We start from the raw sequence: 144,179 nt of genomic DNA, 5'->3' as shown, positions 1-144,179 counted from the left end.
CCTTTGGGACCTGTTCATACTGGTAGTCTGTCAGGACTATAGTTAGGGTTCTCTCTAGGAAGTGTCCATCTTCCTTCCCTAGTTTCCAGGCCTTATTCCCGTATCCCCTTTCCCTCCTATGCTTGGTGTGGTGTTTTTCTCCCACACATGAGGGTGACAATATCATTGTGTCTGCTGAGCTGTGGAGAAGAGCACACAGGCCGATTCCCTGACTGGGGTACAATCCTCTGCTCTCTTGCTCAGCTCAGCTGCGTGATGGCGATACCGCATCTCGCCTGCTGCAGGGGAGAGCAGGATGTGCTCCGTTCAATTAGGGGAATGGGGATAGGTGAGTATTACTTTTAGAGGTGGGACCTGCACCTATCAGACAATAGGGGCATATCTTAGCGATATGCCCCAATTGTATGTGATGGGAATACCCCTTTAAGCGGACAAGACTCCCTAAACTAGGTAACTCACAATTACCCACTCCAACCCCCTACTCTCCCTAGCATTCACAGGGTTACTACACCACTATACATAATGCTTCTTTTGAGGTTGTGAAATCATTTAGAACACAAGAAGGCTCTTATTAAAGTGACGTTTTAATACCTAAAGGGCAGTGCGTACAAAAAAAAACTGTTATCAAGGTAAAAATACAAGGACATACAAATACAATGCAAAAAATAACAGTGTGAAAATAAAAGGGACAAAAGAAACTGAACTTAATATGTTATGTGACAGTAGAAATCCAGTTGCCTGGGGGTAGCAGGAGAGTGGGCCAGTTCATGAAACAAGTTGTCACCCAAAGTAATGACAACTTGTTACAGGGACACATAAACCTTAAGTAGGTCACAGATTCCCCCTCCCAAACACACACTATCCCCCCTGCTTCTGATGACAGGGACAGGCTAATGTATATGCTAATGTCCTTTTACGACCAAGCTTTATGAGGTCAGTTCTTGGCTCAGAATCTGTCCACTAAGATAAATTTTCTTGTGGCCATCATAGCGACTTCATACCACTTTCATCCAACCCGTCATAATGTTCCACACATAGGCATATCAAACATGGAGCGGTTACAGACAGTACAGGGTGCGTTCTTTAATTACTACATCTTGAGTCCTGATTGAGGTGACATTAACACAGGTGATGCCGGTGGATAGCCAAATTCCAATCATAAGCAGCATAAGGCCAAGTTATGGATTAGGTCCAGTATTTATTTGATGAATTTTCATCTGTATGGTTTTTTGATACCTGACCCCTTCTGCAGGTCATGGTATCCTCTACTTGACCTTTCAAGTGGCTCCACCAGGTCTAGGGGCTCTGGGGACATCTCAAATGCTAGGATAGGGTTTATGATGTGCAATCTTCTGTCTATGTGAAATAGTTCTGATTCTTTGGTTTTGTTTAGACAGACCTTGTGTTCTGGTTTTGGGAATAAGTAAAACAAAAAAAGAGGGAAGTAGCGCCACATGTGTGGTGTCACTTTGTAGAGAGTGGTTTGATAAAGGTTAGGATACGCTTACCATCTGTGGTTGTGAGGAGTCACAACCACTGTAGAGAGCCTTGCTGGTAATTATAGTTCGCTGACCAGCACACCGGCTTGTTCCAGGCTGCAGCCGCGGTCACTCTGTGGTGCCCCAGTAGATGAGGTGTACACTGTGGAAGTGTCAAAAGGAAAACTGTTAAAAACTGTATTTTGACTGCTTTTTCCGGCGCTTGCTTGGAAAGATTCAGACCCAAGTCATCGGACAGATAAGAGATTAACTTTTATTTGCAGGGTAGTCAACGCGTTTCGAGGGCTGGGCTGCCCTCTTCTTCAGGACTGTATACACTTATGATACCTTGATGTCTCCTGTCCTTTTTCACTGTCTGTTAAGGAGCAGTGAAAAAGGACAGGAGACATCAAGGTATCATAAGTGTATACAGTCCTGAAGAAGAGGGCAATCCAGCCCTCGAAACGCGTTGACTACCCTGCAAATAAAAGTTGACCTCTTATCTGTCCGATGACTTGGCTCTGAATCTTTCCAAGCAAGCACCGGAAAAAGCGGTCAAAATACGGTTTTTACCAGTTTTCCTTTCGGTTTTTGGAATAAGGCAACAATGATTTTATAGCCAGCCACAAGAATGTCAGGGGGGGGGAAGGTTTCTCCTACTCTGATATTTACACATTAATTTGCTATCTATACCACCCCCCCTCCCCCCTTTAGATATGGCATGGGATTATTAATATATCTAGGAGTATCCCAAGCCAGTCTCCGCCGTTCCTCCATAGCGGGATATGCCATCGGCATTACCATGGTTGGAACCTTTCTTGTACTGGATATTGAAATCATATTGCTGCAAGGCCAAATTCCATTGCGGCAGCTTCCCATTATCACCTGCTACTAGGGGTGTAGCTAAAGGCTCATGGGCCCTGGTGCAAGATTTCAGCTTGGGTCCCTCTTCCCTCAAAACGTTGTGGCAACGGGCAACATTGCCTTAGTGCTGCCTGAGGCAAAAATTTAAACAGCACCCCCATGCCAAATTCTTGACCTAACCACTTCCTTCCAGCCAGAGAAGTAACTTGACCAGCATGCACTTTCTCTAATACCAGTGTCTTTTTAGCACAAGGGTCTTTGGGCCCCTCAGGCTCCTGGGGCCGGTAGCGACTGCTTCCTCTGCATCTCCTATAGCTACGCCCCAGCCTGCTACCCTGTGCAACCAACTAAGGGGGATGTGATCAGTCACTAATGTAAATCTGAGTCCATATAGGTAGGGCTGCAACTTTTGTAAGGTACACACGATAGCCAAAAATTCCTTCTCCTTCTCTACCATGGCATAAGCCACCTCCCTCGGTAGACGTTTCCTGCTCTAATATATTTTTGAATGTTCTTTACCTTCCAGATTTACCTGGCTGAGCACCACACCTAATCCAGAGGAACTGGTGTCGATCTGCACCACAAGTTTGCGGATAAAATCCTAACTTTGCAAGACTAGAGAGTTGGCAAGGGCAGATATCAGAGCTGACATAGAACACTCACAATCTGCAGTCCAATTGACTATTTGAGGCAGTTTCTTCTTAGGTCAGTGAACGGTTTAGCAAGGGTACTATAGTTAGGAATGAACTTCCTATAGTACTCGGCAATCCCTAAAAAGGACATAATCTGCTTTTTTGTTTTGGGAGTGGGCCAGGCAGCGATAGCATCTAACTTCCCTGGTTATGGTTTCCCTCCACCCACTCTGTGTACAAGGTACTTAAAGGAAATGTGTCACCAAAAAGTTTTCTGCCAGTTAAAACCAGATAGTAACACATATCCTTTTTTCTAATCTGTTTTTATTTTCTGACTGCAGATTTTTTCATTCTACTTCCTGAACATGATTGTGGAGGCTGCCATCTTGCCTGAGCAGTTTTTAACAGCATTTATAAAACATTACAAAATTGCTTTACAGCAGCCCTATGGTCCATAGACACAATGGTTAGGAGGGGACCTCATTGACTTCTATAGGAGAGTTTTCTAGGCATGCTCTGTGACCTGGGCAGAGGTCATTGTACAAGGAAAGAATAGATAAGCTTTGCAATCACCTATTATGAATAGTGGATCCTTAAAATTATTAAAAAATATGTTAAACATAAAAACATGATTTAAACAATAGGTCATTTTCTGATGACACATTTTCATTAACCTCTGTCATGGCTATCTGACCATTCCCAGGCTTGATTGTCAGACCTCAGGTTTAGATCCATCTGAGACAGGTGATCCTCCCAGGTGTGACTGAACACAGCGATGTCTTCCAGGTAAGCCACTGCAAACCCTTCAAAGTCTCGAGCAGCCGGTTAAACAAGGGCTGGAAAGTGGCAGGTGCATTTCTCATGCCAAAGGGCATTACTAGGTACTCACAGAGCCCAACAGGAGTGATGAGGGCAAACTTCTCCTGGGCCTCTTTGGGACTTTAGGATTTGCCAGTATCCCTAACTCAAGTCCATAATCGTTATGTACTTGGCACTGGCAAGCTGATCCAGTAACTCATCTATGCAGGGAATCGGGTATTCATCAAACACGGTGATAGCATTCAATTTCTTGTAAACCCCACAAAAATGTGTCGTCCAATCCTTCTTGGGTATAAGGACTACAGGTGAGGCTCACGCACTATGTGACTTCTGGATCATGTCCAGTGGTAGCATCTCATCTATCTCTGTCTTCATATCAGCCCGCACCTCCAAGGAGACCCGATAGGCTGATTGCCTTAGAGCGAGATGATCTCTAGCGTCCACGTGGTGGACTGCGAGCTGGGTTCTCCCAGGTTTCCCTGTAAAGGTGGATAGGAACGGAGTAAATACCTCCAATAGCTGGGACTTATGGGCCTCTGATGGCTGGGAATTGAATTGGGCATCCTCAATGGATCCTTCCTCCTGCGCTTTAGCTACTAGGTCTAATAGGCTTTCACTCTCTCCCATCTGGTAAACTACAGACTGGTGGGATGCACGTATCCAGGTCCACGTGGACCTTTATCATATTAACATGATCTTGAGATCATGATAGACCTTGACTACACAGTCCACATCGTCTAGGCATTGATGAATGGGATACGGGCCTTCCCATGCCGCCTGAAGTTTGTTTTGAGCCATAGGACTTAGTACCTACACTACTTCATAAACTCTCTCTGGCATTTCGGTCATACCACTTTTTCTGACTAGCCTGTGCCTTGACCATGTTTTCATGTACTAGACCCATCAGGGTTTCCTCTCCCGGAATCTAAGGACATGATCAATAACTGAAACTTCGGGTGTGATGAGTTCTCCCTCCCAGGATTCTTTTATGAGATCTACGGGGCTCTGTACTCGTCTTCTATACAGGAGCTTAAAGGGTGAAAAACTAGTTGAGGCATGGGGTACTTCTCTGTAAGCAAATAGCAGGTGTGGGAAATAACGCTCCCAGTCTCATCACTGGGACTCCACAAACATCTTGAGCATCTGTTTGAGGGTCCCATTGAACCGTTCGCACAGACCATTAGTCTGTGGGTGGCAAGGACTGGCTACTAGATGTTGCACCTATATTTTCTTACAGAGGCATTGCATTAAGTTCTACATGAATTGGGTCCCCTGATCCATCATCTCCCTGGGGATTTCTACCATGAAAATATGGTTAACAGGGCATCTTCCACCTTATCAGCTCTGATTAAAGATAGGAGGACAGACAGGGTCATCTGTCGCCAAGACCATGAATGCCGAACAGTGTGTTGTCTTCCGGGTGCCCGAGTTCGGCATATTGCGGATAGGATTAACAGATTGCTGGGTGTGGCGGTCATGGTACACATTGGCACCAATGACAAAGTCAGGGGGAGATGGAAGCTCCTTAATTATGATTTTAAGGAACTAAGATGAAGCTCAAGTCCAGGACCTCCAAGGAAGTGTTTTCAGAAATATTACCAGTGCCATGAGCGTCACCAGAGAGACAACGGAAGCTTAGTAAGTTAAATAAGTTGCTCAGAAGCTGGTGGAAGGGTTTGGGTTCATGGAGAACTGGGCCGACTTCTCTGTCGGTTACAGGCTCTACAGTAGGGACGGGCTGCACCTTAATGGGGAGGGTGCAACTGCTCTGGGGGAAAAAAATGGCTAGATGGCTGGAGGAGCTTTTAAACTAGGATCTGGGGGGAGGGAGGGGGGTCATACTAATAAGGGGGTAGATAGTGTACAGTCGTGGCCAAAAGTTTTGAGAATGACACAAATATTAGTTTTCACAAAGTTTGCTGCTAAATTGCTTTTAGATCTTTGTTTCAGTTGTTTCTGTGATGTAGTGAAATATAATTACACGCACTTCATATGTTTCAAAGCCTTTTATCGACAATTACATGACATTTATGCAAAGAGTCAGTATTTGCAGTGTTGGCCCTTCTTTTTCAGGACCTCTGCAATTCGACTGGGCATGCTCTCAATCAACTTCTGGGCCAATTCCTGACTGATAGCAACCCATTCTTTCATAATGACTTCTTGGAGTTTGTCAGAATTAGTGGGTTTTTGTTTGTCCACCCGCCTCTTGAGGATTGACCACAAGTTCTCAATGGGATTAAGATCTGGGGAGTTTCCAGGCCATGGACCCAAAATGTCAACGTTTTGGTCCCCGAGCCACTTAGTTATCACTTTTGCCTTATGGCACGGTGCTCCATCGTGCTGGAAAATGCATTGTTCTTTACCAAACTGGTGTTGGATTGTTGGAAGAAGTTGCTGTTGGAAGATGTTTTGGTACCATTTTTTATTCATGGCTGTGTTTTTGGGCAAAATTGTGAGTGAGCCCACTCCCTTGGATGAGAAGCAACCCCACACATGAATGGTCTCAGGATGCTTTACTGTTGGCATGACACAGGACTGATGGTAGCGCTCACCTTTTCTTCTCCGGACAAGCCTTTTTCCAGATGCCCCAAACAATCGGAAAGAGGCTTCATCTGAGAATATGACTTTGCCCCAGTCCTCAGCAGTCCATTCACCAAACTTTCTGCAGAAGATCAATCTGTCCCTGATGTTTTTTTTGGAGAGAAGTGGCTTCTTTGCTGCCCTTCTTGACACCAGGCCATCTTCCAAAAGTCTTCGCCTTACTGTGTGTGCAGATGCGCTCACACCTGCCTGCTGCCATTCCTGAGCAAGCTCTGCACTGGTGGCACTCCGATCCTGCAGCTGAATCCTCTTTAGGAGATGATCCTGGCGCTTGCTGGACTTTCTTGGACGCCCTGAAGCCTTCTTAACAAGAATTAAACCTCTTTCCTTGAAGTTCTTGATGATCCTATAAATTGTTGATTAAGGTGCAATCTTAGTAGCCACAATATCCTTGCCTGTGAAGCCATTTTTATGAAACGCAATGATGGCTGCACGCGTTTCTTTGCAGGTCACCATGGTTAACAATGGAAGAACAATGATTTCAAGCATCACCCTCCTTTTAACATGTCAAGTCTGCCATTTTAACCCAAACAGCCTGACATAATGATCTCCAGCCTTGTGCTCGTCAACATTCTCACCTGAGTTAACAAGACGATTACTGAAATGATCTCAGCAGGTCCGTTAATGACAGCAATGAAATGCAGTGGAAAGTTTTTTTTGGGATTAAGTTAATTTTCATGGCAAAGAAGGACTATGCAATTCATCTGATCACTCTTCATAACATTCTGGAGTATATGCAAATTGCTATTATAAAAACTTAAGCAGCAACTTTTCCAATTTCAAATATTTATGTAATTCTCAAAACTTTGGCCACGACTGTAGATACAGAGTGGGATATAGGAGGGGACAGTGGGGATTTAGTGTGGGGTTGGGGTTACTGAGGAAAGTAGAGAGAAGACTGGGCAGAACTGTACATCGATGAAAAATAGAGCTGCTGGTAACAAGAACCTGTTACATACAAACATCAACCAAGGTAACCAAAAATCCTGGATATTCACTTTACAGGCAATAGTAATTTAAAATGTATTTTCACAAATGCCAGAAGTCTAGCTAGCAAAATGGGGGAGCTGGAGGCTATGGTACTAGAAGAACACATAGATTTAGTTGGTGTGGCTGAGACATGGTTGGATTCTACGCATGACTGGGCTGTTAATATTGAGGGTTTTACACTATTTAGGAAAGACAGGGTCAATAGAAAATACGGTGGCGTGTGCCTATATGTGAGGAATGATGTGAAGACAAGTGTGAAAGAGGCAATTGTGCGTGAGGATGGTGAGGATGTTGAAACCTTATGGGTGGAAGTTCAAAGGGATATAAACACTGAAAAAAATAATACTTGGTGTAATCCATAGACCCCCTAACATCACAGAGGAGATAGACGCTCAACTGTATAACCAAATAGAGCGGGCTGCACAGGCAGGTATAGTGGTCAAATGAGAAAAGAAGGATTGCGCTGCAGGAGAGTATTCTTATTATATTCAAGTCCAAAAAATATTGGTGTTCTATAGTCTGTGGAAATCTTCAGTCAAACAGGTTCATCTATACACATCAAACTCAGCTATGGTGTGGAAATCTGAAAAAAAATAGAAACCGCACTATGATGTAGTAACTTCTCAAAGGAGGTGTCGCCTGTGAACAGGTTATACTCACAAGACTCAGATGATATTAAGCATAACAAGCAGGTTCAGCGATGTCATCCACCAAAAAACATTGAAGTGAAGGTGAAACTGAAGTAGTCAGAAGGTCCGGAAGACGGATACAGGTATGCGTTGTGGCTGGTAGATGTTCAATCAGCCTAAGATGTCGCCTTCTGAGCCGCACGGACGGGGTGCTTGACCGCTTGTATAGAATCTTGCAAAGCTCCACAATCCCAGAGAAGGAAAGACCACTTTCACAGGATATCACCAGACTCTCCACTCTTCAGGTTCTCAAAGAAAGGAGGTCAACCAATAGTGAAGTACGTACCACAGTGTTAAATGAAAAGATTTATTATACTCACAAAAAACACAAGTATAGGAGCAAGTTAAAATAAGTACACAGTGCCCGACCCGGGTTTCGCCATGATGCTTCGTCTGGGGCGCCCCAGACGAAGCATCATGGCGAAACCCGGGTCGGGCACTGTGTACTTATTTTAACTTACTCCTATACTTGTGTTTTTTGTGAGTATAATAAATCTTTTCATTTAACACTGTGGTACGTACTTCACTATTGGTTGACCTCCTTTCTTTGAGAACCTGAAGAGTGGAGAGTCTGGTGATATCCTGTGAAAGTGGTCTTTCCTTCTCTGGGATTGTGGAGCTTTGCAAGATTCTATACAAGCGGTCAAGCACCCCGTCCGTGCGGCTCAGAAGGCGACATCTTAGGCTGATTGAACATCTACCAGCCACAACGCATACCTGTATCCGTCTTCCGGACCTTCTGACTACTTCAGTTTCACCTTCACTTCAATGTTTTTTGGTGGATGACATCGCTGAACCTGCTTGTTATGCTTAATATCATCTGAGTCTTGTGAGTATAACCTGTTCACAGGCGACACCTCCTTTGAGAAGTTACTACATCATAGTGCGGTTTCTATTTTTTTTCAGATTTCCACACCATAGCTGAGTTTGATGTGTATAGATGAACCTGTTTGACTGAAGATTTCCACAGACTATAGAACACCAATATTTTTTGGACTTGAATATAATAAGAATACTCTCCTGCAGCGCAATCCTTCTTTTCTCATTTTATTGTGCAGACTATTTTAACTCGCTTTGTCCTGGAATTTGCAGCGCTAGAGGGAATAATATCTGAACAGGGATTGTACTTTATTTTTTGGTATAGTGGTCAAAATGGGAGATTTTAACTTCCCAGACATTGACTGGGGTCGTGGTTCTGCCTCAACCGCAAAGGGGAGAAAATTCCTCAACTTGCTGCAGGACAACTTTATGGGCCAGTTTATAGAAGCTCCCACTAGGGGCGATGCTCTGTTTGATCTGGTAATTTCTAATGATGCAGCGCTTGTTGGAAATGTTAATGTTCGAGAAACACTAAGTAATAGTGACCACAATATAATTATATTCCCCCTACACTATAAGAAGCAAACTCTGTCAGGCAGAGCAAAAACACAGAATTTTAAAAAGGCTAATTTCCCTGGGTTGAGGGGAGCATTTCAAGGTATAAACTGGGAGTAGCTACTGTCACATAATAATACTGAGGATAAATGGGAGACCTTTAAATCCACATTGAGTAATTGCACTAGAAAATTTATTCCTTCAGGTTACAAGTATAAACGGCTAAAATTAAACCCCCCATGGCTTACAGCTATTGTAAAAAGGGCAATAAATGACAAAAAAGGACATTTAAAAAATACAAATCTGTGGGGTCAGATGTAGCCTTTGAAGTTTACAAAGGGCTTAACAAAACCTGTAAAAAGGAGATAAAATTTGCAAAAATACAAAACGAACAGCAGGTGGCAAAAGAGAGCAAAACAAATCCCCCAAAAATCATTTAAATATATAAATGCTAAAAAACCAAGGTCTGAGCAGGTAGGTCCCAAAATAATGGTAAAGGGGGGTTAGTCACTGAAGCGAAGGAAAAGGCAGAGTTACTAAATGTTTTTTAGCTGTGTATATACAAAAGAAGATAAAGGAGTTGATATCTGTGGTGCCGGTGCTGTTAGTACATCCAGTAATATACGCAATTGGGTAACTATAGATATGGTCCAAGCTAATTCATATAAGAAAAATGTGAACAAGGCTCGGGGTCCAGATGGATTACACCCAAGAGTTCTTAAAGAGCTCAGTTCAATCATTGATGTGCCCCTATTTATAATTTTGAAAGATTCTCTAGGAACTGGTACAGTGCCAAGTGATTGGGGCAAGGCAAATGTGGTGCCCATATTCAAAAAAGGATCTAGGTCCTCCACAGTTAATTATAGACCAGTTAGTTTAACTTCTGTCGTGGGAAAAATGTTTGAAGGACTCTTAAGGGACTATATACAGGAGTACAGTCGTGGCCAAAAGTTTTGAGAATTACATAAATATTTGAAATTGGAAAAGTTGCTGCTTAAGTTTTTATAATAGCAATTTGCATATACTCCAGAATGTTATGAAGAGTGATCAGATGAATTGCATAGTCCTTCTTTGCCATGAAAATTAACTTAATCCCCAAAAAAACTTTCCACTGCATTTCATTGCTGTCATTAACGGACCTGCTGAGATCATTTCAGTAATCGTCTTGTTAACTCAGGTGAGAATGTTGACGAGCACAAGGCTGGAGATCATTATGTCAGGCTGTTTGGGTTAAAATGGCAGACTTGACATGTTAAAAGGAGGGTGATGCTTGAAATCATTGTTCTTCCATTGTTAACCATGGTGACCTGCAAAGAAACGCGTGCAGCCATTATTGCGTTTCATAAAAATGGCTTCACAGGCAAGGATATTGTGGCTACTAAGATTGCACCTCAATCAACAATTTATAGGATCATCAAGAACTTCAAGGAAAGAGGTTTAATTCTTGTTAAGAAGGCTTCAGGGCATCCAAGAAAGTCCAGCAAGCGCCAGGATCATCTCCTAAAGAGGATTCAGCTGCGGGATCGGAGTGCCACCAGTGCAGAGCTTGCTCAGGAATGCAAGCAGGCAGGTGTGAGCGCATCTGCACATACAGTGAGGCGAAGACTTTTGGAAGATGGCCTGGTGTCAAGAAGAGCAGCAAAGAAGCCACTTCTCTCCAAAAAAAACATCAGGGACAGATTGATCTTCTGCAGAAAGTTTGGTGAATGGACTGCTGAGGACTGGGGCAAAGTCATATTCTCCGATGAAGCCTCTTTCCGATTGTTTGGGGCATCTGGAAAAAGGCTTGTCCGGAGAAGAAAAGGTGAGCGCTACCATCAGTCCTGTGTCATGCCAACAGTAAAGCATCCTGAGACCATTCATGTGTGTGGTTGCTTCTCATCCAAGGGAGTGGGCTCACTCACAATTTTGCCCAAAAACACAGCCATGAATAAAAAATGGTACCAAAACACCCTCCAACAGCAACTTCTTCCAACAATCCAACACCAGTTTGGTAAAGAACAATGCATTTTCCAGCACGATGGAGCACCGTGCCATAAGGCAAAAGTGATAACTAAGCGGCTCGGGGACCAAAACGTTGACATTTTGGGTCCATGGCCTGGAAACTCCCCAGATCTTAATCCCATTGAGAACTTGTGGTCAATCCTCAAGAGGCGGGTGGACAAACAAAAACCCACTAATTCTGACAAACTCCAAGAAGTGATTATGAAAGAATGGGTTGCTATCAGTCAGGAATTGGCCCAGAAGTTGATTGAGAGCATGCCCAGTCGAATTGCAGAGGTCCTGAAAAAGAAGGGCCAACACTGCAAATACTGACTCTTTGCATAAATGTCATGTAATTGTCGATAAAAGCCTTTGAAACGTATGAAGTGCGTGTAATTATATTTCACTACATCACAGAAACAACTGAAACAAAGATCTAAAAGCAATTTAGCAGCAAACTTTGTGAAAACTAATATTTGTGTCATTCTCAAAACTTTTGGCCACGACTGTAGAAGATATTATCACCTACACAGCTCAAAGAGCAACCACACAAAGAGCAATTTTAATTAATTATTTCCTTTATTGGATATCCAAAAACTTTAAATGGTATATCAGTTAAAACATATACAAAAACAGCACATAATGGGAACACTAAGGTGTTACAAATAATTGTATAAAAACAGAGTAAGCTCCAAACCAATAAGGGACTAGTATCCCCCCATACACAAATAAAGTAGTGTCAGCTTAGTGGGGCACATATAGTAGTAGTAGCACCCAGGGCATGCATACAAAAGCACTCTAAACATTTAAGGGAGTGTAATCCTGGGTGCAGCCCACACCAAGCAGGGACTGCAGAAGGAGCGGGGGAGAAAAACACAGTTTAAAGTGCAAGTGCAATTAGTACCTACTGACCCTGGTCTGAAGCAGCCGCCCGACGATCGTTTCGCTAATGCTTCCTCTTGGGGAAGCATTAGGAAGCATTAGCGAAACGATCGTCGGGCGGCTGCTTCAGACCAGGGTCAGTAGGTACTAATTGCACTTGCACTTTAAACTGTGTTTTTCTCCCCCGCTCCTTCTGCAGTCCCTGCTTGGTGTGGGCTGCACCCAGGATTACACTCCCTTAAATGTTTGGAGTGCTTTTGTATGCATGCCCTGGGTGCTACTACTACTATATGTGCCCCACTAAGCTGACACTGCTTTATTTGTGTATGGGGGGATACTAGTCCCTTATTGGTTTGGAGCTTACTCTGTTTTTATACAATTATTTGTAACACCGTAGTGTTCCCATTATGTGCTGTTTTTGTATATGTTTTAACTGATATACCATTTAAAGTTTTTGGATATCCAATAAAGGAAATAATTAATTAAAATTGCTCTTTGTGTGGTTGCTCTTTGAGCTGTGTAGGTGATAATACGAATAACTCCATGCGAGATATTTATGATATAGTTGTTTTTTGGTGTTTGACTGTAGAAGATAGTAGATTAAATAACAGCATACAATGTCAATCAGCTGCTTCTAAGGCTACCAGGATATTGTTATGCATTAAATGAGGCATGGACTCGCGGTGCAGGGATGTAATGCTACCACTTAACAAAGCGTTGGTGCGGCCTCATCTGGAATATGCAGTTCAGTTCTGGGCACCAGTCCATAGAAAGGACGCTCTGCAGCTGGAAAAAGTACAGAGGAGAGCGACTAAACTGATAGGGGGCATGGAGGGTCTTAGTTATGAAGAAAGATTAAAATAATTAAATTTATTTAGTCTTGAGAAGAGATGTCTAAGGGGGACATGATTAACCTGTACAAATATATAAATAGGCCATACAAAAAGATTGGATTACACTTAGCAGTAATCGGTTTTCTTTGAGCCTATGACAGCACCCCTGGAGAGACCGTCTCCATCTCGTCAGGACAGGAAACAGGAACCAGAACCACCTTTTAAAGGAGGGATCATCCCCTCCATCTCCAGTCCTTTTCTCAAGAACTAAGAAACATAACATCTTAACCTAACAATATATCATTTTTTTCCTTTTTTTTTTAAATACATATTTATATACCTCTATACAAATCTTATATAGGGTTGAGAATTAACCGGGCGCGGTCATAGGCTCAAAGAAAACCGATTACTGGTAAGTGTAATCCAATCTTTCATTATCGCCTATGACAGCACCGCTGGAGAATAGGCAAGAATTTGTCTAGGGTGGGACCACAGCCTGAAGTACTTTACGACCAAAGGTAAGACCTTCATTAGAAGGTAACTGTAGTCTATAATGTCTAAAAAACTTATGTGGACAGCTCCAGGTAGCTGCCTTACAAATCTGCTCTATAGAGGCAGAGGCTCTCTCTGCCCATGACGTGGAGACTGATCTCGTAGAGTGAGCCCCAAACACAGAGGGCGGAACAATTCCTTTAGAAGAGTAAGCTAAGGAAATGGCCTGTCTAATCCACCTAGCAATAGTGTGAGAAGAGGCTGCAGAACCCTTTCTTGCTCCCTGAAACAAAATCAGCAGACGTGAGGAGGATTTCCAAGGCTAAATGTGACCTGTAGATATTGCAAAATACATCTCCTAACATCTAGACAGTGGTACTCTGATTCCTTTTTATTTTTAGGGGATGCACAGAAGGAAGGTAACACTATCTCCTGAGAACGTGAAGAGACTTTTGGTAAAAAAGAAGGATCAGGAGAAATCACAACCCGATCTTCCAGGATCACCAAATAGGGAGGGTCAATCGAGAGAGCAGAAATCTCACTAACCCTTCCAGCTGAAGTAATGGCCAGATGGAAAGCAAACTTAAGTGAGAGCAACTTTGGGGAGATATTATCAATAGGCTCGAAAGGGTCTGAAGTGTGAGAGGAGAGGACCAAATTTAAATCCCAGGGGAAAATTTTATTTTTACAGACCGGGCATAATTTAGACACTGCTGTTATAAACCTCCAAATTCAAGGATGTTCCGCTAACTTAAACTCAAATAAGGCGCTTAAGGTGTAAATCTGGACCTTCAAAGTGCTGGGCCTAAGTTTTTTTGTTAAATCCCTCCTGTAGGAATTCTAATACTAGCGGGATGCCAGGAGCTTCTAGCACATCTACAGGTTTTTTGGCGAATCTGAAAAAGGTCCTCCAAACTCTAAGGTAGATCTCAGAAGTGACCTTTTTCCGACTGGCCAACAGAGTGTTTACTACATCCTCGGAGAGACCTCTTTTCTTTAAAATCTCCCTGTCAGGTGCAGATTTTTTACCTCTGGGTGAAAAACTGGACCCTGGGACAGATGCTCCTGAGATTCCAGAAGCATTCATGGTGTTGCTACCGACATCTTGCGGAGCCAGGAAAACCACACCCTTCTCGGCCAAAAGGGAGCCAAAAGGGAGCTATGACAATTACTGTGGCCTACTCCTCTCACATTTTTTTGAGGTCTATTGGTAGCATTTTTAGCGGGGAAAAGCATACAGAAGGCCCTGCTTCCAAGACTGAGCCAGTGCATCCACAGCTGTCGGAAGCTCCTCCAGAGAAAGCGAAAAGAAGACAGAGCTTTGTTGTCCCAAACTCCCTGCAATAGCAGGGACCCCACATTGGCTCCCCAACCGGATAGACTTGCATCTGTGGTTAAGGGGAGAACCGCCTCCCTGGTCCAAGGAACTCCTCTTTCTAGGTTCTTTAGATCCATCCACCACCCCAAGGAATCCAAGGTCTGGGAGAACAGAGATATCTCTGTGCCCAGAGAGGGGAGACTTCCGGCCCAATCCCTCAGGATCTGAAGCTAAAGAAGCCTTAAATTATACTGGGCCCATTCCACTCCTGGAATAGTGGCTCTCATGAGACCCAGTACCGACATGGCCTCTCTTATGGTGACTGACGGAGACTAGTGAAGAAGCTGAACTCTTGATCTGACTAATAAAGCTTTTTGCAGGGGTAACAGGTACTTCTGGGAACTGGAGTCCAAAATCATTCCTAGGAACTTGCATCTCTGGCCTGGGCATGAGCTGGATTTTTCTAAGTTTAACTCCCATCCCAGCTTATCTAGAATCTCCCTCAACCAGGCAATCTGACCCTGAAGAATCTGACCTGACCGGGCCACCAGCAGAAAATCGTCTAGGTATGGTATAATGATGATCTCCTTCTCCATGACGTAGGCCATCATTTCCGAAACAATCTTTGTGAAAATCCTCGGAGCTTGAGCAGGGCCAAAGGGTAACACCCAAAATTGAAGATGTAGAATCTCTCTTTCTAACTGAACTGCTACCCTCAAAAACGTCTGGTGACTGGGATGAATGCGGACATGATAGTACGCATCCCTCAGGTCTACTGTGGCCATAAAGCAATCCAGGTAGAGATCGTTCACTGCTTACTTGATGGACTCCATATGAAATTTCTCGGACAGCAGAAATTGATTCAAACACTTCAAGTTTATTATAGTCCGAAACAAGCCATTTGGCTTCTTTACCAGAAAATGAGCTGAATAAAACCCCTTTCGCACTTCCTGCTCTGGGACTCTTACCAGCACCCTTTTTTCTATCAGGGAAAAAACCTCCAAGATGAGGGCAGACTGTTTTGCGGGATCTGAACAGTAATCTGTCATTACAAATCTCCCTACTGGCAAACTCTGAAATTTTAGTTTTAGGCCCTCCCCTATCACAGAATGTATCCAAGGGCCGTTCGAGATCTTCTGCCACTGAGGTGCAAAAAGAGACAGACGCTCCCCGACAGGTGCTCTGGCATCATTGGAGGCATCTGTCCCGGAAAAAAGAAATCCCTTACTCTGCTTACCCGGACCTGCAAATTGTCTTGCTCTTTCCTTTCCCTTAAAGCCCGCCTTATTAAATCTGGGATGGAAAGACTTTTTGGGTGCTTGACTAACAGAGGGAAAGCCCTTCTTCTTGTCTGAGGCCTTTTCTAGTAAATCGTCAAGGACAGGCCCGAACAAAAACTCCCCTTGACAAGGGATAGCACAAAGTTTTGCCTTGGAACTAGCATCCCCATTCCAGCTCTTCAACCAAATAGCCCGCCAGGCAGAGTTAGATAAGGCTACTTTCACACTGGTGTTTTGAATTCCGTTTGTGAGATCTGTTTCAGGGCTCTCACAAACGGTTCAAAACGGATCAGTTCAGCCCTAATGCATTCTAAATAGATAAGGATCCACTCAGAATGCATCAGTTGGGCTGCGTTTGGTCACCGTTCTGCTTTGGATGCAGACACCAAAACGCTGCTTACTGCGTTTTGGTGCCCGTCTGACTATGTGGAGCCAAACGGATCCGTCCGGACTCACAATTTAGGTCAATGGGGACAGATCCGTTTGTACTGGCTCCGCTTTGAGACGGATCCGTTTCAAAACATTCACGTCTCTGCGCATGCCCAGTAATTTTCTTTCCCTCCCATCATTGTTAGCCATCTAGGATCTTCGACTTGCTGAACACTGGTAAGTATTGGAAGTTTTGTCTGTTGTCTTTCTTTATTAATTTTTTTATCTATCTAACTATCACTAGGGGGGGCTGCTGGCACTGGGGGGGTGGTGGTGGCTGGAACTGGGGGGCTGCTGGCTTTATGGGGGCTGCTGATGGCACTGGGGTGGGGGGGCTGCTGGCACTGTGGGGGTGGGGGGGTGGTGGCTGGAACTGGGGGGGCTGCGGGCACTGTGGGGGGCTGATGGCACTAGGGGGGCTGCTGCCACTGTGGTAGGCTGATGGCACTAGGGTGGCTGCTGGCTTTGTGGGGGCTGCTGGCTCTGGGGGGCTGATGGCACTGTAGGGGGCTGTTGGCTCTGTGGGGGGCTGATGGCTCTGGCGGTGGCTGCTGGCACTGTGGGGTGCTGTTGGCTCTGTGGGGACTGCTGTCTCTGGGGGGTGAATAATGGCACTTGGGGGGGTTATGGCATTTGGGGGGATTTTTTATTTTTTAAAAGGTTCGTCAAAAAACAAAGTTTTAATAGAAAGTTCTGTGGTGGGCAAGCATCGATTTATCTTGTATAAAGTAAGTTTTTTTTATTTTTTATTTGTTGATATATCTGGAAACCGTGCTCTAAACAAGTTCCTTTAATGTTATCTGCAGTTTGTCTGGTATTATGTTGCGTACAGATGTCTTCACAGAAGCAAACTATTGATTGGAGACACCCTCCCAGAAGGCACCGTCGTATTCAGAGGCCGGTAAGTATAAAATCAACGCTTGGAGTTTGTACTGTTTGATTCGTTGCATTAATCAGTATGTGCTGTTATTATAGGCTTCTTCATCATCATCATACGGCTCTCCAGCTGTGGCCGGCTCACCTGCCAGGGCCCGCTCACCAGTGGTGGCCTCGCCATCGTACAGGGGAGGTGGACCAAGTCCGGACCGGGGCTGTCAAGAAGTATATATATATATATATATATATATATATATATATATATATATTGTGAGACAGTGACAGGTCTCACACAGGGTAGAGGCAAGGAAGGGGTGGATAGTGCGGTCCACACCCCTATTCCACCATAGGTGAGACAAGCTGGAAGTAATCAGGCTGGCATAAAGCACCTCCCAGGGTGTCAGCAAGGGGGGAGTGTGTTACCTGTGGACAGAGGCCTGGAGGTTCTGTCTGTGTGGTCTCAGCTGGGCAAGGCTGGGAGATAACCTGGAGTTGGGTGACAAAGCGACGCCTGGGAGGGTCGCAGGGCCATAGTCAGGCGGACTATTGAGCCCCAATCCCCCACAAGAGACACTGGACTGGAGGCAGTTTTTTAGGAAAGGGTGGCCCGTATCAGCTGCGGGATCGTCCGTAAATCGGACGCACCCGGGGACCCACGACCAATTACAGATTGTAAATCTTTCCCCTCGAGTCTTTAGTGCAGTAGAAGAATCGTTACTTCGGCAGGGGCTTTCCTTTGTTCCTACCACGAGGTTTGACCCCTTTGTTTGGACCAAGGATCTTCATCTATTCGCCAGGAAACTTAAGTGGCATAAGTTTATGAAAAACAACGACCGCAGGACTTGTGAACAGCTGGGCTTGCAGGAGAGTGACTTTGCAGATTTGAGAACACTCTGTGATCTCCAGGAAGAGGGCTCACGCACACCGGGTCTTGGTCCATTTACAGATCTCCGTCCTAAAAGTAAGAGACTGCCCCCTCCCATGAACTACGATCATATTGAATTTTTTTTACAGATGACCACTGATGAAATCAATAGACTACCCCCTAAGAAACCCCATTTTCATAATCTGTCTGGGGAGGAGATGGAAGCATTGCGTAATCTTGAAAAGGACACCTCAATTATAGTCAAACCGGCGGATAAAGGGGGTAATATGGTAGTGATGGGACACATGCAATATAAACTAATGTGTAAACAACTGCTGAATGATAAGAGCTGTTACCGGGTATTACCCTCTGATCCTACCGAATCCTTCTTGAGAGATCTGTCACTCATTCTTCAGGACAGTTTAACAAATCGGGTGATTAGTGATGCCGAATATCGTTTTTTACTCCCTACGAAACCCCAGACTGCTACATTTTATGGGTTGCCAAAAATTCATAAAGGAACGTCTCCCCTCAAAGGCCGCCCCATTGTGTCGGGGGTTGACTCTATTATTCAGAACAGTGGCATATACATAGATAGTGTACTCAAAAGCTTTGTGTCTTCCCTTCCATCCTACACAAGAGACACAATGGATTTCCTGCGTAAAATAGAGGCATTGAGCATCGATCCATCGTGGTCTCTTGGTAGTGTGGATGTGGAGTCACTTTATAGTTCGATTCCCCATGAGAAGGGCCTTATGGCTACATCTGCGTACCTTAAAACAAGGGCAGTTAGCCATGGGGTACACAATTCCTTCGTGATAACCCTTCTTGAGTTTGTGCTTACACACAATTTTTTCCTTTTTGATGGGCAGTTCTTCCACCAGCTCAGGGGGACTGCGATGGGCAGCCCTTGTGCCCCTACTTACGCGAATCTCCTCCTGGGCTGGTGGGAGGACCAAGTGGTCTTTCCTGATACACCATCTTGGTGGGGTGACAAGATCGTCTTCTGGACCAGGTACATCGACGATGTTTTTATCATCTGGAACGGCAGCTCGGGCGAATTCGACCTATTCATCAAGGCTCTTAATGTCAACGATGTGGGATTATCTTTTACATCTGAGTTTAGCCCAGAATCGTTGACATTCCTTGATGTGAGGGTCACCAAAACCGGGGACGGTCTTGTCACCTCCACGTTCAGGAAATCTACGGCCACCCATAGCCTTTTACATTGGGACAGTCACCATCCAGTGAGTCTCAAGAAGGGTATCCCCCGCGGACAGTATCTGCGGATGAGAAGGAATTGTTCTGATCGTGAGAGCTTTTACCATGAGTCTAAAAAATTACAAAAGAGATTTTCCACTAGGGGCTACCCCCAACACATTCTTGGGACGGCCTTCCAAAACGCATCTCTTTGTGAGCGTAATACCCTCTTGATACCAAGACAGTCAAGGGGGAGTGACGAGATCATTAGAATTATCTCGACGTTCGATACTATGAGTCAGGAGGTGAGGGATATCATCACTAAGTACTGGCCCATTCTATTAATGGACCCTGACGTATCGGATAAACTTCCTTCCCGTCCCAGCATTACGTTCAGGAGAGGCAGATGCCTCCGCGATAGACTGGTGCATAGTCACTATTTGGGGCCTGCCCCTAAGGGAACCTGGCTGGATCGGAAACCACTTGGTACCTTCCGCTGTGGATCCTGTCTGGCATGCAAAAACATTAACAATACCAAAATGAACGTATGCTCAGTTACGGGTAAAACATATGACATTCGTGACTTTATTAACTGTCGTAGCGAGGGGGTGGTCTACCTAGCTCAATGTGCATGCCCTAAGGACTATGTGGGCAAAACTTTCAGAGAATTTCGAAAGCGCATACTGGAACATCTGAATGATATAAAAAACAAAAAAGACACCCCACTTGCGAATCATATGTGGGAAGCACATCACGGAGATTCGAGATTACTTCGTTTCTCCGGATTGGAATTGGTCAGACCCTCACCCAGGAGGGGCGACTGGGACCGCAGGATCCTCCAGAAGGAGTCTGGGTGGATCTTCCGGTTCCAGTCGCAATCTCCAGCGGGTTTGAATGAACAGCTTACCTTCACTTGTTTTTTTGTGAGTTTGGGCTCCTGGTTTTCCTGTCTCTGATTGACCCGCCACTTCATCCTCATCTGATAAATGACCAAAAGCTTATCGACACGTGAAGTGTCATTCCGAGTGGAGGTCCTTTTTACATCAGTAAGGCCCCTCTATCATCTATAAGTATTGTACTTATTTATTAAATATACATTTTATAAACTATATTTAATTTGCAAATTATATGTGGTTTCACACCTGACCTATCTAGTTGAACATTGGCTCCGTAAAATTCATCAGTGTCTATACACCTGTCAATCATATCCCAATGTCTTCCCTATTGTTCCCATTTGGGTCCCCCCCCCATAGTGGGCTGTCTCTGTCCCCCTGTACCCACTTCCTTATCCACCTAAAAGGAATTAATACAATACCGCCGATTTGGGGCAGCGGTGGAGATGATCGGACGGTGGAACGCATAACCACGCCCCTTTCTTGCCGCTGTGGAACGCATGAACTTGAGCCTGCTGGTTGTCGATGACGCAGGCGGCGTGTGATTGGATATTGATGGTGGAACGCATAACCACGCCCCCTTTTGAATCGGTGTGGAACGCATGAGCCGGAGCCTGCTGCATACTGATGATGCAGGCGGCCCCTGATTGGGTGCCGGAGGTGGAACGCACGGCCATATTGGTAATCCTGGCGTGCGTTCCAGCACGGAACAGAAACATACAAACATGAAAGAAGCAATTTGGTGAGAATGATCCAGATATCGGTATTGGGTTAATTTTAAGGATTGGGGTTAACATCAGTACACTACCACCGAGAGAGTGTCACTCCCTGATCCTGCCTATATTACCTGGATGTCTGTGTCACATGGGGTAATGGGGATGAGGTGATTGGTGTTGGACCTTGGGGAGACCGCCCTCACCTGCAGGGTATAAATAGTCAGTGTGTGAATCTGCAAATTGGAGCATCATTTTTCAGCCCCCTGGAGTACCCCTGACTGCGGACCACTATATGGAGAGATCTCAGGATGGGATAAGTACAACATATTTATGAGTTCTATCGTCATTACTCTGTCCCCTCCTGTACTATTGTTTTGGTCTACTAAAGTGGAACACCGCCTCGGGGTGCTCCAGCTATTTTGGTTCCCTTTTTTTTCATTTTCTTTTGAAAAGGGCCATATAGCCGCTTTATTATAGCAGCAACTTATTTTCTCCATATCTCTTGAAATAGTCTCCTGATGAACCTTTGGATGAAGGGGAAACGCGTTGAGACTTTGTACTGAGTGTAATACTCCATGTTGTGAGATCTTGGACTGAGTGTAGCAAATTATTTTGTTGGTAGAGAGCTACCCAATGGGATAAACTGCTTTATCATTCTATTGCACATTCAGCATGTTCTGACATGGTTGATAATCGAATTACACCACTGTGACTATCATCTTTGAGATTTTGAATTGACTGCTGTGGAATAACCGTTGTTCCTACATGTCTTTCTCTACTAATGTTAATGTATGATCCGGACATTCATAGGAAATTCACACTCCATATTGTTGTTAAAGTGCCATCCATCTTGATAAATTGTCTGTACCTTGTTTCTCGGCATGGCCCAACAGGGTTAGCAATTGACCAATCTGCCGCTACATCAGCCCTGGTGTGATTCTCATATCCACTGATTGCTGTATAGCCGTTGCTCCTGCCTTGGAATAACCGTTATCCTCAATTTGTCTTAATTTTGATGCATGATCTGGACATCTACATGCTGTGAGAAATATCTTTATCTTGACCGCTGTGGAATAACCGTTACTTCTGCTCATTTATTCTTAAATAATCGTTGATGCATGACCCGGACATCCATATGGGTCTTTTTGCTACAAGGGCCTTTTAAGGACAGACAGACTAGGCACGGGGACGGAGTGTTCCCACCATCAGGGTGCATCTCCGGGCTGAGTCAAGTCCAGGGACACCTTAGGGATACACTAGAGACCCGGATGGTTTGTCCTGTGGGTGTACCATCAATACGAGCCACCCTGTCTGTCACTTTCATCTGGCCTCCAGTGTCTGTTTGTGAGTGTTGTATGTTTATTAGTCCCCAGGTGAGGGATTGTGTAATATTTTAAACGTGAAATATAAAGTTATATTTTAGGTAGTTGGCCTCTGTGACTCGCTTCTCTATGTACAACTACCCATTACGTATATAATCTGCCTTCGATTAAGTGGGCGTACTGTGCCCTGTACAGCCAGGAGGCTGTGGGACATTGGATGAAAAAGCCGCATGTGATCACAGGGTATGAACGGTGACTTAGGTGAGTCAGGAATTTTGTGTTTAGTTAGAGCCTGGACGGGCGAGTGTTTGTTTTGTTTTTGCTGGTGTGGCACAATAAATACACTGTTTGGACCTGAAACCTGGTGTCCTGAAGCCGTATCTGTGAGAATGACCCCCGGAGAAGAGCAATTCGTGGAGGATGCGGGCACACGTCCCTGCTGACAAGTAAAAGTGCTGCTAGTTTGCAGGAGCAGGGGCTGCTAGAAAACTGCTGGTGTTAATCTGGACTTTATTTTTCCCTTCTGTGGTGCAAACTGTGCAGGATTTAAAGGGCCAGAAGCCAGTGAGAGAGACTGACCTGTGGAAGTTTTTTATGGTCAAAATGGTGACCTGGGTGAAAGATGGTCCGGTGTGGTGGAAAGTTCTCATACCGGAGGTGATGTCCTCTGGGGGAAGTGGCCCGGTTTGGCGGAAAACCGAGGCCACAGAGAAAGTAATGAAGCAGCTGGTGCAGGAAACAAATTCCTTGTTGATGAAGCCGAGTGCTGCGCTTGGAGAGGCTTCTCTGAACTTGCCTGAGAGTGGAGTGCTAGAGAAAAAAATGTATGCCGTTGCCAAGGGCAACCGATGGGAAGAAAGCTAGATGGAGAGCAGTGCGACTTTCAGGAGTTCTGGTATTCCCTGCCAGTGGGTACAGAGTCCTAAAGTGTGCGGCTGGAGTGACCGTCCGGAAGGAGACTGGAGTCAAGGTGTTTCCGATGGCAACGACTGCACTGAGAAGCCTGTGTGTGTTCAGGTGACCAGGAACCAAGGGCTGGAGGTTCCAACATCCCGGAGAAGGAAGATGACTGCTGTGGAGACGTGCGTACAACACTGGGGAGCACCAAACCCGTGACGGCTGTGGGTAAGAGCGTTCCAGTTTTTTCTTATACAGCAGTTAAAGTGACAGGGAGCAGGGCTCTGGAGGTTGGGCATGTTGCTGACCAGTGCCCTAATGCCTCAGAAGCCCTGTGCTGTGGTATGAGCCGGCAGCAGTTGCTATCTGCCAAGCCAGTCGGTGTAAAAACACCCAGACTAGACACTGCTACGCCAACGTGTGACCTTGTGGGGAAAGGCAGTCCCGTCCATGCGTTGTTGGATGCAGAGAGCCAGGTGATCCTGGTACCTGCCAGCCAGGTGGCTGAGAACTACAGTCAGGTCCATAAATATTGGGACATTGACACATATCTAACATTTTTGGCTCTATACGCCACCACAATGGATTTGAAATGAAACAAACTAGATGTGCTTTAACTGCAGACTGTCAGCTTTAATTTGAGGGTATTTAAATCCAAATCAGGTGAATGGTGTAGGAATTACAACAGTTTGCATATGTGCCTCCCACTTGTTAAGGGACCAAAAATAATGGGACAGAATAATAATCATAAATCAAACTTTCACTTTTTAATACTTGGTTGCAAATTCTTTGCAGTCAATTAGAGCCTGAAGTCTGGAACGAATAGACATCACCAGACGCTGGGTTTCATCCCTGGTGATGCTCTGCCAGGCCTCTACTGCAACTGTCTTCAGTTCCTGCTTGTTCTTGGGGCATTTTCCCTTCAGTTTTGTCTTCAGCAAGTGAAATGCATGCTCAATCGGATTCAGGTCAGGTGATTGACTTGGCCATTGCATAACATTCCACGTCTTTCCTTTAAAAAACTCTTTGGTTGCTTTTGCAGTATGCTTTGGGTCATTGTCCATCTGCACTGTGAAGCGCCGTCCAATAAGTTCTGAAGCATTTGGCTGAATATGAGCATATAATATTGCCCGAAACATTTCAGAATTCATCCTGCTGCTTTTGTCAGCAGTCACATCATCAATAAATACAAAAGAACCAGTTCCATTGGCAGCCATACATGCCCACGCCATGACACTACCACCACCATGCTTCACTGATGAGGTGGTATACTTAGGATCATTAGCAGTTCCTTTCCTTCTCCATACTCTTCTCTTCCCATCACTCTGGTACAAGTTGATCATGGTCTCATCTGTCCATGGGATGTTGTTCCAGAACTGTGAAGGTTTTTTTAGATGTAGTTTGGCAAACTCTAATCAAGCTTTCCTGTTTTTGAGGCTCACCAACGGTTTATATCTTGTGGTGAACCCTCTGTATTCACTCTGGTGAAGTCTTCTCTTGATTGTTGACTTTGACACACATACACCTACCTCCTGGAGAGTATTCTTAATCTGGCCAACTGTTGTGAAGGGTGTTTTCTTCACCAGGGAAAGAATTTTTCAGTCATCCACCACAGTTGTTTTCCATGGTCTTCCGGGTCTTTTGGTGTTGCTGAGCTCACTGATGCGTTCCTTCTTTTTAAGAATGTTCCAAATAGTTGTTTTGGCCACGCCTAATGTTTTTGCTATCTCTCTGATGGGTTTGTTTTGTTTTTTTCAGCCTAATGATGGCTTGCTTCACTGATAGTGACAGGTCTTTGGATCTCATCTTGAGAGTTGACAGCAACAGATTCCAAATGCAAATAACACACTTGAAATGAACTCTGGACCTATCATCTGATCATTGTAATTGGGATAATGAGGGAATAACACACATCTGGCCATTAAACAGGTGGGAAGCCAATTGTCCCATTACTTTTGATCCCTTAACAAGTGGGAGGCACATATGCAAACTGTTGTAATTCCTACACCGTTTACCTGATTTGGATGTAAATACCCTCAAATTAAAGCTGACAGTCTGCAGTTCAAGCACATCTATTTAGTTTCATTTCAAATCCATTGTGGTGGTGTATAGAGCCAAAAATCTTAGAATTGTGTTGATGTCCCAATATTTATGGACCTGACTGTATGTGCGGGACTTTCATGGAGTTAGCATGAACTGTCCGGTGGCTCTCCCTGAGTGTGAGACTCCAGTGCAATCTGGGACTTGTGAACTTCGTGATGCAGTTTCACGTATACCTAATGTTTTATTGGGCCGTGATATCGTTTTGTTGCTGTGGGGTAAGGCAGACACTTCTGCAGATAGTGACAAAACTCCTGCAGAACCTGTACCTGTCCCTTTAAGTGAAGATCTAAGGGAGCTGCACTTTGACCTCCATGGGGAAAGAATATTGACCATTGAAAACAATGGTGCTGGTAAAGTGCAAAGTGATGGTGACAAGAGTGCGGAAATGCATACTGAAAATATGATGTCATATGAAATATGTGGTGACAGTGATATACCTTTTCCGTTGCAGCTTGTGGTCAGGGGAGAAGCGCCCCCTGGTGGTAAAAATGTAAATTATAATGAAGCTTTATTTTCTGCATCTGCTATTTTTCATATGACTTGATCAAAATATTTGAAGAAATGCATATAAGTAGTGTGGAGCAAAGCACAGCTCCAGCTCAGTGTTTGAAGGTGCAGGAAAATATGATAGGGCTAGAGGGTGTACCGCACGTACCAGAGGTGGTTATGCAGTCTCCACAATGTTTGTTGGTTACTAAGGAAGTGTCCCAGGTGGGAATTAGCTCATCGGTGCCCCTAGAGGTTAGAATTAATAATGACATGAGCGGTAGGGGTGACGTATGTGCTGTGCCCTATAGCAACTCAGAGAGTAAAGCTACCATGTCAAGATCCTGCGAAACAAAGGTGGTTACTAGTAGCGACCAGACAGTTATATCTGACGAGATGAGAATTAAGTCGGGTGACGTCAGCCTAGTGTCTGAGGCCCATGTCCAGGCAGTTGTAGATGACCTGACACGACAGTACAGCTGCAAACAGGAGGATGATCTCTCTCTCTCCTCACGCTCCCTAGAAACGTTAGAGACGGGACTAGCTGTCTTCACAGAGCATCTGAAGAAGGTTTCAGAAAGGACAAAGGAGGAGAGACAGAAAGAGAATGATGATACTCCTACATCTGCTGCAGCAGAGCCGAGCAAGGAGCAGCTGGAACCAGAGGCCCAAAAGCAGGGTACTTCCAACAAGCTTGTGCAAAAAGCTGAAAAGAAACTGCTGAAAAACATGGAGTTGGTGGTTCAGCGCCTGGAGAAAAAGGGTGTGATATACGAAAAGTTGGAGAAAACCAAGACCATATTTCAGCGAGAATTGGATGATCTAATGGTGGACCTGGACCACCAGAAGCAAATTATGTCTAACCTAGCGAAGAAACAGAAGAAGTATGACTGACTCCTGGCGGAAGAGAAATACATCTCGGCTCGATATGCTTGGGAAAAGGAGACCAAGGCCCTCTCCTTGGCTAGAGCCCTTGAAGAGGCGCCTGAGGAGCATGCTGAATTTGAGAGGCGGAACAAGCAACTCAGAGCAGAGAGTTAGATGGTCTCGTGAGCTCAAAGGATGACGTCGGAAAAAACGTCGGAGTTGGAGAAGTCTAAGTTAGAGCCTATTAAGAATGGGTCTGGAGATGGTGGCACTACGGTGCTGACTGTGGCAGAGAAGATGGAAGATGCTTCTGCTAAACCAGTTGATGGGGCTGATGTGGATGCCGAAAACCACAGACCTGTGGTAGAGTGTAGCCCAGGCCTGGAAGAAGTCCCCTCTGCCTACAAGGCCTTCCAAATAGCCAGCAGCCTGCTGGGGAAGAAGTACGAGGAGGTGAACAATCAGTTTTTGGATCCTGGCTTTTACGATGGGCTGTCTCTCCTGACTCCTCCCCAAAAGGAGAACAATGTCCTGGGTGAGCCTCTGGAGAAAATGCCAGAAGATGAGGAGTCTGCTGAAGACCCTGGTGCCTCCTGCCTCGGTGAGAAAGAGGGGGAGGAGTTAACAGGACAAGTGTATGGTGCCATGTCTGAGAAGGATGAGAAGGCGGTCAAAAGAGACTCCAAGAAGACAAAGGCTGAAGAAGTTAAAGGGATTCTGTCACCTGCTTTTACCATTTTAAGCTGGCACCATCGCTAAGTTGACTAAAGTACCTTATTTCCAGCAGTCTTCTGTTTACTTATTTTCGTTTTGTAGTTTTGATATAAAAGTGATTTTTATGTTATGCTAATTAGGGTCCAAGGTGCCCAGAGGGGCATTTTTTTTTACTCTCCGGAGCCCAGTGACGCCCCCCTGCAGTGCCCAAGAACGCCTCCTGATCATCAAATAACCTCCCACAGCCCCGGCAAACGGTTCCGCCCCCTCCCCACGTCATAGTCTACCTTATAGAAATGCCCCGTCCTTCTTCCTGTCTGCGGCCAGAAAACTCGCGCAGGCGCAGTACTGCCAGCGGCCTGCGCGATCATCAACCTCCTGAGGGCAACAGCTTCAAAAGTCTCACTGGGCATGCGCCGAGCCCAGTGATGTGACCTGAGCGCTGTTGCCCTCAGGACGTTGATGATCGTGCAGGCCGCAGGCGGTACTGCGCCTGCGCGAGTTTTCTGGCCGCAGACAGGAAGAAGGACGGGGCATTTCTATAAGGTAGACTATGATGTGGGGAGGGGGCGGAACCGTTTGCCGGTGCTGTGGGAGGTTATTTGATGATCAGGAGGCGTTCTTGGGCACTGCAGGGGGGCGTCACTGGGCTCCGGAGAGTGAAAAAAACGCCCCTCTGGGCACCTTGGACCCTAATTAGCATAACATAAAAATCGCTTTTATATCAAAACTACAAAACGATAATAAGTAAAAAGAAGACTGCTGGAAATAAGGTACTTTAGTCAACATAGCGATGGTGCCAGCTTAAAATGGTAAAAGCAGGTGACAGAATCCCTTTAAGACCGATGTGTTGGCTGATGTGAAGTCCCCAGGTGCTGCAGAGACCAAAGTTAAGACAAAGGGAGCGGCAGCTGAAGTAGAAAAAGCCACTAAAGAAGCAGAGGTCTCTGAAACTGCCACTGTAGCTGGGGAAACTACTGCTGGAAAGGAGGAAGAAGTGACCCAAATGCACATAAAAGAAGCGAACAGGGACATGCATGCTCTGTTGAAGGAGCCCCACAAAGCAAAGGAGGAAGTGTCTGGACAGTTCAGTCAAGAGCTGCAGCAGTCCAAGAAAGGACATGAGGCGCATGTGTGGGAGCCAGAGGATCCCAAAAGAGAGAGAGATCAAAATGTACGAGAGCGCATCATTATCACCCGGGAAAGAATAGAAAAAGAGTATCTGGCCATGAGATGGGCACATGAGGCCTTTAGGCAGTTTATATTGGGCAAGATGTTAGTTTTGGTGATAAAACAAGCTCTGCTGGCGTGGATCTTGCAGAACAAAGGGAAGGTACATGTCACCGAGGTTCCTGGCCTCGGTGAGATAAGAACCGGTAATTTTGTGTGTCAGCGGCAGCTAGTGCTCGCTGACCCTGTTTTACTTAGTGTGGCTGTAAAGCCAATCCGGGCCGGTTCTTATTGGGAACAGCCAAAGAGCAGGGTGGGTGGCTGTTCCCCACGTCCAGGCCAGGTGGATGCCCTCTCACCAGCCTCCCGTGGTTATGCAGGTGTTCACCCTCATGGGCTTGAACAAAGGGGGGGGGGGGGGGGGGGTATGTGAGACAGTGACAGGTCTCACACAGGGTAGAGGCAAGGAAGGGGTGGATAGTGAGGTCCACACCCCTATTCCACCACAGGTGAGACAAGCTGGAAGTAATCAGGCTGGTATAAAGCACCTCCCAGGGTGTCAGCAAGGGCCGAGTGTGTTACCTGTGGACAGAGGCCTGGAGGTTCTGTTTGTGTGGTCTCAGCTGGGCAAGACTGAGGGACCACAAGGCTGGGAGATAGCCTGGAGTTGGGTGACAAAGCAACGCCTGGGAGGGTCGCAGGGCCATTGTCAGGCGGACTATTGAGCCCCAATCCCCCACAAGAGACACTGGACTGGAGACAGTTTGCGTACTGTGCCCAGGAGGCTGTGGGACATTGGCTGAAAAAGCCGCATGTGATCACAGGGTGTGAACGGTGACTTAGGTGAGTCAGGAATTTTGTGTTTAATTAGAGCCTGGACGGGCGAGTGTTTATTGTTTTGTGTTTGCTGGTGTGGCACAATAAATACACTGTTGTGACCTGAAACATGATGTCCTGAAGCCGTATCTGTGAGAATGACCCCCGGAGAAGAGCTAATCCCTATATATATATTAAAATTATTGCTGGGCTCATTAAAAATGTTTTAACTGATGCTTTGGGCGCGGGTGTCATCGATGAGGGACTTGTGGATTACCTTACTGTAACGCATCCAGTCACTCCTGTGATTTATGTGTTGCCTAAGTTCCACAAGTCCCTCATCGACCCACCCGGTCTTCCCATCGCATCGGGTTCTGACTCAATTTTAAGCCATATTGCTATCTTCCTCGATAAAGTATTACGCAGTTTTTCATGTGGAGGCAGTTCCTATATACAAGATACTACAGATTTTTTGCTTAAACTGCAGATGGTCGATTTGGTGGATGTACAGGGGGTGATATTGGCATCTTTTGAAGTCACCTCCCTCTACACCTCAATAGATCATTTGAAGCGGCTATCTGCGGTTTCATACATGCTCGAGAGATCATCACCCACTTGTCAATCTCAACAATTCATAATATCTCTTTTGGAAATAGTTTTGAGATTTAATTACTTCCTGTTCCAGGATTCTTATTATATGCAAGAACAGGGCGTGGCGATGGGGTCCAATGTGGCCCCAACCTACGCCAATATATTTATGCGTCGATTTGAGGAGGATGTCGTCTATGGAAGCCACCACTTCCAATATGTCAGGGCGTGGTGGCGGTACATAGACGACATCTTCCTCATCTGGACTGGCAGTGTTGAGCAACTTTGTGAATTCCGTAGATTCCTTAATGGAATCGACAGTGCACTTCAATTTACTTTAGTGCACTTCCATACTGAGATGCAGTTTTTGGACACCCGCGTGATCCTGGCAGATGGCAGGTTACAGACATTACTGTTTACCAAGCCGACTGACAGGAACACGCTATTGACGTACAGTAGCAATCACCCCAGATCCATGGTTCGATCCCTACCGTATTCACAGTTTCTAAGGGCTAGACGTATAGTCTCAGACCCGGAGATGTTTGATAGTACTTTGGATACATTGATGAATAAGTTTAAGAGTCGAGGTTATCCAACCAAACTACTTTATGAGAAAAAAGAAATAGCTAGGGGACTAAATAGGGATGATACTCTCAAAAGGAAAGTACAACAAACTAAAATGGTTAGTTAGGATCCCCTTTATTTCGACGCACTCTGAACAGAGCATAGAGATATGGAACATCATTCAACGCCATTGGAGTATACTGGGGGGTTGCCACAATACAATTGAGGAATTTCATTCTCCGCCCCTAATGTCCTACCGTAGGTCCAGGAGCATCAAAGACCAGCTGGTCAAGGCTGACGTAGGCACACTGAAAACGGCTAGGCAGATGACACTGACCACCAGCAGTGTTGGATGCTTCCCATGTCTATCATGCGTTAACTGTAAATACATCCTAAAAGGTAGAAACTTTGTGCACCCTCAAACTGGGATCGCATCAGATACGACATTATCTGACCTGCGATTCCAGCCATGTCATTTATGCACTTGTGTGTCCGTGTAATCTGTGTCGGTGAGACAACTACTGACTTTAAGTCACGTCTTAACAACCACCGGCTAAGCATAAGGAAAAAACGGCTTGACCTGCCAGTGTCAAAACACTTTGTCGATTTCAAACATACAGAAAAAGATTTGAAATGTTGTATAATTGATTTTATACCAATGCCTAGGAGAGGTGGTATACCAACTTGTTAAAAAAAAGGGAGTTGAAGTGGATCCATACATTGAATTCCCTTAAACCATATGGTCTGAATGCAGACTACAAAATTGGGGTGGGCTAGGTCTGTGACTTGCCCTTTTTCTGCATATTGTGATGTCGACTGTACCTGTGTATATTTTGTGATTGTTTGTACTGGACAAAAATTATTTCTAATTATTTTCTATTTTTCTAATTTTTCATCACAGATGGTATGCCACGGAGTATGGAGTGAGGAAGTCTGAGGCTGCATTTGTGAACGGTGTGCTGTTGTAATGTGCAGAAGACATTTTATTCATTTAATTCGCTTTTACACTTATTGTTTTTGCAGTTATAGTCTGGTGTTCACATGGCAGGTGGTTGTGAGGAGAACCCTCTTAAAGGGGTGGTGATAGGTGGGTTTTGATCACGGACACAATGCGACCCTGCACTAACGTGCAGATGCGCGGTTGGACGGAGGTCACGGATGGAGGCTCCACTTCTATTATGTTGTGGTAGCCCTCATCCGACCCCACTTAGCCACTCAAGTTGTTATATGGCACGAATATGTGCAAGTACTACCTTGATCCTGAGTGCACCGGACTATACTGTTATTTATGCGCATGCGCTTGTTAGTAAATGTACTATTCCCGCATCCAAAATGGCAGACCTGATATCAGGGTCCTAGTACGCAGTCGCAACATCACGATCGCGTCGAAACCCGGAAGTATGAAGTACACGTCATTCGGACATGCGCAGTTGCGCTTCAGGCACGCCGGACTGCACGAGTTATCATGGATGGCAGCCATTCATCCTCCTTCACCCTCCGTCTGCAATACCATCTAGTAAGCACCTGGCACTTTATTATTGATCACAGCTGGCACCGTTAATGATATTAACATCAATTACAGGTTTATGTAGGAATTTCTATACACTATAGAATTATGAATGCACTTTGTCATTTGGATACTTATAATATGATCATGAATTATTGATTGTCTGTGTTACACTTTATTATAATGTAAATCTATTGTATTTTTTTTCTGATTGCTTTTTAATTGCAATGAATTGAACACATATGTTTTGTAAATTGATATGATTCAGCACAACGCTATATATACTTAACACTTTGTCTGTACACACTGCTTGAGGAAGGCTCCTGTATAGAGCCGAAACGTCGCATGTCCTTTTTGGGTAAATAAAGTATTTTTGCATTTTTTACTTTCTGGAGTGCTGCCCGTTTTTAAATTTTATATATATATATATATATATATATATATATATTAAATACATTATGGTTAAAACATTTTTTGTTTCAGCAACCTGCACCTAGAGCAACCAGCGAGGATCCCCCAGTTGCCTTCAGAGTCCGCGGGAATATGCGTGGCGGTTGTAGACATGTAAGTCTTGATTAAATAGTTGTAATTTGCATTTTGTATTCGGATTTTCAGTTAATTTTGTATTTCTTTTTCTTTCAGGGTTCCAGAGGCTCCACCAGAGAAGATGAGGAGCTCGGGGTCCCTACCATTGATAACGAGCTCCTCATCCAACTCGTGGAGGCACGTCCATCTTTATGGGACCACTCCGACCGCCACCACGCTGATCATCATTGGACCCAGCGGCTCTGGAGGGACATATGTTTGGAACTTTTTGAGACCTGAGGGGATCTAAATGCAGTGGCTCAGAAGAAATGTGGTAAATACAACAATATGTATTTTACCACATTCATATTGTTCTTTACCTTACATCATGCTAATTTTTATGTTTTTTTCAAGTCAAACAGGTTACCACGCGTTCGCGATCTCTCCGGGACCGCTTCAGGAGGGATTATAACAAGGAGGTTCAGGCCCCGAGTGGCTCCAGTGCAACCTCAGGGCCCACATACAGTCGTGGCCAAAAGTTTTGAGAATTACATAAATATTGGAAATTGGAAAAGTTGCTGCTTAAGTTTTTATAATAGCAATTTGCATATACTTCAGAATGTTATGAAGAGTGATCAGATGAATTGCATAGTCCTTCTTTGCCATGAAAATTAACTTAATCCCAAAAAAACCTTTCCATTGCATTTCATTGCTGTCATTAAAGGACCTGCTGAGATCATTTCAGTAATCGTCTTGTTAACTCAGGTGAGGATGTTGACTAGCACAAGGCTGGAGATCATTATGTCAGGCTGATTGGGTTAAAATGGCAGACTTGACATGTTAACCACCTCCGGACCGCCTAACGCAGGATCGCGTTCCGGAGGTGGCAGCCCTGCGCAGAGTCACGCATATATGCGTCATCTCGCGATGGGCGAGATTTCCTGTGAACGCGCGCACACAGGCGCGCGCGCTCACAGGAACGGAAGGTAAGAGAGTTGATCTCCAGCCTGCCAGCGGCGATCGTTCGCTGGCAGGCTGGAGATGTGTTTTTTTTAACCCCTAACAGGTATATTAGACGCTGTTTTGATAACAGCGTCTAATATACCTGCTACCTGGTCCTCTGGTGGTCCCATTTGTTTGGATCGACCACCAGAGGACACAGGTAGCTCAGTAAAGTCCCACCAAGCACCACTACACTACACTACACCCCCCCCCCCGTCACTTATTAACCCCTTATTAGCCCCTGATCACCCCTGATCACCCCATATAGACTCCCTGATCACCCCCCTGTCATTGATCACCCCCCTGTCATTGATTACCCCCCTGTAAAGCTCCATTCAGATGTCCGCATGATTTTTACGGATCCACTGATAGATGGATCAGATCCGCAAAACGCATCCGGACGTCTGAATGAAGCCTTACAGGGGCGTGATCAATGACTGTGGTTATCACCCCATATAGACTCCCTGATCACCCCCCCTGTCATTGATTACACCCCTGTCATTGATCAACCCCCTGTAAAGCTCCATTCAGACGTCCGCATGATTTTTACGGATGCACTGATAGATGGATCCGATCCTCAAAACGCATCCGGACGTCTGAATGAAGCCTTACAGGGGCATGATCAATGACTGTGGTGATCACCCCATATAGACTCCCTGATCACCCCCCTGTAAAGCTCCATTCAGATGTCCGCATGATTTTTACGGATGCACTGATAGATGGATCCGATCCTCAAAACGCATCCGGACGTCTGAATGAAGCCTTACAGGGGCATGATCAATGACTGTGGTGATCACCCCATATAGACTCCCTGATCACCCCCCTGTAAAGCTCCATTCAGATGTCCGCATGATTTTTACGGATGCACTGATAGATGGATCCGATCCGCAAAACGCATCCGGACGTCTGAATGAAGCCTTACAGGGGCATGATCAATGACTGTGGTGATCACCCCATATAGACTCCCTGATCACCCCCCTGTAAAGCTCCATTCAGATGTCCGCATGATTTTTACGGATGCACTGATAGATGGATCCGATCCTCAAAACGCATCCGGACGTCTGAATGAAGCCTTACAGGGGCATGATCAATGACTGTGGTGATCACCCCATATAGACTCCCTGATCACCCCCCTGTAAAGCTCCATTCAGATGTCCGCATGATTTTTACGGATGCACTGATAGATGGATCCGATCCGCAAAACGCATCCGGACGTCTGAATGAAGCCTTACAGGGGCATGATCAATGACTGTGGTGATCACCCCATATAGACTCCCTGATCACCCCCCTGTCATTGATCACCCCCCTGTAAAGCTCCATTCAGATGTCCGCATGATTTTTACGGATGCACTGATAGATGGATCCGATCCGCAAAACGCATCCGGACGTCTGAATGAAGCCTTACAGGGGCATGATCAATGACTGTGGTGATCACCCCATATAGACTCCCTGATCACCCCCCTGTCATTGATCACCCCCCTGTAAAGCTCCATTCAGATGTCCGCATGATTTTTACGGATGCACTGATAGATGGATCCGATCCGCAAAACGCATCCGGACGTCTGAATGAAGCCTTACAGGGGCATGATCAATGACTGTGGTGATCACCCCATATAGACTCCCTGATCACCCCCCTGTCATTGATTACCCCCCTGTAAAGCTCCATTCAGATGTCCGCATGATTTTTACGGATGCACTGATAGATGGATCGGATCCGCAAAACGCATCCGGACGTCTGAATGAAGCCTTACAGGGGCGTGATCAATGACTGTGGTGATCACCCCATATAGACTCCCTGATCACCCCCCTGTCATTGATCAACCCCCCTGTCATTGATCAACCCCCCTGTCATTGATCACCCCCCCTGTCATTGATCACCCCCCTGTCATTGATCCCCCCCCCCCCCTCTGTAAGGCTCCATTCAGATATTTTTTTGGCCCAAGTTAGCAGAATTTTTTTTTTTTTTTCTTACAAAGTCTCATATTCCACTAACTTGTGTCAAAAAATAAAATCTCACATGAACTCACCATACCCCTCACGGAATCCAAATGCGTAAAATTTTTTAGACATTTATATTCCAGACTTCTTCTCACGCTTTAGGGCCCCTAGAATGCCAGGGCAGTATAAATACCCCACATGTGACCCCATTTCGGAAAGAAGACACCCCCAGGTATTCCGTGAGGGGCATATTGAGTCCATGAAAGATTGAATTTTTTGTCCCAAGTTAGCGGAACGGGAGACTTTGTGAGAAAAAAATTAAAAATATCAATTTCCGCTAACTTGTGCCAAAAAAAAAAAATTTCTATGAACTCGCCATGCCCCTCATTGAATACCTTGGGGTGTCTTCTTTCCAAAATGGGGTCACATGTGGGGTATTTATACTGCTCTGGCATTCTAGGGGCCCCAAAGCGTGAGAAGAAGTCTGGTATCCAAATGTCTAAAAATGCCCTCCTAAAAGGAATTTGGGCACCTTTGCGCATCTAGGCTGCAAAAAAGTGTCACACATCTGGTATCGCCGTACTCAGGAGAAGTTGGGGAATGTGTTTTGGGGTGTCATTTTACATATACCCATGCTGGGTGAGAGAAATATCTTGGTCAAATGCCAACTTTGTATAAAAAAATGGGAAAAGTTGTCTTTTGCCAAGATATTTCTCTCACCCAGCATGGGTATATGTAAAATGACACCCCAAAACACATTCCCCAACTTCTCCTGAATACGGCGATACCACATGTGTGACACTTTTTTGCAGCCTAGGTGGGCAAAGGGGCCCATATTCCAAAGAGCACCTTTAGGATTTCACAGGTCATTTACCTACTTACCACACATTAGGGCCCCTGGAAAATGCCAGGGCAGTATAACTACCCCACAAGTGACCCCATTTTGGAAAGAAGACACCCCAAGGTATTCCGTGAGGGGCATGGCGAGTTCCTAGAATTTTTTATTTTTTGTCACAAGTTAGTGGAAAATGCTTATTTTTTTTTTTATTTTTTTTTTCATACAAAGTCTCATATTCCACTAACTTGTGACAAAAAATAAAAAGTTCCATGAACTCACTATGCCCATCAGCGAATACCTTGGGGTCTCTTCTTTCCAAAATGGGGTCACTTGTGGGGTAGTTATACTGCCCTGGCATTCTAGGGGCCCAAATGTGTGGTAAGGAGTTTGAAATCAAATTCTGTAAAAAATGACCTGTGAAATCCGAAAGGTGCTCTTTTGAATATGGGCCCCTTTGCCCACCTAGGCTGCAAAAAAGTGTCACACATCTGGTATCTCCGTAATCGGGAGAAGTTGGGGAATGTGTTTTGGGGTGTCATTTTACATATACCCATGCTGGGTGAGAGAAATATCTTGGCAAAAGACAACTTTTCCCATTTTTTTATACAAAGTTGGCATTTGACCAAGATATTTATCTCACCCAGCATGGGTATATGTAAAAAGACACCCCAAAACACATTCCTCAACTTCTCCTGAATACAGAGATACCAGATGTGTGACACTTTTTTGCAGCCTAGGTGGGCAAAGGGGCCCACATTCCAAAGAGCACCTTTCGGATTTCACAGGTCATTTACCTACTTACCACACATTTGGGCCCCTAGAATGCCAGGGCAGTATAACTACCCCACAAGTGACCCCATTTTGGAAAGAAGAGACCCCAAGGTATTCGCTGATGGGCATAGTGAGTTCATGGAAGTTTTTATTTTTTGTCACAAGTTTGTGGAATATGAGACTTTGTATGAAAAAAAAAAAAAAAAAAAAAATCATCATTTTCCACTAACTTGTGACAAAAAATAAAAAATTCTAGGAACTCGCCATGCCCCTCACGGAATACCTTGGGGTGTCTTCTTTCCAAAATGGGGTCACTTGTGGGGTAGTTATACTGCCCTGGTATTCTAGGGGCCCAAATGTGTGGTAAGGAGTTTGAAATCAAATTCAGGAAAAAATGAGGAGTGAAATCCGAAAGGTGCTCTTTGGAATATGGGCCCCTTTGCCCACCTAGGCTGCAAAAAAGTGTCACACATCTGGTATCCCCGTACTCAGGAGAAGTTGAGGAATGTGTTTTGGGGTGTCTTTTTACATATACCCATGCTGGGTGAGATAAATATCTTGGTCAAATGACAACTTTGTATAAAAAAATGGGAAAAGTTGTCTTTTGCCAAGATATTTCTCTCACCCAGCATGGGTATATATAAAATGACACCCCAAAACACATTCCCCACCTTCTCCTGAGTACGGAGATACCAGATGTGTGACACTTTTTTGCAGCCTAGGTGGGCAAAGGGGCCCATATTCCAAAGAGCACCTTTCGGATTTCACAGGTCATTTTTTACAGAATTTGATTTCAAACTCCTTACCACACATTTGGGCCCCTAGAATGCCAGGGCAGTATAACTACCCCACAAGTGACCCCATTTTGGAAAGAAGAGACCCCAAGGTATTCGCTGATGGGCATAGTGAGTTCATAGAACTTTTTATTTTTTGTCACAAGTTAGTGGAATATGAGACTTTGTAAGAAAAAAAAAAAAAAAAAAAAAATCATAATTTTCCGCTAACTTGTGACAAAAAATAAAAAGTTCTATGAACTCACTATGCCCATCAGCGAATACCTTAGGGTGTGTACTTTCAGAAATGGGGTCATTTGTGGGGTGTTTGTACTGTCTGGGCATTGTAGAACCTCAGGAAACATGACAGGTGCTCAGAAAGTCAGAGCTGCTTCAAAAAGCGGAAATTCACATTTTTGTACCATAGTTTGTAAACGCTATAACTTTTACCCAAACCATTTTTTTTTTTACCCAAACATTTTTTTTTTTTATCAAAGACATGTAGAACTATAAATTTAGAGCAAAATTTCTATATGGATGTCGTTTTTTTTGCAAACTTTTACTACTGAAAGTGAAAAATGTCATTTTTTTGCAAAAAAATCGTTAAATTTCGATTAATAACAAAAAAAGTAAAAATGTCAGCAGCAATGAAATACCACCAAATGAAAGCTCTATTAGTGAGAAGAAAAGGAGGTAAAATTCATTTGGGTGGTAAGTTGCATGACCGAGCAATAAACGGTGAAAGTAGTGTAGGTCAGAAGTGTAAAAAGTGGCCTGGTCTTTCAGGGTGTTTAAGCACTGGGGGCTGAGGTGGTTAAAAGGAGGGTGATGCTTGAAATCATTGTTCTTCCATTGTTAACCATGGTGACCTGCAAAGAAACGCGTGCAGCAATCATTGCGTTGCATAAAAATGGCTTCACAGGCAAGGATATTGTGGCTACTAAGATTGCACCTCAATCAACAATTTATAGGATCATCAAGAACTTCAAGGAAAGAGGTTCAATTCTTGTTAAGAAGGCTTCAGGGCATCCAAGAAAGTCCAGCAAGCGCCAGGATCGTCTCCTAAAGAGGATTCAGCTGCGGGATCGGAGTGCCACCAGTGCAGAGCTTGCTCAGGAATGGCAGCAGGCAGGTGTGAGCGCATCTGCACGCACAGTAAGGCGAAGACTTTTGGAAGATGGCCTGGTGTCAAGAAGGGCAGCAAAGAAGCCACTTCTCTAAAAAAAAAACATCAGGGACAGATTGATCTTCTGCAGAAAGTATGGTGAATGGACTGCTGAGGACTGGGGCAAAGTCATATTCTCCGATGAAGCCTCTTTCCGATTGTTTGGGGCATCTGGAAAAAGGCTTGTCCGGAGAAGAAAAGGTGAGCGCTACCATCAGTCCTGTGTCATGCCAACAGTAAAGCATCCTGAGACCATTCATGTGTGGGGTTGCTTCTCATCCAAGGGAGTGGGCTCACTCACAATTTTGCCCAAAAACAAAGCCATGAATAAAGAATGGTACCAAAACACCCTCCAACAGCAACTTCTTCCAACAATCCAACAACAGTTTGGTGAAGAACAATGCATTTTCCAGCACGATGGAGCACCGTGCCATAAGGCAAAAGTGATAACTAAGTGGCTCGGGGACCAAAACGTTGACATTTTGGGTCCATGGCCTGGAAACTCCCCAGATCTTAATCCCATTGAGAACTTGTGGTCAATCCTCACAAGGCGGGTGGACAAACAAAAACCCACTAATTCTGACAAACTCCAAGAAGTGATTATGAAAGAATGGGTTGCTATCAGTCAGGAATTGGCACAGAAGTTGATTGAGAGCATGCCCGAATTGCAGAGGTCCTGAAAAAGAAGGGCCAACACTGCAAATACTGACTCTTTGCATAAATGTCATGTAATTGTCGATTGTCGATAAAAGCCTTTCAAACGTATGAAGTGCGTGTAATTATATTTCACTACATCACAGAAACAACTGAAACAAAGATCTAAAAGCAGTTTAGCAGTAAACTTTGTGAAAACTAATATTTGTGTCATTCTCAAAACTTTTGGCCACTACTGTACATCTATAGGGAGGCCCTGGGGTTCCTGCGACGCACAATGGCACCAAGAAGGTAAATATTTTTAAGGACTGTAAAAATAATTTATTTAAAGGGGATGTCTGAGACAGTGGAGCGTTTGGCTCCCCTGTTTTGGCCAGCTTCCTACAGTCAGAGGGACAACTGTTCTCTCCATCTGAGTGTAAGGGGCTGTCTGAGACAGCGGAGCGTTTGGCTCCCCTGTTTTGGCCAGCCCCTTACAGTCAGAGGACAACTGTTCTCTCTATCTGAGTGTAAGGGGTTGTCTGAGACAGCGGAGCGTTTGGCTCGCCTGTTTTGGCCAGCCCCCTACAGTCAGAGGGACATCTGTTCTCTCCATCTGAGTGTATGGGGCTGTCTGAGACAGCAGAGCGTTTGGCTCCCCTGTTTTGCCCAGCCCCCTATGGTATAAGGTAGACATAGCATAGAACATGGATGTTGTATTTAAAGGACAATTCTTTACTTTCCTTCTTTTTTTTTTCCCTACAGAACTGCCAGTAGCACTCGGGAGCCTGAACAACCTCCTGAGGCGGAACCGGAACGGATCGCCACTGTCAGTCCTCCTGTCCCTCATGCATTGGCTCAGGAAAATTCGGTTCCCCTACCGGATCTCTCCGCTCAACAGAGGCTCTTTGGTTTCCGCCCAAATTTGAGAGCCCTGGTGAACAGGCAGAGATCCGGTAGGCCAAATCAAACTGATTATGTGGACCTTGTAGAGGTAGTTTCCGACGCTCTGGAAGGTTTTGCCGAACATCAGAAGGAGTTTAGTGCTGACTTGATTCGCCACTGGGAGGGGGCGGAGTCGGCGATTCAACGCAGCCCTAACTACCATTATGGGCTAAGCATAATCAGTTTGATGGACTCAATGACGCCCGAGCAGTTGCATGAGTTTAAGATCATGCTAGAGAACGGGTCATGGCAAATTATGCACCGCCCCCAATCCTCATCCCACACCTATCCCCCATCCCACACCAGTGGTCATTACCGCCAACCTTCCCATTCCCCCCCCCCCCCCGAGCCTGTGTTCCCTTCTGTCTCTTATTCTACTTCTCCTCCCCACTATTTTCCTCCCACTTCTTTCCAAACTCCCTCCACCTCTACACATGCTCTAGTCCCCTCCTCCTCAGACCCTTCCTTTCTCCACACCCCACAATTTCACCCTGCATCCTTTCCTGTGGCCCGTAGTTTAATCTCAGAGAATCGACAGGACAGGGGGGCTAACATTGCCAGCCCCAGACCACCAACCCCACGACAGTCCACCTCCCCTCCAAATTTTGCACAATTATAAAAAAAATGATATGTATATATTTATTTGTTTTTTGTATTCTAAAAAAATAAAAAAATTATAGTTTACTTCACTGTGTCTGTGTTTTTATTGTCCAGTACAGGGTAACAGTAACCTTGGGCACTTTAGCTGCGGTGAAATTAAAACTACCCTAGTCTCACTACTGTGCATTTATTATAACGCCCTTGGTAGTTTTTTTTCCAAACAGCATTAGTGCCAAAGGTGGCTGACCCATGAACATGACCATCAATAATGAGCTTTCTTTTGGCTCTTTATTGATCGTGTACCCTATGATTGGCACATGAACAAGCAAATGCTTGTTCATTGTTCAATCTTGTGCCCTTTTTATATGAGCCCTTGTGGGAGTCACGGTCCATCAGCATCTTCATGAATTCATTAAAAAAATTGTAATTTTACAGTTTGATTAATGATTTCCTGATGAAGCTCTGATATAACTAGTGTGATTACCACAAGGGACATACAGCTGTTAAAGGGGTATTCCCATCTTAGACAATGGGGGCATATCGCTAGGATATGCCCCCATTGTCTGATAGGTGTGGGTCCCACCGCTGGGACCCGCACCTATATCGAGAACGGAGCAGGGAGCGCTGTGGCTGGAGGACCCCAGATTTCCCGGGGTCCGTCCACCACCAATCGCTAATCCCCGCCTCTCCCATAGAAATAAATGGAAGGCGGCTGCGCATGCGCAGTGCGCCCTCCTCCATTTTTGGGGCTCCATTCTCGACATAGGTGCGGGTCCGACCCCATAAGACAATGGGGGCATATCCTAGCCCTTTAAGGCCTCTTGCACACGACTGTATGCCCTCATAGCCATACGGTCCGTGAGCGGGCCATATGTCCCGTAGTGGCATTGATCGTGCGCATGGCAGTACACAGCATCATAGTGTACAATGATTCTGTGCAAGTCGAGCTTCCCACGGGCTATTGTCTAGCACTAATAGATCATATGAGTGCGGACCAATAGCCCAGTGTGCGGCACAACATGGTCAGCATCATGATGCTATGTACTCCCGTCAGTGGCGTTGCTAGGGCTGGTGTCACCCGGTGCGGTAGAAAATGGTGTCACCCCCCCTCCCTGAAGAAATAATGTTTTAGCCATATATGGGGGCTATGGTGGTGCTACTGCCATAGGGGGCATCCGTTAGCTCAGCAGACCCCCCCTAGCAGTCAGAGCCTGGTCTTGGGAGTGCCTCTCTCCTTCCCCCCATGTGCCAGTATCATAGTGCCATGCCATCTTCCCCCCCAAAAGTGCCAGTATCAAGTGCCTCTCTCCCCCCCATGTGCCAGTATCAAGTGCCTCTCTCCTTCCCCCCATGTGCCAGTATCATAGTGCCATCTCTACCCCCCAATGTGCCAGTATCAAGTGCCTCTCTCCTTCCCACCCCCCATGTGCCAGTATCATAGTGCCAAACCCCCCATGTGCCAGTATCAAGTGCCTCTCTCTTCCCGTCCATGTCCCAGTATCATAGTGCCATCTCCCGCCCCCCCCCCCCCCCCCATGTGCCCGTATCAGGTGCCAACCCCCCTCACTGGTGGGGGGAGTCTTTAGCAGCAGCAGAAGTAGTAGTACTGGGGCGGTGCTTTATCAAACCGACTCTCTGACCTCTTCACGTGTCATCTGTTTAATGCTGCCCATAAAAGATGGAGCTTCCTCCTCCATTAACTTGCTGATACACACCTGACATAGGGGTTTTGCCCAGGCTGAAGGAAGTTTCTTCTTACACACACCACATCCCCTTTCCTTTACTCTGGAGGTCCTCCTGGAAAACTCCTTAGAAAACTAAGCAACAAGAAATTACCCCATAATCATAAAAAACAAAAACAATCCCTGCTGGGGTATAACCCCTCTTACCACACCATGGTACTGATGTATCGTTGGCGGTCTCAGTGGTTTGAACGCGCTGAGCCTGCTCCATGTCTAACACAGTCTGAATGGAGGAACTGCCACGCTCTTCCACCCAGCATGGCAGCAAGCCGGCTGGCTTTTTCTCCTCAGCGCGCGCTAGACGGCATCCCTCCCCTTCCGGTCCGCAGCATCCGCTTCCTCCCACCACTGCAACCCGGAAGTAAAAGGTTAACCAACTGGCAGATCATCCCGCGGGCAGGCGGCCGAACATGCGAACATGGCTTCAGAGGTTCGCAGGAGCCCAGGAAGGCCAAGACCCTCTCAGGAACCGGGAAGGGGTATGGATAGAGAAGGGAGCCCAGACTACCGCAGCGGCTCCCAGCGGAGGCTTACGCCGCGCGGGGTAAACCTCCACACACTATAACAATAGCCTGGGCCCCCCCAGCTCTTTTTTCAATTCTTCCAACGGATCCGATTCCCTCCTGCCCCTTAGGACAGGAAACAGAACTGGAGATAGAGGGGATGATCCCTCCTTTAAAAGGCGGTTCTGGTTTCTGTTTCCTGTCCTGAGGAGGTGGAGGCGGTCTCTCCAGGGGTGCTTTCATAGGTGAAAAAGAAAATACGGTGAAAAACTGTTCCATGTCAAATGCCCTCAAAATACAAGGGGGCGCTACCTCCGACTGGAGAAGAAAAAGTTCAGTCTCCAGAAGCGTCAAAACTTCTTTACTGTAAGAACTGTGAAACTGTGGAATAGACGTCCTCAGGACGTGGTCACAGCAGGAACAGTGGACGGTTTTAAAAAGGGTTTAGATGAATTCTTAAAAGTAAATTACATTAATGCTGATGAAAACGTGCAGAAATCTGAGTCTCACTTCCTTCTGGGATTTGCGTCCCCACCTATCCCTTGGTTAAACTTGATGGACATGTCTTTTTTCAACCGTATTAACTATGTAACTATAGTGCTACGGCTTCTGGGTACCCTGTAGCGTAATCCAATACCGTTAGGATGAAACACTTTTCAGAGCCGCTGGGTATGGCCAAGGGCACTATAATATCCACAGCAGTCCTCTGGAAAGGTTCATAAATTTTCGGCAAAGGTACTAGTAGATCCTTGGGAACAGGTCCAGACTCAACCACCCTTTGGCAGGTAATACAGGAACGGCAGTAGTTAGTTACATCAATCCCCACAGCAAGCCAGTAAAAATGTTGCTTTAAGTGGTCTCTTGTCTTGCGTATTCCCAGATGACTGGCTAGTGGTATTTAATGAGCTACTTGCAGTGGCTGTTCCCTAAACTGGTGAGGCACTACCATCTGCCTGCCTTGTGACCATTTTGGCTGGTGGGTACGTGTGGGAACGTCTCCCTGTACAGTTGGACCTGGTCCCATGTTACCCTCTCGGTGTCAGACTCCTCTGGAGTCTTATCAGCCAGCTCTCTTCGCTTTCGAACAGTTACATCGGTCTGCAGAGCCTCCTGGAACATTGGCCAGTGTGTATCAGGGTTGGCTGGTAAGACATCCTCCCGTCTGATCTCCTGTGTGTGCTGAAGGCTGCCAGCGGTAACCCCCCTTCATCTGTAGTGGGAATAACAGGGGTTCCAGCGCTCAAAAGCTCTGGAACCCCTGTACATTCTGTCCTATCCTCATCAGACATTTCTAGAACATCACCGAGTACAAAATTGTGACATAATGCTATCACATCACTAGGTACGGAATGAGGGATCATTTATTATACTGAAATACGCCTATATTAGGCGTTTTTTTTCTGGCGCAGATGGCGGTGGAACGCTTAGTTGCATCGCTATCTGCGGCTTCACCCCGGTCACGCCAGGTCTAAATAAGTGGGTGTGGTGGGGAAGGGTATGGGCTGGCTCATTTACCATATGGTCTAAAGGTAAGACAGCTCGGAAGCTGTCTTACATTTAGAACTGGTGCTGGATGCGCTGAAGTTATGGAGAGGCCTGCGCCTCTTCATAACTTCGGCGGATCGACCGAAAGCTTAGGGCTTTATTAATACCGACATCTGAAACGCTGGGTTGCCGCCATAGTACATAACTCTTTTTTTTTTTTTTTTTTAAATCAGATAATTTTTATTGAATATTTTCAAAACAAAAGATACAACATCTAAAAATCCCCCCCCTCCCACAAAACCCACCAGGGCAAGAGCAATCCATCAAAGTCCCACCATAACATTAGGTTCCACCGTGTCAGCAAGGCAATATTTCAAAGCACAATACAGGGTTACATTCCAGTATAAATCCACATTTCGAGCTACAATCTGCGTTATTCATTTACCCACATGTCTAATATTATGTTACATCGCGTACATATTTCAAAAGCCCCCCGAAGCGATTATGTCAAATACACAAATAAACAAAACCCCACAGATATCCCTAAAGTACTCCTTGTACCCCTTTTATTAAACTCTTCCATACCCTCATTCATACACATTCCCATTCCCTTACACTTGAATATTGTAATGTTGGATCCATCGTGACCAAATTTTTTCAAATTTTTTTAAACCGTTTCTTTTATGATATACATATTTTTCAAGGCGTACCAGCAAATGCACTTTATTTTCCAGCTCACTCGTCCCTGGCGGCTGTCTATCCAACCAGTGAAACGCTATCACCTTTCTCGCCTGATACAACACTCGGAGGATAGCTAATCTTTTCTCAGGCACCCCTTCAGACAGTTCCACACATCCCAATATACAGGTCACAATCGACATATCAATTCTAACTTCGAATACATTCCTTACTATCCCCTCCACTCCCTTCCAGTATCTCCTTAGTCTGGGGCAGTTCCACATTAAGTGAATAAGATCCGCATTCGCCACATCACATCTCGGACAACAATCATCCATTCTGTACCCAATTTTCTTCAAAAGGACTGGTGTTTTATATACACGATGTAGCAACAGGAGTTGAGACACTCTATGAGCCTCACTCACCGCCACCTGAGTAAATTCTTCTAGGACAGTGTCCCATTGCTCCTCCGTTAAATCCGGAGCATCCTTCTTCCACTTCTCATATAGCTTAAACTCCTGCTTTTTGAACTGTTTTTCCGTTAGACAGGCATAATTCAACGAGATAACTCCTGCTGAACCTCCACTAGACTTTACCAAATCTATTACTGAGTTTTTCTGCGCTGGACGTACTTCCCCCACCTTTCCTTGGGCTCGTAATGCGTGTCTAAGTTGCAGGTATAGATAGAATTGTGACTTCTGCAACTCAAATTCCTGTTGCAACTGAGTATATTCTTTGAGGACATTATTATCATATAATTGTTTCATATATTTAAGCCCTTTTTCTTTCCACACCTGAACTCCGTTAACTTTATGTATTTCTTTATACATGAAATTCGGCCAAATATGGGTGAGATCAGAGTACCCCTGTATGTCCATAATTTCCCTAGCCTTCCACCACGTATTATGAATGGAGCGCAATATCCCATATGTACTGCCCATTTTGTGAAACGTGCCATCCTCCAGAGATGCCCTTAGATTATCACTCCCCACCATAGCCTGAATAATTTTGCTGGCTGTGCCCAAGCCCTCCATCGACTCCCATCCTCTCATATGCTGCAGTTGTGCCGCCAGATAATATATCCATGGATCCGGAAGTCCCAGACCTCCATTAGTCTTGGGTCTACATAAAGTCGCTAATTTAATGCGGGGTGTGCCTTTCTTCCATATAAGGTCCCTAAATATTGCATTTACCAAATAAAAGAGTCTCAAAGGAAGCCATACTGGCGAGTTATGCAACAGGTATAAAAGCTGAGGCATCATTATCATTTTGATTAGGTTATTCCTTCCTATCAAGGATAATGGTAGTTTTATCCAGGCATTCACCTTCTGCTTAAATTTTTGTAACAAGGGGGTGATGTTCAGTTTTTCAAAATCTGAATTGTCACATGAAATCTGGATACCCAGGTATTTAAAAGACTGAACAACCTGTAATCCGTCGACACACGAGCTGACCTGAGCATTATCCCCCTTCAGAGGCATTAGCACTGATTTCATCCAATTGATGCATAGACCTGACAGTTTCCCAAATCTGTCAATCACCTCCATAGCTGCTGGAAGAGATGTCTTCCAATCATCGAGAAATAGTAACAGGTCGTCTGCATATAAAGCTACTTTCTCTGTTAGGGTGCCATACGTGAAGCCCTTAATCCTCTCAGATGCTCGAATAGCCTCTGCTAATGGCTCCACTGCAATCGCGAACAACAGAGGCGACAGAGGGCAACCTTGCCGCGTCCCCCTGTGTAATACAAAACTATCAGAAAGATTACCGTTAACTCTGATTCTAGCTGATGGATTATTATAGAGAGGTTGCACCCATCCTATAAATGCACCACCAAACCCCATTTTCTGCAGCACTTTCCACAAGTACCTCCATTCCACACTATCAAATGCTTTGGCCGCATCAAGAGATGCGACCGCTGCATCCGGAGTATTGACCTGCCCTTGAATATTTAGGAAAAGGCGCCCGATGTTGACCGCTGTAGACATATTTGGCATAAAGCCGGCCTGATCTGGGTGAATAAGATTAGAGATAATTGTGTTCAACCGATTGGCCAACACTTTAGCAAGAATCTTAACATCCACCTGGAGTAAAGAAATGGGCCTATAAGACTCCGCCTCCAATGTATCCTTACCCGGTTTTGGTAGGACCACAATTGTCGCCTCAGTCATGCTGGGGGGCAATTTTTTCTGTGTCTTTGCCTCCCTAAAAACCTCTAAAAGCTGAGGCAGCATCACCGAGGCAAACCGCTTATAGATCTCTACTGGTAACCCGTCCCCTCCTGGAGCCTTATTGTTAGACATACTGGATAGCGCTGTCTCCATTTCAGTGACCGTTATAGGAGAGTCCAATGTATCCCGCTGTTCAACTGTGAGTATCGGCAATTGCAGACCCCTAAGAAATGACTCTATCTCTACATCTGAAGCTGTTAATCTGGAAGTGTATAGACTTAGATAGAACTCCTTCATAATCCCCAGTATCTGTTCCGGAGCCTCGCACTGAACTCCCGATACATTCTTAAGTGCCGCTATATAACCTGTAGAACGTTGTGCTCTAGACACCATTGCCAACATTCTTCCTGTCTTTTCTCCCTCTTCATAATATACTTGCTTCTGGAAGAATTGTTTATTCCTAGCGTTAAGCAATAGCCTATCATTAAGCTCCTTTTGTGCCTCCTCCCATAACACCCTATGCACTACGGTAGGCTGCTCAACATATTTAGCTTCTGCCACCTCCATTGCTCTCGTTAATGCCTGTACCCTAGCTCTAGTTTCACTTTTTTTCCTGTTCACCTGTGCTATAAGCAATCCTCTCATATAAGCTTTCATAGTGTCCCATACCATCAGCCGTGAGGTTGTATGCAAATTAGTTCTAAAAAACTCCTCCAGTTGCTCCTTAATACTACTCACGTCTGCTAATATAGGTAACCAGAAAGGGTTAAACGCCCATGACTTACCACTCCCTATTCTAGGCGGTACAAAGGTAGCGGACAACAATAAAGGAGAATGATCCGTCAGTCTCCTGGCAAGGTATTTAATATCTTGTACTAAACTCCCCATTTCCTTGTTCACCAGTGCCAAGTCTATTCTAGACAATGAACTAAAGGAGCTAGAACAGCATGAGTATTGCTTTACCTGCGGATTTCTTTCTCTCCAAATGTCTATCAGAGACACCTCCTGCAATAGTCTACCAAACGGAGTGTAATTTCCTATTGAATCTCTCCCTGCCATCCCCATTCTATCCAAACTAGAGCATATCACATTATTAAAGTCCCCCATTATGAGTACTGGAACCCCAGGGAAATCTGCTATAAAAGATAAGATCTTCCTGACTACAAGTGGGGAGTACGGTGGTGGGACATACACCCCACATACAACACACAACCGGCTGTACAAAGTGCCATATAGGCATACAAAGCATCCATCATCATCCACCTTGCTAGAGAGGCAGCAAAACTGGATGTTCTTATGAATTAAGATACTGACCCCCCTAGCATATGTGGAATACGTGGAGTGAAATCCCACCCCCGCCCAGGAAGGCCTGAGTAACTGTACCTGCTCCGGCAATAAATGAGTCTCCTGAAGGCAGCATATGAGAGGATGTAGCGGTCGAATGCTCTCAAGTATCGCTCTCCTTTTGGCTGTATCTTTAATCCCTCGCACATTCCAGCTAAGAAATTTAACGCAATTAGCCATTAGTATTATGTACTGTTCTTTTCGCTCTGGAGGATGGCACACCACATTCCACTGCACACACAGCCACCCACAGCCTTGCATCCATACATTCCTGGAAACACTCTGCCCCATAACATTCCCCCCCCCCCCCTTTATAAACCTTGCCATTTGGTGGCAAAAACTAAAGAACTCTTTAATACACTGGCCTTTCCGACAGGCCCCACAACACGCCCAATTACTAGGCCTGTGAGACTATACTACACCTGTCAGCTAGGCCAGTTGTGATCCTCTGCTGAAAGCAATACCAGCAATAAGGAACACAGCTAGATATAGCTTAGAGATTTTGACTGTGCAAACGATAGGTCGTCCACACACACCGTAGTTATAGCTGGTCGCCATTCCTCACCCCACACTTTACCCGGATATATAACATACGTTGCTTATAACACGCATCATCTAAACCCTCATCATATTTCCAAGACATATTAGCTGAGCTATCCTTAGAATGTTTCCCACCGAACTCATTCCTGTCTCGTATTATACCTCATAATACTCCAATTCCTATTCAGCAGTGAACATATGAACCTTTACCCCAACTCTCATTTCCGTTCCACTCTACTTTGCTTTCAACAGGAAATCAATGTAGAAAATACCCCAAAATAGAGAAGTATGCATATGAGAAGTAGCTGTATTCAAGCAGTCATCTGCATCAAAGATGGCATCAAAGTTGGCAAGGCCCCTCAAGCAGGAGGCTGCTGTTCCACTCGTATCTGCCGTTCATTTCTGTCCAGCCACTTTGCCGCCTCCCTGGGATCCTCAAAGAAGCTTGTTGTATTCAGGGCCACCACTCGCAGTTTGGCCGGGTAAAGCATGGAGTAAGGCACTCCCATACTTCTCAGCCGCTTTTTAATGTCCAGGAACCGGGCTCTTCTTTTCTGGACCTCCATAGAGTAATCCGGATATAGTGATATTTTATGTCCTTCCACGGAAATATCCGGCATTTCTCTGGCCTTACGGAGCAAGATATCCCTATCTCTGTAATGCAATAGCTTAGCCAGCACTGTCCTCGGAGGGGCCCCAGGTGGCAGAGGCCTAGTAGGCACCCTATGGGCGTGTTCCACAGCAAACAGCGGGGTTAGAGACTCGGCTCCAAACTGCTCTTTCAGCCACTTTTCAAAAAATTCTGTAGGATTCCTTCCTTCCACCCTTTCTGGCATTCCTACTATGCGCACGTTGTTTCTACGCAAACGATTCTCCATATCATCCTGCTTTGCAGCTATCACACTCAGCATTCGGGTATGTTCTGCTAGCTCTCCCTTTATAGGTTGCATTTCGTCTTCAACCTCCCCCATTCTATCTTCCAGGGCAGTCGTGCGCTCCGCTAATTTTTTAAAATCATGCCTTATGATAGAAATGTCCTCCTTTATTGCACCAACCTGAACTGTCAGGGCATTGAGGGATTTGCCACACTTGGAAATGGCATGCATCACATCCTTGAGGGTAGGTTCCCCGGAGTCTGAATCACATACTGCACGATCTGGCTCCTCACTATTCAGCTGTAAGGCCGCAAATCTGTTAGCGCTTTTACTCACAGTATTAGAGGTTCCCATCTCCTCAGGCTCTGAATCATCTCCCTGGTTCTAGGGGTCCCGGATCCTGTGACTCTGGATTCCTTTTGGTGCTTGAAGCTTGTGAGGAACGGGCATATTGGCTCAGTTTCGCTGCCGCCTCCTTCTGCATTTCATTATTGCGTTCCCACCGTTTCGGCGTGCCTGCTCCGGCGCCATCTTGGGAATCTTTGTCTGCTCCTCTGCCCTCCCGTTTTCGTGACATAGTTGCGGCAAGCGGTTCGGTTCACCCTCCGGTAGGTGTAAGCTGATAATCCTCTATCGCCCAGGCTGTATACCTTTACAAATAAGCGTGTTTTCCAGGATAAATGGCCGGGTCAAAGCGGGAGCTCACTCAGCGTGCGACCGCTCACATGCCTTGCTAGCCACGCCCCCCCGCCATAGTACATAACTCTAGCACATCACTAGGTACTGAATTAGTACATAACTCTAGCGCATCCCTGGATACAGAAGTAGTACTCCAGTTTTCCTACTCCACCCTCCTACTGGAGTGAACTTGCGCCTTCTTTTTCAACTTTTTTTTTAAAGTCGGAGCCGCAATTCCATAGTGAAGGCATGATAAATCAGGGCCATAGTATTTTGGTGAAAAATACTGCAGCAAATTTATTGAGGTCACATACTATACCTAACAGATTTCATCAAATGTATTAAAACGGCACATGACAAAACACTTTGCTTTGTTACGGTATGTCCATATGTATTAATATGTTTACTGCCCAATGTTAAATTATGTCCTGAAAAACCCTTTTAGTCAGGTTCACTGCAACTCACACTCACCTTTTATTGAGTGGCGTTTGGGAGGTGTGAGAGTGTGGTGCATGAATGTCACAAAAATATTTTTTGTTCATTAGCATGCCCCTTTCCTCAGCCCAACATCACCTTATTGTGACTCAACACAAAGTTTGGATGGGTTCACACGTGGGGTTTTAATGGTGTTTTAGTGCTCTTTTGTGCACTTTAGCGTATTTAGTGTCTTTTTTTTTAATACCTGTTTTTTGGTGATTTTTTTTTAGCTGTAACAATGTCAGCTCTAGAGGTCAGCAGAAGGCCTATGGGAAATATAAAATTGGACACAAAGGTTTTTTTTGCTACTAGTGTTTTCGTTAATTAGATTTTTGCGTTAATATAACTTTTTGAAAGACTGCAGCATTTTGAAACTTTTACGTTTTTACATCTTCTCTGCAGGGAATAAGATTTAAAAAAAAAAAATGGTTCAAATAGTCATGTAGAAAAAAACAGTCACTAAAAAATGCCATAAAAACCACGGTAGTGCTGTATGTAGGGCTGCAGTAAACGATTATTTTAGCAATCGAGTATTCTATCGATAATTTTTAAGATTAATCGAGTACTCTAATAAGAAAAACCTTCTTAAAATAACGTATTGCTTTATAAAAACAATATTACAGTGTTATAGCACATAATTGCACACACACATAAGGCTTCTTTCACAGCTTCAATATACATTCTGTCAGAAGAACAGCCAGCCAGAATTTACCATATCGGTTATAGCTGGATACTGCCGGCTGCTGCAGCGATTGACTAAAGGGGTCCGGCCTTGTTACAGCATTCAAGTTGGGTTTTGGCCGGACAAAAAAAAACAAAAAAACGCTTTGGACAATACCCTGCATGTATGCCGGAACATGGCCAGATGGCCTTGGACCACATTATAGTCAATGAGAGCATATACAGTCGGGTCCATAAATATTGGGACATCGACACAATTCTAACATTTTTGGCTCTATACACCACCACAATGGATTTGAAATGAAACTAACAAGATGTGCTTTAACTGCAGACTGTCAGCTTTAATTTGAGGGTATTTACATCCAAATCAGGTGAACGGTGTAGAAATTACAACACTTTGCATATGTGCCTCCCACTTGTTAGGGGACCAAATGTTATGGGACAGAATAATAATCATAAATCAAACTTTCACTTTTTAATACTTGGTTTCAAATCCTTTGCAGTCAATTACAGCCTGAAATCTGGAACGCATAGACATCACCAGACGCTGGGTTTCATCCCTGGTGATGCTCTGCCAGGCCTCTACTGCAACTGTCTTCAGTTCCTGCTTGTTCTAGGGGCATTTTCCCTTCAGTTTTGTCTTCAGCAAGTGAAATGCATGCTCAATCCCTTAAAAAGCTCTTTGGTTGCTTTTGCAGTATGCTTTGGGTCATTGTCCATCTGCACTGTGAAGCGCCGTCCAATGAGTTCTGAAGCATTTGGCTGAATATGAGCAGATAATATTTCCCGAAACACTTCAGAATTCATCCTGCTGCTTTTGTCAACAGTCACATCATCAATAAATACAAGAGAACCAGTTCCATTGGCAGCCATACATGCCCACGTCATCACACTACCACCACCATGCTTCACTGATGAGGTGGTATGCTTAGTATAATGAGCAGTTCTTTTCCTTCTCCATACTCTTCCCATCACTCTGGTACAATTTGATCTTGGTCTCATCTGTCCGTGGGATGTTGTTCCAGAACTGTGAAGGCTTTTTTAGATGTTTGGCAAACTCTAATCTGGCCTTCCTGTTTTTGAGGCTCACCAATGGTTTACATCTTGTGGTGAACCCTCTGTATTCACTCTGGTGAAGTCTTCTCTTGATTGTTGACTTTGACACACATACACCTACCTCTTGGAGAGTGTTCTTGATCTGGCCAACTGTTGTGAAGGGTGTTTTTCTTCACCAGGGAAAGAATTCTTCGGTCATCCACCACAGTTTTTTTCCGTGGTCTTCCGGGTCTTTTGGTGTTGCTGAGCTCACTGATGCATTTCTTCTTTTTAAGAATGTTCCAAACAGTTGTTTTGGCCACGCCTAATGTTTTTGCTATCTCTCTGATGGGTTTGTTTTGTTTTTTCAGCCTAATGATGGCTTGCTTCACTGATAGTGACAGCTCTTTGGATCTCATCTTGAGACTTGACAGCAACAGATTCCAAATGCAAATAGCAGACTTGAAATGAACTCTGGACCTTTAATCTGCTCATTGTAATTGGGATAATGAGGGAATAACACACACCTGGCCATGGAAGAGCTGAGAAGCCAATTGTCCCATTACTTTTGGTCCCTTAACAAGTGGGAGGCACATATGGAAACTGTTGTAATTCCTACACCGAGCTGACAGTCTGCAGTTCAAGCACATCTTGTTTGTTTCATTTCAAATCCATTGTGGTGGTGTATAGAGCCAAAAATGTTAGAATTGTGTCGATGTCCCAATATTTATGGACCTGACTGTAGCTGGTTGTATCTGGCTATACCTAATACGGTATACTCCTGCAGGCTGTTCTTCTGCCAGAATGTGTATCTAAGGCTATGTTGTGAACCGGTGGAGGAACAGACTGCCGGAGTTCACTGGCTGCATCTGTTATAGCTGGATGCCCATTGACTGTAATGGGGATCCGAACAAAAAATGCTGCACACTGACATAGCATTTTGCGGCCAGTTGCCAGATGATAAAAGTCCCAGTGTTCACACTACAATGTGAACCTGGCCTAAGCTTTTAAAGAAACCTAAATAAAAGATTATCAAATTACTTTTAAAAGCAAAATTCTAATAAAAAAAATGCTAAATTTAACACATAGCCACAGATAAGACCCCCCCAAGTCAGTCAGCCTTGCCCTCAAATCAGTCCTCCCATGCCACAAGCCCACAATCAGACCCCCATGCCAATGCCACCATGATCAGACCCCCAGGCTGCCACCATTAGCCCCTCCCTTGCTGCAATCAGAGCCAGACCCCCATGCCATCCATTGCCATGTCCCCCACTCCCCCAGTGCCTCCATGCCATCAGATCAGCCCCTGCCTCCATGCCATGTCCCCCACTACCCTAGTGCCATGTCCCCCTTTCCCAGTGCCTCAATGCCATCCACCATGTCCCCCACTGCCATCAGATCAGCCCCTCCATGCCATGTCCCCCACTCTCCCAGTGACATCAGCCCCTCCATGCCGATCCATTGCCAGGTCTCCCACTCCCCCAGTGCCATCAGATCAGCCCCTCCATGCCATGTCCACCACTCCCCCAGTGCCATCTGCCCCTCCATGCCATGTTGCCATCCATTGTGTCCCCCACTCCCAGTGCCTCCATCGCAATGTCCCCCTCCCCCCAGTGCCTCCATGCCATCCACCATGTCCCCTCACTCCCATCAGATCAGCCCCTCCATGCCATGTCCCAGACTCCCACCCAGCACCATCAGCCCTTCTATGCCATCCATGTCCCGTGCCGTCCCCCACTCCCCCAGCGCCATGAGCCCCTCCATGCCATTGCCAGCCCTGCCCATGATCATCCATGTCCCCCAGCGCCATCAGCCCCTTCAAACATGCCCCCCCCCCCGCCCCGCTCACTTTATACTTACCTTTCCTGGCACTGCAGTGCGCTGACATGGAGTCCACAGGAGACGGACCGCGTCTTCTTCCCAGCATTCACCGGGCGGGACCTGACATCACACACAGCGCCAGCCAGCGTGCACGCAAGGCCCTGGCAGTGCGGTGAGGACGGGAGGCCACAGAGCGGTGAGTGAGAGGCTTTTCTTCACTCCCGCTCCGTGGTCATGTGATGTAAACGAATCCTTGATGCAGGGAAACTGCCTCGATTACATTGATGAATCGTTTCAGCCCTAGCTGTATGGAAAAAATGCAAGCAGTTTTTATAGAGTGAGGCAAAATCCTGACACGTGGGGGCTTTGTGGGCCGTGCCAATTCTTCCAGGAGGTCTCCTTTTTTCAGGAGTGTACAGGACGTTCCAGGACAAATGGCAAGTCTGATTTTCCCAGATTTCACCCTGTGAATGGGGTGAAATCCGTGATTTCCACACACAAATGAACATGCAGTTCTGAAAACTGCCAACACGGCTAGGTGAATGAGGTTGTGAGAAGTTCTGCGCTGTGGTGCTGCCAAACCGTCAGCTTTCTTGATAATATTCTGGAAGCCAAAAATTTAAAAAAGAGGTAATTTCTGTCCTTTATGTTCTCTCTCTTTTTATGATCCACTCCTCATTTTGGCTTCAAACACGCATCAAAAAACCTGAATGGCAGCCTGTCATGTGCACTAATAGATTTGCCATATTTTACTCCATCCCACTTCTAAACTAAGGTACTCTAAGTGCCCAAAACGTGTTTTTCCTGACGCCTCTGCGCACACCTCTAACCTACTTTCATAAACAATCCAGTCAATAAAGTTCTGTGAGGTGGGAAAGGAGCGACTATATCAGGTGACTGTCACATGACCTGAAGACCTTTGTTTGCAATTATCCTGCACGTGACTATGTACTTCGCGTGCGTCCTGGCAATCCTCCCCCCTCTCCGACTCCTGCGCAGGCGTACCGCGCAGCCGCAGTGTGAGGTGCGTCAGCAGACGGGAGAAGCAGCACAGCTGAAATCGTGTGTGCCGGTACTAGGTGGGAGCGAGGGACATGGCGGATGGAGAGCGCTCCCCTCTCCTCTCTGACCTCGGGGACGGAGGGGGCATGGGAGCGTCGGTAGGTCCCGGAGCCCCTTCACCTGGTACAGCACTTCCTTCGGCTGCTCCATACGGTGGTCCTGGCCCCGCCCCCAGCAACAAGCCGCAAGGTAAGGTTTCGCCCCCTAGTGATTTGTTTATTAGGGAGACCTTGAGCTCCGCCCACTTTACAATCAGCCCACACATGAACCTGTGTGCGTGGATCTGATTGGCTGGTGGAGGAAGTGATGAGAAGATCACGGCAGCAGTGGTCGCATCAAGCCTGGGGCGTGGCGTCCTTCTGGGATAGAACTTATAGGTTATTAGCAGGCCCCTGCTGCTTCAGTCACTACTGAAGGAGTCATAATGTCCCATTGTCACTGTAGGGGACACCTTAAAGGGGTTGTCTCACGTCAGCAAGTGGCAGTTATCATGTAGAGAAAGTCATATATGATGGTGACTTATCCTCAGATCGGCGGGGGTCTAAGTCCCAGCACCCCTGGTGATCAGCGGTCATGGGGAGCCGCCATGCTCAGCACTGTACATAGTATAGCCAGCCCATTCACTTCAGTGGGCCTGAGCTGCTCCTAGGCCATGTGACCGATGACATCACATGGCCTAGGAAGGGGGGTCGTCCCGGGTGTCTATCCTGAGGATAGGTCACCAATATTTATTACCAAATCACCCCTATAATACAAGGCACTTACTAATGTATTGTTATTCATATTGTCCTCTTTGCTGGCTGGATTCATTTTTCCATCACATTATACACTGCTCGTTTCCATGGTTACGACCACCCGGCAATCCATCAACAGTGGCCGTGCTTGCACAATATAGGAGAAAATGCCAGTGGTGGCTGGGACCACATAGGTTAGTGCTTTCTTCTATAGTGTGCAAGCACGACCACCATGGCTGGATTGCAGGGTGGTCATAACCATGGAAACGAGCAGTGTATAATGTGATGGAAAAATGAATCCAGCCGGCAAAGGAGACAATATGGATAATAACAATACATTAGTGAGTGCCTTGTATTAACTTTCTCTACATGATGAATGCCATTTGCTGAAGTGACACAACCCCTTTTAAGAGTTATTACCCTGAGGAATCCAGAAGGGGCCATAATTGATTGTGTATATACTACATGTGTCTGGCCTGTAAGATAGGAGGGGTCCAGTAGACTGGTGTGAGTATAGAATACATGACCTGGCCGTGTGTCCTGTACGGTGACTACTGAAGTATATAGACAGATGACCGCCCCCAACATGTCTCATATACAGTGTGTGTATATATATATGTATATACACACATTCCTGTGACATTGCCATCTCTTATATGAATGTACCTGTGTAGATGACCCGTGGTGTCATTAAAGGGAGTGGTCACCTCGGTATCGCACAGGAAGACCGCAGTCTTCATCTACAACATGAGAAGTGTACCTTGGGTGCCCTTATTCTATATGCTAATGAGGCCCCAAGTGCCCTGTTTCCAGCACTCCCTGACCAAGCCCTCCACTTGTACGCGGTCCTAGCCCCTTCCGCGCTCTTCCTGAAAGTCTTGTGCTTCTCCACTTCACTTCAAAATCAAGCACCGACTACGCTTTACAATACCTACTGAGAGCACCGGCAAGCTGCGCACTACAGGACCACCGCACAGGAAGGACGTGCATCAGGAGGGGGCAGTCTGCTTCTGCATACGATTTCAAAGTGGAGAAGAGTGATGCCATCCAATGTGAGCCCTGGAAACGCCCCCTGGGCACTTGGGACGTATTTCTCTTGGGAATGGAAACGCCCCAAAGGGTACCGAGAAAGGATGTTGTGTCTGTGGACTGCAGTCCAACTGCAATCGTTTACTATGTGAAAATGTGAACTTTCATTTTGGAGAAAAAGTATTTCTAATCCCTATGAGCAGTGGCCAAAGCCACTTTGTGCCCCCATGCTAGCCCCCTCCTCTCCTTCATCAACAGGGCCAGGTTACGGCAGTATCAGTGGGAGGAGCAAGGGTGGACTGAGAAGCTTGGGCCCGCCCTTGGTGCACAGAACTGCAAACTTGTATATGGATTAAAAGTACTTTTTCTAAAGTGAAAGTCCCCATTCCATTCAGAGATAGACCTACATTGTGTCTGGTCTAACAGTGAGTTTCTGGGGGTAGCTGGGCGCTTGTACTCTGCAGTCCCGTAGAGTTGAATGCATTAGTTGGGAGAGTCAGGACACCCCCCCTACACATCAGATAGTTGGCCAGACCCACCTGGGGTTAGGTCGACTTTAATATGTAATTGAATATATAATCTGGATGTAAGAGGTTATAGGTCGTTCAAGATAAAAAAAAAAAAAAAAAACCTTAGAAAGTAATAAAAGTAGTAATATTCCCCGTTCTCCTGCTGGTTCCTTGTGACCAATCACTGTAAAAGATACATGATGCCATCAGCATGTCCAGTGGTAGATCAAGTCTTCTTGACATCATTTCACTGGAGGTGGTGGACTTACCTGCCATTTTTTAATTGACCAATCACTGGCCAGAGTGGTGGCCTATCACAGAAAGTGATTGGCCAAGCAGTCAGTGTTGTCAGGGACCAGTGGCGGAACCGGGGAAGCGTTGACACAGGAGTAGTACAAGTTTGATTTTAAAACCTTCTAAGCATTAAAATAGCTGCCTGGAAATCCCCTTTAACTCTTGGGAAAACCAGTAAAGGCGTGCCTCAGAGGAGGAAGGGATCAGCGGTGAGAGGTGAACCGCACTCATCACAGAGAGAACATTCTCTAGGACACTTCTTATCTCAGTGGCTCTTATCAGGGTTGCTGGTTAAACAGTTTCTTTTGCCGCAATATTTGTTATATATATATTTATTTTTTTATTCTTTCCAGGCTTTCAGGTGTTCCCAACGGGTGGCTCAGTGTTACCCGGTGAAGATCCCCCACCCTATTCTCCACTGACAAGTCCAGAAAGTGGCTCTGCCCCCATGATAACATGCAGGGTCTGCCAGTCACTCATCAATGTGGAGGGGAAGATGCACCAACATGTGGTGAAGTGTGGAGTCTGCAACGAGGCCACGGTAAGAAATGCAGACATTTTACATGAACGTTACGTAGAGAAGCTGGACAGTTGCGATTGATGGTGCCAGTTGTTTACAGGGGTTGTCCGCTTTTTTTTTATTTTTCTATTGGTGACCTATGTTCAAGGGAACCATCCCATTGAAGTGAGTGATATGGCGTACTTGTAATTACACTTGCTCGCCACTGCAGTTGCGACAGCAAGAAGGTAAACAGTGAAGAGAATGCAGCGTTTCTCTTCAGTGCCAGACGATCTGATATTGCTGAACCTATCCCCCGTAAAGGTTGTCAATATAAAAAAAAATAAAGTGGACAACCCTGTTAACCCCTTAGTGACCCATATGCCTTATTACGGCGATCATTTATCGGCCTTAGGCTGGGCTGCCGCTTTTATACATGAGAGCCGCGGCCCTGCTCTAATAGCCTGGATCGGCAGGAGTGCCGATCGGGGCTGTTAAACGCTTTACATGTCTCGGGCAATGGCGCCCGCCGCATGTAAAGTGCTGACAGAGGGAGTGGACTCCCTCTGTCTCTTATCGGCACCCCACAAATGCGATCGCGGGATGCCGATGTGTGTGAAGGCTGCCTGGGGTCTGATGTAGGCCCCAGACCAGCCTTGAGTAATTTCAAGCAGGCTACGCCTCTCTGCTGGTCAGTGTCAGAATAGCATTGCCAATAAAATGCAATGCACTATAGGGATAGTGCATTGCATTTTAAAAGCAATAAAAAATCTGTCTGTTATAGTAACCTTGTGGGACTATTAAGTGGTAAAAAAAAAATCATTTATTCAATAAAAAATACCATTAAAATAAATTAAAAGTTTTTTTTTCCATTGAAAATACGTTTTTCAATGAAAAAAAAATGAAAAAAAATCTTCCCCATATGTTTGATATTGCCGCGTCCTTATTGACCCAGATTACATAAATATCACGTAAATTATCCCCTACAGTGAACGCCGTAAAAAAAAAAAAGACAGAATTGCTAATTTATTCTTAGTTGCCACCGAAAAAAACTAATAACAAGCGATCAAAAAGCGCCATCTACTCCAAAATGATACCAATTTAAAATACAAGTCGTGCCCCAAAAATCAAGCCCTCACACAACTCCATATAAATAAAAAATAAATAAAAATATGGGTCTTGGGAAGTGGCAATGCAAAAAACATTTTTATTTTATTTTAAAAAAAAAAGGGTTTTATTGCAAAAAAGTAGTAAAACATTAAGAAAAAACTATGTATTTGGTATTACTGTAATCGTACTGTCCCAGAGAATAAAGATATTATGTTATTTAATACCGAAAAATGAACACCGTAAAATTTATAACTTAAAAACGCAGTGGCAGTATTGCTGTTTTTCCCATCTCCCTCCCAGAAAGAGTTAATAAAAGTTAATCGGAAAGTTGTACCCCAAAATGGCGCCATTAAAAACTACAACTTGTCCTGCAAAAAACAAGCCCTCGTAAAGCTATATAGACGGGAAAAAAAAAAAAGTTCGAGCTCTTGGAATGAGACGTTGAAAAAAGGAAGAAAACCGCTTGGTCACTAAGGGGTTAAAGAGAATCTGTAAATGCAGTACAATCTGCAGAGAGCGGGTTATAGAACAGGAGGAGCTGAGCAGATTGATATACAGTTCTATGGTAAATAATTTATACAGGTGGCCTTATCAGTAACTGACAGCTATCTAAGTATACACAGTCATACAGAAATAGCTGTCAGTCACTGATAAAACGTCCAATGCAAGTTAGGCTACTTTCACACTAGCGTTCGGAGCGGATCCGTCTGATGTTTCATCAGACGGATCCGCTCCGATAATGCAGACGTTCGCATCCGTTCAGAACGGATCCGTCTGCATTAAAACTTAGAAAATTTTCTAAGTGTGAAAGTAGCCTGAGCGGATCCGTTCAGACTTTACATTGAAAGTCAATGGGGAACGGATCCGCTTGAAGATTGAGCCACATTGTGTCATCTTCAAGCGGATCCGTCCCCATTGACTTACATTGTAAGTGTGGACGGATCCGCTCGCCTCCGCACGGCCAGGCGGACACCCGAACGCTGCAAGCAGCGTTCAGCTGTCCGCCTGGCCGTGCGGAGGCGAGCGGAGCGGAGGCTGAACGCCGCCAGACTGATGCAGTCTGAGCGGATCCGCATCCATTCAGACTGCATCAGGGCTGGACGGAAGCGTTCTGCTCCGCTCGTGAGCCCCTTCAAACGGAGCTCACGAGCGGACAGCAGAACGCTAGTGTGAAAGTAGCCTTAGACCAGCACCTCCAAACAATGTGAGATACCGCTGCACACTACCATGGCTGCAATGCAAAAGCAAACCCTATATGCGGCAGCACACTGCTCCATGCTCAAATGCTGAAAACATGGATAAATCTGTATTGCATTACTGCTCTACTTACTATATGAAAACTGTGTGGGGCCCATCTACCAGTGACATGCCCCTCATGGGGCCCGAGCAGGGTGGATAAAAATCTATGATTTTTTTATTTATTATTTAAATCTGATTTTTTTCTTATATAAAATGCTTTTTGAGGAAAATATATTACCATCCAAAGGTTATTCCATCATGAAATAAAGATTCGTTTTTTTTAATTATGTAGAATAAGGCTGTACGTAGACTCCCATATTGTTGAATGGATTAGGCAGTGGCTGAGGGACAGGCAACAGAGGGTTGTAGTCAATGGGGTATATTCAGACCATGGTCTTGTTACCAGTGGGGTACCTCAGGGATCTGTTCTGGGACCCATATTGTTTAATATATATTGCAGAAGGCCTCGATGGTAAGGTGTGTCTTTTTGCTGATGACACAAAGATATGTAACAGGGTTGATGTTCCTGGAGGGATACACCAAATGGAAAAGGACTTAGGAAAACTAGAGGAATGGTCAAAAATCTGGCAACTAAAACTTAATGTTGATAAGTGCAAGATAATGCACCTGGGGCGTAAAAACCCAAGAGCAGAATATAAAATCAGTGATACAGTCCTAACCTCAGTATCTGAGGAAAGGGATTTAGGGGTCATTATTTCAGAAGACTTAAAGGTAGGCAGACAATGTCATAGAGCAGCAGGAAATGCTAGCAGAATGCTTGGGTGTATAGGGAGAGGCATTACCAGTAGAAAGAGGGAGGTGCTCATGCCGCTCTACAGAGCACTAGTGAGACCTCATTTGGAGCATTGTGCTCAGTACTGGAGACCATATCTCCAGAAGGATATTGATACTTTGGAGAGAGTTCAGAGAAGAGCTACTAAACTAGTACATGGATTGCAGGATAAAACTTACCAGGAAAGATTACAGGACCTTAACATGTATAGCTTGGAAGAAAGACGAGACAGAGGGAATATCATAGAAACGTTTAAATACATAAAGGGAATCAACAAGGTAAAAGAGGAGAGAATATTTAAAAGAAGAAAAACTGCTACAAGAGGACATAGTTTTAAATTAGAGGGGCAAAGGTTTAAAAGTAATATCAGGAAGTATTACTTTACTGAGAGAGTAGTGGATGCATGGAATAGCCTTCCTGCAGAAGTGGTAGCTGCAAATACAGTGAAGGAGTTTAAAGGAAACCTGTCACCGGGATTTTGGGTATAGAGCTGAGGACATGGGTTGCTAGATGGCCGCTAGCACATCCGCAATACCCAGTCCCTATAGCTCTGTGTGCTTTTATTGTGTAAAAAAACCGATTTGATACATATGCAAATTACCCTGAGATGAGTCCTGTACGTGAGATTAGTCAGGGACAGGACTCATCTCAGGTTCATTTGCATATGTATCAAATCGTTTTTTTTACACAATAAAAGCACACAGAGCTATGGGGACTGGGTATTGCGGATGTGCTAGCGGCAATCTAGCAACCCATGTCCTCAGCTCTATACACAAAATCCCGGTGACAGGTTCCCTTTAAGCATGCATGGGATAGGGATAAGGCCATCCTTCATATAAGATAGGGCCTGGGGCTATCCATAGTACTCAGTATATTGGGCAGACTAGATGGGCCAAATGGTTCTTATCAGACGACACATTCTATGTTTCTATATGTGTAATTTCTTTGGTAAATAAATTCCATTAATCCATTCACAATGTCCTGCTTTTCCAGAGGTTTTTGTAAGATTATTGGGCAGTTTCTCTGCCTACAAGATATTATCACAGATGCTTGGTTTACTTTTGCAGTTCTCAAAACTGAATTTGACTCAGCAGAGATCACAGGCCTCTTCTTCACAGCAAAAATGTTATAACATGAACAGAGTTGAGAAAAAGACCTTAATCCTAACTTCTACAAACCTATGAATGCAGAATCAACCTAATCAAACTAATATGAAAAGTTGTTTAAATCTTCATCTACTTGCATATTATAAGTTATACCAGCAAGAATTAGTCTTTATGTAGAAAACTATGATTTAAATCAAGCCTTACTGACTAGTGATTTAAATCAAATCTACCCTGGGCCTGAGCCTACAAAATTCAGGATAATATAAAATCCAGCTATATTATACTTTAATTATTAATTAGGGCTGCTAATCTGAGTATAATATAGCTAGATTCTGCATTTCTCAGAATTTTGTAGGCTTAGGCCCCACAAGAGGCATGTCTGAGGGTGTAGGTCCTGTCTATTGGAAGCCCCCTTGTCGCTGGTAGATGGGCCCGACATTAATCAAGAATGTGCGCAGAGCTTTTAGTAAGTATAGCAGTAATGCAATTCAGAGTACTCCATGTTTCCAGTGTTTGATGGCTACTGAGCTCAGAATAGGCAAAAAAATGTACATCAATCTGCTCAGTGTCACGGCCTCTGTTGTGTGCGCCGTCTTGTTGTTGCAGAATGGAGGTGACCTGCTCGCTTTTCCTGGTGTCCAGGCCTAGCTGCTTCCCCGTTTTCCTACGCTATATGGTGGGGATTTTCCCCCCACTTCCCACCGTGACAGTATGTCTAGCTAGGAGGCCCTCCTACTGGACAGATGGTATATCCAGGAAAGGAGCAACACTTCAGCTCACACAAAGGCTGGAGTGCAACTGACCTCAGGCTCACAACACAACATATAAAGGGCCAAGAGGCCGCACCCAAGACACACCAGCCAGGGAAGGACCAAGGGGAAAGCAGTAGCCACAACAACAACACGTTGCCGCAGGCAACAGCATGCACAACAGAGGCCGTGACACTCAGCTCCTCCTGCTCTATAACAAGCTACTTGCAGATTGCACTGTGTTTCATGGTGACAAGAGGACCTCTTTAGTGTAACGATGGTGAAATGAATGAGGAGGAGGCAATGTATCCATGACTTGTCCTTTATTTCTATAGCCCATAAAGAATGCCCCCCAGGGGAAGAAGTATGTGCGCTGTCCTTGTAATTGCTTGCTGATCTGTAAAGTCACTTCCCAGAGGATAGCCTGTCCAAGACCATACTGGTAAGAGCTTTTTGAGTAGCGTGCTCATGTGCTATAATGTAAGAGCGATAATTGGGTAACTGACCTGTGTGTTTCACTAGTAAAAGAATCATCAACCTGGGCCCTGTGCACGCCGGGCCCCTGAGCCCAGAGCCACAGCCTGTCGGAGTGAGGGTCATCTGTGGACACTGCAAGAACAACTTTCTGGTATGCTTTCTATTCCTGGTATACGTACAACCTCTATATCGGTGCCATGATTGCAGGACTGCCGCACACCTGACTGTTGTGTGCTTTATAAGAGAAAGTCATGGGAATTTTTCTGCAGTTATTCCCTCTCCCATAAAGGAAAATAAGAGTTTTAAGTAAATGCAGCTGTCAGACCAAATCCCCCCCCCCCCCCCCACTCTAATTTACATATAATCTGAAGTAAATGTCTGACCCCCCAATATAACCAGTGAGCGCCAGGAAACTGCCTAAACAAAGAAAAAAACCAAGCTCACGTCTTTGCTGGTTCATTCACACGACCGTATTAATGGGTCCGCACCCGTTCCGCATTTCAATGCGGCCGCAAAAGATGCGGACAGCACACCGTGTGCTGTCTGCATCCGTAGTCCTGTTCCGCATCCCCGCAAAAAAGATAGAGCAAGTCCTATTCTAGCCCGCAATTGCGGACAAGAATAGGACTTGCTCTATCATAGTGGTGGCCATGACTGGTCCGCAAATTGCGGAACACACACGGGCCGATATTCGTGTTTTGCGGATCCGCAATTTGCGGCCCGCAAAACACTACAGTTGTGTGAATGAGTCCTAAAAGGGAGTCTGTCAGTAGTTTTGACCTCTGCCCAGGGTAGTCAAGTTGAATTGACAAGCGCATCCCGGAAGCGGGAGGAAGGTGAAGCAGTTTACACATAGCTCAGTGGCTCTTTATGCATCTGGCATGTCTGAGGTTGTCCCATCTCAGTGTTTCATGGCTGACAAGGGAATAATCCACAGTAAGCATCGGCTCGGAGAGTTGGAATTATGGAAACCGCTGAGTGGCTGGTGCTCCACTGTTACTGTAGCTCCCATAGCTGTAAATGGTCACACTGTTGCTGGAACTCCGGAGTTACGGAAGCTCGGGAGAATTTCAGGCTAACCCCCTTTCCTCATACCGTATATATATTCTGAAAGTATACACCCAACACATAGTCAAAATGCTAATCACTTTATACACACTGACACCTTCGCATCAATTTTCATAAAAAAATACATAAAAGTCAGTATTGGTGGTTAAAGTAAATTTGTCAAAAAAAAAATTTTCTTCCAGTTACACACACACTTTTTTTTTTTTTTTTCTAATCTGTTTTCATTTAGTGATTGCAGATTATTTTTAGTCTGTTTCCTGCACATGATTATGGGGGCGGCTATCTTGCCTGAGCTGTTCTTAACAGCATTTAGAAAATTGCTTTACAGCAGCCACATGGTCCATAGACACAATGGACTGAAGGGGACCTTATTGTCTTCTATGGGAGAACTTTCTAGGCAGGCTCTGTGATTGTACACGGGAAGAATAGATAAAATCTGACAATCACCTACTGTGAATCGTGGATCAGGTCTTATCTGCCTTTCTAATCCTGCCTATAATTACATCACCTCTGTGTATAGATAAGCAGGTAACTGCAGTAAGGTGATCTGTACAGGCCAAGAAGTGGCGCCTATTATTAGGCTTAGTGGCAGGTCCGAAAAACTGCAGGATTTAAAGAGGACCTGTCACCACAAAATGCAATGCAATCTACAGGCAGCATGGCATAGAGCAGGAGAGGCTGTGCACATTGATATATATATTTTTTTGGGGGGGAATAGATTCAGAAAAACCTGTAATTCATACATTTATATAATTGCTCTGTGAACAACTATCGGTACAGGAGGTAGGTGTTCTCAGTGACTGCTATCTCTGCGTGCACACTTAGGCCTGTATTACACCAACAGATTATCTGACCATTATCTGTCTAATCAGACCAATAGTTGGTGTGTGTAATTGGCCATCTAACCAATGACTGGTCAGATAATCTGTAATACGGGCCTTATACACACAATGTTATCAATTACTGATAACCCCTTCCTCCTGTACCAATAGCTGTTCACAGGAAGTGGAAAACACAAAGATATAAATGTACAAATTACAATATATATCAATCTGCTCAGCTCCTCCTGCTCTATAACATGGTGCTTTCAGATTGCACTGCATTTTGTGGCGACAGGTCTTCTTTAAATATTGATAGAGACTTATAAACTTTTAAAGAATTTTTGGTGATCTTATTTTTAACATAAAAACGTGATTTAAACAATAGGCCATTTTCTGATGACTCGCTTCCTATAAAAGTGTGAGCCAAGCAGAAAGTTATACACACCACACATCCTAAAAATAGACGTTCAGCATGTATATACATATCACGTAGTCCTAAAGTTACATGCACAAATTCTCATAAAATCATTACAACTGGAAAGACCAAAAATGCAGTTTTAACCCCTTGAGTCCCACTGCCGTACATGTGCAGCGGAAGGAGGGGTTTTAAATACGCCGTCTTCTGGCGGCAGAGGCCCTAGGCTAATGCATTCGACCAGCAATAATGCCAACTGCATACATTTAACCTTTAGATGCCGTGGTCAGACCACGGCATCTAAAAAAATAAATAACGAAAAAACGGAAATGTGCACTTACAGGTTAGGACTGGCTGCCCCATGGGGCAATCGGTTGAGCCTTTCCTTCTCTCTGATGCACTGTGTCTCTCTGAAGAGACTCATTGTATTAGAGCTACACTTCCTATGGAAGCTTGTAGGTCGCAGGTCTTTATAGGATAACTGCAAATAAAAATGTAAAAAAAAAAAAAAAATTGATTACACAACTTGAAAAGTGCACCCCCAAAACCTATATATTTTAAGAAAGTATACAACCTGTGTTACGTAGCGGCATGATGCAAGCATGTTGCCGTGCCACGGTCCTGCCCCCAGCTTGCCTCCTCCCCGGCATCTCGTGCTCCCCTCCCTGTATGGAGAAACGCTGGCCCTGAGCGATACTGCAGGGTACCAGATACCCGCCCGAGACTGACTACCCTGGGCAGAGTCCAACCCGGATATCGCTGACCCTATTCCTGACCGGTAGTTGTCAGGTTTATATCGGGCTGCTGAGATCTTGAGAGACCAAGGCGGGCTCTGGGGAAAAGCCTTAATGTTTGGACGGCAGTGCCCCTCGTCACCAGGTGGGACTCGACTCCTGTGCTGTGGCCGTATGGGTCTTGGCGCCGTGGCCGGCTGTTGGCTCTGAGAGGACTGCGACTGAATATGTTGGCGCTCCCTTCCTGTGGAGTGATTTGTCTGCCGCGGCCGGCATTAGGTTGTCTCCGGTCTTTGTCGCACGAGTGAGAGGGGCGCTAGCTGAAGGATGGAGGTGAACACCCTCTCCAGGGCAATGCAAGTATTACTCCACCCGCAGTGTTGATGTACTAACCATCCGCTGTCTTCTGAATAACTTTTACTTCCTGACATATTTGTCCGCTATTTGAAAGAGGAGACGCTATCTTAATTACTTTAATTACCTAATCTACTAGCTTTTGACTAACTTTTATTTATCTACCATATTTATCGGCTACCTCGAGAGGAACTGATGCTACATCTTTGTATTCATACGTCAGATGTAGTATATGAGACTGGGTTGAAGGATCTACTATTTGGCGACCCTTATCTCTACAGGGAGACTTCCCCATTGTAGGATTTTAAAAGAACTTTCTCAGGTTCCTTCCTTGGAAGTCTCATCAAAGCTCCCTGAGAAGATCGATCCTGTGCCTTTCTCTTTCTATTGGTGTTAACTCTGATTTTGGTGCCTAAGTGGTGTCTTATGTGAAGACTGGGGAAAGAGGAAGGAGAGGGGAGAGGAAAAGGGAAAGAAAAAAAAAATCCTAAATCCTACAATAGGAAATCTGCAGGGGCGCCGTCCCCAAAGGGGAGTGGAGTTAGTAGCCCTTTAACAAAAATGGAGAGATTCCTTAAATCCCCTTCCCCCTCCAAAGCCAGAGGGAGTCAGAAATCTCAAGATAGTTTTGAACGAAGAGACTGGGTTGCACCCTGATGTGGCAGAATCAGGACTTAATGAAGGAACTGATAATCATATGGGCATTATAGATCAGAAGTTGGAAGATATTTTAGGCGCCGTTAAAATGACCAGTCTTTAGGAGCACTCTCCGCTACTGTCGCCGCTGTTCAATCAGATATTTTGCTGATAAAAGACGAGCTGAACAAAATGCGGTCAAGAGTTAAGGACACAGAAACTTCCATTGATGAAACAAAAAAGAAGGTAGCTAGAATGAGTAAAAGGATTGAAGAAATAGATCTGGACCGTAGGCTCGGAGATACAATCTCAGACTGATGATGGGCTTCCCTAAAGGGGTAGAAAAGGAAGACCCTGCGGGGTTTACACAAAAATGGTTACAGGAAACCCTTAGGACAGAACTACAGTCACCTTTTGTTTATGGTGGAGCATGCTCATCGGACCCCATTTAAGAAACCCCTGATTGGAAGCCCCCCAAGGTCTCTTTTAGTAGAAATGATGTGCTTCAAAGATAGGGATTATGTATTAGGACGTAAAATAGAGAAACAAGAGATAGAGTACAATGGGAATAGAATTGAGATCTACCCAGATTTTTCAAGAGAAACGCAGAATAAAAGAGAATATTGAGACATCAAGAAAAGGCTTAAGTAAGTCAATATTAAGTACTCGATGTTATATCCGGCAAAATTAAGAATTGTTTATAAAGATACCGTGTTTTTTTTTTTTTTTTTCATAAACCCGGTAGCGGCTGCGGAATGGTAAGATTCTAAGGGAATATGAGATGAAGAAGGTGTTTTAAGAATCCTTGGTATCATTATATTTGAAGCTCGGATGGAGGAGGGGTGTTGGGGATGGCTGGGGGGGGGGGAATTGGTGTTGTGGAAGAGATTTATGAGGTGTTGTACGCTCATGAATTATGGTGGGGAGGGTAGACCTTTTTCTATTCTAATGGCATGTAAGATACATAGGATATTAACCTGGAATGTACGTGGATTAGTGGACAACACAAAAAGGAGAGCAGTGTTTGACTTAATTTATAAACATCTCCCTGCGATTGTGGGCCTTCTGGAAACGCATGTACCATTTGAGAAGATTGATGCCATGAGAAGGAAGTGGGCCCAATACGAATATCATTCCTGTCTCTCTTTATATTCTCATGGCATCAGCGTGTACATACATAAAAATATTGATTATGCTCCATTAGCACAACTTATTGATAGGGAAGGTAGATATGTTTTTTTTTATATGGATTTTGGAATGGCCAGAGATGTATATTAGCTTTTGTGTATATCCCTCCCCCCTTTTCATCTTTTGTGTTGAATAAACTGGTGGAGTTTATCTCTGGTAAAAATAAATGCCCAGTCCTGGTGACGGGTGATTTCAATGCTGTAATGAAGGCTGGGATTGATAGACAATCCACCTTGATAGACCATAAGGCTCTTTTATATAATATTTGTCAGGAAATGGCGTTATTCGATTTATGGAGGTATCTCTATGGAAGTAGAACGGCTTTTTCCCGTTTTAGCCGTTCCTGTAACGCAATGTCCAGAATAGACCTTGCCCTTGCCAGTAGCGAATTTATTGATAGGATTCAAAAAAATTAGATATGAAGCCCATGGCATCTCTGATCATTCCCCGATTCTATTATTAATTACTGAACGGGATATGAGGATTGAGAGTTGGCGTTTTAGGTTAAACTCGCATTGGATACAATTATTAGGAGAAGTATTAATAAATAATGAGATATCTGAGTTCTGGAAACTAAATAAAGATTCCGCCCATGTACATATTGTTTGGGACGCCTTAAAAGCTTTTTTACGTGGCCTCTCCTGCTATAAAATAAGGAAAAAGAGAATACAATATGCGGAAACTGAGAAAAAAACTGGAGGAGAAAGTTATTAAATTAGAATCTGACATCATTATAGATAATAATTTGGTTATTTGAGAGCAATTAAGGCTACTTTCACACTTGCGTTAGGAGCGGATCCGTCTGGTGTCTGCACAGACTGATCCGCTCCTATAATGCAAACGCTTGCATCCGTTCAGAACGGATCCTTTTGCATAACTGTTTATTTCAGATCTGATTTTTCACTTTGGAAAACTCAGATCCGACAGTATATTCTAAACACAGAAGCGTTCCCATGGTGATGGGGACGCTTCAAGTTAGAATATACTGAGAACTGTTTACATGACTGCCCCCTGCTGCCTGGCAGGTGCTGCCAGGCATCAGGGGGCAGACCCCCCCCCCTCCTGTACTTAACTTATTGGTGGCCAGTGCGGGCCCCCCCTCCCTCCCCAGTATTAATTGTAACCAGTGCGGCCCCCCTCCCTCTATATTCATTCATCGGTGGCCAGTGCGGATTCAGAGTATTAAATATGACCAGTGCGGCCTCCCCCTCCCTCCCCAGTATTAAATATGACCAGTGCGGCCTCCCCCTCCCTCCCTCCCCAGTATTAAATATGACCAGTGCGGCCTCCCCCTCCCTCCCTCCCCAGTATTAAATATGACCAGTGCGGCCTCTCCCTCCCCAGTATTAAATATGACCAGTGCTGCCTCCCCCTCCCTCTATATTCATTGGTGGCCCGGCCAGTGCGGATTCCAAGTATTGTGACCAGTGCGGCCTCCCCTCTTCCCCCCCCCCCCCCCTAATTAAAATCACCCCCCCATCATTGGTGGCAGCGGAGAGTACCGATCGGAGTCCCAGTTTAAATCGCTGGGGCTCCGATCGGTTACCATGGCAGCCAAGACGCTATTGCAGTCTTGGCTGCCATGGTTACTTAGCAACAAATAGCAGCATTATACTTACCTGAAGAGCTGCGATGTCTGTGTCCGGCCGGGAGCTCCTCCTACTGGTAAGTGAAAGGTCTGTGTGGCGCATTGTTTTTCGTGTGAAATTCCCAATAAGTTTGATGTGTCACATGACCCTCTTCCTATTGAAAAAACAAAAGTTGGATTCAAAATGGTCACCACCCATCTTGAAAAGTTTCCCCCCTCACATATACTAATGTGCAACAAACAGGAAGTTAATATCACCAACCATTCCCATTTTATTAAGGTGTATCCATATAAATGGCCCACCCTGTATATTGGCTATTCCTCTCTATGGTAGCATGTAATGGGTATTGCTAAAGAAAGTATCCGAATATTTTACAATAAAGATTGGGTATGGAGAGGATAGGAACTGTGTTTGTAGTGCGAGTAATTTAATTTTGCAATCTGGATGCTGAGTTGTGATGTCAGTAAAAGGCCTAACTAGGTGCAGAGGGATGAAGTGCTCATCTTCTCACTTTTCAGGGGAAAAAAACAACCCCCCCCCCCCCCCACCCATATATGAAGTATGTTCTCTGATTATTGGGGGGGGGGAGAACATGCACAGAAGTCCATGGTGCCCTTCTAGTTATACAGGGACAGGAGGATCTATTTCTCTCCTTTTTATACGGTCGTGTGAATGAGCCAGCAAAGATGTGAGCTTGTTTTTTTTCTTTTATTTGTCAGCATGCCCCCCTCTCCCACTTCAGGCTGGCTGAAGGCATGGGGGTGGAGGCTGCTTTAACCTGGTCTATCTCCGGCTGTATAGCAGCAAGAGATATGAACCAGGTCTTGATTGAAAGCTTACATCTAAGGATCGCAGTGCTAGAAACTGGGTTGGAAGTGAGAGCTGCAGGTAAATGCAGCTCCTACTTCACCGGTTTCTAGATTTGGATGTATCGCGCCTAGCACCACACTCCTAATCTTTTAAACAATACCTGTCTTATATCCTGGCTGAGATACAGCCATCAGTAGTAAGGACATATCTCATACGTTCTTGACTGCTGCAGTGCTACCCTGCGAGGATGTGTGGGATATGTCCTTGGCAATGAAAGGGTTAATGCAATTGCCCTGGAGGCGGTTCTTTCATGGGCAGAGTGTCGGACGGTCCCCTCCATGCCACTGTCCGTGAACAGTGGATTATCTGAGGTCCAAGATGTGGGGAAATCTAAGGTGGGAATATATTATGTTTCCCCATTCTGCCATCCTCAGTTTCTGCCATATGGTGAAAAAAAGCAGCATTGTGACGCTAGGAAGGGTCCAGAGTCACGGTGACCACTCATTGTAACGAATGGTTGAAAGCAGGTGGTGCAGGAATCCATACGTGATGCTTATGTTTCCCTCTCTTCCTCTCATAGTGGACAGATTTTTCAGACCGGACCTTGGCACGCTGCCCACACTGCCGAAAAGTGTAAGTATGAGAGAAGTGGTTGCCACAGGAAGAGGATGGATGCGTGGATTTTTATTTTTTTATGGTTTTTATTTATCTGCAGTTCCTCTATTGGACTGAGGTACCCAAGAAAGAGATGCGTTTGCTGCTTTCTGATTGGCTTGTTATTTGCTCTAGCTGCAGCTGGACTTGTGGTGAGTACAAACATATAACCTGAAAAGATGCTAAAACGCCAATCTTATATTTACGTAAGAATTTTATCTGTCTTGCAGGGAGGCACGTGGTCTTGGGCGCAGACGTACGGTGGAATCTATGCCTCGTGGGCAGTGCTGCTGCTGTTGGCGCTGATCTGTTTGGGCCGTGCCATTTACTGGGCGTGTATGAGGGTCAGTCATCCCATCCAGAGCTTCTCGTGAGCCTGCCTAGACCTGCCTCCTCCAGTCCTTCCCCCTCCCCCCCTTGGTGGCGAGTAACCTTTTAAAGGGATAGAACGGAGTCATTGCCGTGGCCATCAATCAGCTGACGAAATCCTTACTGCCTTGTGGAGCAGTACTGAATATGATGATTCGACTATATTCAAACGACCTACTAATGTTCACTGCTGCCCAGTGTTAACCTCTTCACCGCCAGGGACTGCAAAGTATTGCAGGACCCTGTAGCTGCTAAGGGGTTGATTTGATTTTTTTTAAAAATAATCTTGTAAACCTTAACGAGGAGTGTAGGGGGCGCTATAGAGACAGATAACCGCTGCAAGCTACATTTTATTTTTGCAGCAGCAGACGCAGGGTAATGTTTACATTGAGGAGCAGGGCCTTCTGGGAAGGTGCATTAGTAAGGATTAATGTGAAAAAGTGATGCCATAGTAAGACAGCCTTGTGGGAGGATGTTTCTCACATTGTGTCATATCCTTTTTGTTGCACCTTAATTTTTTATTTTTTTTGTTGGTGGGGGGAGAGAGAGAAAGAAATCAGGGTTTGGATGAGTAGCATAAAGCCTTTACCCCACGATGAACGCCATTTCACCTGCAGCCTTTCCAGAGAGGCCTTCAGAACACATATCACTAGGAGAAGGACCTTTTCAACCAGTAGCATAGCTGCATGCGGACAGCAGACCAGTGCAAATCCTTCCATCATTTTTAGGTATATTCACAAAGGAAAGAAACGCCTCCTTGGTCCTTCCGCTATGAATCCATTCCATATACCACAGTGGCAGTAGCTAATAAAGTAGAATCAGGCTATGTATGAAATCCTTATACCAATGATTCGTCACCTTAATCATGTCTTACCCATTGCTGAATGTTAGGCCAAATTTGACACACTGGAATTTTAAACCGTTCAATGTTTTAAGCCGCGATAAAGCCTTTCATGGTTTTAGTTTTTTTGGGGACACTACATAGAGCCACATACGGACACCATTAGATGTGGTGGTCAGAAGCCTCGTCTTGTGTTTATGATCTTGCTCCGTATGATGGGGTATGGCGGCAGTACGGGCGGGAAACAAAGTAAGTGGGGAACTTACTGAGAAGGAAACCCATTGTGACGTCTATAGGGTCCAATCTGTTTTTATGATTGTGCAGCTGAGTTGTAAATAATTTACTTCCTCTTCCTGTTGCTGCTGTGCTTCCTGCTAATTTTATTTCACTTGAAAATGTAAATGTTTTTTTTTTTTTCTTTTTAAATTGTCTTGGCTTATTTCTAGAAATGTGCTGAGCGTTGTTCCTAAAACATTAAAGAAAAAATGACACACGTTGTAGGGCTCTTTTTGATACTGCACATGATCTGAGGAGGTCTTCTCTGCAGGAGCAGTTAGGCCTTCCACTAGGACACCTTCGCACAGACTTCTGTTTGGGCCTTGCTAGAATTCTATATTTCATGGCAAAATGAGAGCAGAAGAAAGTGGATTAGTCAGTCCTTAGGTTATGATGTGGGGTATCTGGCAAAACTAGGATGAATCCTGCCAGAAAATATTAGTCAAACAGTACTTAAAAGGATTTTATTTATTTTTTTACTGTTGACCTATCCTCTGAATTCGTATCTGATCGGTGGGGGTCCGACACCCAGGACCCCCACTGATCAGCTGTTTTGAGAAGACAGCAGTGCTCCTTGAGCGCTACGGCCTTCTCGCAGCTTACCAAGCACGGCGCCGTACCTTGTATAGTGGCTGTGCTTGGTATTGCACTCAGCCCCATTGACTTGAATGGGGCTGAGCTACTCCTGATGAACATGTCGTCACTGGCCTAGGGAAAGCAGAGAGAAGGCCGTGAGCGCCACTGTCTTCTCAAACAGCTGATCACTGTAGGTCCCGGGTGTCGGACCCCCACTGATCACCTATCCTGAGGATAGGTCATTAGTAAGAAAATCTCCGAAAACCCTTTTAAGAGTGACCTCTTATGGCACCTATACACATTAGACAGCACTTGTACAAACTAGGCGATTTCAGTGGGATTTGAAGATGATCTAATGTATGACTCTTTGCCAATAGGAGAAAGAAGGTCCTGCCAGTGACTTGTGGCTGCAGATCTTCACCAGTCACCACTGGAATAAAAGTTCACAGATCAGCAGTTTTGCATGTTTATCATGGCTAATAGCCACATGTAGTTGTATGCCAACCTGCCCACTGAGGTCAGGTTTGGGTAGTGACACACCCGCTGATTTCAGTGGTCTCTCACTGCCATGATGGCATTCAGCACCAGCGCTGTGAAGGAGATGTATCCGATGCTTGCTGCCCCCGCTCTGACTAGAATTGACAGATTTCCTTCTTTTGTACATCAGGAAAGTAACCTCTCAATTATCGCTTGTGCAGGCTTCTGCTGGTCAGTACTATAAAAGTACTGAATACCATGATGGCAGTGACAGACCGCTGAAATCAGTGGGTCTGTCTCTATAGGCACTGTGCAGCGGGCAGATACCCCAACAGTGCCTTCATTTAGTTGGATCCCTGAACTAATGATATAACTCTCCAGCCCCATCGTATATATTGCAAATAAAGCTGGAGGAGACTTAAAGGGGTATTCCCATCTCAGCGATATGCCGCCACACTCCATTCACTGCTATGGGAGCTCGGAGGATAGCTCAGTGCTGGCTCAGCTATTTCCAGCAGTCCCACAGAGGGGAATGGAGAGGTGGCTGAGTGCCCTCTATTCATTTCTATACATAGCAGAGCAAACAGTTCTATATAGATAAAAGAGAAGAGCATGGGCCAAGATAAAGCAAATACCCGGTGTGCATATTCTCACCCGTCATAAATGTAAAGCGCAGGGAAAAGATATGACTGGCTGTACCCTGAACAACCTAAAAATGACACTGAGATGTAACTTGCCAGTTGGTTTAGGCTATACCACCCACACTATATTTTCCTGTTGTGCCTAGGCTGATATGCTTTAAAGCACTGAATCATACCTAAACTGTAATTCAATTTTTTATAATTCAATAGTATGGGTCATAGTAATGAGCATTTCCTCCCCCCTGCTCCAGTCAAGGTCAAGCCTGTTGAAGTCTATGGAAAGGGGAGGATGAGCTGCTGAGGCAGACAAGGCTTATATCTCCCCAGAGCTGGATTATCAGAAGGTCTCTTTTCTGCCTCAGCAGCTCGTCCTTCCCCAGACTTTTCTTTAATAAACTATATTACAAAGTTCACTAATATTTTAGAAGCTACTATTAAATTGTGGAAATGGAAATAAAATGTAGGTACACACTGAAGCTTAGCTGCAATAGGAATTGCCTTAGTGTTACTAGCACAATCAGGAAACCTAAGATACTGGTAACAGGAGGGTACGCAGGGTATGTTAATAAGGGTGGTGTCACCCAGCTTTTTGTGGCAGTTTTTTTTAAGAAATATAAAAGAAGGATTTGTATACTTAAATTGCCAAAAAACCTGTGACGCCAGCTTAAATGAGGTTCTGTCCTATCCCTTTATTGTGAAAAGAGAGTGTTAACTAAATATAAATCTATACCTCATCTACAAGCCAGCATCTCACTGACTCATATACCTTGTAATCTCTGTTAGGCCTCAGGCATGCGGACCCGTTCACTTCATTGGGGCCGCAAAAGATGCGGACAGCACTCCGTGTGCTGTCCGCATCAGTTGCCCCGCAAAAAAAATATAACCTGTCCTATTCTTGTCCGTTTTGCGGACAAGAATAGGCGGGTATATCAATGGCACACACATGGACGCCATCCGTGTTTTGCGGACCGCAAAACACACAGTGGTCGTGTGCATGTAACCTTAGGCAGAGTCATTAACTCAATCAGTGCCCTGTGCGTGTCTGGGTAAAACAACTCCATGCTGCATTTATCATGTTTGACATGTAGCCAATGTGCTGACAGAACACTAGATCTACAATTACTATGAAACTCGCCCGATCAGCAGTACTTCGTATTGCTTTGCACTCGCACCACCATTGCAGTTTTGTTAACTATGGCATGGGTACAAGGCTTCATCAGTTCAAGAACCTAAATGATGATCTAATCCTTGTCCTGTTGGACGCACATGACGACTCCTATCCCTGACGCTTTTTGTTGCTGGACTGCCATGCTTTGCGAGTTGTGCTCCTCGTCCATATGATCTCACAAGCCAAATCTTTGCCATTTCAGAATAATGTATCTGCACAAAGACATAAACCATTTACAGACTTCTGTCAGATATCAGAAGGGTCCCCATTTATTTGGTATTTTTGTCAGTGATATTAACATTGTGTGTCCTTAAAATAAATACAACTTAGATTAAGATGTATGGCAAATAATATGATCATGGCTTCTGAAGTCTGAAACCCAGGTTCACTTATAAACATACAGTCGGGACGCAACACTACAAGTGGGTTCATTTCAGTCTCTCCATGTCACCTCTACTTCATCGGTCCGGTATCTGTGGAAACCAAAAGAAAGGGTCAGACATTCCCCTTTTTGTAGGTGTTCCCCATTACCTGTCAAGCCAGCATGTTGTGGGCGGCTGGAGACTTGAACCAACATGGTCCACAAGAATGAACAGGTTCCAACAAACATTAGAACTCGGATCACTGTGCATGCATAGACAGCTCCGAAATAAAATCTGTGTGTTTGGGTATGTTCACATGGGACAGTTTAGCTGTGGATTCCCCCATCCAACTTTGCAGGTGGAAAATATGCATTGTATTTGTGTTGAACTTTGGTGAAGATCACCTTCCAAACTATTCCCATGTGTTGGGTTTTCACAATACAAATGTAGGGTGGTGTCACACATAGGTTTATTTTTGGCGGTTTTGAGGAGGTGTGCAGTTTTTGGTGTTGATTTCTTTTTGCAGCGCTTTTAGGCAAGAAGTGTTAGCTCCAGATGTTTTATGGAAGTCTATGGGAAATTCTAAACGCCAGACAGGCAGTTTTTTTCATGCTAGAGATGCACCTTTTAGGTTAATCCACAGCATGCCGTTGGTCTGGTGGCTATCATCAGTACCAAGGCTGAACCTGCTTTCACCACTGAACACATCAGCGTTTGCACAGGGGCTAGAGAGCGTCTACTGCCATAATGCAAAGTGTGAAGACACACAAGACCAACACTAACTGCCATGGCCATTCCCAGCAGGTATTCATGGATGTCCAGGACATAGACTACTGCTCTTTTTGACTCAGCAGATGTGTTTCAACAAGAGAATGTCCAACCCACACACTACACAACGTGTTCTCCAGGGTATCCAGCAGCTCCCCTGGTCAGTTCGATCACCAGCTGTCTCCCCCATTGAGAATGTCTCAGACTAGATTGGGTGACCGATCTCCTATACACAGCCAATAACCACGTTGGCTGAACTTTAAGTTGAAAGAGCTTGAATATCCAGCATCTGTATGACCGTTATCATGCCAGACTGGCAGCCTGTATTACAGCGACAGGCGATGCCACCCAGTATTAATGTGACCCTGCCTCAACTAATACCCTCCTGCAGAGCCCAAAATAATGGATATACTACCGTGGTTGTGTTATCATTGACCATGCACCATTAACAGTTTATACTTTGCTCAGTCGCATTAAAGGGGTTTTCAAAATGTTTTTGTTTTTTTTACTGACACCCAGGACCCCTGGCATTTAGCTGTAATAGAAGGCAGTAGCGCTGCAGCCTTCTCCAGCATTTCCTAGGCCATGTGATGTCACGTCCATTAGTCACATGGCCTAGGTGCAGCTCAGCCTTATTGAAGTGAATGGGGCTGAGCTGCTATACAATGAATGGTGCTGTGCTTGGTAAGCAAAGTGAAGGCTGTGGCGCCATTGCCTTGTCAAACAGCTTATAGGAGGGGGTGGTAGACCCACACCGATCAGATACTGATGATCCAGAGGATAGGTAATCGGTAAAAAACACTTGGAAAGCCCCTTTAAGTTTTCCAGGTGGTCTTTTTTCATTTTCCGGTAATGTATTTTCTCCATACTGCTCTACAGAGGAAGTGACATTACGGTGGGTACATACTTTCCTACATAATACATACAAAAAAAATGGCAGATGGTAAAGAACACTATATGTCAAAAATTCCTAAATAAATATAAAAATTAAATAAATAATAATGATGAGCAGTCGCAATAGTGAGGCCTTTTTATGTTGAAAAACGCACAAGTCAAAACTGTGGCAGAACTCTTAGGTCAGATTCAGATATCGTTTTTGTAGTCACTCAGGAAAGGATACAAAAAGAATAAAAATAAAAGACTTTTTATATCCAGTCCTGTGTTTAACTAAAAAAAACAAAACCTATCAGGAGTGAATCCAACCTTTATGTCACGTGATATGGGTTCATACTGGCGACGGACACTGACCTCTGCGTTATCCAAGAATCTTCTAGTGCTGTAACTTGACCTGAACGGAACATTTCCCATCCTGCTTGGGCGATCATTGCCCCATTATCAATACAGAACCTGTCATACACCAAAGATGTCCATATAAATAATCATAATTCAGCGCCTTACAACTGGAGAAGTAGAGTAAATATCAAGTACAGGGTCATCGGCTTATCTGAATGTAAGAGAAAGGTGTGATTAAAGGATATAGATTAAAGCTATAGATTGTTGGCTTTAATCTATAGCGGATTCTCCCAAATCTACCAGAAAAATGCACTCTTGGCATATTTAGTTCGCTGGAGAGAGGGGAATAAGCTGCTGCCAGGACCAATGTGCCCCAAGCCACGCTCACATTTCATTCCAGATTAATTAAATAGGTCTTATGCTATAAAATGCACAACTACTTACATCAATCTTACCTCTCATCTGTGGCAAAAATCTTGGCGCCTCGTTCTTTGCACATTGCTTCCATCATTTCTTGCAGCCGTATGTTACCTAAGTGTTTAAAATCAATATGGAGTCTGTTTCCCTGCAGTAAATGTATATTTAGTAGCAAGAATATACTTTTTAGCAAATGCAGTTTACAGAAATCAGCAAAATCCCATACCAAAACAGCAGAGTTGGATTGGTCGGTTGTGGATTTTTACTGCAGGATAGTGTCTATTCTGTGACAGAACCCTGACCCGTACGCTAGAAGCTGGCCATAGATAAATGGGATAGATCATCAATGCCTACGATCATTACACCGTATTTACTTACATCCAACTCCACCCACTATTAAAACTTCTTGGGAACCGCAATGAGCCATAGCCCGCTCTGTTATCTCCACAAGCATCGAGAAGACGGTCTCCTGCCAGGAAGAAATATGGCCTTGTAAATCGGTGGGACCGTACAGAGCTGTTCTACAGCTTTCCCAGGGATCAGCAGCCTCTGGCACTCCAGCTGTTCCAAATCTACAACTCCCCGACTCCTCTTTTGACTTCTATGGGAGTTACACGAAAAGACAAGTGTGCATGCTGGGAGTTGTAGTTTCACAGCAGCTGGAGAGTTTAAGGTTGCCGATTCCTGCCCTATCCACGAGATAGGGGATAAGTGTCTGATGGTCGGGGGTCCGACCACTGGGGCTCCTGCCGATCATGAGAATGGGTGACCAGTGTTCCCAGGTGGACACACGTGTGTGCTGTCGCTCCATTCAACTCTACAGGGCTGCCAGAGATAGGTGAGCGCTCAGTTTCTTAAAGTGAAATAGAGCGGCACCACACATACGTTTCTGCCACTCCATTCAAACAAGGGAACACAGACCCCTGTTCTCGTGATTGGCGGGGGACCCAGCAGTCAGACCTCCACCAGACACATCAACAGCACACAGGCATGGGAAACCTCTATGAGAGCAGAAGTCATTGACATCTATGAGAGCATGTTGTGGGCGTACTGTGTGACCTATGTAAAGGTCATTAGGCGAGGATGGGGATGAGGTAAACTGATCACTGTGAATGGTGTGATGTTGTGTAATCTATATATAGGTGTTACCTTTTGTGATAATCCTGCCTGTAATGATAATGAAATGCCTGCTGAAAAGTGATCTCTAGAGAACAGGAAGTGTCAACCTATTATAACGCTCATTGGCCAAAGTGAAAACTGAGATTGTACAGATAGCAACATTAAGTAGCTTTAAACAATTGGTCACTTTCCTGATCATGATATCTGCCACACCTAGAGATCACTTAGGCTGTAGGAGAAAGCTACTTTATAGATGCAGGAGCTCACAATGCTGGTACAGAATGTCTAGGGGTATGGGGGGGGGGGGGGGGGGCGACGACGACGACGGACATTTGAACCCTGAATGAAATGCATTACATATATATCTCAGCATTAACCTGAAGGGAAAAGCAGAGATCTTCAGGTGTACACTCCCCAGATGAAAACATCTTGTGTGCAACATCCTGTAAAGAAAATGGAAAAACATATTTGCGCATGAATCATTCAAACACACAAGTTGCAAATCGTGCTGTGTTGTCAATCTAAGTATACTGCGCCTCCTGAATTGTGTCCTGGATGACAATAGGACTAAGATGTGTGCTGTAGTGGGGCCACTAACTTCCTGCGCATGGGTAAGCCAAGAAGCAGGCAGCACAGACCACGACGATCCCATCATCTACATGCTGCAGTATAGTCTCTGGGGTCATTTATCAAAACTGGTGTAAAGGAAAACTGGCTTAGTTGCCCATCGCAACCAGTTTTCCTTTATACCAGTTTTGGTCTTTATATCCAAATAAGTGAAGAAACAGGATTTGATAGGGGCTACTGCAATTACATTACATTAAAATTAATAGTTTTTTCAGATATACAGATGTGTCCACATTTAACTGATCACTTATCTCAACATGTCCTGAGATGTGTGTCACGACATGACGTTATATCTAAATTGGATAAACTGCAATACAACGTTCAGACAGCAGGTGGCGCATTGAGTTACTAGCTATACAACGTTCAGACAGCAGGTTGCGCATTGTGTTACTAGCTATACAACGTTCAGACAGCAGGTGGCGCATTGTGTTACTAGCTATACAACGTTCAGACAGCAGGTGGCGCATTGTGTTACTAGCTATACAACGTTCAGACAGCAGGTGGCGCATTGTGTTACTAGCTATACAACATTCAGACAGCAGGTGGCGCATTGAGTTACTAGCTATACAACGTTCAGACAGCAGGTTGCGCATTGTGTTACTAGCTATACAACGTTCAGACAGCAGGTGGCGCATTGTGTTACTAGCTATACAACGTTCAGACAGCAGGTGGCGCATTGTGTTACTAGCTAAATATCTGAACTTAAGGTAAAGACCTGGTAATGGAATTACAATTGTGAAATTTGGCCGGGTTCACATCAGGTCTTTGTCTTACATTTAACATATATGAAAAATGGATGCTCTTTTTTTTACCATATATTTTGACCTGTGCCATTGTTCACTACAATTCTATATGCCGTATACTATGATTTAGATACACTTGGTGTCTGTATACAGTGCTAGTCTAGAATTATATTTATTATATTCAAAATAACATACTCCAACCACAGTATTATGCAGAGATTATTATATACTTTTAAGTTTAACAGTCCCATTCATTACATGTTACAAATGTACATAATACAATTCAGACACATTGGGTGTCAGTATATACCGCAATTTTTGTATGACATTTAAAATACTTATTGATTGTCTGCTGAGCTGTGTATCTAATCCTATTGCGTGTTACTATCTGCAGAGCTGTGTATCTAATCCTATTATGCGTGATACTGTCTGCTGAGCGGTGTATCTAATCTAATCCTGTGTGATACTGTCTGCTGAGCGGTGTATCTAATCTAATCCTGTGTGATATTGTTTGCAGAGTCGTGTGTCTAAGCCTATTGTGTTTGATACTGTCTGCTGAGCTGTGGAGCTAATCCTATCCTGTGTGATTCTTCCTGCTGAGCTGTGTATCTAATCCTATCCTGTGTGATTCTTCCTGCTGAGCTGTGTATCTAATCCTATCCTGTGTGATACTGTCTGCTGAGCTATGTATCTAATCCTATCCTGTGTGATACTGTCTGCTGAGCCGTGTATCTAATGCTATCATGTGTGATACTGTCTGCTGAGCTGTGGATCTAATCCTATCCTGTGTGATACTGTCTGCTGAGCTATGTATCTAATCCTATCCTGTGTGATACTGTCTGCTGAGCTGTGGATCTAATCCTATCCTGTGTGATACTGTCTGCTGAGCCGTGTATCTAATGCTATCATGTGTGATACTGTCTGCTGAGCCATGTATCTAATCCTATCCTGCGTGATACTGTCTGCTGAGCTGTGGATCTAATCCTATCCTGTGTGATACTGTCTGCTAAGCCATGTATCTAATGCTATCATGTGTGATGCTGTCTGCTGAGCTGTGAATCTAATCCTATCCTGTGTGATGCTGTCTGCTGAGCCAGGGTATATGAGCCAATGCTGACATACCAGGGGCAAACACAGCCGATTTCAGCCAAAGCCAGAAGTATAAATCCTTCCTTTACTGTATATTTCTAATTCCTTTCCAACCCATTTCTGTAGACAGGACTGCTTCAAATCCTCATCCAAAAAACTTAGTGTATTTAGCCTTAGTGCATTCACATGACCATATTTTTGGTCTGCATCCGATCCACATTTTTTGAGGACCCAGTCATTTCAATGGGGGCAAAAAAAGATGTGGACAACACCATGTGCTGCCTGCATCTGTATGTCTGTTCCGTGGCTCCCCCAAGAATATAGAACCTGTCCTATTCTTGTCTGTTTTGCAGGGGGAATTATCTATTGGCAATACAGGGCTGTCAATATATATTTATTGGCAAAGCATGCAAAATGAGGAGGGAGGGCGAAAGAGGATTATATACTGGTACTACTGGTGGAGACGGAGGAGCATTAAACACTGGAGCCATTAAATAAATATATATGCACACATACACACACACAGATATATACAGACACTGTATGAGTGTGTGTGTCAGATCCACTCACCCCTCTCCTACTTTTAACTTAACCCCTAATGTCTGTACAGCGCTACGGAATATGTTAGCGCTATATAAGAGAGTTAAAATAAATAAATACACAGCAAGTTTTCGTTTTTTTCCTTCCAGCTTTCCAAGAGCCATAACTTTTTAAGTTTCCCATCACATAGACATATGAGGGATTATTTTTGACAGACATTTTTTTTTTTTTTTAACTGCACCATTTAATTTACCTTAGCTTATATTGGAAAAATGGGAAAACAATCTTTGTTGGGTGAAATTGGAAAAAAGATACACAATTCCACCACAGTTTTGGGTTTTGCTTTTATAGCATTCAATGTGCTAAAAATGTCATGGACCTTATCCTGCGGGTTGATACCAAATGTACACTGCTCAAAAAAATAAAGGGAACACAAAAATAACACATCCTAGATCTGAGTTAATTAAATATTCTTCTGAAATACTTTGTTCTTTACATAGTTGAATGTGCTGACAACAAAATCAGACAAAAATAAAAAAAATGGAAATCAAATTTTCAACCCATGGAGGTCTGGATTTGGAGTCACACTCAAAATTAAAGTGGAAAAACACACTACAGGCTGATCCAACTTTGATGTAATGTCCTTAAAACAAGTCAAAATGAGGCTCAGTAGTGTGTGTGGCCTCCACGTGCCTGTATGACCTCCCTACAACGCCTGTGCATGCTCCTGATGAGGTGGCGGACGGTCTCCTGAGGGATCTCCTCCCAGACATGGACTAAAGCATCTGCCAACTCCTGGACAGTCTGTGGTACAACGTGACGTTGGTGGATAGAGCGAGACATGATGTCCCAGATGTGCTCAATTGAATTCAGGTCTGGGGAACGGGCGGGCCAGTCCATAGCATCAATGCCTTCGTCTTGCAGGAACTGCTGACATACTCCAGCCACATGAGGTCTAGCATTGTCTTGCATTAGGAGGAACCCAGGGCCAACCGCACCAGCATATGGTCTCACAAGGGGTCTGAGGATCTCATCTCGGTACCTAATGGCAGTCAGGCTACCTCTGGTGAGCACATGGAGGGCTGTGCGGCCCTCCAAAGAAATGCCACCCCACAACTTTACTGACCCAATGCCAAACCGGTCATGCTGGAGGATGTTGCAGGCAGCAGAACGTTCTCCACGGCGTCTCCAGACTCTGTCACGTCTGTCACATGTGCTCAGTGTGAACCTGCTTTTATCTGTGAAGAGCACAGGGCGCCAGTGGCGAATTTGCCAATCTTGGTGTTCTCTGGCAAATGCCAAACGTCCTGCACGGTGTTGGGCTGTAAGCACAACCCCCACCTGTGGACGTCGGGCCCTCATATCACCCTCATGGAGTCTGTTTCTGACCGTTTGAGCAGACACATGCACATTTGTGGCCTGCTGGAGGTCATTTTGCAGGGCTCTGGCAGTGCTCCTCCTGTTCCTCCTTGCACAAAGGTGGAGGTAGCGGTCCTGCTGCTGGGTTGTTGCCCTCCTACGGCCTCCTCCACGTCTCCTGATGTCCTGGCCTGTCTCCTGGTAGCGCCTCCATGCTCTGAACACTACGCTGACAGACACAGCAAACCTTCTTGCCACAGCTCGCATTGATGTGCCATCCTGGATAAGCTGCACTACCTGAGCCACTTGTGTGGGTTGTAGACTCCGTCTCATGCTACCACTAGAGTGAAAGCACCGCCAGCATTCAAAAGTGACCAAAACATCAGCCAGGAAGCATAGGAACTGAGAAGTGGTCTGTGGTCACCACCTGCAGAACCACTCCTTTATTGGGGGTGTCTTGCTAATTGCCTATAATTTCCACTTGTTGTCTATCCCATTTGCACAACAGCATGTGAAATTGATTGTCACTCAGTGTTGCTTCCTAAGTGGACAGTTTGATTTCACAGAAGTGTGATTGACTTGGAGTTACATTGTGTTGTTTAAGTGTTCCCTTTATTTTTTTGAGCAGTGTATATATTATGCTTTTCTACTTGCAAAAATAAATTTTTAAAGGTTATTATTTTTTAAATCGCCATATTCTGAAAAAGCCATACTTTTTTTTTTTTTACACTTACAAAGCTGTGTGTGCCTTTTTTTGCAGGGTGAACTGTCGTTTTTATTGGTGCTTTCAGGAACATACACATTTTTGATCATTTATATTTTTGGTTGGAAACAAAAACAAAAAACAATAAACAGCTAATTTCTTATTGTTACGGCGTTCACCATGCATGATACATTTTTCATTTCATTAGTTTACATTTTAGAATGCGGCGATACCCATTAGGTTTATTTCTTTGTTATTTAGGCAGGGATCAGCAACCTCCAGCACTCCAGCTGGTCTGAAACTACAACTCCCAGAATCCTCTTTTCACTTCTATAGGAGTGGCAAGAACAGCAGAGTGTGCATTCTGGGAGCTGTAGTTTGAGAGCAGATGGGGTGCCGAAGGTTGCAGACTTCTGATTTAGGGGGTTACATAAAAATAATAATAAATGGGGCAGGTTTTTTGAAAATGCCCACAGCAACCAATCACAGCACAGCTTTAATTTTGTATTTGACTCTTGAATAAATAAAATCTGCACTGTGATTGCTTAGTATTTCCTGCAAATAGAGAACTGTAGTAGTTGGCCATATTGCAAAATTTACTTCAAGGGCATGGGGACAGTGCATCCAGAAACTCATAACATCCTAGAAGATGATCCAAAGAATCGCAAACTCTAGGACGGTCCAACAGTTACATTGGAGCTCAGCTCATCCTTGCACAAAACCAGTTGGATGTTCCTCAACCTTGTTGAGATAATTTCTGGCAAACAGATTAGTAATAGGGTGGTATTAGGGAGGGTCAGGTATGCTTTGCTGCTGAAGGAACCATGAATTTATATTTAGCGTGAGAAGTATACCATAGGACACATTTTTAATAATCATTCTGATCGCTCAGAAACTAATTAATAGTAGCAAATATTGCTGGGCACCCTGACTTCGTGGGGTTGTCCAACTTTGCTGTGCTTTTTCTAGACCTCCAGTGTGGCCAGACCTGCAGTGGTGAGCACACTTACCTGTTCCCAGCCGCTGGGCTCTGGCTCCATCCCTCCCCCTCGTGCACTGCTGGTCCCGGGTGTATCAGAGTCAACATCTTGGCTACAGTGGGCACTAGCCACCCATGTGTCGAGTGACCCATGTTTTTTCTAACCCTGGACAACCCCATTAAGGCCATAATCTGATATGTATGAACTCTGCTCATCTTGAAGGTTTATTTTAGAAGAGGTCTACTCTTAAAGACTATTCGGGTCATTTATCAAACTGGTGTAATGTAGAACTGGCTTAGTTGCCCATAGCAACCAGATACCTCCTTTCATTTTCCAAAAGGAGCTATCCAAAATGAAAGGAGGAATCTGATTGGTTGCTATGGGCAACTAAGCCAGTTCTACTTTACACCAGTTTGATAAATAACCCCATTTATGGGTATATGTGGCTATAATATAAACCTCAAAATTGTGAAAATGTTCTGGGAGTGAAGGGGTTAAAAGGCCCTTCATAAGGTACAGGTCAATTTTTTTTTGAAGTCATACAAATCAGTAGAAAGTAAGTCTAGAAATATGCATTATTATTGCTCCATTGCCCTTGCAATGCCCTCAAAAGAGGTAGGAGCAGAAATAGAGCAATCAATACGAGCGGCAGTGGTGGGATTTTATGTGCTGTGGTTAAAAATAAAGTTCAATTTGTACGTTTACACAGTACAAGATCCAGACAATGAAAAATAATGATATTTTTCATTGCTCTGCAGACTGGCTGAATACATAGATGAAATGTCTATGGATGCAGCCTATGTGCAAAAAAACCTCTAGGCCATTTAACTCCTTAGAAGCCATTGTTAAAAGCGACTCCGGCTGCCTCTATCAGGCATTGGCACCGCCATGAATGAGACTGCAGGGTACTGATTAGGGATCGACCGATTATCGGTTTGGCCGATATTATCGGCCGATATTGAGGATTTTGAACGTTATCGGTATCGGCATCTATTTTGCCGATATACCGATAACGTATTGGGAACACAGAACGCGCTGCTGTCAGCGTTCTGTGTTCCCTTCGCAGCACAGGGGAGAAGGAAGCAGTGTCTCCCTCCCCCTGTGCTGCTGCTGCCACTGCCGCCAATGAGAGGAGAGAACATAAGAGGAGGGGAGGGGCTGTGGCCAGCGCTCCACCAATGAAGATAAGCCTTTCATTCATTTACAGGAGGCGGGAGCTGGCTGCAGAATCACATAGCCGGCTCCCGACCTCTATGAGCTGTAGCTGCGATCTGCGGTAGTTAACTCCTCAGGTGCCGCGGACCGCAGCTATCGCTCATAGAGGTCGGGAGCCGGCTATGTCATTCTACAGCCAGCTCCCGCCTCCTGTATATGAATGAATGAGAGACTTATCTTCATTGGTGGCGCAGTGCGCCCCCCCCCCCCAATCCCCCCAGTATTAATCATTGGTGGCACAGTGCGCCCCCCACCCCCATCCCAATCCCGGCCAATAGTAAAAACATTGGTGGCGCAGTGCGCCCCTGCCCCCACCCACCCACCCAGTATTACTCATTGGTGGCAGTGGCCACAGGGTCCCCTCTCCCCTGCTCCTCCGATCGGAGCCCCAGCTGTGTAAGCCTGGGGCTCCGATCGGTTACCATGGCAGCCAGGACGCTATTGAAGCCCTGGCTGCCACAGTCAGCTCCCTGCTGCTGTGTGCACAAAGCACAGGGCAGCAGGGACAGTGTGAGCTCCTATTCACCCTGATAAAGATCTATCAGGGGGAATAGGACAAGGGTTCTAGTCCCTAAGGGGGCTAAAAGTTAGTAAAAAAAAAACCACTAAAATATTAAGTATAAATGAAAAAGATTTATAAAAAAAAATACACATTAACAATAAACAAAAAAATACACATTAACAATAAACATATTAATTTTCAGCAGATTTGTATAGGAATTTTTTTTTTCTCAAAAATGAAAATTCCCAGAATATCGGTATAAATTATCGGCTATCGGCCTGAAAGTTCACAAATTATCGGTATCGGCCCTAAAAAATCAATATCGGTCGATCCCTAGTACTGATGTCTAAGCATAGCAGCCAGGGCTCTTATAAAGTGCCCCCAAGTCTGCCTGAAGTGTATGCCAGTCCGTAACCCACTGGTAACACATAAGCTGGGGCGGACTGACCGGTCGGGCACTTCGGACATGGTCCGAGGGCCCGCCACAGAATAACATTATGTGTTAATGTTATGCCCAGCACCCCGATTCCGAATGTTATGCTGGCCTGGTAATGGCAGTGGGGCCCGTTGCAGTCACTGTATTCTATTACACCGGGCCCCGCTCACTGTAATACTAATATTCATATGTGAACAACTTGAAATCCTCTGCGATCCTCTCCCTCTGAGCTCTCTGTACTCACAAACTCAGTAGCAGGCCGGGCAGCAGCGTAACTCACTGACGTCATGCGCCTGCTCCTCCCAGTTTATGAATGAAGTAGGCGGAGCAGGCGCGTGACGTCAGTGAGTTGCGCTGCCGTCCGGCCTGCTACTGAGTTTGTGAGTACAGAGAGCTCAGAGGGAGAGGATCGCAGAGGATTTCAAGTTGTTCACATATGAAAATTAGTATTACAGTGAGCGGGGCCCGGTGTAATAGAATACAGTGACTGCAACGGGCCCCACTGCCATTACAACACCAGATGCCGGCCCCCAGACCCTGTATTGGGGATCATTCACTCACAGGGACACTGTTATGGGGGGGGATCTGTGGATGACACATATATAGCATAAGGTGCTATATATGTGTCACCCACAGATCCCCCCCCCCACAACAGTGCCATCCACAGAGCCCCCACAACAGTGCCATCCACAGAGCCTCCCCCCCTTCACAGTAGTTATGCCCACACTGCTTCTAACAGAGGCTCACTAATGGACGCTGAGATTAGATCACCCCATACGAAAGCATTGAATCAATGCTTTCCTATGGGGAAAAATTTGACCCTGGAGGTCATCATGCAGAGTGTGAGGACGTCCAGCGTCAGATACCAGACCAAAGGTCTGTTTTAATCCAGAAAGCCCTCAGGTGGCTGCCAGCGACTAGAGGCTGACTTATTGCTGGAACGTAAACAATGCAGTTTCTCTAGAACATTGCAGCTCGATTTGCAAAAGGGACACTGTACCCAGAACACTTCAATGAGCTGAAGTGGTCTGGGTGCCTTTTGTGTCACTTTAACTTTGAAATCTTATTCAAGATTGTGTAGGGTGTGGCTGGAGGCGGGACAAGGGTGGGGCTTTCAGCAGAACATGGGTGGGGCCTGTAAGGGGGCCCTGAGGGTTCTCAGTCCGCCCCTGCACATAAGTACAGAGTATTATAGAATAAATCAGAAGATTGCCTGTCAATAAATAGTAAAAGTAAGAGTTAATAAAGTTTTATTAACTATAAAAATATCCAAGTTAAAATGCACCTTTTTACATTGAAAAATGCTTTTCAAATGGAAAAAATTTCACATAGTTGATATCCCCGCATCCATAATGACCCACACTACACAATTATGTAATTTATCACGCATGGTGAATGGCGTAAAAAAAAAAAAAACACCACAATTGCAGTTTATTTGCTTTCCCTACCAAAAACAGAATACAAAGAGATCAAAAAGTGTTATGTATCCAAAATGGTAACAATGAAAACTACAGGTCGTCCCTCAAAAATCAAGCCCGCACTCTAGAAAGAATGGGTTTTGGGATCCAGCGTCGCAAAAACATTATTATTATTTTTTTAAAGTGCTAATGTAGTCAAACTAAAAAAAACTCTATGTGTTTGGTATCGAAGTAATCATACTGACCCTGGAGAATAAATGTTGCATGCCGCAAAACTCAGTGGCAGTGTTTCTGTGTATACCAAAATGGTGCCATTAAAAACTTCAACTGGTCCCACAAAAAACATTGACGGGAAAATGATGTGGGCTCAGTAGCCAAGCCCATGCAAACTGCAACAGTTTTTAGCTGTGACATACAGCTTACACCATGCTGCAACTGCCTGGATTGGAACTAGCTCTAATCCCAGCGGTTTAATTCCTTAGATGCTGCAGCTGCTATTGACTGTGGCATCTAAGGTCTACTAAAAAAAAAAAATACAAAATGCAGTTTTGAATACTTTGAGGGAAACTTGGTAGCAATGAACTAAATAACCAAAAAGTAACTGGGTGGGAGCTGTCCCCCCCCAAATGAACGGAAGAGAAAGATTTTACAATAAGTAACCAAAATTCCTGTTTTCTCATTCCTGTCATTGGGGGACACAGGATAGATTATGGGACGTTACAAAGCAATGCCTAGGGTGGGAAGAAAGCATTAAAGGGATTCTCCGGGAATTAAGAAAATGAAAATACTTAAATATTACTTTGTTATAATTATATTCCCAAATACCTTTTATTAGTTATAATGGCTCATTTATTTCTGGGGAGCAATCATTAGGAGAAATAAAATGGCCGCCGTTCTATTAGTATATTCAAAACCTGTCCTAATCACACAGGAGGACAAGTTACTTCAGACACTGAGCTAAAGAGCTGCCTCGTCCTCCTCTCTGCTCCCATTGTCAGGGATTATGCTCCTGAATACAGATAAGATCTTCAGCTGAATTTCTGTAGGAATGGAGTTCATGAGGAGACATGAAGTACAGAGAGGACGGACAGGACAGACTGTGGTAATATACAAGAACTGCTGCTCATTACCCCCACCTCCTCTCTGTACTTCATGTTTCCTAATGAACTCCATTCCTGCAGAGATTCAAGTGAAGATCTTACCATCTGTATTCAGGATCATCATCCCTGACAAGCAGAGCAGAGAGGAGGATGAGGCAGCTCTTTGGCCCACTGCTCTGAAGTAACTTGTCCTGCTATGTGATTAGGACAGGTTTTGTGTGTGTTAATAGGACAGCAGCTATTTTATTTCTCCTAATGATTGCTCCTGAGACAAAAATGAGGCATTATAACTAATGAAAGGTATTTGGGAATATATTTATACTAAAGTAATATTTAAATATTTTCATTTTCTTAATTCCCGGAGAACCCCTTTAAGGAGTGGTCAGTGGACCACCGCCGGCAAGACCTTGGGTCCTGGCGTTGTGTCAGTGGATGCAAAAGTGTGCACCTGATACAGCTTTGTAAAGGTGGGTAAAGACAACCAGGCAGCAGCACTGCACAGTTTTAGAACAGATGTTTGGTGACTCACCACACAAGAGGCCCTCACAGAACTTGTGGAATGAATAGTAATCCGGAAGCGGGGCTCCCTCCCTTTAGAACAGTAAGCTTCAGACATGGCAAGATGGATTAATTGGGAGATGGCGGTTTTAGAGGCTGCCACACCCTTCTTAGGACCATTGAGGAAAATTAGGAGTCAGTCAGATCTCTGGAAAGGAGAGGTGATTGAGAGGTAGGTGTGTATGGCCTACACTACATCTAGAGTGTGGAGGGCCTGTTCTTTGGCCCGAGTTGGAGCAGGACAAAAAGGCAAAAACAATAACCTCATTAATGAGAAATGTAGACAAGGCAGATCTGGAGCCTTACTGCAGCTAGAGGTACCACCCCCAGAAATGCAGCATAACGTGCCAAATCTGAGGCCTAGATCAGCAGGATGGCCAGACATGAGGATGCGGAAAGGCCATCTAAGGAAACTATCGTGTAGCGGAGCATAAACTCTGCTAAAAAAGTAGCATGAAGCGCCTGTAAGGGGAGCGTACTAGTAACCCGATGAACAGGGTTACAGGCACAGCATCTGATTGAGGAAGCGGGAAAGGTGCTGGATGTGGGCACACTGACAAGAAGGGCCCAGAGCTAGGCTGGTGCAGTGCATCTTGAAAATGCAGACAGAGGGAGAGGGCCTAAGAGGGAGGAGACGCAGAGGCGTGGATACTTACATGTCCGCTGCTGTGATAGTGTCCCTGGCTCCCCAGATCCAGCAAGATGTACCTCCCTCAGTGTACTGCCCCTTGGGGAGGGCACTTACACTGGCAAGTTAGGGGTGCAGGAGGCCAAGGTAACCTTTGGGCTGCTGGGAAAACAGCGGTTTTGGAGGTCCGCCGTACCCTTTTTTTCTTCCATAGGTGGGAAAGGAAATAATAAAAAGGAGAACAGGGAGAAAGGCGGCCTCCTACAGACACTAGAATTGATTTAGCTCAGTTTCTGTGGGAAGGAATTGAACATTTTTATGCTTAGTGTCTGCCTCCTAGTGGCAGCAGCTATTCTTATGGTGTATCTTGTGTCTCCCAATGACAAAAACGCAAAAATAGGTTTCAGACACGTTCTTGAAAATCGGAAAAAATGCTGCTAAACTTGTAAGACTTCTAACGTCTCCAAACATGACGCCAAGATAAAGTGGACACATGGCAGAAGTCAACTATTAACTATTTTGTGAAATAAAATCTAAAAAGCAGTTAAATTCAATTTTTTAAACATTTATGGTCAATTCTGGCTTATTTCTCCCAGACCTGGTGGGTGGAGACTAGCTCCCATCCATTGCACACAATAAGTACAGGAGCATCTCACTCACTCAGAAACGTCACCAGGATCATAAAGGACATTAGAGAAAAGTATTGACCTATATGGATGTGAATATACCACATGGGATGAGAAAGAAACTGCATTTAATAGGTGCAGACTCTCTTGCTGTGCCTGTCTTTCCTTCTTCCTTAGTTCCTGCTCACTCTTCCCTCTCCCCTCAACACAGACTTGAATGGGATTCAGTGAGCAGGCAGCCGTCCAAGACTGATTTCTCATGATTTTGAGAGTTAATGTTGTTTTAGAAAAGGGAGGGCGGAGAAACAGCTGGTAACTCGAACAAGGAATTTTTCTCTGATAAGATATTACAAAAGTTCTTGTCTGTACTACTGATTTATGCAAAGTTGTGTTAAAAGTTAGTGAACATTTAGAGGAACACTAAACCAAGAGATATATGAATGGAAATAAACTTTTATACTGTAGCATCATACCATTGTTCAGTGATGCAAACCTCATTCAGTTTCATATATATCTGTCTCCATTACTATCAAATAATATGTGTGGTGTATGAACACAATGCATTTAATGGACACCTGCCCAAAGGTAGAACAAGTTGATTTAAAGGAATTTATAGAGAATAATGTAGTTCCCTCTCAATACACAGGTTTAAAAATTAATAAATCATCTTTACTGAAACAATGTATATGTCTAATGCTTCCAAATTTACCAAGTATGGAAACAGAATTTACCTCCATATGTGACAGAATACCGGAGAAGGACACATCCATTCCTTTCACGGTGTAAGGCAGCTCCACATACTTTTTGCCCCTAAGGTTAAAATTAAGCGAGACCTGCATAAGAAGCTAATCTTGCAGTAAAGTTAGGCGATATATCTGTTATACCGCTATCAGTAATACAAGTAGTTTAAACGCTGTCATTTATAGGGTTTGTCTGAGATTTTGATAGATTAATATCTCATCGGTGGGGGCCCAACTCCCCTTGAGTGCTGCAGCCTTCTCACAGCTTACCAAGCACAGCACCGTACATCGTATAGCAGCTGTGCTTGGTATTGCAGCTCAGGCCTATTCATTTGAATGGGACTGTGCTGCAACCTAGGACATATGACCGATGGACGTGAAATCACTGGCCTAGGATGAGGCCGCAGCACTCACCGAAGCACTGCAGCCTATTCAAACAGCTGGGTGCCAGGAGTCAGACTCCCCACTGATCAAATATTGATGATCTCTCTCAGATAACCACCCACAGGAAAACAAAGAAAAGCACAATGGAACAGTGCCAACTAAGGCTACTTTCACACCTGCGTTAGGTGCTGATCCGTCTGGTATCTGCACAGACGGATCCGCACCTATAATGCAAACGCTTAGATCCGTTCAGAACGGATCCGTTTGCATTACCATGAAAAAAAAAAAAAAAATTATTATTTTTTTTTTTTTTTGTTCATGATAATGCAAACGGATCCGTCCAGACTTTACACTGAAAGTCAATGGGGGACGGATCCGTTTGAAAATTGAGCCATACTGTGTCAACTTCAAACGGATCCGTCCCCATTGACTTACAAGCTGCGTTCAGGTGTCCGCCTGCTGAGCGGAGGACAAACGGAGCCAGACTGATGCATTCTCAGCGGATCCGCATCCACTCAGAATGCATTAGGGCTGGACGGATCAGTTCGGGGCCGCTTGTGAGAGCCTTCAAACGGAACTCACAAGCGGAGCCCCGAACGCCAGTGTGAAAGTAGCCTAAGTCTTGACGGATCCGTTTGCCTCCGCACGGCCAGGCGGACACCCGAACGCTGCAAGCTGCGTTCGGGTGTCCGCCTGCTGAGCGGAGCGGAGGACAAACGGTGCCAGACTGATGCATTCTGAGCCGTTCGGGGCCACTTGTGAGAGCCTTCAAACGGAACTCACAAGCGGAGCCCCGAACGCTAGTGTGAAAGTAGGGGGGCATAGTTGACCCAAGAAGGACTCGCCTTTTCACCCAAAATGTGGAGAGACTGACCTTTGTAAAGATGCAAAGGAGGAGAGCATATTTAAAAGAAGAAAAACTACCACAAGAGGACACAGTTTTAAATTAGAGGGGCAAAGGTTTAAAAGTAATATCAGGAAGTATTACTTTACTGAGAGAGTAGTGGATGCATGGAATAGCCTTCCTGCAGAAGTGGTAGCTGCAAATACAGTGAAGGAGTTTAAGCATGCATGGGATAGGCATAAGGCTATCCTTCATATAAGATAGGGCCAGGGACTATCCATAGGATTCAGATATATTGTGCAGACTAGATGGGCCAAATGGTTCTTATCTGCCGACACATTCTAAAGTAGCCTAAACCGACCTAACCTTTTTTCTCTATTCCTGGCAGTTGAACCATTTTTGGTATACATTGGTTGGCCATTCTGGTAATAGTGGTTTATAGAGTTTTACGTAATGTACGTGACACAATGTTTTCCACAGCTCTTCTCCTGATGTGAAGGTTCTCATTTCTCCAGGTTAGGGTGTAACTGGACTTGTATTTACTCCTGAAGAGGTTTCGCCAGTCATCCAACTGGTTTCTCCTCTTTAATTGAGAAAGCCACTCAGATGACTAGCAGAGCAACTTCAAGAGAAAATACAAGTCCAGTTGCTCTGAGTTATTACTACTGATATACTCTTCTCCTGATTCTCCTTTGTGTCTCAAGCACTATACATATATATTTTAATGAAAAAGGGTTCCTCTGGCAACAGCTTACAGTATTGGGCATGTTGATATACAACATGCCTGATCCTCCTTTGCACCCAACATGTGCTGTCAGAGGATGGCCACCATACGCATTAGATAGTTGTCTGGTTCTGCCAAAATTGGTGGGTTTGGCCAATATTTATTTTAATGTGTGTGGCCAGCTTTTTCTGTGTCCAGTCTAGAATGCTGCTATCCTGTCTTATCTCAGCATCCAGTAATAGAATAGACCTCTCTTATATCCACCACCCTCCACTGATAGTAAACTCAGCCTGCCCTTGCTGATAGATCAATACAGTTAAAGGGTTTCTACCACCTCATTTTGACCTAATTAGCTCTCAGACACTAGCGATCTGCTAGTGTCTGATCTACCTAAGGCCTCCTGCACACGGCCGTTTTTTTCCCCCGTTTACTGGCCGTTTTTTGCGTTCCGTATACGGTCCGTATACGGAACCATTCATTTCAATGGTTCCGCAAAAAAAACAGAATGTACTCCGTATGCATTCCGTTTCCGTATTTCCGTTTTTCCGTTCCGTTTTAACATAGAACATGTCCTATTATTGCCCGCAAATCACGGTCCGTGGCTCCATTCAAGTCAATGGGTCCGCAAAAAAAACCGAACACATACGGAAATGCATCCGTATGTCTTCCGTTTCCGTTCCGTTTTTTGCTGAACCATCTATTGAAAATGTTATGCCCAGCCCAATTTTATCTATGTAATTACTGTATACTGTATATGCCATACAGAAAAACGGAATGGAAAAACGGAACAGAAACGGAAACACAACGGAAACAAAAAAACGGAACGGATCCGTGAAAAACGGACCGCAAAACACTGAAAAAGCCATACGGTCGTGTGCAATAGGCCTAACAATGCTATTCTCAGACCTGTGTGTGGATCCGTTTCACTAAAAAAAGAACTTTTATTAATATGCTAATGAGCCTCTAGGTGCTATGGGGGCGTCTTTTCAGCACCTAGAGGCTCCGTCTACTCACATTGTATGCCGCCCCGCTCATCCGTTAAGCCCGCCCATCTCCTCTTGAATGCCATCCTCCATCTGAGCCAGCGGACGAATTCTCGCGCCTGCGCCGTGCGCGTCTGTATTCGGCGCAGGCGCCATGAATGTCTGACCGCTCCCTGCACAGACATCTCCACTGCGCCTGCGCCGATGACCGAGATGTCTGTGCAGGCAGCTATCAGACATTCATTTACAGACGCGCACGGCGCAGGCGCGAGAATTTGTCCGCTGGCTCAGATGGAGGATGGCATTCAAGAGGAGATGGGCGGGCTTAACGGACGAGCGGGGCGGCATACAATGTGAGTAGACCGAGCCTCTAGGTGCTGAAAAGACGCCCCCATAGCACCTAGAGGCTCATTAGCATATTAATAAAAGTTTTTTTTTTTGTGAAACGGATCCACACACAGGTCTGAGAATAGCATTGTTAGGTAGATCAGACACTAGCAGATCGCTAGTGTCAGAGCTAATTAGGTCAAAATGAGGTGGTAGAAACCCTTTAATAGCAGCATATTGTGACGGTAAAACAAAAATGTTTAAAAAAAAAAAGAAAATGTACAAAAACATATTTCACCTATCCACAGGAAAACGTGTAAATGCTCCCAAGCCCCCCATTTGAGGCATCTAAATGGAGCAGTGGTCATGTATTTCATTCGAAGTCTATCGGACTGATGGAAATAGCCAAGTACAGTACCGGACATCTTGATCAGTCCCAAAGACAGTGATAACCCCTTTAAATGACATGCCATTTTCTGACGATACATTCTCTTTAAAGGGCATCTGTAAGCATATTTGCACCTATGAAAATGGCAATACCCCCTATGCTCCTAGAGGCTCATTTGCATATATTAAAACTTCATTTTTCTCAGAAATATTGGTACATAAACATTTTTTTCTTTCTAAAATAATGGATCTCTGACGGAAATGACTCAAACAGATGCCAAATGTGTACAACTGATGCTCTGGATTTTTCTGTTCTTCTGACAGATCAGAAGACTGGAAAAATAACGGTGATGTGAGCTCAGCTTAACTTACTAAAAAGATATGTTATTATAGACAAATGTGATCATGTGACAATCCTGGCGCCAGTGCCGATACTCACAACTTAGCCATCTGTTCAATGTTATATCCAGGGCTGGGGTCATTTGAAATCTTGGAGAAAACCAGGAATATGAAAGAATTTAGTATAAATGCAAACACACGTTTTGTGGCCATTAGTAAATCACGTGCATGATAAAGGTGACATAATTCCTCATTTTAAGGCTACATGCACACGAACGTTGTTTGTTTCCGTGTCAGTTCAGTTTTTTTTGCAGATAGAATGCGGACTCATTCATTCCAATGGGTCCGCAAAAAATGTGGACAGCACACTGTATCACGGCATCAGTATGTCCGTTCCATAGCCCCGCAAAAAAAAATAGAACATGTCCTATTCTTGTCCGTTTTAGGCATTGTTACAATGGATCTGCAAAAAAAAAAAAAATGGATGTCATCCGTTGTTTTTTTTGCAGATCCGCAATTTGTGGACCGCAAAACACATACGGTCGTGTGCATGTAGCCTAATAGTAGTAAGCTCTGCATGACATGTTTGATTAGAAACCAAGAGAATATGGTACCTTCAGAAACCTGGCAAAGCGGTCTAGACAGTTTCCCACAGCAATGTCTATTGTCTCGCCAAATATCCGGTAGCGGCGCTCAGAATAAGCAATGACCTGGGCACGAAACAACATTAAATGTGACAGACGTCTTTACCACTGTTATATTAACATTACAGAATTCATATCTGTCATTACATGTTTACATACAGGGGTGTCTCATTCTGCCCATGTGCCTGAATGTGACCCACCTTTATGCAGACATAAAGGGGTATTCCAGTTGTTTGAAGTTATCCCCTACTGCTGGGACCCCACTGATCATAAGAATGGGGACGCCATACCCCATGGAGTCCCCCGAAATAAACAGAGTGGCCGGTCAGACATGTGCACTGCCAATCCATTCATTTCTATAGGAATTTCTATAGGATTCCAGTTCTATCAAGTTATAACTACTAGACTGGTGGTGGTTCAACCGCTGGGACTCCCCAAAAATGAATGTAGCGGCAGTGGAGCATGTGCCATGCCACTTCATTGATTGTCTTGGGCACTGCAGCCAAGAAAAGCACTATTTCGAGTGCTCCCATAAAGATGAATAGAGCAGCAGTGTGGATGCCCATACCAGTCGGGGCCCCCACTTTTCTGATTGCTCATCCTTAACAGACTTACCTGTGTATTGCCTCCACTTACATACAGCACAGTGGGATTTTCAGCTCCTGTAATTAAACGCCCCATCTCTATGTGCCCAATGCAATGATTCACTCCCAGCAATGGCTTCTTCCACAGCTGAGCCACTGTACGTGCCACTATGGCCACTGACAAGAGTGGTGCCCCCATGCCAGGCCCTATACATTAAGAAAAGCAATATTTTAGTGTAGAAACATTGTTTTATCACCGCTGTGTTGGATGCAGACCCATTCACTTCAACAGGGCTGCAAAAGATGTTGACAGCACACCGTGTGCGGTCCGCATCTACAGGTGAAACTCCCAAAAATTTGAATATCGTGCAAAAGTTCATTTATTTCAGTAATGCAACTTAAAAGGAATTGCATTAATGCAGCTTAAAATTAGAATATTGTGAAAAGGTTCAATATTCGAGGCTCAAAGTGTCACCCTCTAGTCAGGTAATTAATCCATACCCCCTGAGCAAAGGGGACCTGAGATTGTGGCTTTGGGTTTTCATAAGCTGTAAGCCATAATCATCCAGATTATAACAAATAAAGGCTTGAAATATCTCACTTTGCATGTGATGAGTCTCATATGTAGTTTCACCTTTTAAGTTGCATTACTGAAATAAATGAAATTTGCACGATATTCAAATTTTTTGAGTTTCACCTGTATATGTCCGGTCCGCAGTCACAACCCCCCCCCCACCCAAATTTTTATTCCGTGTTTTGCGGAACAAAATGTGCGGACTGGAAAAACAGCAACAGCCATGTGGATGAGCCCTCATAAGAACAGATGCTCTAGAATTGTTATTACATGGGGAATGTAAGTGGTTACTAAAACTGACAGGAGAGGTGACATGTTCTCTTTAATATTCTGTATGTTGTATTGGGAAGCTGGAAAATATTAATCAGGTGGAATTGAGGGGAAAAAAGTAATTCTGCCATTGTTTTTACAGGTTTCATATTAATGGTATTCACTGGGTGGTAAAATTAGACATTGGGGCAGATTTATGAAGACCAATTACGTCTTAATAAATGACCCCCAAAGTTTTTATTTTAGACAGATTTATAAATCTCCTTTTTTACCTTCACTCTGCAGGCCAGTATGATCACAGCGATACCAAATTTATGTTGTTTTTGTTATATTTTAATGTGTTTTAACAAATAAACTTATTTGCATTGCCATATTCTGACACCCAAAACAGTTTTATATGTCAAACTATGGAGCTGTGTAAGGTCTTATTTCTTGCAAAGCCATCTGTAGTTTTTATTGTTATTACACTTGTTATTAAATTTTTGGGGGTAAACAAAACAAAAAAGGTAATTTGGCCATTTTTTAACAAGATTTTTTTTATTCATTATGGAGTTGACTGTATGGGATAAATACTTTTATGTTTTAATAGTTTGGGCATTTTTGGATGCAGTTTATATTTTTGGGGTTTACTTATTTTCATATGAAGAATGGGGAAAGGGGGTGCTTGTAATGTTTTATTCTTAGTTTTTTTATATTTAACTAGCAGAAGGACCCCACTTCGCATTGGTATATTTCATTTAATGTTTGTGTGTGTCGTTGAAAGATCGACAGTATCCACTATAACAGTGACATCTACAGTACCCCGCCCCATTAACAGTAACCTCCACAGTGGCCTGCCCCCTTAACGGTAACATCCACAGCGCCCTCCCCTTTAACAGTGACCTCCACAGCAGCCGCCTCTTTATTAGTGACCTCCACAGTACCCCGTGATGTCCACAATAACCCGCCCCCTTAACAGTGACCTCCACAGAGCTCTGTTCCCTTAAAATGTGACCTCCACAACACCCCACCCCCTTAACAGTGACCGCTACAGCACCCCGCCCCTCAACACTGACCTCCATAGCGGACCGTCCCCTTAACTGTGACCTCCACTGTTCCCTGCCCCATTAAGAGAGACTTCCACAGCATCCCGCCCCCTTAACAGTGACCTTCACAGCATCCCACCCCTTTAACAGTGACCTCCACAATTGCCGCCCCTTTAACAGTGACCTCCACAGTACCCCATCTCCTTAACAGTGATTTCCACCCCGTCCCCTCAACAGTGGCCTCTACAGCGATCTGCACCTTAACACTGACCTCCATAGCGGACAGGGAGAAAGTAAAGAAAAATTGCTGGGTCGTTATGGAAACCTGGTGTAAAACTGTGTATTTGGAGACTAAGGGCCTGCGAGCTTCTATTGGCTGATAAGGATCATGTGACCAGGCTTCTATTGGCTAATGCATTTTTTGGGAATTTCTCAGGAACGGTTTGTGCTAGAGAGTTGAGATCCGGTCTACAACCTTCCCGGACACCTGATGTACATGTGAGCCAAATTTCGTGATTGTAAATGTGACGATGCGGATACACACACATACACTCAGCTTTATATATTAGATTAAAAAAAAAAATTATAATAATAACTTTTTAGCCATTTTTACCTTTTGTGTAAGCCACGCAGTCGATTTCCCTTGGCTGTAGACTCGCCTCTTCAAGAGCCTCCTTGAGAACTTCTAGGATACATGAGCGATGGTGACGGGCTGTATCGCTGGGCAGGAAACCTTTAGTAGTGGACATAAATGTAGCGTTTTCAGAATAGTGGACATAAATGTAGCGTTTACAAGAATTCAGAATAACTATATTTTTGTACTTACCATAAAATCTGTTTCTTTTCTGTTCATTGGGTGACAGGCTTGACCGTGGGTATAGCTGCTGCCACTAGGAGGCTACACTAAGCACAAAAGTGTGAGCTCCTCCCTCCAGCTATACCCTTCCTACAGGGACCAAGCTAAAACAGTTTGTGCAAAAGCAGTAGGAGAAAAAAATTATAATAAAAAAAACCCAAAAAAAAAACAACAGGAAAACAAACAATGTACAAACCCAGAACCACGCAGGCCACAACGAGGCCCGTAACAAGAGAATGGGTGGGAGCTGTGTCCCCCAATGAACGGAAGAGAAACAGATTTTACGGTAAGTACAAAAATCTAGTTCTTATTCGTATCATTAGGGGACACAGGCTTGACCGTGGGATGCTACAGAGCAGTCCCAGGGGTGGGCCACAAATGAAGAAGCCCTCTGGCCAATCAGGAGCCCGGTCACTGATGCGGTACGCTTTCACAATGGGCAAACTAATCCAACGGGAAATGGAAACTTTGGACGCAGCCACCTCTCGTCTCGTTCCCTCTGGAATGATAAATAGTGAATCCGTCTGTCGGAAAGAGGACGTCTGAGACAGATAGATGCAAACGGCCCAAACCAAATCCAGAGTGTGGAGCGACTGCTCACGAGGATGACACGGGGCAGGACAAAAAGGAAGGGAGAATGATCTCTTCATTGAGATGGAATGCCGACACGACCTTCGGAACGTAGGACTGGAAGGATAAGGAAGGGGACCGACCGTCAGAAAAGAGACGCTAGTTCTGGACACCCTATAGAAGTGAATGCCACCAAAAAAGCCACCTTGTAGGACAGGAAGCGAAGGGACACCGGCTGCAAAGGGCTCAAGTGGAGAGGACTGGAGAGCACTGAGCACTAGATTAAGGTCCCTAGGATTCAACGGAGGACAGTAAGGGGGCACAGCATGCGCCACCCCCTGCAGAAAGGTCTGAAACCGCAGAAAGCAAAGCTAAGTTCCACTGAAAAAGAATGGAAAGGACCGAAACTTGCCCTTTGAGGGGACTGAGAGCCAGCCCCAAGTCCATGCCCGACTCTAGGAAAGACAACTGGTGGCGTTCGCACCAACTAAAGTAGGACTTCCAGGTCCAGTGATAGATCCAGGAGGACGGCTTCCTAGCACGAATCATGGTCTGGACAACAGCATCCGAGAAACCACGAGCCTTTTTTCTTTTTTAAATCAGGTTGTTTTTATTGAGGATTTTTTCAACAACGTAAAGAAAACAAACATTTACTATTCAGGTGTCCTATAGATTCTATGTAGCAGTAGCAACTGTGACATTCTATGTGCTTCGCCCACCGCTATATCCGTAAATCCTTCTAGCACTTTGTGCCACTGGTCTTCCGTTAGATCAGTTATATCTTCCCGCCATTTGTCATACAATCGGAGAGGCTGCTTTTTAAATTGCGTTTCCATAAGACTATTATAATGCAGTGATATGACCCTGCTAGTGGTTCCCTTAGAGCTTGCTAAATCTATATTCGTATGTTTAGAGGCTGGTTTAATCCTCTCCACTTTACCCTGCGAATGCATAGCATGTCGAAGCTGCAAATACATGTAAAATTAGGAGTGCGGAAACTGAAACTCACGTTGTAGTTGAGCATATTCTTTTAAAGGGTTTCTATCACTTCGTATGACATAATTAGCTGTCAGACACTAGCGATCTGCTAGTGTCTGCTCTGGCCAACCATCCTACTATAATCACTTGTGGGGCAGCGGTTTTGCTAAAAAACTAACTTTTATAAATATGCTAATGAGCCTCTAGGTGCTATGTGGGCGTCATTAGCACCTAGAGGCTCCGTCTACCTTCATACACAGCCGCCGCCCAGCGCGTCCCTCCAGCCCGCCCATGTCCTCCTCCGTGTGACGCAGCGGCCGAATTCTCGCGCATGCGCCTTGCGCGGCTGTATTCGGCGCATTTGAGATGTCTGAGCTCGGAGCGGTCAGACATTCAATGCGCATGCACCGAATACATCCGCGCATGCGCATTGAATGTCTGACCGCTCCGAGCTCAGACATCTCAAATGCGCCGAATACAGCCGCGCAAGGCGCATGCGCGAGAATTCGGCCGCTGCGTCACACGGAGGAGGACATGGGCGGGCTGGAGGGACGCGCTGGGCGGTGGCTGTGTATGAAGGTAGACGGAGCCTCTAGGTGCTAATGACGCCCACATAGCACCTAGAGGCTCATTAGCATATTTATAAAAGTTAGTTTTTTAGCAAAACCGCTGCCCCACAAGTGATTATAGTAGGATGGTTGGCCAGAGCAGACACTAGCAGATCGCTAGTGTCTGACAGCTAATTATGTCATACGAAGTGATAGAAACCCTTTAAAGTCTCCCCATCATAAAGTTGATGCATGTGGATAAGTCCGTACCGTCCCCACGTCTGAATAGTAGATATTTTATGCAGTTCTGCGTACATGTAATTGGGCCATATTACGGTAAACTTTGTGTACCCTTGTATCCCTGCTACTTTCCACCAAACTTTATGGATTACCCGAAGTATCGGAATGTCATTCCCTGCTTTATCCAGGGATCCATCCTCTAACGCTGTTAATAAGTTTCCCCCCCCCACTAGAACTTGCGCGATTCGCCCCGCCTTATTAATGTCCTCCTTCATCCCCCTACCGTGCAGATGCTGTAGTTGGGCAGCTAAGTAATAAATCCATGGGTCTGGAGCCCCAAGTCCCCCATCAGTTTTTGGTCGACAGAGCGTAGCCAGTTTTATACGTGGAACCCCTCTCTTCCAGATTAAGTCTCTAAATATGGCATTAACCGTGACAAAAAAAAAAAATTAATCGGGTAGGAACCCATATAGGCGCGTTATGCAGCAAGTATAGGAGTTGTGGCAAGAGTATCATTTTTAGAAGGTTAACCCTCCCTATTACTGATAGTGGCAGTTTGGTCCAAACCTGTACCTTCTGTTGGAATCTCTGCAGCAGCGGAGTCAGATTCAGTCTTTCCTAATCTCTGACATCAACAGTATCCTGGACGCCCAGATATTTGAAAGAAGTGACAAGTTGCAGGCCCTCAGTCTGGCAGCAACTGACCCCATTGTCAGCAGAGAGCAACATCAGCACAGACTTGGACCAGTTAATGTTCAACCCTGACAGGCCGCTAAACCCATTAATAATGTTCATGGCTGCCGGAAGAGAGGAGCTCCATTCATCTAGGAATAAGAGCATGTCATCGGCATAAAGAGCTACTTTTTCGACTAGTCCATTATATCTAAAGCCCTAGACTGCCTGCGCTTCCCCAAGTGCCGTCGCCAGGGGCTCATTTGCTATTGCAAAGAGTAATGGTGACAGGGGGCACCCCTGCCTCGTCCCTCTATGCAGATGGAAAGATCGGGAGAGAGCTCCATTCACCCTAATTTTAGCTGTAGGGGTGTTATATAAAAGAGTTGGATCCACTGGATAAAGGTTGTCCCAAAGCCCATTTTCTTGAGCACCGCCCACAAGTATCTCCCTTCCACGCTATCGAACGCTTTGGCCGCGTCAAGAGACTCGACCGCTGCTTTCAATCCGTGATACCTCCCTGCCTGTATGTTTAGGAATAAACGTCTGATGTTAACCGCAGTTGATATATTAGGCATGAAACCTGCCTGGTCTGAATGTATAAGCGACGTTATCACTGTATTAAGTCTGTTCGCCAACACTTTCGCTAATAGCTTCACGTCTACTTGGAGCAGAGATATAGAGGTCTAACACGATTCTGCCTTTAGGGGATCTTTTCCCTGTTTGGGAATGACAACTATGATCGCCTCATTCATACTAAGTGGCAATCTACGCTGAAGCTGTGCCTCCCTAAGCACTTCCAACAACTCAGGAAGCAAGATAGGGGCGAATGTTTTATAAACTTCGGCAGGCAAGCCATCACTCCCAGGGGCCTTAGTATTAGACATATCACTCAGGGCCGCTTCTAATTCCTTGATTGCTATGGGACTATCCAAAATCGACACTTGATCAGAGCTCAATGTAGGAAGCTGGAGCCCACCCAAGAAATGCGTAATCTCTGGATCCCCTGCAGTAATTTTGGATTCATATAGAGATGAATAGAATACATGCATAATATCTAACAATTTGTCTGGAGCTGTACACACAACCCCCTCGACATTGCGAAGAGCAGCGACATACGTAGAGGGCTGCTGCGCTTTGGAGAGCAATGCCAGCAATTTACCTGTCCTCTCCCCCTCCTCAAAATATGATTGTTTCTGGAAAAAACTTTTGTTTTTTGCTTTGAGAAGAAGTTTATCATTCAGTTTACATTGTGCTTCCTGCCATTGGGTTCTATACCCTTCCGTTGGCTGTATGACATATTGTGTTTCCGCCTCAACCATTTGCCGTTCTAATGTTTTTACCGTCACTCGGGATTCATTTAGCTTTTTATTAACCTCTGCGATAAGTACTCCCCTCAAAAAGGCTTTCATGGTATCCCAGACTATCAGTGATGAAGCTCCTGGAAGCAGTCACTAATATGGGAGAATGGTCTGACAGTTGCCTGGTTAGATATCGGACATCGCAGATACGGCAGCCCATTGCCTCATTCCCAAGAGCCAAATCTATTCCGGACAGTGTTTGGTACGTGTTGGAGCAGCAAGAGTACTGGCGAATCCGTGGATTGCGCAGCCTCCAAAAATCCACCAGGGACGCTTCATCTAGAAGTCTCCCAAAAGGGGTAAGCAGCCCCTCCGATTGTGACGCAGAAGTGGACAGTCTATCCCATGTAGGACATATTACGTTGTTAAAATCCCCCATTATCAGTGCTGGAGTATCAGGATAATCAGACAGAAAAGCCAACAACTTTTTAATTACAAGCAGGGAATATGGCGGTGGTATGTATACCCCACATATAATGCATGGGACATTAAAAAGTTTGCCATAAAGGAAGACATAGCATCCCTCTGTATCAATCCTCTTATCTATGCAGCTAAAAACTAGATGTCTGTGGATCAGTATACTTACTCCCCTTGCATATGAGGAGTAAGTAGCATGATAACAATGACTCGCCCACCTAGGGGTAAGCAAGTGGGACTGTTCCGCAAGGAGGTGCGTCTCCTGTAGGCAGCAGACCGTAGGGTGGTACACTTTAACACTCTCTATTATGGCCTTCCTTTTAATGGCATCCTTAACCCCTCGAACGTTCCAGCTCAGAAAATTCACTGGGTTAGCCATATTTACATATAGGTTACCATATTTGAAACGGATAAAGCAATATACATTCTATAGGTTCCATTACCCATTGAGACAAGTATACGGACCTGGGACCATTTTTCCCCAACTCCCCTTCACCAACCTAGAGAACATCCCTCCCCTTGCTTAAACAGCACCTGGATTCACTCTTTCCAACAGATCCCACCAATACACCTTAGTACTAAGGTCTGTGGGCAGTTAAACTATCTATTGGTAGAGAAAATTCCCTGACCCCCACAATCCCTGGCGGGGCGGAAATGAACGCTTCCATGATTCACAACTTGAAATACAAACTGTTAAACAGTGGAAAATAGTGATACGAACAGCATGAACAACATCCTGCACTTGACCTCAGTTATTATTGATATGGACAATATTAGCAATGTAAGAAACTCTATGCATTTTGCATTACACCGGTATCTTAGCTCCCACCAGTAACTTAAAGCTGGCAGGGGCTAAGTATAGACGCTTGCAGCCACCGGTGTACTTCTACACAGCCGGTGTTCAACACCCAGAATATACAATGTCAGCATGTATTGTAGACCTCTCAGTCGCCCTGGTTCTTTTCCGCCCGAAGTTGTCTTTCATGACGGTCCAGCCATTTAGATGCCTCCTTCGGGTCTTCAAAGAAGCTTGTGGATCCGAGAGTCGCTATCCTAAGCCTGGCCGGATACAGCATAGAGTACGTTGCTCCCAGCTCCCGCAGACGTCTCTTTACTTCCAGGAATCTAGACCTCCACTTCTGAACTTCCATAGAGAAGTCGGGGAAAAAGGACACCCTGTGGCCGTAGATAGAAATATCAGGCAGGTCTCTGGCCTTGCGCAGAATAGAGTCACGATCCCTATAATGGAGCACTTTCATGAGAACCGGTTGTGGTGGTGCCCCTGGTGGTAGAGGCCTGGTGGGGACTCTGTGCGCACGTTCAATGGCAAATAAAGGGGTCTGGACACCTCCTGTAAACTGTTCTTTGAGCCCAAAAAAAAATTCAGTGGGGTTAGAGCCTTCCACTTTCTCAGGCACTCCAACTAGCCGCACATTATTTAGTCTCAGCCGATTTTCCAGATCGTCTTGTTTAGCAGAGATTACATCAATTCTGCAGGAGTGATCTGCAGAGTCTTTTAAGAGGGTGTACTGCATCTTCTATGTCTCCCATACGAACCTCTAGAGACGTAGTACGGTCTGCCAGTTTTCGCAGATCATGCCTGACAATAGATATATCTTCCTTAATGGCTCCCATCTGCATGGACATAACATTAAGTGACTTGCCCCACTTAAAAATAGCCTGGAGAATGTCCTTGATAGTCGGCTCCTCCATATCTGAGCCTGGGACATCTGGGTCCTCAGCCCCATCTTGATCCTGTATGGCGGCAAATCTGTTAGGGTGCCGTTTCAGACCCATCACCTCTCCGGTCTCATCCCAGTCTGAATCCCTTCCCCCATCCATCAGGGAGGACTCACAGTTGGTGTCCTAGGCAAGTCTCACACTGGGGAATACCGGGGTGTGCGCGTACTGACTCAGCCTCTCGGCCGCATCTTGTTGCAAGTCACTCACGCGGTCCCGGCGCTTCAGCGTGGCGGCCCCAGCGCCATCTTGCTAATTTTTTCCGGCTCCTCTCCCGTCCCTCCTCCTGGACATGACGTGGCGGAATACAAGTGACTGCAGGTAGCGAAGAGGTCCCTGGACCTTTAGGTGCAACTTAGTCCACAATATACCCCAATTCAGGCTGTTTGTGTCGGATAAATGGTTGAGGCAGTGCAGGCAGGGGCTCCGAAGCTCACGTCCGCTCACATGTCCAGCTAGCCACGCCCGAAACCACGAGCCTTTAGTATGGCAGCTTAATCAGCCATGCAGTTAAATGTAGAGACCCTAGATTCGGGTGGAAGATCGGTCCCTGCGACAAGAGGTCCTCCTGAAGGCGAAGACGCAGGGTTCATTGGCGAGGAGGGAGATTAGGGATGCGTGCCATACTCTGCGTGGCCACGAGAATGACGGGCAGACCTTCGAACCTGATTTTCCGGAGAAGACGCGGAATAGGAAAGAACACGTAAGGGAACGTGAACCGAGTCCACGGGATCACAAGGGTGTCTGACGCCCGATGATCCTTGGACCTCGCGACTAAGTTCTCTATGTTGCGGTTCAAGCAGGAGGCCATGAGATCTACATCCGGCCGACCCCATCGCTCGCAGATCGCGAGAAAGACTTGTAAATGCAGAGCCCATTTGCCGGGATAGAGTCTCTCCACTTGTAGAAGCCAGGGATATGAACTGCTGACAGAGCTGGGTCATGGCTCTCCGCCCAGGAGAGGATGAGCGCTGCTTCCGACATGGCTGCGGGGTTCTGGGTGCTGCCCTGGTGGTTTAGATATGTGACTGCCGTGGAGTTGTCGGATTGAACCCGAACTGGATACGCCCGGAGACGGTGCGTCCAATGAACCAGAGAGACGAATCGCCCGCAATTCCAGAATATTGAATTGGAAGGGAGAGTTCCTTGCGGAACCAGGTACCCTGGACCGAGATTGTCCAGATTCCCCCCCCCCCCCCCCCCAGACTGACGTCAGTCGTCAACACTATCCAGCGGAGGGGAAGGAAGGAGCGGCTCGATGTCAGCATCGGACACATCAACCACCACCGGAGGTCTCGGAGCGTCGGGGCAGAGAGATGGATGAGTCGATCCAGGGAGGCTGGGGAACGGTCCCAAATGGTCAGAATGTGCCGCTAAAGAGCCCTGGTATGGAACTGAGCGTAGGGCACTGCTTTGAAGGAAGAGACCATGTGGTCCAGAGCCCTGGCGAATGGGAAGAGGCTAAGGCCACAACAAAGAGGATCTGACGACGGAGAGTGGAGAGTTTGTCTGGGGGCAAGAATATCTTGGCCCGATCGGTGTCGAACAGCATGCCCAGAAACATCAGCTGCCGAGATAGGTGAAGACATGACTGATAGGTTCAGAACCCATTCGAAGCGTTCCAGGGTGTCCTGGACGATGCGTAGGCTGTCTGCCATTGCCCGGAATGACGGACCCTTGATCAGGATATCGTCCAAGTACGGAATCGCCACTATCCCCCTGGCATGAAGCAGAGCCATGACTGAGGCCAGAATCTTGGTAAAGACTCTGGGAGCTGTTGCAAGATCGAACGGGAGGGCCACAAACTGGTAATGAAAAGGTCCCACTGCGAACTGAAGATATTTCTGGTGACCGACGCAGATGGGAACATGGAGGTAGGCGTCCTTGATGTCTATCGAGGACAGGTGCTTTGAGGTCTAGGATGGGCCGGACTGTACCCACTTTCTTGGGGACTAATAAAGAGATTAGAGTAGAATCCGGGAAAACGTTCTTGAGGCGAAACAGGAACAATCACTCCCTGCCGCAGAAGGGTGAGAATAGCATAAAAAAAGGTCTGAAGAGCGGGCCAAAAGCCTGGCCGCGTCCAGAGAGGCCTCACAGATGTAAGGACTGGCGTGGGAAAGTTGCACTGCAATATCCAAAAGTTCCTCTGAGGAGTCCCCAGAGGCAAAGCCCTGACATAAAACCGAGCGCAGGGCAGTGCCAACTGCTTCAAAAGAAGATTTGGCAAAAGATTCCAATTTCTTATCCCTGGGGTCTGAGAAGTAACCCCTATCCGCCATAGGCAAGGTAGTATTTTTAACCAAGCGGGATACCGGTGGCTCAACAATAGGAGAGGACAACCACTTCTTTGTCAAATCCTCTGGAAAGGGATATAAGATGTCTAAATGTTTCAGCAAAGCAAAACGCCCGTCAGGGAAGTTCCATTGATTCCTCCCTTTCCAAGGAAACTCTGGGTGTTTGGGGAAAACTTTTGGCGAGCAACGGGATCGCCTGAAGGAAAAACTAGAACCGGCAGATGAGGGTGTAGCGTCCTCAACCTGTATAACAGCTGCAATGAGATTGTCTACCATAGCGGACAGTTTGGAAGACTGGTCCTCCGGTGAGACAAAGTCAGCGTCTGACAACTTTTCCTCAGAACACGCCTCTTCTAATGAGGATGTGTCGGAGCGCGACTCCCTGGGAGGTGGCGGGGAGATGGAGGAAACATGGGACGCAGACGCCCTTCAAGGAGAGGGTGGTCTGGTCCGTTCTGCAGGACGTCCACGATGGGGAGTAGCAGAGGAGTCCCCAGAGTCTGACTGGTCACAGGGTGGCCGCACAGCTAAACGCCCCAGCATTTCCACAATGGCCCTGTTGGAATGGGAAACTTCCAGCACCATCTTAGACAGAGCGCATCCACTCCGGCTGGGACAAGGTCAGAGCCACTTGGTGGTGAAGCAGAGCACAAGGAGCAGAGGGGATTTAACTGACCGGATGGGAATTTTGAGCGACAAGAAGCACATGCAAAATGTTGCACGGAAGTGACCGCTGGCTTTGGAGCCTGGGATTTGAGTTTGGACATAGTGAGTACCTGTAGTGAAAGGTAGGAGGGCTAAAGTTAGACCCTGTCGGAATGGAAGAAAGAGCTCACTTGGCCTGTGTCCCTTACTGCAGCCTGTCCGGGGAAAAAAAAAAAAAGAAAAGAAAAAAAAAAACTGGTGTTAGAGTCCGCAGAGGTCCTTCTGAGCAGGCGATGGGTGGGGTCAGAAAAACAAGCGCCAGGAAGCCAGATGAAGGAGGGTGAGTCGGCCCCTGGCGATAATTAAAAGGAGCACTGGCGCACCAACTGACTCCCCTTAGAGGTCTGCAACCGCTCCCCCCCTTCCCCGTACAGCGGTGCTGCCTCAAGGAGCCCCAGCCGAGCGGAGATGCCAGCCGGGTGAGAAGTACCCGCGGCGAGCGGATCAGAAGTAGGCTGCAGAAAAAGCCAGGGCCTCAATTACAAGCGGCCCCGGCGGAGGAGAATAACGGAACTCCGCGAGAAACCGATGGGGGGCAGGCGGAGGGGGATTGGGAAGGTGGTTTGGGCCAGAAAGAAGCTTGGCAAGCACAGAGGGCTTCCTTTCATCTTCATCCTTCCCTCACAGGAGAGCTTTTCACGCAGCTGTTAACCCTTAACCTTGGGGGGACAAGGCTTCGTGGGCACCATCCACAGCAAGTAACCTGAGAAGGGGAGGGGGAAGAAAAAGGGGGTTTTGGTTTGGAACCAGGAATACTTACCTGTCTGGCGTGTTCTGCCACCCTGGTTCCAGCCGGGTCACCACTTCCGGTGTAGCAGTCCTCCCCAAGGGGGCCGCACACCGAAAACAGAGGGGACTTGTCGTGGGCAGCCATGGTGACCCGAAGGCTGGCGGGATGCAGAGGCTTTAGGAACCTCTGGTCCTCCTTGTCTTCTGGAGACCGGGAAGGAACAGCGGGCTTGGGGACCACCTGGTCTCCCGTCTCCTGGGTGGGAGTGCAGGCAGCTAGGACTGCCTGTAATCCCGCTAGAAGAAAAAAATATAAATAAAAAAAATCTGCAGACCTGCAAAGCAGGGAGGTCTGCCTCCTACAGACACTAAGCTAAAACTGTTTTAGCTTAGTCCCTGTAGGAAGTGTATAGCTGGAGGGAGGAGCTCACACTTTTTTGCTTAGTGTCGCCTCCTAGTGGTAGCAGTTATACGTCAAGCCTGTGTCCCCCAATGATACGGATGAGAAAAAAAAGTTTTAGGAAAAACAGCCTCAGAAGAAAGCAGTGTTGAAAATATAACTCATCTGCAGTGCTACTGCATGTATTTTCTTGAAAATTATCTCACTGATCATTAAAAAAAAATGGAGAAGACCTCAATTAATTACAACTGTGCAACAATTTCCATCGCTTGGTGCTATTCATTTTACCATACTTTCAGACCAAGGGCTCATTATGGTGAGCAATCTGTGTGCGAGTGTAGAACACTGTCACATTACAGTCTATAGGTGGATCTATACAGGTGAAACTCGAGAAATTTAAATATCGTGCAAAAGTCCATTTATTTCAGTAATGTAAATTTAAAGGAATTGCATTAATGCAACTTAAAATTAGAATTTTGTGAAAAAGTTCAATATTCTAGGCTCAAAGTGTCACCGTCTAGTCAGCTAATGAATCCATACCCCCTGAGCAAAGGGGACCTCAAAATTGTGACTTTGGGGTTTCATAAGCTGTAAGCCATAATCATCCAAATTATTACAAATAAAGGCTTGAAATATCTCGCTTTGCATGTGATGAGTCTCATGTGTTAGTTTCACCTTTTACATTGCATTACTGAAATAAATGAACTTTGCACGATATTCTAATTTTTCGAGTTTCACCTGTATATGCGATTTTCTACATAGTCCACGTAGGAAGAAAACTGCAACATGCTGTAATCTGATTTTCTTGCTGAAACTCGTCCATTCTTCATTCAAATCAATGGATCTATGAAAACAGCACACGGACGCCATTTGTGTGTGGTCCGTTTTTCATGGGCGGATGCTAGAAGTACAAGTTTTACATCTCTCTGAATGAGCCCTGAGACAGAAGATTTTAGCTCATCCCAGCTTCCCCGATTGGGAGAGACAATGGATGGGGTTACACCAACATCCCTGGTGCTCTAGGGACCTGGAGGGGTTAATACTCATACAGTGCTTGTCTTCATCTATGTTCTGCCCAAGTATTAAGGAAAGCCTTAGTTTATGCCTACACGGCAGCCAGGATCGCGGGGTAGCTGTGATCCCATAGAAATGAATGGGTTCACTGCTCCAGTTGTAAGAAATCCAACACTGCTGGATTTCTTGTGACCGATGTGGCGATCCCATTCATTTCTATGGAATCACAGCTACTCTGCGATCCTGGCGGTGACCAGCGTCGCCATACGCTTAACTTCATACTAGAAGATTTTTTCCTAGCAGAAAAGTGAATTTTATAAACATAACAAAAGGGGAAAACAGTTGTCTATTATGGTCCGAGCATTACGCATGACCAGCTTTACTGTGAATTCACCGGCAGATTTGCTTCAGAATCTGCATCTGTCCCATTCACCTAAAAAGAGTCTGCGGAAATCCATGCTCATGCCACAGAAATAAGCACATTCACATTAGGGATCGACCGATATTGATTTTTTAGGGCCGATACCGATAATTTGTGAACTTTCAGGCCGATAGCCGATAATTTATACCGATATTCTGGGAATTTTCATTTTTGAGAAAAAAAAAAAATTCCTACACAAATCTGCTGAAAATTAATATGTTTATTGTTAATGTGTATTTTTTTGTTTATTGTTAATGTGTATTTTTTTTTATAAGTCTTTTTCATTTATACTTAATATTTTTGTGTTTTTTTTTTACACTAACTTTTAGCCCCCTTAGGGACTAGAACCCTTGTCCTATTCCCCCTGATAGATCTCTATCAGGGTGAATAGGAGCTCACACTGTCCCTGCTGCTCTGTGCATAGTGCACACAGCAGCATGGAGCTTACCATGGCAGCCAGGGCTTCAATAGTGTCCTGGCTGCCATGGTAACCGATCGGAGCCCCAGGCTTACACAGCTGGGGCTCCGATCGGAGGAGCAGGGGAGAGGGGATCCTGTGGCCACTGCCACCAATGAGTAATACTGGGTGGGGGTGGGGGGGGGGGGGGGGGGGGGGGGGGCGCACTGCGCCACCAATGTTTTTACTATTGGCCGGGATTGGGGTGGGGGCGCACTGCGCCACCAATGATTAATACTGGGGGGCTTGGGGCGCACTGCGCCACCAATGAAGATAAGTCTCTCAATCATTCATATACAGGAGGCGGGAGCTGGCTGCAGAATCACATAGCCGGCTCCCGACCTCTATGAGCGGTAGCTGCGATCCGCGGCACCTGAGGAGTTAACTACCGCGGATCGCAGCTATCGCTCATAGAGGCCGGGAGCCGGCTATGTGATTCTGCAGCCAGCTCCCGCCTCCTGTATATGAATGAATGGCTTATCTTCATTGGTGGCGCAGCGGCCACAGCCCCTCCCCTCCTCTTGTCTTCTCTTCTGTCATTGGCGGCAGCAGCAGCACAGGGGGAGGAGACACTGCTTCCTTCTCCCCTGTGCTGCGGAGGGAACACAGAGAGCGCTGAGAGCAGCGCGTTCTGTGTTCCCCATACGTTATCGGTATATCGGCAAAATAGATGCCGATACCGATAACGTTCAAAATCCTCAATATCGGCCGATAATATCAGCCAAACCGATAATCGGTCGATCCCTAATTCACATGTATTAAAGGGACTTTCAGCCTCAGAAATTTAAGGAACAAATCTATCACATGTGAATATAGCCCTAGGAGGTGACTCTTTTCCATCACTCTGACCTTGTCCTGGAGGAGTAATGTAGGTTCTTCGAGGATTACTTAAAACCTTCCCATCCTGAATGATGCCCACTCCAATCTTGTTGGCGCTTCCTTCAAACCCCAAGACAATAGTCATTGTGACAACCTAGAACAAAAAGATACCAGAGCTAAGGTTAAATATGTCATTTCTTGTAAAGGGACTGAAACCACTAGGGCTTAGTGCGGTGTTAAGAATAAAGATTACCAATCCTAATAGGAGCATCTTAATGAGGACCTGCACTTACCTGGATGCCCCGCTCCACAGATTATTTTCTTCTTCTCTTAGGCCCCAATATGCTACCGAGGCCATACAAGGTCAACCGGTGCTGATTCTCAACAGGTAGTTAATAGGGGGCTCTGATGTGCATGCCTCAACCGCAGATCTGGAAACTAACAGCACAGACTTTTGGGAATGGAGGGGCCAAGCAGGAGAGAAAAAAGCTACAGAACCCGTTGAGCAGCTGCTGTGGTTGGTGGACATGACAGCTCATCTTTAAAGGGGTTATGAAGCAGCCAGAAAGGAGTAAGCACTGATTTGTAGAGACCACTTTTAGATAGGGGTGCACCGAAATGAAAATTCTGGTCCGAAACCGAAAATTCAGGATGCCCTTGACCGAAACTGCCTTTTTGCCCAAATACTTTTTTTTAAATGATTTTATTAATAATTCTTTTTCATGAATTTAATAAATCATATTATATATGGAGAGGGGGATCTGTGGGTGGCTCTGTTATGGAGAGGGGGATCTGTGGGTGGCTCTGTTATGGAGAGGAGGATCTGTGGGTGGCGCTGTTATGGAGAGGGGGATCTGTGGGTGGCGCTGTTATGGAGAGGGGGATCTGTGGGTGGCGCTGTTATGGAGAGGGGGATCTGTGGGTGGCGCTGTTATGGAGGCGGGGGATATGTGCACTGTTATGGGCATAACAGTGCACAGATCCCTTTCCCCATTACAGTGCACAGATCCCCCCTCCCCATAGCAGTGCCATAGACCGATCCCCCTACCCATAACAGCCCCGGCCCTGCTGCTCACAGCATCACTCACTGCATCTTTATTTTACCTTACAATCGTGACGCTCCAGTAAGAACTCTGCAGGCAGAGCGGAGGGCGGCGTAACGTCACTTACTCACGTGACGCACCTGCTCCGCCCACTTTATGAATGAAGGAGGCGGAGCAGGCGCGTCACGTGAGTAAGTGACGTTACGCCGCCCTCCGCTCTGCCTGCAGAGTTGTTACTGGAGCGTCACGATTGTAAGGTAAAATAAAGATGCAGTGACTTAAAGTAAACCGCCCGCCCGGCGCCCGCCCGCAGATGGTGAGCTACTTGGTGGGTGACAAATCCCACACCCCATATTTTCGGCCGATATGTAACAATATCGGCCGAAATGGATTAGGTACATTTTCGGCCGCCGGAATTTCGGTGCACCCCTACTTTTAGAGCACCTACTGATGTACTTGGAGTGTTGGCAGACAGGACACGCTCCCCGAAGTGGTGTGCATACATTCTATTTGGTGAGGCCTCATGTGACTCGCCCTTCCATCCACGTCAACAATCATAACTGTAACTGTAGGGAGCTGGCTTAGTTACTGAACAAATGCCCCTTGCGGCATTTTGCTGGTTCCTGGCTCTCCGTGCACCCACTGTAATGGTGGAAGTGAACGCTGATATTTGTAGTACTTTTTAGCTCCCATTGAAAACAGTCCACCTCACAACCTTTAAGAAGAGCATGGTCTGCCGTGGTCCTATAGCTAAGGCTTCATGCAAACAGCCCTGTCCAATTTTAGTCCACATAAAAATGGACACCTGAAAATCAGATGGCTTCCATGTGCATTATTTTTTTTTTTCCTCATTCCCCTCAATGAAAGCAGGTATCACTTTTTAAAAAAAAAAATTTGGGTAGGTGAAGTAACAAAAACACGGCAGATCAGCCATTTTTATTTTTGTTCTTCTGTTACGCTGTATGAGATATTTTATATGTTAATGCTATGGGCGTCTAATTTTATTTTGGGGAAAGGGGTGATTTGAACTTTTAGATATGTTTAGAAACTTTTATCAAACTTTTTTTAGTCCCCAATGGGACATGAACTTGCAAAAAATCTGATTGCCACACTCTAAGGTGATTTCATATATTAGGGTTACATAGTTAATACAGTTGAAAAAAGACAAACGTCCATCAAGTTGAACCAAGGGATAGGTGGGTCCATTCACACATCCGTATGTGTTTTGCAGATCTGCAAAACACGGACACTGGCAATGTGTGTTCCGCATTTTGCGGACAGCACATCGCCGGCACTCTCATAGAAAATGCTTTCTCTTGTCCGCAATTGCCGACAAGAATAGGACATGTTCTATTTTTTTGCAGAACAGAAGTGCGGATCCGTAAATTCCGGCCCTATTGAAAATGAATGGGTCCGCACCTGTTCCACAAAATTGCAGAACGGATGTGGACCCATTTTGCGGATGTGTGAATAGACCCTTAGTGTGTGGAAAATTCTGTATATTCCAATTCAGTGCTGCCATCTGCAGGCCTGCATTGGCATATACCAGTAAGAGGCCCGGTGTCCTTGTACAGGCTCAGGCCGCTACCACTAAGGAATGCCTTCCCGATCTCAGTGAGGGGTAGGCGTTGCGGACTGGGTTTTCGCTCTCAGATGCCGTGGTCACATATGACCCTGGCATCTGGGGGTTTAAATGTCTGATTGGTATTATTGCCTGGAATATAGTCACGGCGTCCTGAGAAGTGTCACGGGTATTCATAATCCTCTGATATCACTGCCAACCTACTGAGGATTGCCAGTTGGCTCCTTGGAAAAAACTATGGAAACATATCAAAGGTTTTGATTGGCGAGGATCTGAATGCTGAGACCCCCACTGATCCCTAGAAGGAGCAGAGAGGTGCACACATTTCACACTCTCTCCTCACTGGAGGGGAGGAAGTGAGACAAACGCAACGTATGTGCAGAAATTGACCTGTTGGGCGGACCTAAAAATCTGCAGCATGTCAGTTGTATGGGCGATTCCACACCTTCTATAGTGATTTCCCCATAGACTTCAATGGATGCTTTAGTTTAAAAGTCAGTTCTTGTTCCTCTGTCCACGGCATCTAGGATTGCTCCAAACAACATTTCATTGTATTGTACATTGTATTACATTGTATTGTACAGTGACAATAAAGGCATCTTATCTTAACCCTAACAAACAGAAAATCTGCACCAAAACTGCATAAAAACTATACAAAAAAAAAAAAAACTCAACAAAACTAGCGCACATTGATTTGTGCGCTTTTGGTGCAGATTTCATGCACACTAAGGGTACTTTCACACTAGCGTTATTCTTTTCCGGCATGGAGTTCTGTCTTAGGGCAAAGAAAAAGGGGGTCAGTCAGCACATCCCAATGCGCAGGGGCACGTTGCTATGGCTGAAAACAACACTGTAAAACAAAACATGCAATGCAACAGCTCTCTGCAAACCAAATAAAGTACAAAAATGCATAATAATTGCAAGTGCTACACTAATAAGTTAGAGATGCTTGGCAAATCGTTTTGTACAAAATTATTTTAGCCCGTCTGCCGCACGTCAAGGCGATCTCTAGTTAGACGGGTTCCTAACACTAAATTCTACCTGTTATGTGCCATGACGGCTACCATATAATTCAGAAAGTGCAGGTTTCACATGCATGCTGGATCCGCCTGAATTTCTGTCATTTTTGGTGCCAAAATGGCCTCCATTATATCCACGGAACGCAGTTACCAGCATGCACGCCGGGCCCACTCCACACCACCCCTGGCGCCAAAAAGGTCACCAAAGACTGCAATGAGAGTCCACACACTATCTCTCTCCTGGTGCCAGATGGCTTCCAGTGAGTGAGGGGGAGCAGGCCAAGCTATATACTAACACTAATTAAAATCAGCCAATGGGGCAGACGAGCTGGTCAGGAGTGCACGACTGCGGCAGACGGGCTCAAATAATTTTGTACAAAACGATTTGTCAAGTATCTCTAACTTATTAGTATAGCATTTGCAATTATGATGCAATTTTGTACTTTATTTGTTTTGCAGTGAGCTGTTGCATTGTCTGTCTAAGGCTACTTCCACACTAGCGTTCGGGTGTCCGCTCGTGAGCTCCGTTTGAAGGCTCTCACAAGAGGCCCCGAACGGATCCGTCCAGCCCTAATGCATTCTGAATGGATGCGGATCCGCTCAGAATGCATCAGTTTGGCACCGTTTGTCCTCCGCTCAGCAGGCGGACCCCTGAACTCAGCTTGCAGCGTTCGGGTGTCCGCCTGGCCGTGCGGAGGCAAACGGATCCGTCCAGACTTACAATGTAAGTCAATGGGGACGGATCCGTTTGAAGTTGACACAATATGGCTCAATTTTCAAACGGATCCGTCCCCCATTGACTTTCAATGTAAAGTCAAAACGGATCTGTTTGCATTATCATGAACAAAAAAAAAAAAAAAATAATAATAATTTTTTTTTGTTCATGGTAATGCAAACGGATCCGTTCTGAACGGATCTAAGCGTTTGCATTATAGGAGCGGATCCATCTGTGCAGATACCAGACGGACCCGCTCTGAACGCAAGTGTGAAAGTAGCCTTAGGGCAATCCGTTCAGGATGCATGTCTTCAGTTCCGTCTTTTTGCCTTTTCAGGACGGAGATAATACATGCTACGGTTTTATCTCCGGCCAAAATTCCGGAACAATTGCCGGATCCGGCATTTTTTCCCAATGAAATGCATTAATGCCAGATCTGGCCTCAAGTGTTCCGGCATTGCGGTCTGCGCATGCTCAGACCGCACAAAATATGAAAATAAATAAATGCAGGATCCGTTTTTCCGGATGACATGGTGATGGACCATGTGACCTGACGTCACCACAGGTCCTTTAGCCGGCAGCTCATGATTAAAGAAGTAAGAAGAGACCGGCAGCTACGCGATCAAGAGGAGGAGGTGAGTTAATTATTTTTTAGCCCTCAATTGATCACCTACTATGCATTCTGTATTCAGAATGCTATTATTTTCCCTTATAACCATGTTATAAGGGAAAATAATACAGTGAATAGACTGTCATCCTAGCAACCATGCGTGAAAATCGCACCGCATCCGCACTTGATTGCGGATGCTTGCGATTTTCACTCAGCCCCATTCACCTCTATGCGGCCTGCGTGGCGTGATAAACGCACAATATAGAGCATGCTGCGATTTTCACGCAACGCATAAGTGATGCGTGAAAATCACTGCTCATGTGCACAGCCCCATAGAAGTGAATGGGTCCGGATTCAGTGCAGGTGCAATGCGTTCACCTCCCGCATTGCACCCGCGCGGAAATCTCGCCCGTGTGAACTCAGCCTTAGGCCCCTTTCACACGGGCGAGTATTCCGCGCGGATGCGTGAGGTGAACGCATTGCACCCGCACTGAATACCGACCCATTCATTTCTATGGGGCTGTTCACATGAGCAGTGATTTTCACGCATCACTTGTGCGTTGCATGAAAATCGCAGCATGCTCTATATTCTGTGTTTTTCACGCAACGCAGGCCCCATAGAAGTGAAAGGGGCTGCGTGAAAATCGCAAGCAAGTGCGGATGCGGTGCGATTTTCACGCACGGTTGCTAGGAGATGATCGGGATGGAGACCCGATCATTATTATTTTCCCTTATAACATGGTTATAAGGGAAAATAATAGCATTCTGAATACAGAATGCATAGTAAAACAGCGCTGGAGGGGTTAAAAATAATAATTTAACTCACCTTAGTCCACTTGATCGCGATGCCGGCATCTCCTTCTGTCTCCTGTTGAATAGGACCTGTGGTGAGCATTAATTACAGGAACAGGACCTTTGATGACGTCACTCCGGTCATCACATGATCCATCACCATGGTAAAGGATCATGTGATGACCGAAGTGACGTCAAAGGTCCTGTTCCTGTAATTAATGCTCACCACAGGTCCTATTCAACAGGAGATGCCGGCATAGTGATCAAGTGGACTAAGGTGAGTTAAATTATTATTATTTTTAACCCCTCCAGCGCTGCTTAACTATGCATTCTGTATTCAGAATGCTATTATTTTCCCTTATAACCATGTTATAAGGGAAAATAATACAATCTACAGAACGCAGATCCCAAGCCCGAACTTCTGTGAAAAAGTTCGGGTTTGGTACCAAACATGCGCGATTTTTCACAATGTTTTGCACTCGCGCGGGCGGGTGTTCCCACAACGCACCCGCACATTTATCCCGCAACGCCCGTGTGAACCCAGCCTTAGGAAACATCCACACAAGGTTTTTTTCACTGTGTAAATACCCCCGAATTGCTAAGGGACAAATCCACAGCTTAGGTTGTCAGATGCACGCACAGGATGCGTCTTGTACTAGGTACAGTTCACACGCCCTGCTCGGTGACCACCCGGCTCCACACACACAGTACCTGCACGCCAGAGCTCCGCCCCTTCCGGGAGTCCAGGCAGACCACGTGCTTCTGTTGTGTCCCGCTTCCCGCGACGTGTTTCCGGGCAGCCTCGTGTGGAGCTTCCCCCCGGTGTCTTTGTGTGGAGCTTCCCCGGAGCAGCTGGAGGTGTGTGCGGGTACACGCGGGGTTAGTATGGGGGCGGGCATGCACGGTTCCTGCGCCGGCGTCCAGATGTGAGTGGGCACCTGGATGCCCCCTCTGTAGAGCCCAGTACTGGTAACCTTTAGGCTGGTCATATAGGCTTCTAATGTACCACCCGTATCAGATCATTGGGGGTCCGAATCCCAGCTGTTCAGGGGGTAACTGGCGCAGGAACTACAGCTCCGTACATTGTGTAGTGAATAGAGCAGCGCTGCAGTGATCAGCACAGTGGAGGGATGGTCAGCGGGGGTTTAGGGTGTCAGACCCCACTGATCCGATATTGATGACCTGGCCTACAAATGTTTGGTACTAAAATATCTGCTGCATGTGAACAAAGCCTTAGGCAAACGATGCATATTCCACGTGGTTTTTCCGCAGTGTAAGGGCTCACGCACACATCCGTGGTTTTGGGCCGCCTCCAATCTGCATTTTTACGGGTCAGATGCCGGCCCATTCATTTCAGTGGGGCCGCAAAAGAAGCGGACAGCACAGTGTGCTGTCCGCATCCATATGTCTGTTGTGCGGCACCGCAAAAAAAAAAAGGTGTCCTATTCTTGTCTGTTTTGTGGACAAGACAGAGGACGGGACATACAGTGTGGTAAAATGAGGAACACACATGGCCTGTATCCGTGTTTCGTGGATCCGCAATTTGCGGACCGCAAAAACTGCTACGGCCGTGTGCATGAGGCCTACTACAGTACCTGAAAAGCCCATAGCAACCAATCAGATTCCACCCTAAAATCTGGAACATGTCAACTGGCTGACGTATTGCAGTTTCTCCTGTAGGCTCCAATGTAGGCCCGCGGGGCTATTGTCCCGCACTCATAAGATCATGTGAGTGCGGGACAATAGTACTCCTGGGACCCAACGTGCACAGTATTACAGTAATCTATGATGCGGTGCGCTCCTCTACACACAATCAATGCCGCCCCGGGACATATTGCCCGCTCACGGACCGTATATCTCGGAGGACATACGGTCATGTGCAAGGGCCCTTAACTGGGCAAAATTCTGCTTCATACAACTCGGGAGCACCTGCTAGGGATGAATGTTATGCAAGCGGGTGTGGACCCACTGCGGCACTGACTGGCTATACTCTGGAGGGGTGTAACTAAGCAACAACCTGGTCTTCACTAGGGCCTCTGATGGTGAGGATAGGCTTGGGCCGTTAGGGTAGTTGCCAGGTGCCACTCCAGAGCAGTCCCTGAGTCATTGGCAGCACCGAGGGGGAAGTACGTGGTCAGGGCAGGCGGCAAACAAGCAAGGTCCGTAAACATAGTTGATATGGTTGAAAAAATACATAAGTCCATCAAGTTCAACCAAGGGATAGGTGGGGATGCGAATCCCAGAAGGAAGTGAGACTCAGATTTCTACACATTTTCATCAGCATTAATGTAATTTACTTTTAAGAATTCGTCTAAACCCTTTTTAAAACTGCCCTCTGTTCCTGCTGTGACCACGTCCTGAGGACGTCTATTCCACAGCTTCACAGTTCTTACAGTAAAGAAGCTTTGACGCTTCTGGAGACTGAACTTTTTCTTCTCCAGTCGGAGGCAGCGCCCCCTTGTCTTTTGAGGGCATTTGACATGGAACAGTTTTTCACCGTATTTTCTGTATGGCCCATTTATATACTTGTACAGGTTAATCATGTCCCCCCTTAGACGTCTCTTCTCAAAACTAAATACATTTAAATGGGTTGTCCAAGTTATATTCATTGATGACCTATCCTCAGGATAGGTCATCAATATCAGATCGGCGGGGGTCCGTCACCCGGCATCCTCGTCGATCAGCTGTTTTTCTTTCTTCCCGATCTATACCAGTCTTAATAAAATGAAATAAACGTTATGTTTTAAATTAGACCAGAAACGGGAATCTATTAGCCTTAGGCTATTTGAACTTAAACCGTGCCAGCGCTGCCTCCTCTTCACCGCTTACCACACTCCCTTGACAGTGACCTCCACAGTACCCTGCCGCCTTAACAGTGACTTCCACAGCAGTTTCCCCTTTAATAGTGGCCCCTGCCCCCTTAACAGTGACCTCCACAGTGCCCTGCCCCTTTAATGCTAGGGCTACTCGATGACATGTGTCGCGCAACGTTTTGTCTCAACAATTTTTATAATAATAGGCGATGGTGTTGCACTGTGACATGTTGCGACACGACAGTGGCAAAAAATCCATCCAAGATGGATTTTTCTTCGACTGTCGCAGCATGTCACAGTGCAACACCATATACTATCATTGTAAAAAAAATTGTTGCGTGACATACATATATATGTCCTTCTTTATATATAGATTTACAGTCACATACTCCTGTATATAGTCCCTTAAGAGTCCTTCAAACATTTTTCCCACAACAGAAGTTAAACTTAATGGTCAATAATTACCTGTGAAGGACCTTGATCCTTTTTTGAATATGGGCACCACGTTTGCCTTGCGCCAGTCACTTGGCACTGTACCAGTACCTAGAGAATCTTTAAAGGGCTTCTGTCACCCCACTAAACTCTTTTTTTTTTTTTGTTTGTGTACTTATAATCCCTATCCTGCCATATTGCCATACATTGTTATTAATAATTTTCGTTCAGTAGATTTAGCAAAAAACACACTTTTATGATATGCTAATTACCTTTCTACCAGCAAGTAGGGCGTCTACTTGCTGGTAGCAGCCGCAGAAAACCGCCCCCTCCTTCTGTTGATCGACAGGGCCAGCCGCGATCTCCTCCTCCGGCCAGCCCTGTCAGCATTTCAAAAATCGCGCGCCTGTGTTGATTCGGCGCAGGCGCTCTGAGATAAGGAGGCTCGCCTCCTCAGCACTTCCTCAGTGCGCCTGCGCCGATGACGTCTTTTCTTTCGGTGACGTCATCGGCGCAGGCACACTGAGGGAGTGTTGAGGAGGCGAGCCTCCTTATTTTAGAGCGCCTGCGCCGAATCAACACAGGCGCGCGATTTTTGAAATGCTGACAGGGCTGGCCGGAGGAGGAGATCGCGGCTGGCCCTGTCGATCAACAGAAGGAGGGGGCGGTTTTCTGCAGCTGCTACCAGCAAGTAGACGCCCTACTTGCTGGTAGAAAGGTAATTAGCATATCATAAAAGTACGTTTTTTGCTAAATCTACTGAACGAAAATTATTAATAACAATGTATGGCAATATGGCAGGATAGGGATTATAAGTACACAAAAAAAAATGAGTTTAGTGGGGTGACAGAAGCCCTTTAAAGGATAACTGTCACATTTAGACCCTAATTTCAATTTTCATATATGTAGTTACTTATAACATGATATTCCAGAATCAGTTACTATTAGACTGACTTACCCCATATATAAGATTCAGCCCTTAGCAACCAGTCTGCATAAAACTGCAATTGCACTATTCAGTTAAGATGGCCGCCACTGCCCTCACCCTGAGGCTAATCCCGCCTGCCCTCACTAGCCAGTAACAATAGTCCCCCAAAAGTGTCAGTAACCAGAGCCCTCCCCCTAAAGGGTTTATCTCCTGCAGCACAAGGGGTCCTCTTACCACATGTTGCTTTCAGTTATACACTAAGCAGACGGCAGATCTCCCTTCCCTGGTCTGCGCTGCTCCAACTCTGCATTCTCCAGCTCTGCTGAGTGAGGGAGCGTCTGCCAAGCGCAGGGACAGGGAGAAGTGCACACAGCCCAGGCACTGTTATCAGCTGCTGGGGAGGACCTGGCTTTAATCATTTACTTACAGTCCCTGGCTGTCAGTAATCTGACCTTGCACGCAGCCTGCTTCTGCGTCCTTCAACAGAGGACGGACCATGCCTAGCAACCCTATTTTAAGCACAGGTAAAAGCAGGCAGTACAGGGAACAAAAATGTGGAATTAAGGGGTAATTGAATACACAGTGAAAAGTTGAAATAGGGCCACCAAGGAGATATTAATCACCACAATCCAATACTCCAAAAAAAATAATAATAATACGACAGTTATCCTTTAAAAATTCTAAACAGGGGCACATCAATAACTGGACTGAGCTCTTTAACCGCCTCACGTCCGCCCATAGGATATAAACGTCCTATGGGTGGACGTCTATTTCTGACAGCACGTTTTAAAACGTCCTGTCAGAAATAGCAGCTGCACGCTAATCGTGCAGCTGCTGATCGGGTTGCCCGCTGTCAGTGACAGCAGGGCAACCCTAAGACAAGGCAGGGACAGTGCCCAGGTGTCCCTGCCTTCACGGTCACTGCAGACACAGCGCTCACCGAGCGCTGTGTCTGCAGAGAAGGAAGCGCTGTGCGCTTCCTGTTCCGGCCCGGCGGTCATGTGACCGCCGGGACCGGAGAGTGCAGGGGCTGTGTGAGGTCTCTCAGAGACCTCGATCAGCCCTGCTGTGAGGCTGTACAGCGCAGGATTGCTGCTGTACAGCCTCTATAGGGGTGCATTTGTCCTGTAACTGGGGCTACTATCTCAGCCCCAGTTACAGGAGAAATCAACTGTGAAAAAAAAAAGAAAAAGTGAAGCAAATGTCCCCCAGAGGTCTTGTATGACCTTATGGGGGACGAAAAGTGTAAAAAAAAATAAAGGGTTGAAAAAATAAAATAAAGTTTCACATGTAAAAAAAAAAAAAGTTCCCAAGTTAGGAATAAAAAAAAAAAAATTAAAATAGAAAAATAAAGTAAAATAGACATATTTAGTATTTCCGCGTCCGTAAAAACCAGCTCTATAAAAATATCACATGACCTAACCCCTCAGATGAACACCGTAAAAAATAAATAAAAAAAACTGTGTCAAAACAAGCAATTTTTGTCACCTTGCATCACAAAAGGTGCAACACCAAGTGATCAAAAACGCGTATGTCCCACAAAATGGTACCAATAAAACCGTCACCTCATCCCGCAAAAAATGAGCCCCTACATAAGAAAATCTCTCAAAAAATAAAAAAAACTATAGCTCTCAGAACATGGACACATTAAAACATAATTTTTTGGTTTCAAAAATGCTATTATTGTGTAAAACTTTAATAAATGAGAAAAAGTATACATATTAGGTATCGCCACGTCCGTAACAATCTGCTCTATAAAAATGTCACTTGACTGAACCCCTAAGGTGAACGCTGTAAAAATAAATAAATAGAAACTGTGCTAAAACAACCAATTTTTTGGTCACCTTGCCCCATAAAGTGTTATATTGAATGATCAAAAAATCATATGTACCCAAAAATAGTACTAATAAAACTGGCACCTTATCCCCTAGTTTCCAAAATGGGGTCACTTCTTGGGAGTTTCTACTGTAAGGGTGCATCAGGGGGCTTCAAATGGGACATGGCATCTAAAAACCATGTGGAGTTCCTTTCCTTCTGCGCCCTGCCGTGTGCCCATACAGCAGTTTACGACCACATGTGGGGTGTTTCTGTAAACCGCAGAATCTGGGTAATAAATATTGAGTTTTGTTTGGCTGTTAACCATCGATGTGTTAGAGAAAAAAATTGATTAAAATGGAAAATCTGCCAAAAAAGTGAAATTTAAAAATTTGATCTCCATTTTCCTTTAATTCTTGTGGAACGCCTAAAGGGTTAACAAAGTTTGTAAAATCGGTTTTGAATACCTTGAGGGGTGTAGTTTCTACAATGGGGTCATTTATGGGGGTATCCACTATGTAGGCCCCACAAAGTGACTTCAGACCTGAACTGGTCCTTATAAAGTGGGTTTTGGCAATTTTCTTAAAAATTTGAAGAATTGCTTCTAAACTTCTAAGCCTTCTAACGTCCTAAAAAAATAAAATGACATTTCCAAAATGATGCCAACATAAAGTAGACATATGGGGAATGTTAAATAATAAATATTTTATGAGGTATCACTTTCTGTTTTAAAAGCAGAGAAATTGAAATTTAGAAAATTGCGATTTTTTTTAAATTTTTGGGTAAATTTGGGATTTTTTCATAAATAAAGGTGAAATATTTTGACTCAAATTTATGACTATCATGAAGTACAATGTGTCACGAGAAAACAATCTCTGAATGACTTGGATAAATAAAGGCGTTCCAAAGTTATTACCACATAAAGTGAGATATGTCCGTTTTGCAAAATTTGGCCTGGTCAGGAAGGGGGCAAAGGGCCCAGATGGGAAGTGGTTAAAGGGAACCTGTCACCGGGATTTTGTGTATAGAGCTGAGGACATGGGTTTCTAGATGGTCGGTAGCACATCCGCAATATCCAGTCCCCATAGCTCTGTGTGCTTTTATTGTGTAAAAAAACCGATTTGATATATATGCAAATTACCCTGAGATGAGTCCTGTAAGTGAGATGGGACAGGACTCATCTCAGGTTAATTTGCATATGGATCAAATCAGTTTTTTTGCACAATAAAAGCACACAGAGCTATGGGGACTGGGTATTGTGGATGTGCTAGCGGCCATCTAGAAACCCATGTCCTCAGCTCTATACACAAAATCCCGGTGACAGGTTCCCTTTAAGAACTCTTGGGTGTAATCCATCTGAACCCCGAGCCTTGTTCACATTTACCTTATTTAACTTGTCCTGGACCATTTCTATAATTAGCCAATTGCGTATATTACTGGATGTACTAACAGCCCCAGCACCACAGATATCAGCTCCTTTATCTTTTGTATATACACAGCTAAAAAAAAAACATTTAGTAACTCTGCCTTCCTTATCTTCAGTGACTAACCCCCGTTTACCATTATTTAGGGACCTACCTGCTCGGACCTTGGTTTTGTAGCATTTATATATTTAAATACATTTTTGGGGATTTGTTTTGCTCTCTTTTGCCACCTGCTGTTAGTTTTGTATTTTTGCCAATTTTAGCTTCTTTTTACAGATTATATTAAGCCCTTTGTAATCTTCAAAAGCTACAGCTGACCCCTCAGATTTGTATTATTTAAATGTCCTTTTTTCTTTTATTGCCCTTTTTACAGTAGCTGTAAGCCATGAAGGTGGGGGTTAATTTTAGCCGTTTATACCTGTTGCTTAAAGGAATACATTTTTTAGTGCAATTATTATTTAACAGTAGCTGCTCCCAGTCTATGCCCTGAAATGCTGCCTTCAACTCAGGGAAATTAGCCTTTTTAAAATTCAGTGTCTTTGCTCTGCCTGACAGAGTTTGCTTCTTATAGTGTAGGGGGAATATAATTATATTGTGGTCACTATTACCTAGTGTTTCTCAAACAGTAACATTTCCAAAAAGCTCTGCATCATTAGAGATCCATCAGAGCATCGCCCCTAGTGGGAGCTTCTACAAACTGGTCCTGCAGCAGTTGAGGCAGAACCATAACCCCAGTCAATGTCTGGGAAGTTAAAGAGAACCTTTCACTAGAATAAAACATCTAAACTAAGCATACAGACATGGAGAGCGGCGCCCAGGGATCCCCCTGCACTTACTGTTATCCCTGGGCGCCGCTCCGTTCTCCCGGTATAGGCTCCGGTATCTTCATAGTTAGGCTCCACCCAGTTGAAGCTGCCAGCGTCTCCTTCTACCATGCTGTAGCGATGGCTAATCGCAGCGCTCAGCTCATAGCCTGAGAGTTTTTTTTTTCTCTCAGGCTATGAGCTGAGCGCTGCGATTGGCCAGCGCTACAGCATGGGAGAACGAGACGCCGGCAGGTTCCCCTGGGTGGAGCCTAACTATGAAGATACTATGAGAACGTAGCGGCGCCCGGGGATAATAGTAAGTGCAGGGGGATCCCTGGGCGCCGCTCTCCATGTCTGTATGCTTAGTTTAGATGTTTTATTCTAGTGAAAGGTCCTCTTTAAAATCTCCCATTTTGACCACTATACCAGCCTGTGCCGCCCGCTCTATTTGGTTATACAGTTGTGTTTCCATCTCCTCTGTGATGTTAAGGGGTCCATAGATTACACCAAGTATTATTTTTTCAGTGTTGATATCCCTTTGAACCTCCACCCATAAGGTTTCCACATCCGCACCCACAATTGCCTCTTTCACACTTGTCTTCACATCACTCCTCACATATAGGCACACGCCACCGTCTTTTCTATTGACCCTTTCTTTCCCAAAAAGTGTAAAACCCTTAATATTAACAGCCCAGTCATGCGTAGAATCCAACCATGTCTCAGCCACACCAACGACATCTATGTGTTCTTCTAGTACCATAGCGTCCAGATCCCCCATTTTGCTAGCTAGACTTCTGGCATTTGTGAAAATACATTTTAAATGACTATTACCTGTAAAGTGATTATCCAGGATTTTTGGTTACCTTGGTTGATGTTTGTATGTAACAGGTTCTTGTTACCAGCAGTTCTGTTTTTCATGGGTGTATAGTTCTGGCCAGTCTTCTCCATACTTTCCTCACTAACCCCAACCCCACACTAAATCCCCACTATCCCCTCCTCTATCCCACTCTACACGAAGTCCGAGGTCAGAGGCAGCCGGCAAAATCCGATAATTCCAAAAGCAGGGTCCAGTGCAGAGCAAAGCAGAACTTGAAAAACACCTTCACAGTTGGAACAAGACAAGCTAGTGACCATGAGTTGCTCAGGCATCTTCCTGGGGTAGGAAGCCTTAAATTCTTCCTGCAATCCAGCCATAGGCTGGTAAGGCAGAGGGCGTGTCCATGCTGCCTCACAAGAGGGGAGAGACACGCCCATGCAAGCCCTGACAACAGTACAGGTCTCCAGCAGGCAGTAAACTCTGGCATGGAGCTCAGATGCAACAGTTAAGGCTACTTTCACACTCGCGTTTTGGGCGGATCCGTCATGGATCTGCAAAAACGCTTCCGTTACAATAATACAACCGTATGCATCCGTCATCAACGGATCCGGTTGTATTATGTCTTCTATAGCCATGACGGATCATTCTTGAACACCATTGAAAGTCAATGGGGGACGGATCCGTTTTCTATTGTGTCAGAGAAAACTGATCCGTCCCCATTGACTTACATTGTGTGTTAGGACGGATTCGTTTGGCTCCACTTCGTCAGGCAGACAGCTGCAGGCAGCGTTTTGGTGTCCGTCTCCAGAGTGGAATGGAGACGGAACGGAGGCAAACTGATGCATCCTGAGCGGATCCTTTTCCATTCAGAATGCAATAGGGCAAAACTGATCCGTTTTTGGACCGCTTGTGAGAGCCCTGAACGGATCTCACAAACGGAAAGCCATAATGCTAGTGTGAAAGTAGTCTTTGCTACCTTGTCAGCACGGCGCATGGCAGCAGGAGGGAAAGAGGGAGCCTGGCAGGCGCGCCCGTGGGTAGGGGCAGCAGCGCCGACACGGACCACTAGGCTAACAATGAACCAGGCTCCTATCTCCTATTGGTTGGCAGCATCACCTTTTAAGCCACACCTCTTCCCACTAAGCCACTCCCACTCATCTAATGAGTCGCAAAAAGTGTACACATAAATGTAGTACAAGTCATTTTTGGCAGAAATTGACCAACAATTCTGGCGCATTTATCTTGGTAAATCTCCCCCGAGATGTCTTGATTCTGTGGTATTTCATGCTCTGTACACCTGCTACAATAGGTTTAATTGACTTTTATGTATTTGGAACAGGTGCAAAATTCAAGACGCTTCGATCTTTGCTATATCCACGTCTAATCTCCTTGATCTCCAGAATGCCTAAGAGAGGAAAGAAGGACAACCTCAAGAGTGAGACAGAGCCTTCTGTGCAGGATGAGGGTAAGTAAAGTGCAGGGCGGCACATGGGAACGCTCCAGAGGTTTCTAGGCTTTAGACTTCATACATCACTTTCCACATCTCTCAGAACCCGAAAACAAGAAGGGGAAGAAGGGAGGCAAAGAAGCCGAGCCTGTGGTCCTGTATGACGATGCCCCTGACAAACTGACCACTGAAGATGACAAGAAGTACACGCTGAAGATCAGCTCCTGGAATGTTGATGGTATCAGAGCATGGGTCAAAAAAAACGGTTTGACGGTAGGTGCACTACATTTCTGACTATTTTTGTATGTAGGTTTGAGTACTTTGTGTAGAACTGGCTATAGTTTATTCTTGTATACCATCTGCAGATTTTGTGTTGTGTAAAATGTGGTGTGTTGTTTCTTGTGCAGTGGGTACGAGAGGAGGATCCTGACGTCCTCTGTCTTCAAGAGACCAAGTGTGCTGAGAAAGCTCTCCCCGCAGACATTAAGGACATGCCGGAGTACCCCCATAAATACTGGGCCTGCTCTGATGAGAAAGAGGGTTATAGTGGAGTGGCAATGCTTTGTAAGGAGAAGCCTCTTGATGTCACATATGGCATTGGTAAGTGATTGCCCTCTGCCTTTTGAAGCTGTTGTTTTTAACCCCTTAACGCCCAGCATGTACGGCGCTAGCAGGGTCTTTAAAGATGGCGCCCGCTCCTGAGCGCTGCGGACGCCATAGCTGCAGGTAGCCTCCTGCTTCTTATAGCAGACACCAATGGCTCATGTCCGCAACCGGCAGTAATGCCAATCGTGGACATTTAACCCCTCAGATGCCGTGGTCAATCCTGACCACGGCATCGAAACGCGTGAAGCACCGGAAGCGCGCGCTGATGCAGCGGGTCCCCCGTGTCGCGATCGGAGGAGCCGGAGCTTGTGTGCAGCAGCCCCTGTCTTTGTGAATGACAGGAGGCTGCTGCATAGTATTTTCTATGGATCCCTTGCCTGTAATAGGGCTCCATAGGAAAGTAGTAAAATCATCATAGATTCCAATGCAAGTGCATTGGAGTCTATGATAATAGCAATCAGATGATTGCATGTTATAGTTCCTTATAGGAACTATTAAAAAAATTAAATAATAATTCAAATCACCCCCCTTTTCCCAAAATAAAAAGAACTAAAAAAATAAACATCATGGGTGTCGCGATGTGCGAAAAACGCCCATAGTATAAAAATATATTCCCCATACGGCAAACAGCAAAACGGGAAAAAAGCATTTTTGTTCACTTCATTTTCTACCAAAAAATTAAATAAAAAGTGATCAAAAAGTCATACACACCCCAGAATGGTATCAATGAAAAGTTCAGATCGCCCCGCAAAAAAATGAGCCCCCATTCAGCTCCGTACACATAATTACAAAAAAGTTTTAAGGGGCAAAATATGGCGACAAAAAATAAAACTTTTTAAATTTTTCAAAACGCAAGAAAAACTATACATATAAGGTATCGCCGGATTCGTACTGACCTGTAGAATAAAATTAACCGGTCAGTTTTATCGTACATCGAACGTCGTAAATAAAAATAAAAAAGTAAAACTGTGGAGGAATTGCTTTTTTTTTTTTGCAATTTCACCCCATTTGGAATTATTTTACAGCTTCACACTACATCATATGCAATATTAAATGGTGGCGTTGGAAAGTACAACTTGTCCTGCAAAAATCAAGCCCTCATATGGCTATGTAGACAGAAAAATAAAAAAGTTAAGGCTCTGGGAAAGCAGGGAGTGCAAAACGAAAATGCTAAAAAAAAACAAAAACAAACCTCCGGGCCTTATTTAAAGGGGTTGGCACATCTCATATATTGGTGGGATATGGCTAGAGAGCCACAGCTATCTCTAAAATGGACCCCACAAAGTGAAGGAGAGAGGACCGTGCTTGTGCATCCCCTTCGTTTCTAGGAGAGTGCCGAAAATAGCTGAGTAGCGCGCTCAGCTGTTTTAGGCAGTCCAATAGAAACGAATGGAAGGTGGGCCTCCTTCAATTTGTGGGCTCCGTTCTAGAGATAGGACCCGCACCTATCAGACATTGGTAGCATATCCTAGCGATCCTATCCCCTTTAAGTAATTAGCATTTGTAGTGTAAGATTCCATCCTTCATATAAGCATCTGCTTATTTGTTCTTGTATACAAACTTGCCAACTAAAAGTTCACACGGACAGTGTGCCATTTATTGGCCTTCAATCTTATTTCTTCTTTTCTAAATTTTCGTACCAGGGATTGAAGAGCACGACAAGGAGGGTCGTGTAATCACTGCTGAGTTTGACTCCTTTTACTTGGTTGCTACTTATGTTCCCAACTCCAGCCGCGGCCTAGTACGGCTTGATTACCGCCAGCGCTGGGATGTAGATTTCCGTGCTTATCTAAAGGGGTTGGACAGCAAAAAGCCACTCATCTTGTGTGGTGACTTAAACGTTGCACATCAGGAGATTGACTTGAAGAACCCGAAAACCAACAAGAAAACCCCCGGCTTCACTCCTCAAGAGCGAGAGGGATTCGGAGCACTGCTGGCTGAAGGCTACGTAGACAGCTTCCGTGAGCTGTACCCCGACAAGCCGCACGCTTATACCTTTTGGACTTACATGATGAATGCACGGAGCAAGAATGTTGGGTGGAGGCTGGATTATTTTGTCCTGTCAAAAGCCTTGCTTCCAGCCTTGTGTGACAGCAAGATCAGAAGCAAAGCCATGGGGAGTGACCACTGCCCAATAACCCTTTATATGGCCATATGAGGACAACTAGTGGTTGTTCGTAAATTCACTGTATGGCAACTTGCCTTGTACTGTGCTTATTATGATGTAAGTATAGCACTTGGTAACCTGCAACACTAGCGGCCTCTCTACATGACCATGAAAATATGGAGTGCTTTTGACTAGGGATGAGCGAACCCGAACTTTACAGGTTTGGCGTTTGGGCAGTGGAGGAATCCCGTTATGGGTTCCATTATCACGGAATTCTATGACTGAATGCAAAATGGAAGCCTTTAAAAGGCATTCCGTATAATAGAAGTCTATGGCCAAGCATAACGGATCTATCTGGTTTCTGTTATGCAAGACGAAAAACAAAGTCCAGGATTCTTCCACTGCCCGATCGCTGAACCCGAACCTGTACAGTTCGGGTTCGCTCATCCCTACTGTTGACTCCTAATCATTGTCATGTATAGAGGTTGATGATGTAAATTGGCTTTGAGGTTGGGCAAGCCTGGTGGTGCTTTCATTTTAATTGGTTTCTTTTGCCATGTAGTGTTTGAAAAAATAAAATAGTTTTTGTTTTTCTATTTCCCAAAGTCATATTGATTGAAAGAAATTGGGTTACTGTTAGAAAATATTAGCTGCAATGGCTGGGAGTCTCGCTCCCCATGCCGACCTATTATACCTGCCCCTTCCTTTACAATGGAGATGTGTTATTCTGTAAGGGTGGTTTCTCACTGAATTTTCTTATTTTCTTTTTTTTTTTTCTTTAAACGCTACATATTTCTATATATTTTTTTGGAACAGAAGACATTGCAGCCAGCAGATGTTACAAGTTACAACGCCACCTCTAAAAACAAGCCCTAATTTCAAGCCCAAAAAAGCCTAAAAAGTACGTGTGGCAGTGCCCTTAAAAACATATGTACACATGCTGGTAGCATTCCTATACAGGGATGTGTGATACGCATTTATTTTTCTACAATGCAATTGGTGACCAAGATAAGATAAAATAAATGTGTCTCTTTGTTGAGACATATCTGACATACAGTTTACACAGTTTAATTCATATTAGTATTTAAAGAAACATATGTGGGATCTGATACTGTAGTATACCCTGGTGCACAGTTTGACGGGGTGGTGCTTGATTTAAAAGCTGTGGACACCTTTGAGGCATTTTTTTATATTGCATTGTACTTATTTTGGTCTAACATTTTTCCAATAGGACCTGCATTTGTTAACATATAGTGCAGGCAGTGAAATATGTCAGGAGTTGACTGCTCATTCTCTGGTCCTTACCTCTGCTATCCTGAAAGCTCATAAACACTGATTTAAATGGAATGTATCATCAGAAAATCACCTACTGTTTAAATCACGTTTTTATGTTAAAGGGGTATTTTTTTGTTTATAATTTTTTTTGTTTTTTCTTACAAAGTCTCATATTCCACTAACTTGTGACAAAAAATAAAATCTCACATGAACTCACCATACTCCTCACGGAATCCAAATGCGTAAAATTTTTTAGACATTTATATTCCAGACTTCTTCTCACGCTTTAGGGCCCCTAAAATGCCAGGGCAGTATAAATACCCCACATGTGACCCCATTTTGGAAAGAAGACACCTTAAGGTATTTTGTGAGGGGCATGGCGAGTTCATGTAAAATTTTATTTTTTTGTCACAAGTTAGCGGAAAGGGAGACTTTGTGAGAAAAAAGAAAAAAAACAATTTCCGCTAACTTGTGCCAAAAAAAAAACTTCTATGAACTCGCCATGCCCCTCACGGAATACCTTGGGGTGTCTTCTTTCCAAAATGGGGTCACATGTGGGGTATTTATACTGCCCTGGCATTTTAGGGGCCCTAAAGCGTGAGAAGAAGTCTGGAATCCAAATGCCCTCCTAAAAGATACTCATTGGAATTTGGGCCCCTTTGCGCACCTAGGGCTGCAAAAAAGTGTCACACATGTGGTATCGCTGTACTCAGGAGAAGTTGGGCAATGTGTTTTGGGGTGTCTTTTTACATATACCCATGCTGGGTGAGAGAAATATCTCTCTATAATGGCAACTTTGTATAAAAAAAAATGGGAAAAGTTTACTTTTAGAGAGATATTTCTCTCACCCAGCATGGGTATATGTAAAAATACACCCCAAAACACATTGCCCAACTTCTCCTGAGTACAGCGATACCACATGTGACACTTTTTTTGCAGCCTCGGTGGGTAAAGGGGCCCAAATTCCAATGAGTACTTTTAGGATTTTACAGGGCATTTTTTACACATTTGGATTCCAGACTTCTTCTCACGCATTAGGGCCCCTAAAATGCCAGGGCAGTATAACTACCCCACAAGTGACCCCATTTTGGAAAGAAGACACCCCAAGGTATTTCGTGATGGGCATAGTGAGTTCATGGAAGTTTTTATTTTTTGTCACAAGTTAGTGGAATATAAAACTTTGTAAGGGAAAAAAAAAAATCATCATTTTCCGCTAACTTGAGACAAAAAAATAAAAAGTTCTATGAACTCACTATGCCCATCAGTGAATACCTTAGGGTGTCTACTTTCCGAAATGGGGTCATTTGTGGGGTGTTTGTACTGTCTGGCCATTGTAGAACCTCAGGAAACATGACAGGTGCTCAGAAAGTTGCTTCAAAATGCAGAAATTCACATTTTTGTACCATAGTTTGTAAACGCTATAACTTTTACCCAAACCATTTTTTATTTTTTTAACCAAACATTTTTTTTTTTATCAAAGACATGTAGAACAATAAATTTAGAGAAAAATTTATATAGAAATGTAGTTTTTTTAAAAAAAAATTTACAACTGAAAGTGAAAAATGTCATTTTTTTGCAAACATTTCGTTAAATTTCGATTAATAACAAAAAAAGTAAAAATGTCAGCAGCAATGAAATACCACCAAATTAAAGCTCTATTAGTGAGAAGAAAAGGAGGTAAAAATTCATTTGGGTGGTAAGTTGTATGACCGAGCAATAAACCGTGAAAGTAGTGTAGTGCAGAATTGTAAAAAGTGGTCTGGTCATTAAGGGTGTTTAAGCTAGGGGGGGCTGAGGTGGTTAAACATAAAAAAAAATGTTGGTGATTTTTTCTTCAAGATATATATTACACATACATACACACACACTGCTCGAAAAAAAAAAGAACACTTACATTGTGTTGTTTAACTCCAAGTCAATCACACTTCTGTGAAATCAAACTGTCCACTTAGGAAGCAACACTGAGTGACAATCAATTTCACATGCTGTTGTGCAAATGGGATAGACAACAGGTGGAAATTATAGGCAATTAGCAAGACACCCCCAATAAAGGAGTGGTTCTGCAGGTGGTGACCACAGACAACTTCTCAGTTCCTATGCTTCCTGGCTGATGTTTTGGTCACTTTTGAATGCTGGCGGTGCTTTCACTCTAGTGGTAGCATGAGACGGAGTCTACAACCCACACAAGTGTCTCAGGTAGTGCAGCTTATCCAGGATGGCACATCAATGCGAGCTGTGGCAAGAAGGTTTGCTGTGTCTGTCAGCGTAGTGTCTAGAGCATGGAGGCGCTACCAGGAGAAAGGCCAGTACATCAGGAGACGTGGAGGAGGCCGTAGGATGGCAACAACCCAGCAGCAGGACCGCTACCTCCGCCTTTGTGCAAGGAGGAGCCCTGCAAAATGACCTCCAGCAGGCCACAAATGTGCATGTGTCTGCTCAAACGGTCAGAAACAGACTCCATGAGGGTGATATGAGGGCCCGATGTCCACAGGTGGGGGTTGTGCTTACAGCCCAACACCGTGCAGGACGTTTGGCATTTGCCAGAGAACACCAAGATTGGCAAATTCGCCACTGGCGCCCTGTGCTCTTCACAGATGAAAGCAGGTTCACACTGAGCACATGTGACAGTCTGGAGACGCCGTGGAGAACGTTCTGCTGCCTGCAACATCCTCCAGCATGACCGGTTTGGCATTGGGTCAGTAATGGTGTGGGGTGGCATTTCTTTGGAGGGCCGCACAGCCCTCCATGTGCTCGCCAGAGGTAGCCTGACTGCCATTAGGTACCGAGATGAGATCCTCAGACCCCTTGTGAGACCGTATGCTGGTGCGGTTGGCCCTGGGTTCCTCCTAATGCAAGACAATGCTAGACCTCATGTGGCTGGAGCGTGTCAGCAGTTCCTGCAAGACGAAGGCATTGATGCTATGGACTGGCCCGCCCGTTCCCCAGACCTGAATCCAATTGAGCACATCTGGGACATCATGTCTCGCTCTATCCACCAACGTCACGTTGCACCACAGATTGTCCAGGAGTTGGCAGATGCTTTAGTCCAGGTCTGGGAGGAGATCCCTCAGGAGACCGTCTGCCACCTCATCAGGAGCATGCACAGGCGTAGGAAGGTCATACAGGCACGTGGAGGCCACACACTACTGAGCCTCATTACATTACATCAAAGTTGGATCAGCCTGTAGTGTGTTTTTCCACTTTAATTTTGAGTGTGACTCCAAATCCAGACCTCCATGGGTTGAAAATTTGATTTCCATTTTTTTATTTTTGTGTGATTTTGTTGTCAGCACATTCAACTATGTAAAGAACAAAGTATTTCAGAAGAATATTTAATTAACTCAGATCTAGGATGTGTTATTTTTGTGTTATTTTTATTTTTTTGAGCAGTGTGTATATATATATATATATATATATATATATATATATATATATATAAACAGGACAGCACAGCCTTAAGACGGTAATGGGTGCACGGCCCACTGGGAAAAGTCAATCCCACAACAATAGGTAGGAAAAAAGCAGCACTCCAAAAAATTAAATAAAAAAAATACTTTATTCACCTCAGTGGCAATGGCGACGTTTCGGCTCTATATCAGAGCCTTTCTCAAGGCCTTTCCTAAAATTTGGCAGTTTTTGGACTGGCCACTAAGCCTAATAAATAGGCTTAGTCATTTTTCAGCAAGCATCTAATCATCAGGCAAGATTACAATGAAAGATAACAACATTTGCAATAGGTGAGGGTCACAGCTTATCTGCTTCCTCCCTGTACAATGACCTCTGCACAGAGCATGCTGAGAAAACTCTCCCTTAGAAGTCAGTGAGTCCCATCAGTCTGTTGTATCTGTGGCAGCTGTAAAGCATGTGTCTAAACAGGTCTTGACATATTATTAGGTGTTACGGCCAGTCTGACACTGTAAAAGTTTTTTTTTTTTTTTTGTACTGATAGTGACATGGAAAACTGAAAAAAAAAAAAGAGTTCTGAAGATATTTTTAACATAAAAACTTTTCATTCACTTGTCATTTTCTGATGACACATTCTCTTTAAGCTTGTTTGACCTATTTCCTTGAAGGAGGCACAGCCACAGAAGACAAACGGTTAATAAAGACCTACTGGAAAAATGAATTTTAGTCCAAAATAAGTGCAGTGCAGTAATCAAAAAAGCCTCTAAAGGCATCCCTAGCCTTTAGAGGTGCTGTTCAACCTTGACTAAGTAATGGCCTATCCTCAGGATAGCTGATCGGCCATTGTCCAACACCCCACACCACTACTGATTAGCTGTGTGGCGTGCTGTCGGACCCCCACCGATCAGCTAGTGAGGCTAGGCCATCACATAGTAACATTCATTTACTGAGCCCCTCAGGCCCTCCACTAGGCCTAAAGCGGTTTCATAATCTGTTCCTTTAATCTGAAGCAGGTAAGCAGAGATTCTCAGCGATTTGTGAACCGCAAAAAGGATACAGTTGTGTAAGTCACCCCTAATCATGTTAAGATGAATTTATCTGATGCAGTTTTGTCCAAAACTGCCCATATCATGGATCGGCAAACTATTAAAGTATTCAAGAGCCAATGTTGACTGGTTTTAGTTAGACGTTAATGGAAACAGCCCAGAAGGGTAGGGGAATTTCTGGGTAGGTTGGTTACGTGGCTTCTGGGATTTGTAAGGCAGTGCCATGATTCCTGTAGGATCCTATCTCATCTGAGGCTGCTAGAGATTAGGACGGTGATTTTCTCAGGCTAATCGGTTGTTTTTGGGGTAATCAGCAGGACTTGCACCCCACTCTAAGAAAAAAATGTACAGAACATATTCATCTGCCAATGTCAGGGGGAAGGGCTAGGGAGATAATTGCTGGCTGAAAGTAGCACTTGTATACAGGGAGAGCATCATTTCTTAAAGGAATTTCTTGATCCAGTGGTCTACTACTTCTACTACTGTGCATATTGGCGGCATCCAGTGGTCAGTCTGATAGAACATGGGGTACTGCTTTGCTGCTTTCATGGCTGCATGCACCGCACTCATTGACCCCGATTACATCATACAGTACTAATGCATATATTTTTTGTCCCAAGTTTTTATATTCATTTTCAAATACATTTTGGCCATTGCTATATATTTTTTTATAAGGGGAGTTTTTATTGCTCAGTAACCATTCAGGACCGTGGACCAATTCCCTACCTTACCTGTCTATGGAGCTTATTGTAAATTGTAATGTCAATGTCTATCTGGCTCATTAGTTGGTCTTCCCTGACTACATGTTTTCATACATGTTCAGGCCAGTAACATGTTAACTGAGATGGTCAGGTCCAGTTGGTAAGGGAAGACTTTATCAAGTCCTGTCCTTGGCTTTTCAAGTATATAATAGCCTAACCCAGGGGTGCACAACCTGTTCTGGTTGGGGGCCACATTGTCAGACTGAACTAATCCTAAGGGCCAAACATAAAACGTAAAGGGGTATTACCAACCGAAATACTGTATTTATGGCATATTGAACATACGGTATATACCGTAAATGTCTGGTTACACTTCCAGACATTTCCACTTCCCATCTAACGGGAGAATACATGAAAAATACATGTGAGCAGCCACAAGACATAGACATACATGTCTGTTGTCAGATGTTTGGGGGCTGCACAGAATGGTAGTTTGTGGACCCCTTGCCTAACGGGACGAGGATGTGATAGGCCCTTTGCTTTGTGGAATTTAAGCCTCTTAAGCACTGGAATCCATAAATTCTGCATTGTAAACTGTAAGCAATGAATACATTGGAGGTGCTGTGCTATCTGTTTTTGTGTAAGGACCTGGAGTGTAGATCTGCTGTAGTATTAGATGCTCTGTGGTACTCCTTTTATGAAAGGTCAATGAGCGAGTTGTGTATTTTTAGTTGTAGTTTTTGTTCTATAGACCAAATTTAAAAATAAAATTTTACTTTTAATTAATGTGTTTGTTTAGGTAAATATAATTGTTTCATGTTAACTTGATATGTCCTAAATGTGTCTTTGTTGTTGTACTGCAGTAAAAGTGGAGAAATTACGAGGAATATTATTGTTGCCATAAGTTTCACACAGCGGTATTCCTGTTTGGACACCCAGACTGAACACTGACCAATTCAGTTGAATGAGTATGTCCACAGGACCAATTTTCCAAAGGACCATAGAAAATGGCAGCATACTCTGGATCTGTCTTCTTTTTTTTTTTTCCCCCCCACAAGGCTCAATCAAACGAGTTGGTTTTTAATATTCATCTCTGTTCTCTGCATGGAACACGGATGAGTTTGCTATCTGCTGTTTGAAAGAGGCCTAATAGTATTCCCATCTCGGACATTGATGGCATACCACTAGGATATGCCATCAATGTCAGGTGTCTCCAAAACAGGGCTCCTGAACTGAAGGGAGAGCACCCACGCATGCTCAGCCGCCCTTTGTTCACTGCTATAGAAGTTCCAAAAATAGCCAATCGTTGCCTCTGGTATTTCTAGCAGTCCCATGGTGCTGAATGAAGAAGTGGCTGCACTTGTGTGGCTTGCTTTCCATTCACCGCTATTTTTGGAAGTCCCATAGTAGTGAATGGAGAGCAAGCGATGCATGCTCATTGTGCTCTCCATTTTGATGAGCCCGTTCAGAAGGTAGGATTGGGTCTCAACCCCGTTCCCATATCTGTTTTGATATTCAGGTGCTTTAGGTTACTTCCTGCATTGGAGCCTTGTAATGTAGAACCTAGGGAAGAGTCATTGGTAAGAACAAGGGGTGTGTCATATGTCATGCTGATGTCAGGACACATGACATGATGGGGCAGCAGACACATGAACAACCAGGAAGTAGAATTCAAGCATGGGGGATAAGAGAAAACTGCAAATGAAGTAAAAACTCCTGTCGACAGGTGAGGAATGAATGGAGCATGGCCGCACAGTTGCAGTGTGCCCTCCAGGACTTTGCTGGCTCCGTCGTTCTAAGTATAAGTGCGGGTCTCAGAGGTGGCACCCGCACCTATCAGACATTGGGGGCGTATCCTAGTGACATGCACCCAATGTCTGAGATGGTACAACACCTTTAAAGAAGTTTTTCAGCACTTTTGTGTTTTTGGTTTTCCTCATACGTTGTTTAGTGTGGTTTCTGCTAAAAAAAAAAAAAAGCCCTAGAGATTGGCTGAAAGTCTATAGGAAACACAGGACATAGAAGCACATTTTTGCTATTTTTTTTCTTTTTCAGTTTCTGGTGTTTTTGCATCTGTTTTTTTTTTCTTTAAAAAATTGAGTTTATAGGGAAAGAAAACGCCTGAAAAAAAGGTCATAAAAGTTCAAGCGGTATTGGAAAAAAAATGCAAGCAGTTTCTATGGTCCTTTTTGGTTGTAGAACAAATATGTGTGTGAAGGAGCTGAAAGCTGGCATTTGTGCCGGAAAGCGGTTGGATCCATTATAATGAATAAGGATCTGATGGTGGGTAGAAAGCTGGTAAACTCTGGTAAACATCTAAATGTGCCACCAGTCACCGATGAACAAGCAAAACGTTCATCGGATGATTCTGTTGCTTGTGCTGTGCAGTGATTCTGTGGCTTCTAAACAGCGATCTGATAATCAGAAGCCATGAATCTGTATGAGGACGTCCTCATACAGTGAAGAGAGATCGCTGCATGTAAATGTGCGGTCTCCTTCATTGAACGAGCATTGAACGCTTCCTTCCCGACAATCGCCCGCTCAGTCGGCCCGTCTAAATCCACCTGCATCTAAGCTTTCTAGGTGACCTATACGCCGCCTCCAGTACTTTACCAGCTACTGTTACACCACTTTATAT

General features: G+C 45.0%; 3 protein-coding genes across 4 annotated transcripts; 2 read left to right on the top strand and 1 right to left on the bottom strand.

The window, feature by feature from the left end:
- The first annotated feature begins 56,464 nt into the window (after nt 1-56,464).
- On the top strand, nt 56,465-75,042 carry PIP4P1 (phosphatidylinositol-4,5-bisphosphate 4-phosphatase 1). The gene is made up of 7 exons (XM_040416768.1): nt 56,465-56,719; nt 59,450-59,637; nt 64,928-65,034; nt 65,115-65,220; nt 73,265-73,317; nt 73,400-73,490; nt 73,569-75,042. Exons 1-7 carry the CDS (start codon nt 56,563-56,565, stop codon nt 73,710-73,712), a joined length of 846 nt encoding a protein of 281 aa, XP_040272702.1. The 5' UTR covers nt 56,465-56,562; the 3' UTR covers nt 73,713-75,042.
- A 2,891-nt stretch (nt 75,043-77,933) lies between these two features.
- On the bottom strand, nt 77,934-122,708 carry LOC120988953 (O-sialoglycoprotein endopeptidase). Of its 2 annotated transcripts, XM_040416766.1 has the most exons (13): nt 116,499-116,620; nt 116,452-116,468; nt 116,189-116,312; nt 102,548-102,667; nt 100,097-100,272; nt 99,452-99,547; nt 98,938-98,987; nt 94,841-94,919; nt 81,963-82,028; nt 80,845-80,935; nt 80,505-80,580; nt 80,065-80,163; nt 77,934-78,159 (listed from the first exon to the last, which is right to left on the bottom strand). In XM_040416766.1, exons 3-13 carry the CDS (start codon nt 116,301-116,303, stop codon nt 78,120-78,122), a joined length of 1,008 nt encoding a protein of 335 aa, XP_040272700.1. In that variant the 5' UTR covers nt 116,304-116,312; nt 116,452-116,468; nt 116,499-116,620; the 3' UTR covers nt 77,934-78,119. The 2 variants fall into 2 exon arrangements, with proteins under 2 accessions (XP_040272700.1, XP_040272699.1); XM_040416765.1 differs by lacking the exons at nt 116,452-116,468; nt 116,499-116,620 and adding an exon at nt 122,631-122,708.
- APEX1 (apurinic/apyrimidinic endodeoxyribonuclease 1) lies at nt 122,677-135,681 on the top strand. Its single transcript, XM_040416767.1, has 5 exons — nt 122,677-122,777; nt 132,294-132,419; nt 132,505-132,674; nt 132,809-133,001; nt 134,651-135,681. Exons 2-5 carry the CDS (start codon nt 132,356-132,358, stop codon nt 135,163-135,165), a joined length of 942 nt encoding a protein of 313 aa, XP_040272701.1. The 5' UTR covers nt 122,677-122,777; nt 132,294-132,355; the 3' UTR covers nt 135,166-135,681.
- Nucleotides 135,682-144,179: the final 8,498 nt, after the last annotated feature.

Source organism: Bufo bufo, chromosome 2 (genome assembly GCF_905171765.1).
Source record: "Bufo bufo chromosome 2, aBufBuf1.1, whole genome shotgun sequence".
NCBI lineage: Eukaryota > Metazoa > Chordata > Amphibia > Anura > Bufonidae > Bufo > Bufo bufo.
Note: the sequence above shows the minus strand (reverse complement) of the source record. Positions and strands in the feature narration are given on the sequence as shown.

Coding starts and splice junctions, on each gene's coding strand:
- APEX1 (XM_040416767.1), top strand. CDS start 132,356: ATGCCTAAGAGAGGAAAGAAGGACAACCTCAAGAGTGAGACAGAGCCT. Junction 132,420..132,504: donor GCCTTCTGTGCAGGATGAGG/GTAAGTAAAGTG, acceptor CACATCTCTCAG/AACCCGAAAACAAGAAGGGG. Junction 132,675..132,808: donor TCAAAAAAAACGGTTTGACG/GTAGGTGCACTA, acceptor TTTCTTGTGCAG/TGGGTACGAGAGGAGGATCC.
- PIP4P1 (XM_040416768.1), top strand. CDS start 56,563: ATGGCGGATGGAGAGCGCTCCCCTCTCCTCTCTGACCTCGGGGACGGA. Junction 59,638..64,927: donor GAGTCTGCAACGAGGCCACG/GTAAGAAATGCA, acceptor TTATTTCTATAG/CCCATAAAGAATGCCCCCCA. Junction 65,035..65,114: donor GCCTGTCCAAGACCATACTG/GTAAGAGCTTTT, acceptor GTGTTTCACTAG/TAAAAGAATCATCAACCTGG.
- LOC120988953 (XM_040416765.1), bottom strand. CDS start 116,303: ATGACTATTGTCTTGGGGTTTGAAGGAAGCGCCAACAAGATTGGAGTG. Junction 100,273..102,547: donor CTGCGTGGCTTACACAAAAG/GTAAAAATGGCT, acceptor CTTAATGTATAG/GGCCTGGCATGGGGGCACCA. Junction 80,164..80,504: donor ATTTTTGCCACAGATGAGAG/GTAAGATTGATG, acceptor GGTGTATGACAG/GTTCTGTATTGATAATGGGG.